Genomic DNA, 144,179 nt, shown 5'->3' on the forward strand with positions numbered 1-144,179 from the left:
TAGCTAAAAAATGTAACAAAATTAGGAAAACCTAATCGATGTTAATAAAAATTTTCAAATTAGACTATATTATTGACTTACAACTGAATTATTAAACAAGATTTGAAGAACCGTTTAATTTCGATTTGACTTGAAACATTTTAATGGTAATAGCTAATGGGTATATTGACCATACGGTTATCTATTTGTGCTATTTTCTTATAACAGTGATATCCAAAATGTTTTTTCGGCATATTAGTAAAATATGTTGCCTCTGTGCTGAGTGTGCTGGCCACCAATAATATAAATTTAATGTTTTATTACTACGGTAGTCACCGCTTATAATTGGACTCACTTTGGGCACAGAGCGTGCAGGACACGGGTTGAGCATCGCCTTAGAACTATACTCTGAACAATTTAAGTATATTTTTCACACAATAAATGTGTAAGTATAACAGCGGAATAATGTTTGTGTACTTGGTTACATTATTTTGTATCAACGATACTATGATAATTCAAAAATGTTATAAAATTGTATTTAAATGTTATATCGTCCATCACCGGGAATCTGATCTATCGAGAAAATTAAAATACAATTGACATAAATAATACCAAGGTTCTAAAACCATCAAACATAAATGCTTAATCTACAAATGTGGTAGTGAGTTGAATAATTGATTATTTGCTTTAGATTCGAAATTTTTCAAAGTTATTTTATGCTTCTTTAGTAAACACAAATGGACGTTATAAAATGTTTTACTTATGATGATAACCAGTATAGGTAATCTAGAATTTATTTTTATCAACATTTAAATTAATTAACTCTTTTATTCCAACTTGATTTGATTAGGCCAGAAATGGCCAATGTTTGAATTTTTTTTTTATATACAATTTTATAAATAATTAAACCCTTAAAGCATAAAAAAATAGTTTTTATCTTGTTTTTTTTAATAAAAATTTTCTAAGAAAAGCATTATTTATCTGGGAAAAATAACTACACATATTCGTAGTTTTTACAAACAGTTTTAACAGTTTTTTACATAATATTTTAAATGACCATATAAAGTGAAAAAAAAAACACTAAAATGTAGACACACGTTTTTTGAAGTTATCGATGGGTTTAAACGGCAGTTTAACAGAGTATATTATAAAAATTAATATCTGTATTAAGATAATCCTTATAAATTATAATAGTGTCAATCTGACAATATCTTTGTCGCATAAATTATTATTACTGTACATGAAAACGAATTTAAGTGACATGTAAGTTATAACGTGTTTTTTTTATCTTTACAGATGTCTGTTGGAAACGGAGGGGGTATTATTATTACAAACTAGAAATGATTGCTGGTACAAGAATTATGTATATTTACTATTATTTTAAATTAAAACAATTTAATATTAAGTTCAAGACTTAGCGAGTAAAAATAATAAATATTAATTTTTTTATGAAAATCCATCTCCCTCCCACGTCTTTAACAACCATCGGTCCCGTTACTGATTATAAATATACATTTAATATTCCATTTTTCAAGACCCCAGAATGTTGAGTACAATATAGAAATCAGAGTTAATTGTTTTTTTTTCCTTATTCCTCAACCTTACATAAAAATTATCATACACAAACAATATACGTCTTGTAAATAATGAACATTGCGTTTCATTTTAGATTCTGAGCGGAGCGAGCCAATGAGGGATCTAGTGGTTTTACAACGGTGTTTGTTTTTTATTTATTTTTTTATCCTCTATAAAAAATTTCTATCAGAAGGAGCGCTTCGATTTCAACATATAGTATCTTATATTTTATTAAATTGGATCAAAATGTTACTTTAAAGAGGTCATTTTTCGATTTTATCAATAGTTATTTAATGTCACGGGAAAAACCACAGACAAATAAATTACAAAAAACCGCTAAAAATGTGATTTTAATTTATAACGCTTTTTTAAACACCATAAAAAAAATAAAAATAAAAATAATGATTTTAGATTTTAATTCATAATTTTAATTCAATTTACAGGCTATAATAAAATATTATAACAATATAAAATATCCAGACTGAAAAACCGTCTCCGCTTAGAATCGTTTTTCGTATACAATGATATGATATCATTGAATTCAAATTTAATACAATCCATTATGCAGTGACCCACTTGTAACCTACTGTACAGCAGAGCGACATCTACTTACCCGCTTTAATAAAAATATATATGCGATAGGCGGTAGTTATACATTATTTACATAGTGAGTTTTGTGAAGTAAAAAATACGATTATACGAGTGAATGAAAAGTTAAAACAATATTAATGTAACAAATACGGTAAGAACTTCAGAAAATTAAAATTATTAATATATTGTAACTACGGTAGAAAGCCTGCGGAAGATAAACGTTGGTAAACGAGCACGTGTATAATAGGTACCGACTTAGACACAAAGAAAATATTAATATTAATTTATTAAGTGGTGTGATTGTGTATATTGGATTTAATTTTCACGGAACACAGATGTACCTAAGCCAATAAATTTGCACACAAATATAAGAGATAAAAATATGTAACATGTAGGTGTATACTTGTGTCAAAAAAATAAATCGTTGTCGTATTTACGCTTCTCTATTCAAATTCAAATGACTCGTTTTTCTTTTAGAAAACCTCAAATCAAATTTCATGGAAATACATTATTTTTTTCGCTCAAATATTTAATATTAAAAATGCTTTTGCCTCGGATTTGATAAAAAATTCAATTATTTCAATATTACTATATTATTAAAAAATTGTTTTCAGTTATTCGTTATATATCATTGTGGTATCCGTGCTGTTCCCTTTAATACAAAATATAATTCATGGAATTTTTTTTGCATATTTGTCCTTAACAACAATAAAATATTATATCGCGCTTGACATCGATTAGATCAAATTTAAAAAAAAAAAAAAAAAACTGAACATTAATAATCAAATAACACCTATCATAATAATATTAATATATTTATTTTAATATTATCCATAGAAATGCCGTTCTGTGGACTGACAGAATTTTTTGATTGACTATATAATGGAATTTTAATAGCTAGAACAATAATTTGTGATTTGTGGAATTAGATTACTAATGCATTATATAGGTAACTAATAAAATCTAAATTTTTTTTTATTTAGGATCTTGTTTAATGTTTATTCAATTTAGGTAAGTTTTGACCAATTGAAAATATATAAAAATATCATTGTTCCAATATTCTAATATTATTTGAGAACTTAGAAGAATAATTAATAAATATACATACAGATCTACAATATAATAGTATTTGAAAAAAGACTCTGTTCAATATTCTGCGATTTTAAATTTGGTTATCACGTTCAAACAATAATTATCGGTTTGTCAATGACATATATTATTACTCATTTTTATATTGACGCCCAATGAATGAATACAAAATAATATATGTTAAAATTATATAAACACAAACATTGATGTAAGTGTCATCTTTACATCTTATAGAAAAATCTGCTTTTTTTCAATTCAACACCTGTAATACCTTCAAATTAATTATACTGTGAACTGTTGTACCTACGCCCTACAAAATAAATAAAGTAATATCGATTGGATTGAACTATAAAATGCGAACTCGGTAGAGCTAGAAAACCCACCCAAATTATTGATTCGACAATTAAAAAAAATAAAAATTGACTGGTAAAAAAAGTATTTGATTTGAAAAAATTTAGTAATATAACAATACGTTGAAACATTTTACATATTATGTATAATATCTATTCGCAACATGATCCCATTTATCATGACAATATTGTCGGAATTCCATATTTCCATCCCACTTATTAACAAACTAAAAACTATTAAGGATTCAGTCAAACAATGGCATGCGCTACCAACGCACAGAGTTCAGTTGACACGTCAAAACATAGTCATCATTAGTACAAGAACTGAATATACTCTCCTAGCTCTCTCATTTCTTATCAGTAAATAATAAATATCCTTCCAAATCTGCATACCTGTCGAACCTATCTCAACATAAGACGTCATATTTCCGAGTAATGTTCCAAGATAAGAACACTCAACTATCATCCTTGAAATATTGCCCTCGGGGAAGGCTAAGATGTTAAAACGATTGACTTTAATACTGTTTAAAGTAGTCGCATAAACTGTAAGTATACCATTTAATTTCATTGTGTATCCTATTGTGAGCTAATAACCCAAACTTGTCGAAGACATTACATTTATACATAATGATGATAGTAAAAAAAAATAATACTTAGAAGTTTGAATAATATTTAGTCTTTATAAAGTAAAAAACTGACTGAAAAAGTTTTTATTGCTTTAAATAAGTTATTATATTATAGGTAACGCATACAGGTATAAAGTATAGGTACAACAAAAATAAATGATATTGATAATACTATTTTTAATTTTAATTTTTAAAAAGGTACTCTTGGAGTAAAATTTAAAAAAATACTTTATAAATCATAATGGACAGTATTACGCTCACAATGTTAAACAATTCTCAGCACTTAAAATAATGTTTTAATGCCTTTTTTATAGCGTTTCATTGCTTATAATATATACTTATACATAATCATAAATATATATTTTTCTTTAACAGGCAATTCTGCTTCCCTGTACTTTTTTCTTTTTTATTTACCATTTTATTTATTGGAACTTTTGTTCCACATAAGGTAAATTCTGAATCACGTACAACAGATAGCTGGTATTCTGGAAACACACAATCACCGACAGATCTATAAATATAATTTCCAGTTAAAGTATTACCGTCTATATATCACTTTTCTTTATTTTTTAGGGTCTTTATATTGCTTATTTACGTGATTAAGTGTATGAATGCCGAAGGCTGTTTTGAATTTATTGAAAAACAACTTTATTCATATTTGAAATAAAAATAAATTGTATTATTTAAAATATTGTTCATACTTCTTAGTTCTTACTACTTTTGATTTTAATACCAACACCTGAGTATTGCAATATTTATATTGCCGATTTAGATCAAAAAAATTAACTACCTATACAGTTAAAAGTCAAGTGCATAAATTCACTTAAATTTGTACTACTGAGGCGTAGATTTGTATACCATTTTTATTTATTCGTTGAATTGTTACTCATAAAATATAATTAATAATATATAGGTATTTACATTTAAATTTAATTGATAATATTACATACGCCACTGGTTTCATAACCATAATGTGTTTTATTTTGCTGAATTTATTCAAACGATATTTGTCTCATTATAATGATACAGGTTTTTTTAATTTAAACTTATCAATGTCCGTGCTTATTAATTGTATCATTTAAATTTATCATCTTGATATCAAAGTATCAAACCATTATCGAAATGTATTCCCAGTGAGAATTCTTTAATAAACACAATAATAAATTTAAAAATTCCTTTTTTCAAAAATATCATTAAACAGAGTATTATTTTTAATTTTTATATAGCAATATAATGTATTATAATATATAATTAGTGCACTTAATTAAAATCGGAACGATCCTTAACATAAGAGAGATAATCCTTGAGAGCTTATTTATTTAGCTACGCAAATGATTTGTCAAGTATCTAAAGTATAAATCTGAGAATGTTTCAAAAATTAACAATCGTTAATGATAAATGTTATTTAAAAAAAAATATTAATAACTATATCAAATATTGTTTGTGTATTAGTTTAATTCCCCTTACTGCGTTTTCTATGAAAATAAAATACAAGTAAAAGGGTTTTTGATAAAGTGTAATATTATTGTAATGAACGATATCATATTACTTGTATGACCAACATAATAGATACCACCTGTATGTGTTATAGACTTATAGTACGCATAACGTTTGATCCGCATACCTATGTATAACAATTATTTATGTAAGTACTTGTAGGCCGAAATGCCTAATACCTAATACTATGTAATGTAATAATGTTATGACGTTATACGATATGCATTACTTATAAATTATAATACATTTAGTACGGTGTTTAAAAATATTTTATTGTTTTTTTAATACATTTTTATAAACATTTATTATGCTAAAGTAGCATCTCCAAGTACAAACTCGCCCAATAGGAATTATTTCTCTTGACTTTACTCCCCCATTAAATATATTTTTTTCCAAACGGATTTCTACAATAAATTAGTGTAATGTGATACTCCGACATCTTAAATGTGAAAAAAACAGATTATTTCTAATTTAATTTCTTACCAAAGAACATAATATTGTTATTCTATTATTTCGTGCTTCTGTCTCACGGTACTTAACATTTAGTGTTACATTTAATGAGCTACAATTATATATATATATATGTGTGTGTTTTGACTAGGTATTCGTGAACGTCACTATAGTATCAACATTATATAATGTATAATAAAATCAATTTATGAGATGACTGATTAAAATTTCATAATTTCATAATTTGGAAATTGTTGGTCTTAGCATACACTATGGACTGTGACATTGTGCACAATCATTTTTGTCATAATCTATCCTGGGAAAATGATAAATACACCAACCAGCTCTTTGATACCAGCAACGTTCTGTTAATTAATTTATAATACCGTGGAAACGCTGTACAATATATTATATAATGTACGTTTTGTGAATGGATAATATTATAAAACATCTTAAGACATCACAGAATGATAACGGAACATCGTTATTACAAGAGTTTTCTCAAGCATTTTTAAGCTTTCAAAAATATTTATGTTTACATTTGAATACGTTGTCCAAAATATTTGAATTAAATAAAATTAATCAATAAAATGAGATTTTGTTGATATAGTAACGATGAGTGCTATAAGTTCACGTACACGTAAAAACATTTTATTATTAAAATTACTAATTTTGTATATACTATGGGTACTAAGTATTCTGTTTTTTTTCCTTAACTAGATTAATTATTAAACACAGTTGTTAAGTTAAGTTAAACAGTCAAAATAAAATAAATATTAAGTATATTATTTATTTAATATCCAAGTCGACTATAAAAGGTTCAAGTGCAGGGAACCTAATAATTATAATTATTATAATTTATTATTATTAATACATGTAGTATTTAATGCATGATTTTGTTTTCTATGCTATAAATATTCTAATGACTGTAGGTAATAAACATGATTTAGTTTAGCTTAAAAAAACACACAAAAATATTCGTGCATGAAGATTATTAACACCAAAAACTAACAAATTTGTAAGCGTGTGATAAGCTATTATATATTATTGTGTGCAGTAAATAATGTTTCCGAGTAATATATTATTTTTCATATATTTTTTAATACAACGGATGAGCCAAACAACTCAGCTATTATTTCTCGGAGCTCGAGCTGTCACTTGGGCGTAGGAAAAAGAAATCTAGTAAGTTACTCTCGAGCATGACTATCAGACCTCGTAAATGGACAAAAATACTCAATCGCATACCTAGGTGAAATAATTCTATACTTGGACGTCATAATATCTTAATCGTAATACTTAACACTTTCAAACACAACTCTATGAATTCGGGAAAATCATCTTAATCCGTCGGTATACACAAGGAGTGGCCAGCGGTGGGTGAGTCGCGACCAGCAAATTGTAATGAAAAGTAATTTGAAGAACTAGAAAAGGAATAATATTATCTATTATAATTTTATTATATAATTAATGTTGAGAAGCTACGAAATCACATCGACAACAATGTACATACTAAGAATTTCGATTTGCTATCAAGTTAACATTGATAGGTAAATTTAAAAAGAAATGCCATACAAAGTTCGAAGACGGTACCGGAGAAATTTTCACCGAAGATATAATATTAACGGACGGTACATTATACTCGTAATATATAATATATAATATCATGTATCTTCTGTGGAGATCATATCGGTGCAGCTTATTATCTTGGCGATTGCATGTCTTACGTGAATAATATGGTTAAACAATTTTTCTAGCTAGTACAGCGTAGTATCTAATAGTGAATACTAATCTATAGATCAAAAAGCACAAACAAAATGTTTGGAACACTCTTCTGCTATTATCCATCTTAGAACTTATATAACTCGTTGACAGTAAAAACTAAAAACATACAGGTGCGTTGACTACGTTTCGTGCTCAAAATGTGTGTAGACATCAATGTAAGATGTGTCTTGGAGCTATTCAAAGAGCTCCGGAGAATTGTACATCCATCATCATCTCACTTCAATCATCCTTTAAAATTGTAATATAAGACCTATTTAAATTGTACAGTGGTTATTTGGCGCGAGAAAATAATGCCTACCTATAGCTGGTAATCAGTATAATAATATGCTTTCAAGCAAATCTAAAAACAAAAAAGAAAGACAACCATATATTCACATTCTCTGATATAAATTATAGATTTATCAGTTTTGAACGGAGTCTTACCTTTTTAACCTGACTATTATATTATAATAATAATAATATTTTTATGGTCGATACGCATATAATAATATCACATATATTCTTTTAATATACAACCGTTAGGTTGGTCGTTGGTTTGACAACGGTCTAATCGCTTAAACAGTTTCGACTATCTAACCGGCTAACTTATAGGAAAATTATACTGCGCATCGGTTTCCCGGCGCCTTAGGAAAAGGATTTTCACGTATTAAATAATAATAATATAAAAATATACAATTTATTTATTTTTGTTATATGTTTTTATGCAAGTAAATAGTATATTGCATTCAAATTTCAAATGATAAATGAATAAAACGAATTTAATTAAAATAAAAACCACGACCCGCAGATTTCATTTGGGTAACACAACGCAGAGGTCGAAACTGAAGTCAGAAATCTTACAAGATTAATTGATGTTATAATTTAACTCGCATCCAAATGAGAATAAAACACTGCAGCCTTGCATACAGAGAAGGCGCACGTGCAAAGTTTTTGGAACAGAAGTTTTGGAGAAACACATTGTTGCAAACAAATACGGGGTTTTTATTAAATTGTACAAACTTACAAACGTATGTTTATGAACAATAAAGTGTTTAAAACATTTACCTACATCCGACCACACACAAACAATGAACATTTTAATGCCAGTGTGTAATTTTGCTAATAAATCCCGATTGTTTTAACTCGGGGATCCGTGTTTTAGACTTAGAGTTTAAAAATAACAAGACAAATGCAATATTATTTCAGCATAAGTACCTACCTTTATAGGTGGTGACGCGATTCCGATGGATAACGAATTTGTGTACAATATCAGAGCAATTTTCTGTCTCAATGTATTTTGTAACCAACCGCATTTTAGATACCAACTATACCGTAAAATGTTATGTTGTAAATATTTTTGCAATGGCAAAAAAATTGTTTCATTACCCACACGTAAGAGCGTGCGTGGCTGAAGCACGTCTGCGTATTCGGTTGTTTTAAAAATTATGTACACTCAAAATGTCAATTTTTTGTTTCTACAATTCCATACTATGTTGAAACAAAAACTCAGCGTCGAAATTTTGATTTTTTTTTTTTATAGCACCATCTATTGTATAAATTTGAGCTCAATAATTAGTGTATAGGCATTAAACATAAAATCTTGATAAAAGCATGTTTTTATTTATATTTTTTAATATTCACTATTAATTATGATATTGTTCTAGAATAAGAATTCGTCAAACCCTTATTTAGCCCGTATTATTTGTGTATTAAATGTGAAATGTCAATATTAATTTTAGCTGCGGGGACACGGGAAAAAAATCATTACAAGCGCCGGGTAAAACAACATAAGAATTAAGGAAAAACAGGATTTTTTTTAAATCTAAGATTTGAAAATGTAATACAAGATTATTCCTAAGTTTATCTATCTTTATCAAAAAAAAAATGTCTTCAAGCAAATCAAATAAATTTTTTATGAGCGTTTGAAGTTCATATTTTTATAATATTGGATATTCACTCGATTTCTCATGTAGTGATTTGTTATTTTGTTGTAATTTAAAAAAATAACTGCAGATACATGAACATTTTACTGAATGTTTATATTTTCATTTTCTACATACCATACAATTTTTAAAATATTTTGACTCTTTTTGAGCTCTTTACGGATATTGTCAGTTTTCAATTTTTTTAGTTTTTTTTTCCATAAATATCAATAAAATTGTATTTGTTGGTTAAAAAAACCGTGAAAGTTCAATGCAAAGTTCTAGTATATATTGTTACAATAGAAGTTGAAAAATATTAAAAATATAGTCACAATTTTTTTTTTTATAAGCATTTAAAGTTCAAATTCTGACAAAATTTATCACATTTAAAATTTAATAATTATTTTGAAGTTAAAAATTTATAAAATGTTCAACTTTTATAGGTAAGAACACCATTCATTATAGTGACCCACTTGTAACCTACTGTACAGGAAAGCGACATCCACTTAGCCACTTTTTTTTTTGTATTTTTATATTTTATACATATTTTGTTTTGTATTTGACAATGTGAATGTGCCGACTGAAATATTAGGTTAAATGAGTGAGGGGTCGTGACGACCACTTAATACCCCCCTCCCTCCAGCCCTGTATAGGTGGCCGTTAATCAGAGTTCGACCGATTTTAATGGTATAAAATATTATCTATAAACGGTGTTTTGCCATCTGCACTAAAATTTAAGTCTACTATAGAGAAGACTACATCGAAGATAAAATATACGTTTAGTGATCGGACTTTTTTTTAATTGTTCTTTTATAACTTTGCCTATAAATAATATTAGGTAGTCGTTTTGAATATTTTTTTTTATAAATCTAGAATATAGTTTTGCTAATTTTGGTTAGGTAATCACATATTATGTTGTTTTTATTAATCTATGCGGCGTTACACTGTAACTTGGTTAGACTTCATGAAAGTATCAAAATTCAAAATTGTATTATTTTTTAGTCGTTGACAAAGTAAAATTTTGAACTATTGTAGATTTTTAGCCACATTGAATTTAAGTGTACGATCAACTATCATTGATTGATATGATACAACCAGCGTTGTGTACTTGTGTTTGTGTATGTGAACAGAATATGTTTAATGTTTATGTATTACCTTAAATCGTTTATAGAAGCATCGATAAATTGATATTTTTTTATCTATATATAATATATCTGATAATCCTTTAAAATTTAAATATCATCACAAAAATGAATGATTATAGTTGACCTTCCAGTTGTGAGATTCATAATTGTATAATATTATAATCTATCAAATCATCTGACTAATCATCGGTAACAACCTCGTCTGACCGAAACATAAATCGAACTTGACTGTTCTAAGTTCACCGACAGTTATTACCTATTATTTTTCACTAACAGAATTTCAACCGATTGACGGCAATCATTGAAAATGTATCAATCGAAGTAAAATAGCATTGCACTACTGGGCACGGAGATATAATAATGTAAAGGCGGTTATTAATACCTGCAGCAGCAGATAGTATATTATATTGGCATACCATAGGCGTGCACAGACGTATATGTAGCAGATGTGGCAACTATTTTTTTTTAACTACTCACCCCTTCAGGCTGCCAATCGCGCCCACCCCTTTAAAAAAGCAAAAATAAAACGTGCTCAAATATAAAATTTAAATCAATTATAATATGTGATGACACTGCCATGTTTTAGTTTAGAAGCCGTTTTCTGAAAATACTATAATAGGGATAGACTTTTTTGGCAGATTTTTTGGTGCCTGATAAAAAAAATCGTCTTCAGATGTGGCCCTATAAGCCATCCGTGCGCACTCCTATATTAGTTATATCTGTACCGTATATTATAATTTATCTCTCTATTTCTGGGGCAATCCGTCATTAACATTACTGTTATTATTTATTTATTTTAATCGGGACTAAAGGCGGTAAAATGTTCTTACCGGCGTTTCTGGATAACATAATGACTCGGTGACCCGCTTCACCGTAAAAAAAAAAAAAAATTAAAAATAATGAACTTTCCGATCGGGTGCGGTTCTCAGTTGCGTGTTTGCTTTTGCGTTTTTTCCTCTAGTATTTGTTTTGCTGTGCCGAAACCCGTACAATTAACCTGTCGTACCGAAAAACTGAATAAGTCATTATACATAAGAGTCCCTTGGCATTTTGAGTAATGCATATTAAAAAAAACTGAAAAAAAAAAACAAAGAACGAAAAGTATACATTTCGGCGGGTTTTACGTCGTTCGCCACGTACCTACATACATATACATGTACAATAATATTATGTAATAAGGGCGACAACGACCACCTCGCTCGGTGTGCGCATGCAATGTCCCCCGCTGTTTCTCCTCCGACTTCCGGATTTCAAAGATATCGCCGTACACAGTTAATTATGTCACGGATGTTAATCTTTTACTTTAATTTTTTTTTTTTCTTCATTCCGTTTCATTTTATTCTACTTTGGCGACGAAACTTTTACCAAGTCCCGTTATTCATATAACCATTATAATATATATATATATATATATATATTGTATGTCTGTACGGTACATATTATATATATATATTTTTTGACGATATACATAGCGCGCTGTCGTCCGTACGCAAAAGTTTACCTCCAAATGCGGGTGCGGCGGCTTTATCATGGTGGTGCCCCTCGCTCGATCCCGGCGAAGATATTGTATGCAATAATAAATTGCAATATTTCAGTCGCTGTATTGATTGGCTCGGGGGACGCGTGGGTTATACGCGACGGAGGGAAAGAATAACTATATAACTCGGGACTAGTATAACTACGTTTTTGCCCTCGTAAACGTGGCATGATAAACACACCATGAACAAGCGATTGCCAACTTTTATTTATTAACGTGCAGCGAGGGGGCGCGGGGTCGTCTTACATCGGGGGAACTTGGAAAATTAGCCCTCCTGCGCCGAGGTGGAACGAATTATAATATATAAATAATATTGTGATAAACTGCCAGATATAGTAGGTAGGTACCATGTATAGGTAGGTACGCGATTTGTACAGTAAAATAAAATTATAGGAAAACCAAATGTTATTGCGAGGCTGATTATAATAATAATATAGTTAGGTATTGTATAATATATAATAATTGAGCAGATATTCAAAGTAGATAACAACCACGGCGAGCGCCAGTGATGTGATTAACCATTGTTGTTCTCGTTCACTATCTTTATTGTGTAATATAGTATATTTTATAACGTTTATGTTTTTAGTTTTGTACGCTTTGATAATATTCCGCAATGCAAAACAAATACAATAATTTATGGTCAAAAAAAAAAAAAAAAACAAAAGCCATTTATTTTTATAACACGTTCGGGAGTTTTATAAGTACAGTCACGTGAATATTCTTAACCAACGAATGTGTTATTTACTGTTCATAATATATAAATACACACAATTAGTATAATTATAATAATAATAACAATATAGGGTAGGTACATACGTTTTCGGTACACGATATGTTAATCAGTATGTACAATAATCTACTGGTATAATACCGGTACACACACACTGATTTACCACATTTACTGTAAAATATCATAAACGGGACATATTGAACATAATATTTTATATTATAAAATGCGTAGTTATATTGCAGCTATATAATATTATACATTATATTAGAACTATACATATTTTTTCAGTCGAAATAACAGCGTAATCCTCAATGTCGTTTATATATGGTAAGGTGCGTCTAGTTTTTTCGTCTAGCCCCCCTCCCCCCTTCTTTTTGCATTTCTAGATCCTCACCTGTATGTAGGTAATAAACTTATGTCACGTAAACTGACTTTCTGTTTTAAATCGTTGTCGGAATGTTTGCTCTTCAACTGTGATGTTATAATGTTGTAAGACGAAACATCGCCGTACTGGATTCCTAAATAATACATAATAATATCGGAAACGGTGTATTTTTTATGGTGTGTTCGGTATTATGTCTGCAAGCTTACGTTATTCCGAACGAACTAATAACGGTTTATGAATCAAAAGTGCGAAAGATATGCGCGAAATTCGGGGAAATTTGAATCGAAAAATATAATAATATATTATTATACATTTTTTTTCACCACAAACTCGTATTACCTATAGCTGGACGGATTCGTCTTATGTAGGTTCTGACGGATGACGGTGACGGCGGTGGTTGCTGTGCAGATGATGGTGTATAATAACGTAGGTATATGGGATATGTATCGTATTTTTCTTGTTTGCAAATTATCTTTGAATAACGTAACGACGATGAACACAATTTATCCATTTGCCGCAAATATCTCCCATATCCTTGTGCTATGTAAACTATACGCATCATATTTACATTTAAATATTAGGCGTAATATGCTTTGCCAGACGTAAAACAACAGCAGTAATACGCATCGCATACATTAATAATGTCATATACCCGTGTGTGTGTGTGTGGTTTGCCAGAGCATACTTTATTATTTTTTGTGGCAAGTTTCGGGGTGAAAATAATTCAGGAATCCACATTTATGGTTCATTAGTTATTCAAAACTGCGCACGCGCAAATATTTGTTTTTGTGCAGCAGCGAAACATTATATAGGTACACGGTTTTGATACAATCCGTAGCAAAATAGGTAATATTGTAAAGTACCTACGTAATATAATTCACGCTTGCATCACATAGGTAACTATATTATCAATGTGCAAACGCGAACTTAATATCCAATAATACATGGAAGTATTCGTATAATCTTAGAGCTCTGCAGTGGCAGTCAAATTAATTTGACACGGAAGAGATAAGGCTGATTTTCTAACACGCACATTGATCATTAAAAACATCAATTAAAAGGAATATAGACGACCGATTCAATAATTAAAAAGTTAATTGATAGATAACGGTCCTAATTAGTAAATCATTATTTTTTTTTGTTTTTGTCAGTTCATCCATAATACTTTGCTTTGAGTTATATGTACAACCTCAAGATGAATAGTCAATATTATAGCCAAGCCATTAAGATGAATCATATAATAACATAATGACCACACAATTTATAAGCATTAACATTTTAAACATTTTTTTAATTTAACTATGAAATAAATGAGACAATAATATCTAAAAAGTTATACTTTAAACTTTATGATATAAATGTTTTATATATTTTGAACTGTTAATTTAATAATTATTTTATTCATACAAATAATATTTCATTCCGGCCTAAAGCAAATTGTATAAATAAAATATTTTCCACTATTGTTTTAAAAATCGGAAATTATATTCATATTTTAATTTTATCAGGTTATGTATATTAAAATTATTATCATTCGCATTATTTTCTTTGTAAAGTACCAACAACATGTATCAGTATAAGTTTAGAAAAAACCGAAAAGGTTACGGGATGATATATCCCCCCCTCACCCCCCCTACGTTTTCCACCCAACCGGGTATTATAAAACTGTGGTTTAATATATGTATAGTATTAATTTTGTTTTATCAATCGGATTAATCGGGTCGAACCAACGCGATGTAATAAATTATTAGCGTATTAAATAATTATTGAACCTATATATTATATACACAATAATATTTTGTTATACCTACATTTTTTTTTTCCCTAAACGAAAATTTAAAACATAATAGTAGTATACTCATAATATCATGCACATATTGTTATAATGTTCTGTATATACATACATATATAGTGTATATATTTAATGGGATACCTACGTGAAACAGGATACCATAAATCGCATGTAACGACATTGAATAATGAGCCAGTAAACGGTAGTCGTTATAACCGATACCTAATATAATATGTTGCAACAACATAATATAAAATAACACCTAATGTTATGTTGTTTTGTACCGCGACGTAATCATGGTTTATACCGCAGATTTCAGTCGGATCCACTACACCTCGCGGCCGTGCAAACTGTAAACTTGTGGTGTCAAACATATTATTCAAATGTCTACTGCAGCAGTAGTGCTGCACTGACTCGTTGAAGATGATAATTAATATATGGTTGACAATAATAAACCATTTCATTTTTTTCGTTTTTCGCGTAGGTATAGGTATTAGGTTTGTTGTTGCTAACACTGGAATGAGGAAAAAAATCGAAATAATATTATTATAGTGATTGGGTTCTTGCTATAGTATTATATTAATATGTTTTATTCGTGGTTGTAATATTATATGCGTGCGTATAATGCGTAAATAACACGGTGTTTTTATTTTTGATTTATGACAGCAATAAATTAGGAATATTAACCGTCTTTGTCAGACTAATATTGAACTTCGATAAAATAAAATACGAAATAAAGTATACATGATATTATAAATATATTTATACAATAAGTCTTATTTAAGCTTTTCCGATGTGTATACCTATATATTTTTGTTTGAATCGGTAAGCATATTAACCGTCATAATATGAATGTAAACTTTTTCCATAAGCTTATTTTTTTTTTACCCTCTCAACAATACGAGAATGCACGCTCGATAAATACGTTTTGATATAGGTGCTGTTATTTATTCGTTTGTCAAAACTTTAAAGTTTTCCATTTTTTTTCTTCTATGACAACAAGCTCACAAGTTGAATCATTAAGCACTTTAGAAAACCTGAAAACATAATCTATATAACAGTAGAAGTTGATGTGAATTTTTCAGGTTAAATAGAAAAATAAAATACATACAATTGTGAGTAGGAACATTCATTTAAAAAAAAGGTGGGCAAGTGGCTGTCACTCTGCTGTTCAGTAGGTTAAAAGTGGGTCACTGTAATGGATGGTGTTAAATTTGAATTCGATGATTTAATATCTTTGTATAATAAAAACGATTCTGAGCGAAAACGGTCGGTCAGCCTATGATATTACTAAGTATATTTTATGATATTATTGTGAATAAAGTAATTCAACCTATTTACGTGGAACCTAGTTTTAAATTTTCAATCCTTATTGAACATTTTATACATTTTTAACTACAAAATAATTATTAAATTTTAAATTTGATAAATTTTGTCAAAATTCGAACTTTCAGTGCATATAAAAAAAATTGTGCCTATGTATTTTTAATGTTTTTCAACTGCTATTGTAATAATAACATTTTTTACTCAACAAATAAAATTATATTGATATTTATAGAAAAAAATTGAAAACTGCCAATGTCCGTAAACATAAGGAGTCAAAATATTTTTTAAATGTTATGATGTATGGAAAATGAAAATATAAACATTCAGTAAAATGTTCATGTATCTTCATTTTTGAATAACAAATACCCCAACCTTATGTCCTTGGACAGAATAATAGGGAGACGATCATCATAATTATGATTTATAACCATTCATGCAATTATTGAATGCCCTATCTAATGAATCTCCGCAGTTACCTGCACGTTTCTCTGGTTACAAATAAAATTAATAAAATACATTCAGACACGGTTGATTGTGGTCTTTCAATTATTTATTTATTTATTTTGAAACTAACGTATTCCTCTATTATACTTGTTGTATAACCATACTTCTCCCGTTAAAAAATGAACAAATTATAAATATCTTGGTAATAATCAGTGTATTTATTTCAGTTGGTCAGTTCACGGGCAAATCAGTGTCGGCATACCTAGCTTTGTGAACTAATTTGATTTAGATGGACAATTCGCCTGTCGCAGATTCGATAATATAATAGCGCTTGGTATATTTACGAACGTGGTTCAAACCACTCTCTAATCTTTCCCGATACATACCTCTGCGAAAACAAATTTAAATTTTCTTCAAAATCGGTTATAAAATATAAAATCTAAAGTGTCAGTTCATTTTTTATGTTTTCGTCACTTTTATAGCACAATAGATATTGATGTTATCTTGGAAACTATAATCGGTAATGATTGAAACTAAAGAAACTGGACGAGTGTCATGAGGTTGACCAAGTTTTGGTTTTTAATTGTAACTGATATTTTTAATACACAATATATACAATGATTATTTAAAATAAGACGTGCTCTGCTGTACGATGGGTGTTGAGTTAAGTATCGATTGGTTGGCCTCGTACATTCCATTGAAGACACTTTTGAGTTTTGACTTCAAAATATATGAAATATTATTGGGTATATATTATTATGAGTGCGGAAACGCTTTCTCGATAAACATAATAATGAATAAAAATTAGTTACTGTTTCACGCAGTCGCAATATTTTTTCCCGGTAAAGTGCTCGGCGAAAACAAAGCACACACAAATACAACCATATTTCTCAGAACTGTTATCGAAAATAATAAACGTATTGTGCATGATTTAAATAATTCGTAAAATCAAAATATATTATTTATACGATTTTTTGGAAAATAAAAACTGTTCATAAATTACGTTTGACAGTTATTTCACATTCATTTTCAAGCTGAAACAAGCTGTTGGAAATTATTACGTTTACTATCGAAAAAAGCTGTTTCGTCATTTTGTAGTTGTTTAAAAAATATATAAATTCAAAATGAAATAACATCCAAAACATAGAAATGGACATACGTCCTGTTCCACCGTCTATCGTCGAAACGACCCACTACCGACTAGTATAATAATTGTTACAGTGTTATAAGGTTCACAAAATTATTATATATATATATATATAAAAAAAAAAGTTTTTCAAAAAGAAATAATCATTTTAATATACATAATTACCATAATATACCTAACAAGACATGATTTCGTTTAATAATAAAGTGAATTAAAAACTAGGGAAACTCGTTGTATACAACTGAGAGTTTAGTCAAACAAGGTTTTATAAAAAAAAAAAGGTTATCTTTTCTGAAAATTCACCAATAAATAGGATTGCTCGACGCACAACGTGCCGAATTTAATAGAAGTTCACTTTTATTAGTTGTCCATTTTCTTGGTGACTCAAAAAGTAGGTATTATTTCTTTTAAACACGTCACTTTCAGTAGAAAAATAATAATATTTCGTTAAACTCCAATCTATATAGGCTATGAACAGTAAGACCTGATAGATCAAAATAGATGTTGTTCTAATCAATATTTTTTATTATTTTTTTATTTATATTTATCTTTAGTCACTATTGCGCTACACGTATAATATATAAAAATATTTTTTTATTTTTTTGTACAGCAAATAAAAATTTTAAAATTTGATTTAAAAATTCAAAATAGCCAATTTGTAAAACTAATTATAAGAACAATAATTTTGATAGTAAAACTATCTAACATTATCTAAGTCAAGAAATAATTTTTGAACTTTTTTTTAAAATATCAACATTGTTTTGTGTAAATACTAATTTAGAACGTAAAAACTTTTTTCAAAATATTATTTTTGGGAATTTCGTCAACAAAATCACGATAATTTTTTTTCAGGTCTTCCTGTCACACCCTATAATGAACCGTTATTAAATGTCAAAAGAACCAACTTCTTTACAATTATTAATAAAAGTTTTAATGTATAATTTTAACAATCAAAAACCCTAATGTTAGTAAAGTTAGCCTATCTATAGCCTTGTAATCGATACGTCTTGGTATTACGATGCTTAAATTAAACGATGAGAAAAAAATGTATAAATAAAATTGTACGACACTATAGTCTACAGGTATAAAACTATATAATAATACATCCCTCCGACTTTTTCTCAGCGAAGAGAACACTGAAGCAATTTACACATTTTTCCATTTCATACATATAAATCACAAATTGTAAATACATATCTGTAAATACTTTACGTATATTCACATTTGTTACAATTGGAGGCTAATAACCTTAAGATGTTGAAGCCTTTATCTTTAATTAAAAAAAAAAAAATACATAACCGGTGTAGCCGTTGTGTCAATATAAATTGGATTGAAGACGGTCGTGTTATTATTATTACACAATTTTTTAATCTGCGTATTACTTGTCAATAATTTAAAAAAATAATATTATTATTATACATAGATTTTTAATTCGACGAATGGTTTCGAGCCGATGTATGCTATAGTCAGCTCATTCCGTTTGGGCTAGGAATTTAATATACAAACGTTAATAATATATTATACCAGGCAACCCCGTGTCAGTGAAAACAGCTTAGTGACTAGACAGAATGACGACAGACTGGGCTTATTTTTTTTTTCTTTGAAAACGTCCACTTTCCGCCAATGTAATACCGTACCTATATTATATAATTTATATAAATGGAAGCCGTCGAGTTGTCTCGACCACGATCCTTGTCTCGTAGATTTTGAATTTGTAATCCGTGAAAAAAACTCAGTGACTTGTGACAGCAATGTCGGTAGCAATGGAATTCGGTATGTGGGGGTATCTTTCGGGTACACTTGACTGGTATAATACTTACATACTAATTACCTATTTTGGACTTTTTTTCAACCCACACCTATAACACCCGCCGCCTACAACTATACCCAATACGCCAATCTTATAATCATATCGTTTCGACGTGCGTAATCGCGAATCTTAGTAGCGTTTTGCAAATTATTCACGTCCGTTGAGATTGTGTTACCTATGAACTGTTATTATAATATCGTGTAATATATTCCGGACTCGCCATGGCGTCACATTTTTCACGAAAGTGCCGCATTTGCTCCCCCCCCCCTCCCTCGTCATTAGCGGGCCGAGTATGGGCTAGTTTTAGGCCTTCACATTATGGTAGCTATTAGGTAACATAATTAGGTATTCCTCTGCATATTATGTATTAATTATTTAGTCATTGTTATCTCTAAAATTGTATGCCTATGATAGTAACCAGTCACCACTAGCCACGGTTATCTCAGATAACCGTGATAGTAACTAGTAAGTATAAAATTATGTAAGAAGGCTATATTGTATCGAGATAAAAATGAAATTGTAATGTAATGTAAATGTTAGCGAGCGGTATTTCTTTCAGTTTTATTATGGGCCAGTCAAAAATGTTGCCCCCCCCCCCTCCCCCGCCTTTGAGGATAACGATATGTCAGCTAGGGAAACAGTCGACTATGAGTGATAAAACAAAAATCGTACGTATGAAAATATACTATTTTGTATATTATCAAAAAAAGTGTTTGCTAACACTCTAGTCCACCACAAGCTCAGGCTTAGAGGAGTTGATATATTCTTTATACATTGTATATTTGCACTTGGAGGAGAATTTTTTATGATCGATACATCGCGAGTTACGTGAATTGTAGGCTAATACAATGTATTACACTATTTCCTATATTATAAAAGGTAACCAATAACACTATGACAACGTGACGGGGATACGGATGACTATAATGTTATTATTATTGTAGATACCTATTAGGTTACATTTATACAGTAAGTATACTACGTGTTAAACTTGTTAAAGGCACTCTCGTCAAAATATAATATAACAATAATACCTCATCCTCAACGTGTCTGCAGGTTTTACTTGGATTCTCCGAATCCGTTGATACGGTCTGTCAGTCAAACCGAAACTGTTTGCACTTTGCGGCGGACACGCGGGGAAGTTCGATTGCGTATATATTATATTATAATACTATAATACGCACGGGGCGGGGGGATGGTGGGGTGCGTGACTTATGGCGAGTTTTCCGAAATAGCTCGGCTGCAGCGCTAAACGCATTATATTATATTATATTATTATTATACGGAACCCGCGTACATGCGCGCGGCGACGACTAATGGGTTTCGTGTGTTCCAAAAGTGTGTACAACATCCGGTGTAATTTAATCAACCGAACCGGTGTGTATCACATCCCATTAATTCAGCCGAAGTCCGTGGGGTGGCGACTCGAAACCGCCGTGCCCTGGGGTGGCGGCGGTGGGGCGTGGGGGTGAGAGCGCGTGCGACGCGTAGAGACTTTAATAATTTCTTGGCGTGCGGGTATTGTACTATATGGGACGTCTGTAACATAATACAACAACTGCGTCCGTGGGCCGGTTTTGAGAAAGGGTCGCGTACTTGGATTGTATTATATTATAATATTATATAACTGCAGACGCGATCGAGTTAAAAACATTTTTTTTTTTTGCCGGGGTGGGCGGGGGTGGTAGTGTGGTGGTAGTTAGTCGGCGGCGGGGCTCGCAAAATAATTGCGAAAACAAATTTATTCCAAAGCTGCAGGCTGCATTTACGGTTATCGCGCGTGACTCGCAGTGACCGCGAATCGATTGCGTTCCATACGATAAAAATAATATACAAAACAATATAATATTGATATCAACTGCGCGGCGGACGTGCAGTGATTTTATTTACTAAATAACATAAAAAAAACACACACACTTTTAAATTTAATTTTGATTTTTAACAACGAATGTCGTGATTTTATAAATATGCAGATTATATGACGTTAGCGCTTGTGATTGTTTTAACCTGCGGATTGACGCGAAAACCCGAGTGTTTGCATGCCGATGTCAATAAAGAGGTGTGGTAGTAGTGTGTAACGTCTGTATATATATATTATTATATTATATAGATTCATCACTATATGGTGCTAATATTATATTATTTAGTTTGTGGAAGGTTATAAAAGTTGGCGTCACCATTGATTATTTACCAGTGTATTTACGCGTACACACGATTTTATATTACGGTTATGATAATTATTAATTACCATTCACCCGACGACGGTACGCGTGTCGGTAAAAAAGGAATATTGCATAGTCATCAAACGTTCCATAGTCCTACATAGATTCCTTGTAATATTCAAATTTTGAATTAAGTCAGATTCATTAAAAAAAAAAAGGACGTCATAGCTCAGGTCATATAATTAATTGTGCGTCACAGTTCATCATATTATAATAAATTGTTTGTCTAAATCAACATTTTAACGAATATAGTTTCTGAATTATTATTATCTTTACGTACTATATAAGTATAACGATCCTTATAATAATAGTTTACATCAAATATAAAATATCTGTGACTTACTATGGTCGGACAATATACATTTTAGTGATTTACATTAGTTTAAGTAAAATCCAAGCATAGGTACAACTTGCTTAAAAATATGGACCTCGAGTTTACTTACAAAATACAAAAGATCAGAATTTGGAGACACGTTGATATTATCAAACGAAAATTTGGGTATGAGAATGCTCTGTGGATCTATACAGTATATATGAACACTGTCTGTATCTATAGTAATGTGTATAATACTATGTGCAATGATAACACAACGACGGTTAAGGCACTGCTGTTTTGCTCGTCAACACCTCGTTGTCTGCAAATATTGACGGTTGATATATGTATATATACGACTTGTTTTAGTGTTTATCGTCTCGCCATACGACGCAGGGTACTACAATATTTACGAGGATCGCGATGGTTATTACGACGGCGGGCGACGAAAAGCGTTTCGCGGAAATTTCATCGTCTGATAGGTACCTACAACTATATATGTACCATGTCGTCTGAGTTTAAGAGTCCTTATAATAATATATAAATAAATTATAATATGGTTTATATCGTTTCGTAGCGAACGATATTTTATCGACTTGTCGCTGGTTCCACACTGTTATAATAATAATATTACGCTATCGTTCCGATTGAATAGCAATATTATTTACTCATCGTCTGCAGCAATGTTTGCGGACAATCTCGTAGTACCTATGTGATATGATAATATAATAATAATTATGTTTTTAGTTCGAATTATATTCACATATATTATATAGAAGTAAATTATTATTAATTAGTATTTTGATTATATTTTTTTGAATGTAAATATTGTTGAAATCGTTTCGCCAGGACCCTGAACGGCCTGAATAAATCATATGAGCTTTTTATACTGCAGCATACACAATTATATTAAAACGTGAAGATTTTGCGCACAAATCGTGATTATCTGCAGTGTGAAGTATTTCAATTATTACTGTTAAAGCGTTGGCGAAAATCCATTTCCCGACACGCATTCATTATAATATTATTATAATTCGCACTAAAGGTTGTTTAGTCGAGAAAATATAGATGTAAGCTTGTTTAAACAGATAGAGACGTCCGCGCCAGCTAAAAGCAGAGAAAAGAATGTCTGCTACGCACACGGACAACGAAAACCGATGACGCTCTGCAACTCGTTGAAATTTGCATTGTGGAAGAATCGCCTGTAACATTAAAGTTATTTATGTACATGCGTGTTATATTCACTTATATACGTACTTTATACCTATAATATTATACTAGTCTAGTACACCACTTTATCCCTTACGACGTATATTTATAAGACCTGTGCGCGCCTGTGTATATCTTCTAATTAAATAGTGTCGATACAGAGAAATACCTATAAGTTTATAAGAAAATAAAAATATGCATATCACATATTTTATCCATATTGAATATATTATTATAATATATAAATGGTCTACTCTTCTACTTGAAAATCTATTATGTCATAGAGTCGTACCAAATTCGGGGCGCCGGCCAGATTGGTGTGTATACGATGACCAATTTAGAGAGAATAATATATTTTAATAGGTATACTTATCAAATTACGTCTTAATCGTTTCAGTTATATGGTTAAAATGTGCTTCTTCCAATGATAATGATAATGACATTTCGTACACGATATATGCCATATGCGTCTTGTGAACTATACTATCGTGGATTGTTGGATGTATAATGTTAAAATAGTTTATTCTTTATAAACTCGAGAAATTAAGTAATTGGCAATAGTTGTTGTTTTCTATGGCAAAGTTGTAATTTAATTTAAAATTACATTGAAATGTTTCGTAAAATCGTGTTTATAATATCTATTAGCTATATACTAGTCATATTATACTAACTATCCTAACTTAAAACATTTTTTTCACCATTCCGCATGGTTGCACCCTCTTACCATAATATGTTTACCTTATATTACTATTGATAATTTATTATAATGGGCTGTACATGATAATATTTACGTCTGTTAAATTAATAAGACATCTAAAGGTTAATGGACCTCAACATGTAGGTATAACAAAATATTATAAAATTCGGATAATGGAAAATATAATAGGACTTTTATAAAATACAATACTTTTGGATAAACTTGGTTTTTATTGTTGATTTTAGTCAATTTCCAAAAGTTGTTGGTTCATACATACAAATAATGTAATCGTTTATGAAAATAATTTTATTTTTATGTTAATTTGACTCGAAACAATAGTTAAATATTAATAAAAAATTTTAGATATTACGAAAAAAAATTTACGAAGATGAGAAGGTGAATTGAAGTTAATGCATTATACATTCTCGCAACATCAAAACAAAAACGTCAATCGAATATACAGGGAGTAACAGAAAGAACTGACCAAAAAAAAAAAAATTATGCTACTTAAACGTATAACAAAAATTTATAAAATTGTATGATTAGTAAATAGTTCAAGAAATATAATATTATCCATGTTACCAAATTTCCAATAATAGTATTTTTAAAAAAGTTATTGCGTTCCAAATTAATTTAATTAAAAAAATATTGATATTTTAAAAAATTCTAAAAAATAAACTACTTGACTTAGATAAATGTTTTTACCATCCAAATCGTTCTTATTGTCAGATTCACAAATTGGCTATTTTGAATGTATTCAAAAAAAATTCAAATCACATTTTTAGTATTAAAAAATAAAAATAATTTTCATTTTATTACACGTGTAGCGCAAGTGGCTATAAATTATATATACACAGAAAAATGTAAAAATATTGATTAGAAAAAAAGTTATTCAAAAATCAGTTTATTCTGTTACATCCTGTATAGTTAGGTTAGGTCCTAAATGATTTCCAGTTCTCAATTACCGAATTTCCAAAACAAATATATTATAATTAAAAACAGCCTCAAGGAATCATAATCTTAACCCGGTCAGCTATACCAGCCTATATCTTCGTTTGATTTCGGACCTGCACAAAAATGAGTAACACCGGATGAACGGAAATTTTTGTTACGCCTTATGTGCAATTGTAGCTTTGTAGAGAATATTTTCAGAAAGAAACTATGGGGACAATATTATTGTCGATTTTAAAATTTTAAATACGTTCTATGACAATATCGTACAATATATTATACGATAATAAAGCACAATAGAGTTAAATAATAAATTGCGTAATAGCTGCAGTTGGTGTATGTACGCATTTATTATTCGGATGGCCGAATGAAACCTCATATTAAATTATATTATATTTCAACCGATATTTGCGGTTCAAAATAATTATCATTAAATAAATTATATACCAAGAACACTATTCATCTATACTGTTCACTGTTTACACTCTTACACACAATATATATATTTATTATTCATCCACGGATGTGTATTACTACTATATTATAACATTATGACGTCACGGTGGTACTCTTCAATTTTAATTCACTACGATTATACGTTTTAAACCATACAGGATGCTGATTTACCAAGCATGCGTTAATTCCTATTTATTAATCCAATACCACAGTTTTTCAAATTTGATGGTATGTACTATTAAGGAATTAACGCCATATATGTAGAACGTAAATTCTGCATATTCGAAGGTTAAGCGTATACCTATTAATAATATTTGTCATCGACATTTCCACAACTGCTGATTTATTTAAACGGTGGTTCAGCTTTTGACAATCAACGCAGTGCTTGTTTCACACGTCGTGGAATAATATTACTATTATCGTATATTATTATCATAACACGAATGTGTGCGGATTAAATTATTACAGTTATAGGTACCTAACAAATATTTTAATGACGACGAACATTTTCAGTTTCGTCTGAAAGTTCTTTGTTGGAGTTTATTGCCCATGTGCAGATCGATTACAAATCACTCTACGTGGAATGTTCGAAACGTTTCGAATTTTTATACGAAAAAAAACTAGGTACCTAGTAAAAAAACGTTTGTCGAATTTTCATCGTGGATTAAAGAAACATATTAATTTTGTTGTTTGTGCAATGTTATTATTATAATAATATATTGTGTACTCTGTGAACTGAAGTTAAATTTCATTAAGATTTCGTGATTAATTTGAAACGTGACGGCTTAAACTTGGATGAAAACTAGCGTCGAATTAATATTAACTTTTGAGACAATCATTTTATCGACAATGATAATTTAGATTACCTATTATACTCATATTATCATACGAAAACTCGTGGTGTTAAATAAATCGTCTGTACGTATCAAAAATAATAAATTTAAATTTCCGGCCGTGCCTATAGATATAGAGATTGGATTCATCTGTGACTATTAATCATATTATGTGACTCGTATAATCTCAGGATGTAGGTTACCGCGTGTGTGGTTATTATTTAATATTTGAGTGTACGCACCTACCGCAACGTATACATTAAGTTTGAAAAACTTTCTTGAAAACATTTTCACAACAATATTTTAAATTATAATCGTCGTTTAAAATAATTACTTTATTTTTTTCACTTATAATGAACAACTTTATGGTTCATATAGCAACATTAATGCGTAAAAACACAAATAAAGGTTATAATATAATCACTATAATATCAATTATTATACACAGTAATTGTCTCAAAATAATAATACACCTATTGAATATATTATTATTATTCAACATTCGCATATTATTAAAGAAAATAATTATTCATCGCTCGAGATAAAAGCGCTTAAAATTAAATCAAAACGTACGACAATCCCGGCGTGATACTAATGTTATGATAAAAATTGCTCGAGTATTATAAGGTTCACTCACACACTGCTGCGGTACATGGTACACGCGTGGTGCATGGTACACGGTCACGGTGATGGTAGCTCATGGATACGTATGAGGTAAGTCATGGTGGTACGATATTACCGGTGTGATACTTACCTTACGTTATAACTTATAATACAGTAAATTAAACCTTTTAAAAACGGAGTAGTTCAGTAACAATTACTTAGTTTTTCTGTTATAAAAGAGTTTTCTTTATGAGGAGACTTAAATATACGGGATATAGGTTATATTATATATCTATAGCAGATTTCAATCTTATGGAGGGGCCGTTATGAGGAGGTTTTACTGTGTATAAAGCCGCGAGCTATAATATTCGTATCGTTACCGTGGTAGCCATACCGGTATGCCGTGTACCACGCAGTGGTGTGCGAGGACGAGTGTATTACGAATAATATTATGATCATTAATGTCGGGAAATCACTTCAGATAATTGTGAATACCGCCTAGCTAAGAAAAAAAATGCAGTAATTGCAGCATAAATGATAATAATATGCTAAAAAAAATAAATATATATAGTTTACGTCGACCACGCGCTGATAACATCGTGAGTGATTATCGCGGTTCTTTATAATTATATTATACTATACATACATATACTATAATATGAGTGTAGTATATCATATAGATATATTATAGTTCTATATTTTGATAAGATTGGTGTATGCAAATATTAAAAACACGTAAATGCATTACGACGAATGATAAAAGAGCATGGCGACGATTAATATTTTATCCGTGTGCAAAACCCATTTTAATTTTTTTTTTTTTTTTAATTGCAGTACCCCGTTAATAGCGGGCAATTTAAAATGTCCTTTGCCCGCTTTTGAAATCAAATTTAATGCGACGCACACACATTCCCAGACTGTATAAGCAAAATAAAATATACGATAATCCACAGCTTTACGCACGCGTACAAAACTATATTATGATATTCCGCGAGCGATATGATAATGTGGGTTTACAAAAATGGAAACGTCCGAAAAAGTCTTCCGCCCAGTTTATTGAGCCGGTGAAGTTGCTATAAAAATATATTATTATATGAATGTACATAAAAACGGAGATATTAACTCAAAACGTAAGCCTTCTTATGATTTAAATCATTACGAAAATGTATCAAATTGAAAACGTCATCATTTCATAATATTTTGCGTACCATAATCAAAGCTGTTCCCTGATCCCCAAACTATAATATAGGAAAAATTACTGTAGAATTTTTATAAGTTATAAGTCATAATCTTTTTTTCATTAAATAGGTACATAACTCGAAAAGATAAAAAAATATTATTATTTTTTGATTAAAACTTAATTAGCAGAAAGAAATTAAGTAAATAATAATTACGAGGAAAAATGAAATTTAAAGTATCGTCGAAAATGGTATCGCGACCTCATATTTGAATAAATACTGAACCGGCATGCCATGAAGTCACATCATCGATGGATTCAATTCAAACTTAAAACTTCTAGCCCCTTACTATCTAATATCAAAATCAATCTTTGACGTCCGTTTCTTTGATGAATTCGTCACAACCGCCAACACTGAAAACATTTTCCTATTTATAGTAGTGTCTCTCAAGGCCACTAGCTGCCATTACACGCCCCATTATATGCTTCGAACCTGCCCACATCAGAAAATACAACCCCCGGAACTTACGCTTCTGTAGATATTTACTACACTTTATCAACATTTGCAGATAATATCACCTCGAGCTTCCTACAAAAACCTACCTGGAAGCTATTTCTAAGATTTCTAAATAGTTCACTGACTGGAAAATACTTATTGACGAATCAAAGTTTTCCTTTGTCACATCCTCGCGCAGATGTCACAATATTATTGTACACCAGTAACAATGAAAAACACCATACACACTCAGTTCTCACTCGTCTGAGTCTAAATATACGCCTAATTATTATGGGACGGGCGCTTGACTTGGTCCTTTCATCCCTACAATACACATGGTGTTTTTACTGGTATGAGTGTATGACTAATATTATGTTATTGATTTACACTCGAATATCTTTATAAAGTAGTATATTATATTATCAGGTACCTCCTACTATCAAAATAAAGTATAAATTAATAAATTACAAAAAAATTAAATATGTGTGTATGTAAGTATATTATATGTTTTATTTTAATGCGTACGTTATTGTGCAACATGGATTTTTCTATCACAATTTTGTTGAAAATATACTTCACTTTCAACAATAAAATTGCAATTAGGGTTGCCCACCGTCCAGGCTTCAACTGGACGGTTCAGATTTTCTGGTACCTTTCCATTGTACAGTTATACCTTTCAACTGGACGCCAAATGTCCAGATTTTTCCTAAGTCCCTCGATGTATTTATGCGATAGCGACAAGTTGGTATCAACTATTTAGATAATAGGTATAGGCGTACAACAAATAACAATATTCTTTATCTGAGTAACTTTCTAAACAAGTATAAACCTACTAATTACTATACATAAATCAATAAATAATCGTAGTAATAAATTATAAAAGATCATATATATTTCTTAACGCCCATTACGAGTGCAACGACGACCAATTTCAAAAAGACAGTCGTCACTCGTCAGTTCATAGGTATTTGTCATTTGACGTAAATTTGTATGTAGTGTTTTATTTAAAATGTCGAGTAGTGAAAATTATTGTGAACCGAAACCGTTGAAAAATAAATTTAGACGAATGTGTGTATTTTTAGATGAATGGCGTAGTACACGGGCCTACTCCGGGAAAAAAACGCCATACGAAAAAAAAAAAATTGAGTTTATATTTTTTTATGTTGGCTACAACATGAAGTTTTTATGTGATGTGCGATCGTAAATAAATTACTTATTAAAGTAGTAAAATATATTACCTTTATAGATTGAAATTTTTCAAAAATAAAGATATTTAAATATATTATTTTAAACAAAAGAAAACAATCGTTCTGTTTGATAATTAGATCCACTCAAACATTAAACCCAACAATACAAGATTATTTCTGCAGAAATCAAATTTAATATTTTTCACGTCCGTTAGAGTAATAAAACAAATAATTCGTTGATATTTTCGTAATAATAATATGAGATTTTCTATTTGTTCCCCGCATAGCTGTAACTATAATAATAGGTAGGTTACCGGTACCTTGTACTAGGTAAAAGGTACATATAAAATGTAATTAGCTCACCAACATGAAATATATAAACAGGGAAAAAGCACACGTTAAATTATAAAAAATATTTATTTTAATATTTTTTTTTAGAGATCTATAATTGATATCCACAATAAATAATAATAGTCGGTACGTATGAGAAAATCAAAAAATGTGGAGAATACGATTTCTCTCGGTTTCGATAGTGTACCTCGCTGTTGATTAAGTATGACACTGCATTGGATGTGTTAAATTTTTAACTAAATTGTAAATCAATATTTATAAGATAATAAACGATTCTGAGTGCAAGCGTCTGGTGGATATAATCTTTCATTTCTAATTGAACAATGTTTTTCTTTATCCAAAACAACATTTTGAAAGAATTTTATTTATAAATATCTGTATTTCCGGCGTGACTCGAGAAAGATCGATCCATTTAAAATATTTTTTTTTAATCTGTATAACTTTTTTATAAACGGAATTGCTGTAATATTGTGTACATTGGCGATGAGTGTCGTTTGATCTGCCGGTGAACCATACCGTGAAAGTCTTACATACAATTGATTACAAGAGAAAACTTCACTTTGGATATCTACGTTACTTACTTTTTTTTGTTTTTACTTTTCAGTCCCTTGCCGTTACAAACCCACTTTTGAATATTGCAAAGTAGCATGGGATGTCAATTTTTAATGTTAGTTCATCTGGAGGCAGTCCTGAAGGGTTGAGTGAGTTCTGAAACTCAATCGGATGAAGTCTTCCACTGATATTATCTATATTTACTACTGTATCTGTGGATTGGTACGTTTTATATTCAATGGCAATTTTTTTATGAAATTGCTTTGTATAATATACATAAATATATAATTATATGTATATACTAGATCAGATATAGATTGAAAACTCGCGTTTTATTTTGAAATCGGTCCCGAACACAATTTTCCCGCAACAGTTTTCCAATCATTTAAGACATTTTTGATATTTGTTTAATATAATGTATCAAACAATGTTCGGCATGCAATTTGTTTGCATGGAAATGGGCCTCAGGGTATTTTATATTATAATATTATATTTATACTAGAATGAGGCTCTGTCCTTTGGTGCTTCGTTCACCAACGCTCTGGGTGTTAAGGACTCCCTCCCCTCACTATAGGCACACGATGACACCCTTGTGGGCTTCGCTCTTGTGACCCAATGGTTGCTTCTCTCAGCATGTTGAGATCTAATGTTACTAAAAATACTTAAGAATAAAATATGCACATAATAAATAAAAGAGATTGTTAAATATTTAATTAATCTAAATTATTACTTATTTATCTTTTGGTTGTCATGGTAATTATGTAATTATTTTTGACATAAAAACGCACGAAAAATTTAGTTGAATTTAGCAAAGTATCATAACATAGTATGCTTATAATATAATACTAAAATAGTATGGTAAACAATTAATTTATTAATTGCAAAAATATATTCAATGCAAATTGGGTTCATTTTTTTGCAAAAACTGTGCTAGTTACGGTTTATCTTAATTGGATTATTGCGTGCGAGTTCAAAAACGATTTCCATTATACCATTATGTTAAACAAAATTTCCGGTGAACCTAAATAGTCTAGTATAATTATTTCCGTTCATAATTTTTGAATTAAAATATTTAAAAAATGTGACTTTATTATAATACCCATTTAGTAGCAGGATAACAATATACCTATTTAGCTTGAAAGCCTAATAGTAAATATATTATAGTTAATTTAGCTTATTAGTTGTATAACTATACGTAGAATTGTATAAAATGGAAAAAAATATAGGTACATTTTGTTTTTTTAAATCGAGTTTTTATTTGAACGTATCAAATTCCGCGAACCGATCATATCATATTATGATTTCTGTTCCGCTTAAAACACTCATCAACTGTGCATGATATTTATTATTTTATAATTGAATTGAAAAAATAGTCATGATTGATATGAAAGGTATTCAATTTCACATTCCGTTAAACAACTATAGTAATATTCCTGTATCAAAATATATTATATGGCATTTTATAAGCATAAATATTAAATACACTTGCACAACGTCATTTTGTTCTCCGTTTTAATTTTTACTTAAACATTATTCTGGATTCCTAGTAGAGTAGTCCGATTTACGTATTTGCAGTTCTACGATGATTTTTTGTTTGGGGGTTTTTATTTTAAGCTATTCTTACATTTTTCTGCGAACGCGCTTTATTGGCAAAAAAAAACCCTCTCTCGAGAGCTCTTCGTGTGATGTCTATATCGATCGGAAATCGAATTTGGACCGCGGTACGAAAATAATGTTATTTTCTTGGTATACAATATAGTTTACCAGAGTGTCTGACAATTGTTGAAGGAATGTCGGCTAGTGCGGTGTCCTCGAAGAAACGCTTTTTTTTTTCATGCGACCATTTGTCGACGATCGTTTCAAAATTCAATATTACGACGTACCACTATAATACAAGTCACTATACGCTGCCCGTGGTGAGCAGAACGGGAAGAGTGGTTTAAAGCCCAGCCACGGATCCCGTTTGACTCTTTTTAAAATGTATATATGTATTTCGCTGTAATAAGCTGTCAAACGAAATATATTTATGCAAATGAAATGTTAGTGAAATATTTTGTCACAAGCATAACATAAATATAAAGTACACAAAATGTTTTTGAGGGATTAATTAATAATTATTGTACATTTCACCTTATTATTATAAATATTATACGATAATGTATTATATTATAACTTCAAAATGAAAGAGAAATATTTTCCCACATTATAATAGAATTATATTAAAAATTACTTTTTCATAATTTTCACACTTATAGTTAATTTAGTATATAACTACGCATTACGATTATTACCAGATACTATATATTATAGTATAATATACCTTTATATAATATATACCTTTAATTATTTATTTAATCTCATTTTACACTCACACATACTACGAAAGATTTTTGCCGATTTTTAAAGAATTGTAAAATTATAGTAATGTACGCAGTTAGAACATTATGTCGATATTCATAACAAGATACATTTTCCATAATTTTAATTATTCAAATAATAATCAGAATAACGCTTATAATAATAATTTGGCGTAGTAGGTAAGTATGTCTGTATATAGCATTGCTACGCAGTATAATAATATTATTATCTATATTATATGCAATTGGTAATGACAAAATCAACAATTTTCGCGGAAAGTATCGATGGCTGATTTGGCAATTATTATCATTAAATGAACACGAGAGCATAATATATTATATTATTCTATAACTGATGTTGTACGTTTCGTTTTAATCGTCGACAGATTTTTACTTTATTATAACATTATTACACCGATCGATACCCCATTTAAAATTTCAACATAATATTAATATATTATTATCACGAAAACGGAATCAGCTGTAATAATGCTGTAGGCCTAGAGCGTATAATAATAATAATATATTATAATGTATTATCAGGTACACACGTGCCTATATAATGCGCTTGTATGATTAAAACGTATCTACACGCGATTTGTTTTTGTTTTATTCGACGATAACGATTTTCAATAATAATAATAATAATCGTCGTATTGTTTATCCGCACACGGATTCCATTGCTGACGCAACCAACCGCCGACGCGATGTGTAGGTACATTTTTTTTTGTTTATCTCAATCCAGCAAATCGCAACGAACCGTTCGTATTTTTTTCCGTTTTTTTGCCGATCCTACATAATATTATTATCGTTCCGTACCGGAATATTATGCCCGAGCACCCCTCTGACAATTTAAAAAATTTAAAAAAAAACCCAAGGCAGGTACATGCGCGCCGACACAGACATGTTTTTAAATTAACCGACGGCGGCGTGGGGTATAAGCTCCTCGGATAATGTAATAATATAACGTCGTCTCGACGTATTTGTACGCAAATATACGCATATTATAAACCCCACAGCGGATAATGGCTCGATTAATTGTTTCGAGTATATTATTTAATTTTTTTTTTTATTATAATAGTAATAATATATTAATACACGGTATACAAACACCGCGGTTATATCATTGTTATTGTTGTTGTACACTGTTGTCGTGTACTTACTTATAATAAGAGGGGTGGCGTTTTAAATACATTTCTGTCTATAACAATATTTTATTTCATACGCTCTGTGCGGGGGAGAATGATGTATTGCATTAACGAATTCTCTTGTGCGTCGTAAGTATATTGGGTGGTTCGCACGAAATTGGGGTGCTTGCCGACTTGGTGCGGGGAAAAAAATATATATACGTGTTTACCCTCGATGCCAATTGTTTTGAAGTAACATTTATCTCGACTATACCCCTCGCAAAGTAACGTTTCTCCCGCGGGACTCGATAATTTCCTTACTCCATTATTCTAAATGTAAAAATTATATTAAACGCGCAGCTCGACGGTAATATCGTTAAATTAATAAAAATAAAAAATAAATAAACCATATTGCTCAGCAGAGGGTAACTCGGCCGTGATCGTATATTATTAACACGATTCTAAAACTATCGCTTATCTGATTATATTTTTTCGGGATTCGTTTCACGCGATACCTGCAGGATTCGTATAAGTTTTCAATAATTCATATCGACTGAATTGATTTGATAAAGAAAAGTACCCAAGTCCTAAACTGTCCCACAGACCATATCTATTATTGACCACCCATCGAACGCGGATAGGTCACACGCTAGCAGATAATATTACTTGAACAGAAGTCTTGTCCAAATACATATTTCCATAGGAATTTCATTGTTAACCCTACAATGCTCGATATTTTTTGATCTCTGTGCACTATACTATTCGTCATACTACTCATACTTATTATGTTATATCCATCCAATCTGTAAATATAATAATATTAATAACTAGTGTAGGTATGCACGATAATTATTTAGGTGGCCTAGTGTGGCGTGGTGGTAGACCTCGGTCACTACCGTGTTCTGAGGTCAAGCATCAGCCGGTGTCACTGGTTCCCGGACGGATGACCCACGCGGGTTTTCAGTGACAAATCCTTGCCACATATTATACACGTTTTCCAATCTTTACCCTCCCCACAGTGAAAAACTGACTAAAAATAACCTTTGGACTAATGACCTCAGATGTTGAAATATTAACTCAATAAATAAAAAAAAAATAAATATTTTGGTGATAATATGACGGGATATGACTTGAGGTATATTATAAGAAGCGGTCATCCAATAGTAACACTACTGATAATTTGATTAGTCAAGATTATATTTTTTCCCAATGACAACACAGTTAGTGAAGATTTTAATCACTCCATCACTATAATTCTCATAAGTCTTTCTTGGAGGATTTTATAAGCTTTTTTTTTATGTTTAAGTGAATTATTTAACACAAATATGAAATATGGTCCCTAAAAAAGTAGTGAAAACCCTAACAATTTCATGTTTGGGTCAATAAGTCTGCCGTTTGAAAAAAATCGATTTTTTTTTAATGTCTCTATTATTATATTATTTTGTATAGATACATCATCGTTCTTGTCAACATCGAGTTACGAATGATTCTTTTCTTATGATATTATTACTTATTAGTATTATAACTTATAAGTCATATTATTATATAATACTTACTGTCTTACTATACGCCCATAACGAAATATGCATACACGAAGTAATCTGTAAATATTATATTTCAATGTTTATTTTAATATTTTATACCTTAAAATAATATCGCAAAGGAATTGACATTGTTTCTTTATGTTTGGCTTTCTCGTTGAATAATTTCTCTTTGTGACTTTGCACCAGCCACCAGTTCGAATACAACTTTCTAATCAGCTTATGAAAACATAATTTTCAAAATTAAATTTAATCCTAAGTGATTTTTAAAATAATACATACTGTAGACGAAATAAGGCATGGCATAAAACAGTACCTGCCTATTGTCACGTCGCGAGTCGTCTATATAGATTTTGTTTTAATATTTCGTAAATACCTACTTAAACTTGTATTTCTTTAGGTTATGTCAACTAGAAGAAATAATAAAGTATTTAATACTTATTAATTTCCAACTGTATACAATAAGTATAAGATAAATCATTACACATCATTTTCTTTAGCATTTTGTTAAGTACATTTTGCAAATATTTGTTATTTGTATTAATTTATTATGATTCGTATAAACGGATATTTTTTTTTTAGATTTAATAGGTATGATAATATAATACCCGAATTAAATGAAAAATTGCTCAATCGAAAAATGAAAACCAAAATACGAATAACCATTTAATATAATATAATGTAAAGCACAAATAAATTTAGTAACTGCAAGTCTAAATAGTATCGTAAATAATTTAATTTCTGGATGACTGGATTTCATATAATATATTATACGTACAATATAATATTATTCTTATTATATCGAGTATAGACGCTCGCGACCTTATAAACATTTAACGAGCTTTTTCGTTCGGATTCTCATTATGCAAAGGACTTTGCGTTTACTTTGTAAATACACAATATGTATGCGGGTATAGATCCGCAAGAAAATCAAATCAAATATAAAATAAAACGTTTACCCTAAAAAAGGATATCTGGACAACACCGCGATGAGTATATACTATGTATATATATACCGTATAGGTACGCGATCTCTTTTTACTAAATTTCCATAAAGGTTACGATGCAAAAAACACGTGTTCTCACTGTTGTACATACACACGTTCGTATACGAGACTTACGTTGCGTACACGTTGGTCTTAGAGTCAATATATAATATTATGTAGGTACGTAAAATACTTAGGTTATTATTATTATTATTATTATTCTGTTTACCCTCGTATCCTATATGTATATGTGCATAGTACCATACTCACGCTATCGTAAATAATAACATTGTTATTATCGTTTGAATGAAAACCGAGTAACTTGAGGACAAATAACGCATTAATGGTTGTGTTCCTAACACGTAATGATTGGGTTGTGCGCTAATTATATTTCATAAAATGCAGCAATGGGTACGGTGTAGATCCAGACGAATATAAAATAAAATACAATCGTGTTGATAATTTTAAACGATAAGCTGCACTGCAGTGCGTTTCGATAATATATATAATATTATATCGTCGTAGTATTGCTTGGATGATATTATTATTTTAAATTTCATGGTTACGTTTTTGAATAAGTAATTCGCATAATTATAATGTATGCATAATAATTGAAGGGTTGAACTGAAGAACTAATTAAAACCGGGATAGCGTGTTCGGCTCATTTATAATAAAGTACGCTGTACGGGTCCCTCTTAAAAACGTTAAAATACATTTAACTAGATGTCTCCGGAAAATAATAAAAATAAAATAAAGTTACCATAATGGTAAAAAAAAAAAAACAAAAAAAAAACTAGATTTAAGATAGTATTTATTTACATTAAACATTAAAACTTGTCATCATAAATTTGCACGGTTAAACAATAGCGTGGACAGACATTTAAAATTACGTGCTCGAGAAATAAAGTAATTAAAAAAATTACTCCTGTAGCAGAACTATACCGTTTTTTAAAACTTTTTACCATATTATTATAAAAATAATATCGATGTTATCGCGTTGGATAAACATTTTACAAACTTTACTATTGAAAGTATATTTTTATTTAATGAATAATATACCTAAATGTATGATTTACCTAATAATATTATTTATCAATATTGGTATGATAAGAAATTCTTGAGCCGGTATATTTCCAAATTGCAAGACAGTATTGATGTCATTCAATGTTCATTTTTCCTTTAAATTAAATTATTAATATTTTAGATTTCAAGTAGAGCTATGCATGTATTGATTTCACATTGATAATTGTTTTTATGTGTATATAATATGTGTAACTATTTGTAGTAGAAAAATTGATTTGTTATTCAACTTTGAGGATTGTTTCTGGTCAAAAATTGAATCTAGTTGGTACGTTTGAGAGGTCAACATTTAAAATTCTCAATACTTAAGAAAAGTTGGGCAGTTGCAGGTAACCACTCCGCTGGCCAGTATATATCGAGTGTGCCTCGTCATTGTATTGAATGTGTTGAATTCAATGATAAATCATATTACATAGGTAAATTATTATTATTTTTATTATTAGTTGAACCGTTGGTTGAATTAATTTCTGCCGAAAACATTACATTCATTATTTAGTCTATTATTATAATATAATATTATATTTATGATTTTATATTATTATTTTTATTACATTTTAGCAATATAAATGCATAATAAATTTAACTTGGAGTAATGTAGGCTGACAGAAAAAGTTAGACTAAAAGTTCTCTGCTATTTTCGTATCCATCGATTTTTTATTGTATTCAAATTTAACACATCCATTTCAGTGACTTACTAAATAACGAGGTACACTAGACACCTATGGACAGGCAGTACAGTAAAGTGATTACCTACTTTTTTAAATTTAAATTAATATAAAGAAAATTAGTAAATACGAAGTCATATATAATATATAATCTATTCTTTATACTGTTTTATTGTTTTTATTAATTTGTAGAAAAACATATGAATATACTTCGATTGTGCTTCAATTATTAACAATGATCAGATCTAATTACGAAGATTCAAGACTTGAACTAATACATTTTTAAATCAAATAATATAATCCAACATAAAACCAAGTACCAATATGTTAATTATTTTGTATTTCATATTTTCACGAGTAGATTCTGAGTGGATTTTTTAAAATTTAAATAAGTTATCTATCAAAATGCATTTTGACGAAAAATATATTTTTACTATAATCTATGTATTATATTTTATAACTTAAAAGTTGTGTGCAATTTTTTTATACGATTACAATATATTATAAAAGTTTACTGTGGGGAAAAAAATATGAATAAAATAATTGGCGGGGAATTCTGTATTCCCTCCCCCCCCACCATATACCACATTATAATATTATATAGAACATGGCGTGATAAAATAGAATAATAATAATAATGGAAAAAAATTAATAGAAATACTACGTGACAAATGCAAACGAACGCACCCCGAGTATAAAATATATTATCGCGGTAATGATGGTGTAGGAAACCAAAAGTTATAACCACTAATGACCGAAACGAATATACCTACGCGTATGTATATTATATGAATGTTATCGCAATCGGAGTCGCCGTGACGGTATAATAATAATATTGCCCATACTATCGTTCGATATGTTTACGTGTTTAGTAAAGAACACTGAATGGTATAAAACACGGCACACAGACCACGGTTCAAACCTGGGTTGGTTCGCATTTCGATCGTGGTGGGTCTGAGGTTAAAATGTGTGTAAAATCGCTCCTACCGTCGAACCGAAAGATGTCGTCGACTCTGCAAATCAGTGTGTCGGCCGTTCTTAAAAAATCATGCAGACGTGTCGAGGTCATTTCTGTAGACCTACGACCAACCTACGACAACTACTGAGGCTGCATTTAAATGAAATATAAAATAACTCAATCACCGCCATTTCAATATTATATTATCCACTATAGCTGGTACCACCGAAAACATCAACACGCAAAAACAATATTCAATCGGGGGATCGTCACATATTATTATTATTATTACTATATTTGTAGAAGCGGTAAACATAATTTTATCATCAACTCCGAGGGTGGTTTCTGGTAGAAAATTGGATCTACTTTGTTGCGTAGAAAGTAAAGCAAGCACTTACAAGTACCTACTATTCAAAATAATCAAGGAAAGAAAAATAAGAAATGTATGATAATTAAATATCAATTTTTTTGTTGGTTTTTTAAAAACTAATAACTTACTGGAAAGAGTTGAGTTGAGTTGAGGAATTGTTCACAAAAAGTGTATGGCATTTTCTAGACATTTTATGAAATGTTTTAAAAATATTTTGGTCCTTTTTTTACTATTCAAAGGCATTTGGAATTGTCGACTTTTTTTCTTTTCATGTATGATAACTATTTTATATACGAGTAAAGACGCGTGAAAATGTGACACAAGATTCTCAAAAATGTATCATATTATAGCAATAAAAAAATATTAAACACATAATCAAAAATCACAATAATTTCAAACGCCAAAAAATTTTGTAGGTAAAAATTAAAATAATCTGTCTGGTAGGCAACGACGTGAGGTAATCACTCAGTTGTCAAGTGTTCCTCATCATTGAGTATAGGTCACTGCAATGGATGCGTTAAATTTGAATTCAATGATAAATCATTGTATACGATGAAAAACGATTCTGAGTGAAGACAATCCAACTTTCTGGTAACAAAGGTTACCATACAGTTATTTTTATAATAATATTACATTTTTATCTAATGTCGTAGTTTTTTTTTGTAATTCCCGATTGTTTTAAAAACTAATGAGAATTTCCTCTCCCAAAAGTAACAGCTAGATCCAATTCGTTTCCCCGAAACCTCCCTCGAAGGTTATGACCGGAGCATTTTACAAGAAAAAGTTTCTTCAGACACAAAAAAAATAAAAAAAAAATACACATCATTGTAAAATCAATACATTCTTCGCTGCTTCACTCAGAATAATCTAATATTCATACAATTTAATACAAAGTTTTTCTTCCAAAATTTAAAGAGAAATTTAAGCATAAAGTGCCATAAACCCACATAACATTAGTTTATGACTGTTTTAAAATCAAATTTTGTAGTATTAAGATTTAAGATACTTATAAAATAATAACTATTTTAGATATTTTGTTACAGTTCAAAAAATATTAATTCTGGGACTTTAAGCATTCCATCATTACTTAAATTAGAATTTTCCATACTCAATACAATAGTTTTAAAAATATTAATTATTACCCATCGGTTTTTAATAATTCATTAGGTAAGACTTACCCGGTAAGTACTTTTTCTGAGCTAATTTGTATTGTGCGATGAATAGACAATATATCCATGTAATTAATTTATTATATAATTTTAGAATTCATCAATATTTGCTTGTAAAATACCGAGCTACAGCATAGTCAGTTCTTGAGAAATCTATAATCAAAATAATAGTCAAACCTAGGTTCTATATAGATATTCGTAGAGTTAAGAAATTAATTATTCGTGAATTTTTGAAAATTTCTCTTCAACACTAATACGTAATATATTAACAAATTATAATATTTTTCACCTTTTTTTTTGATCCGTGTGGAGGAGGGTAACCCCCCACCTTCTGAATCCTCAACACTGCATAAAATCCACTGCGATGGGCTACGATGGTATTGCGGCGCGAGGTTCCTTTTCTTTGTCGCCAGTCGGAGGAGACACAAAATGCCGGTTCTGGAGCAGCGTAATCTCAAGCTTTATGCTTTCGGATGTATCATAATAATATACTCTCATGAAATATTATAATAATATTATGGCGTACAAATTTTTTTTTTGTTACATACGAAATCATTTTGGTATTTGCTACTGTCTAAAAAAATATATATATCATTTATATTTTGAATTTATCATTGTATTTTCTTACAATACCAGATATACTTGTGAATTATTTGTTTTATTATCATACATACTATTTTATATGTTTTTACACGTGTTCTACAGTGTACACACACACACTTATATACATTCATACCTTCATACACAATTGTAAGTGCGGCCTTAATGTAAAGTTCAAAAATCTAAGCATCATTTAAAAATATATTGCATGTATAGGTTTTTCATTCGATATATTATTATATAATAATTTATAATTACAGTATGTGTGCCATTTGATTCGAAATAGCTAACGTTTAAAATATTCATACTTTCGGTTGATTTTAATCAACTATAATAATACTATTAGGTACTGAAAATATTCGAACGAAATTTATCCAACTTTCACATTAAGTCAATTATTTTCAATTAAACACGTAACTTATCAGAAACCATGGTTTTAAATAAATTATTCCTTAATGGTGGTGAACAATAATACCTCATCACATATTATTATTATATAAAATGGTTCGACTATTATAGCAGTGTACCTTATGCTCACAGTATATTATTATTTACTGTTTACACACGTGCACCCATTATTATTATTATTATCATCATGCTTGTCGTTTTATTTGGGTGACTTTACGCAACGTATTTATTTTATTACCGATACGCTTTTTTTTGTGCGCCTTTGACAAAGTGTTGGGGGGCGAATAAGTAAAAAATGCACATCCTTCTAGCCCCCCGAGAACTTTGCAATCAACACATTGTACTATTATTATGCGTACAATAATATCTAATATTATGATAACTTTGTGATTACATTATAATATACAATTATTGCGTCCTTTGGCCGCAACATACGCAACGTTAATGTGATACACGTGGACAAACTATAATAATAATATATTAGTAATAATAATAATAATAATAATAATATGCACCGTATCGTCGTGAAAACCGATTTGACACGAAACACAGTCGCACGTGCGCCCCCGCCCTCTTGTGATTTACGAGTCCGTCGACGCGCGACCACCCTATAATAATATTGTACATATTATATTTATATAAATATTGTACAGGGTGATATTATTGTTTATTGTTTTTTCACATGCTACTATTTTAAGTCGACATTTTGCGCGTGGGACCAGATATTCTACGTACTTATACTGGCTAAATAAAACAAGGTTTCCGGACGTATATAATTAACTTGAATTTTTGATATTATTTTCCAAGAAGTAATCTGTATTTTTAGTTTCGAAAACAAAATATTTCTACGAAAGTGTCATGTATCAAAAAATGAATTCCTGCAAAATTATATAAGCATTTTAGTTTAGTTAAAAACGGTGAAATGCAGCGAGGAATGTTCTCATATTTGTGTGTGTATTCCCGTTTCTCTAAACTATTAAAATGCGTTCAAACAAGCAATCAACTATTTTGCTTAAAGACTTTATATTATACTGTGTTTATGTATATGAAATTTTAAGAAAAAAGGTATGTTCAAAAATAATACGAAACAAAAATGCAAGTATTATACCGTTCACAAAACGGAATATTATTCTAAAAAGTACGATAAATAATATTACGAACACGATGTTTTAAAAACAACATTAAAAATGCACACATAATTACGTCATACTTTAAAAAAAAGTCACCCTGTATATGAGCATCGTGGCCTCTGAGTCTCGACACTACCCTCTAATTACGCGTGAGTAAAATGCGAGCGTGTGGTTTGCGTGGAACCTTACCTGTTTTCCATATTTCGTATGATAACGCCGCAAAAGGGAGCCAATAATTTTAGGGACGACGTGGGTGGATGCCCCCGCACTCTATTTTCCTGACCGCATATATATATATATATATATATATATTTATTATTTATATTGGTTGACCCAAAAAGTGTAATTTTCTTGGTGGGTTAATTTTTTTTCGTTAGATTCTAATCGATGGGGTGTGATGCGATTGTTTTGTATAATAGTATTATTATTATTACGGAAAGTCTACAAAAACCGTCTTGTACACGGAACAAATAAATAATATGTATTATATTATTATTATTATACTCAGTGAGTATAGGTTTCTTTAATTATATTCGAGAGAAGGGCTCACACACCATATTCATTTTGAAATCCTATGTAGTCCACGTGTTGTAGTTTTCGTAGTCGGTAGTATATTAATATTATAGACGTATAGTTATATAAAACGTAAGTGAATAATAACAGACCAACATTCTACAATTTGTTTGATAATTATCACTGTATATCATACAATCGTACACAAAGTATCAGCATTTTATATAATCACTAGATAAATACAATTATTCATTCAATTGCTTTTTAATGGTTACATTAAAAATCACTATTTTTTTCCATTGTGTTAACAACTATATGGATTTTATATTATCTAAAGAAAGAGATTTCAATTTTTTAATTACATTTTTGTACCAAATATTTCAAAATATGTATTACAATAAAATATTTATTTCCAGCAGTACACAATAACCATCGTATCATTGTTAATTTTACCAAACACATTTGGATTCTGAGCATTACGATGAACGATTTTGGTTTTCTTAAAATGTATTTTATCTGTCGATATTTGCTCAATGGTCTCTGTAAACGTAAGGAATAACAGCTATAATATTATACAGACTGACAACCATCCAGAATTGGGTTGAATGAATAATGACAGAACATGAACCGATATCTACTCAGAATTGTTATGCGGTTGTAATAATGTTGACAAATAAAATTATTGAATTTAATGATTATACTGCAATAGTGTGCAATACACCTATATAGTTGAATTGCTTTTAGATGAATAACACCAGATTTTTCAAATATTTTATATATTGGACCAGGTTAGGGTCGTCAGTAAAAAACGATTGGGATCGAGATAATAAGTATGATATTTTACAGTTGTTTTTGAAAAATAAATGTTTGTCTCGGGGATACGATCGACCGCGCGCGTTGTGTTTGAAATGATAATAATAATCGGAAAAAAACCCGTTGGAATAAAATCGGGACATGTCCGGGCCGTAAAAATAATTCGGAACGGTTTAATTGTACGCGACAATAATGATATTATGTACATCAGGACGCCGCCGCGGGGTTGTAACCACGTAAATCCACCGCCGCCGCCGCCGCCGTAATTGTCGGTGTCTGTGCAACGCGCATGTATAGCGTACACACCACACAACAATCATGACAATAAAAGTTTAGCGGTCGGAAATTGTCGACTCGAGATTTCCGCCGTTTTAATAACAAACGTGTGTACGACGACGACGACTCGAACTTAATTAACAAAAACCGCCATCAGAGCCCGCGCCGAGCGACGTGGCGTTTTGGCGACGCGAATACCAATGAGCCGATCGAGCACCGCCACCTCCATACCATACACGTTGGAGACTGCCATCGCATAATGTACGCAGACCTGCGAATATAACACCGATAGTACCATATTAACCGTACCGGCATTACCCGGTATACGGTACGTCACGGTCGTGGTTATCATAACCACATTATGCACGCAGTGTGCGCGCCGACGTCGTATGAATATATCGTTCGCGTCGATATACGCGCGACGTGTCGTTTGTGCAGAAGACGCACGGCCGCAGTCTTCGCGTATCACGTCAAGGTCGAATAAAATGTAAAACTAGGTCGAATATCAACCACGTGTCATCGGCTCATCGCCGGAAACCGCTTCGCCCTTGTTTCCTTTTTGCGTCGTACCTATATTATATTATAATGTCGTAATAATAATAATATTTTGTGTGCCCTCGTAATTGAAATCGTTTCCACAATAATTTCTTCCCTCTGCAGTGACAACTTATTATTATTACTATCATTTTTTCAAATATATGTTATAATATAATTTCCTTCGAAGACGTCTCACCGTGCACTTATTGAATAATATATTATGATAGACGCCGACGAGACGAGTTTTCGTTCGTTTCATGTTTTTATCATTTGGCGGCCGACTGCAGCTGTATAACAAATTATTCATACAACACAATCGTTCGCCACTCCAACGTTCCCTGAATATGCACACAATAACATATTAATTGTATGCAATTCAACGAATCAACCAGGGAACCACCTTTACAAGAAGTACCTCACGGCGCACGTGCATTTGCAAATTGCAGTAGACGTTGTATTCGTAGGTACCTACGTTTATTACAATATTATAACGTTGTGTATTATCCTTTATTATTATTTTATTTTTCTTTAATAATCGTTGCTCTCCCAAAATATATATTTTATAATATACAAAAGTATATTTTTTTTCATTCAAGTCCTTAGGTTTTTCTTTTCAAAAAAGTTTCATTCCATTTGCTGGATTTCGGAGAAAAAGTTATATCTGAATGAGAATTATAAACGTTTTCGAACTGTATACATATTACAAATATATTTTTATTTATTTTTTTTTATACTATTAGATTTAACGTCACGTGATACGTTCTACATTCTTCCCCGTGCTTGTACTATGGTCTATGATATGATATTAATAATATAATATGTATTGTGTTCATGCGTGGTGTATATCACATCGATTCGGTTTAAAAATAAAATGCACAATGACTAATTTTTAAAAAACCAAATAGCGATTTAAAATATATTTATACACAGCAGAAGTTTCATTCAATTCCGAATGATTGTATAGAACATTTATTGTATTTCCAGATATTTGGTTCAAAGTATTATTTTCTTGTTATGTGCCGCGTACAATACCGGATATTTTTCCAAACACACTTTATTGCGGTAGCGTAGGATTTTGTTAAGAAAGATGTTTTTATGTAAAGAAAAAAACAAAATTCATACAGATAAAATTTATTGAAAATAAACTCACTATACGATAAAAAAAAAAGTGACGCAGGATTTCAAATCCCCTCTGGGTACTACTTTATTGTTAAGCTCCATTGTGTAAAATTTAATTTAAAAACAAAATAACAATCTCCAATCCTTAATTTGCAATACACAGCGTATACCATATTATACTAATGCATTAATACATTGTGCATGATTAAATATGATGAAATAGTAAATACTAATAATATAATATATATTATGATGTATAAATCAAAAAAGTTATAATAAAATGTCTTTGAAAATGTAAAAATGAAAAACAATGGAATAAACTGAATAAATAATTATAGTCCAAAGTAGAACATTATTAGTAGAGTTTGTAAAATATTAAAATATTGAATTAATAAATTATTATTAAAGTATGAATTCGATCATATTTATAAGACGGCGCGTTGTATATGCAATTTTAATACAGAGTTTATTTAAAGTTTAAACTGAAGGCATTCCTTCCAATGTTTACTCAAAAATAACATAATAATATTATCGTGTTTTTGATCACAATCACAAACAATAATTGTATGAAATTCAATAACATGCATGTGTAAGCTACCCCCTCCACAGTCATATAAAAAATAATATTTTTACAAGCTTTTATTACGAATCATGAACAACTTGAATTATTTATTGGAAATCAAAACATGCAGTGTCTACACCCCTTGAAAAAATATTGCAGTTGCTACTGGAAAAACATTACTTAAGTATGTGTTTAAAACATGTTTTATATAATATTTATAATCAAATAGAACAAAATAAATTAAAACGACATGTTTAGTGAAGATGCAATAATCTAAAATGATTGGGTGTAAGCCAAAATATTCTTGGAGTGTAAACCAGTAGTACACCTCCTGATAGTGCACCGATTGTAACTCTAAATAAACTATAGAACGCATTCGGGCGTAAAAAAAACAATCTTTTTTTTTCTTTGGACTCATTCGGTTGATACCTTACTCTGGACGAACTTGGGACATTAAATAAGAGTAATTTCAAGATGCACTAGGGATATTTATATATACACTACGTATTGAGACGATGAAAAATGTGAAACTTTTTTTGTTTTTTCAACACAAATATTGATACTAAATTAACAAATTACAAAATTAATACGCGTCTTATTTACATTTATTTTGTGGATTTTTAAAAATAGTTTGGATTCTTTTTTAGTTTTTTTGGGACTTTTTTCCAGACTTTTAGTGCTTTTTTGCTTCATTTTAAGTGCTTTATTTCATTGTTTTATAGAACTAAAAAATCTAAACTCTATAATAATAACATATTAAATGCGGTGGTAATGTATCTGGTTCTTGTTTTCAACTATTTATAGTAAAACCATCTAAAAACCTGAAATATTTTTTGTCGAAGAAAATACTTACTGTCGAAGATGTTGCAGTGATAATAAGCAATATTAATTATTATAAATTCTAGAACTATTATTGTGGCTATATATAATGTTTTTACTGATGGTTCAGAATTGTCAAACATATATTTGATTTTCGTAATTTTGATATTATAACAAAAAAATTATACACGTTTTATTTCAAATAAAATTCAATTAAATTATATTGAGTGAAAAAATTTTATTTAGTTATGTCCCACACTAAAAACACTGCACAAAATACGTATATATATAAGTAACACCAAGTATAAAAATATTTGCTTTTAAATCTTTATACTTGCATTAGTGGTGTGCTTTTGTTGAACATTTTAAATATCACTAATTTATTTATCATTTGTTAATTATTTTTTTTTCACATGAATTATAACACAGAATTTGCATTAAAAATCACAATTAATATTAAGGTTAACACTGTCCACAACTACACAATAAATCATATTAAAATGTTAAAATATTACACACAATTTTATATTTTATAAAATTTTCAAACACTACTAATTGCATATAATTGTTGGTCGATAACCTACGGTCGAACTAAAACGATTTTCAGATTTTACAAATATGTTTTCGAGTGGTCTCAGCATTATTTGTTTTTATTATTTTTATTTACACCCTATCGACAACATCATTATTTAATAAAAACTGTAAAATAAATACAAATTAATTTGGTGCTCACGTGTCTCGTAATATAATGTATTACCAAACACTATGCCTCTAAATAATGAGCATGGTATCACTAAACCCAATTTTATATAAATGATTTTTTTAATGGTCTTTCGAGGTATACTGTCGATCAAATGTTTTTGCTTTCATAGCCTCTAATCCTTGTTCGATAAAAATACCTATTATTTAATTTGAAACAAAACTATCAACGCATTCAGGCATTAATTTTTTCTCAATATATCGATAAGTTGTATGTACAACTTAAGACGTATATTCTCATATTACATGTTTGGAATGCAATCGCTACTAATTACGTTTCGGCCTTTCGTTTTATAACGCTCTCGATTTGAACATTAATTGTATCTCAGAGTTGGACAAATTAAACTATATATGACCTACAGGCCAAAACAACCGGCTACCATTTTACTTATTGAGCAAACAAACAAAATCACCGATACATCAAGTTAATTTCTTTTGAAGTGAATCTAAAACCAATTTATTACCAATATTAGTAATAACAATATGTCCAATTGACAAGATATTTTACACCAGAAAAACCCACAATGGTGACTGTGACTAGATTTATTAAAATATTATAATCACGACGTGTTTGTGGTTTTGTGCATGTCCGTTCCCATAATTTCATTCATCCAATTTAATCGGTTGCTCATATAGTTATACTATGTGTTTAGATTTATTTTCCGTTTATTTTATGATATTATTGACGATACGAATAAATAACTTATCATTTTTAGTAGAAACTATTTATTAAAGTAAATAAAATACAGAGTAGTGAATTTTGACCAAAAATTATGAAATGACATAAAATTGATACTTTCAAATAAAAATATATGAAATTTCTTTTCGTAATATTATGATGCAGAAAAGTATAAACGAATATGGAAAGTCGGACGATTTGTCGCTGGCTCATTTCAACTATATTATATTGACTGACCAAATAGTTAAACGCGAATATACGCTAACGTATCAGACAAAAGTACTTGTTTACATTCCGAATATCACGATATAATATAATATATTTATTGCCAAGTTAAATAAAATCACAAATGAAAATCGTAAAAATCATTTTTTTCTTTTAACCCCATATAATACAACAAGAGTATAAAACGCTTACTGCGTTCGTTCGTTTTATTCCGTTCGCCATTGTGTTTTATTTAACATATTTTTTATTGTTGTCCGAAATAACATAATAAGAATAATAAAAAAAGAACTCTCTAGATATATAATACGATGTTCGATCGACTCGACAATACCCAAAGTGCCCTATAGGCGGCACCGTTTATTAAAAATGAATTTTCATTTTTTTTTCTCTTAGCAGTAGTTTCCTTACATAATATTATAATATATATTTATTATTCGTGTACGGAAAAAATGCTCACTTATAGTTCCAGCTCAACGTTAAATTTTATTTTGCTTTATAGATTTTTTTTTCTTTTACCCGCCGTCCGCAGAAACTACATTTATGCACACACACCCACACATACATACACACACTCGAAATTCTCTCTCTCTCCCAAACACACACGCACGCACACACCACCATCGAACCGAGTGTAAAGTCTTAACGGTCGGGGACTTTTACGGTCCGGTCGTTTTTTTCGCCTTTCAAATATATATAATATGTGCGTGTGTGTGCCCAGAGTGACCGAGAGAGAAGTAGGGAGGAAGAGACGTATTAAAGTCGTTAAGAAGGGTGCGAAAACCGTATCGGATTTATCACACGGCCGAGACGCGTCACGAACAGATGACTGGACCGGAGACTGCATAAAAGCGATTTACAATATTATGCGCGACGCGGCGCCACCACCACCACCCACGCACCATTATTGTGTAGGTATACAAAAGACCATACTTCATATAATAATAATATTTTGCCGCCCATCAACCCCTACTTTCACGAACAACCACCGAACGTTGTGCGCATTCGTCGGTGACCATTGTCGTCCATCGCGCGTGAATACGAATATTATTGTCCGTGTTCAAACGCGATGAACATAATCTATTATTATTTTATTAATTTGTTATAATGGTATATATCGTTGTGTTAGGCCGTTGAATTATTTGCAACGTTCTAGAGCTGGAAAACGAATATTATTGTTTTTTTCTTCGGGTCTATTACCTATATAGATGATAATAATATTAAAAGTTGACAAGTCGAAGTTATTCGAGAACATATTATCATTTGCATCATCCGTACGAGTCGTGACTTACGGGTTTTGAATAAATGAATTAATGTTTATCTTATGCACGACGACAGTTTAAATGTTTTTGTACCTATGAGAGTTAATATAAAAAGCCTGAAATATCAAAAACTCAAATATTTTAAGTATTTACCTACAGCTAGATAGTAACATTCATTATAATCTATTATGCAGTATGGATAGTATATGTATGATCAATGGTAGTATTAGTTAGTTACACTTGTTATAGACTACGCAGTATTTTTGGGTTATCTTGACAAGTTGTTGTACGAAATTGTTTTTATAATTTCAAATGTGTTTAGACTGACGTATAAAATATAATTTATTATACTCTAATAAATTTGATTTATTTTTTAATACTCAGGATAACTATGTTGCATACTTTGTCGTATAGCAGTGACGCTAAGTATGTGGTTAGAGTATGATATGGACTATGTAGTATTGCATACATAGCCACTGAACCGCAGCTAGTTGTGTCGAACCGGACCGTCGTCGGACACCACAATATACCGAATTTTAACTTATTTTCTTTCTTTTCATTATACCAGCTGTAGTTGTTGGGTACAACAATAACCACAACAACAATAATAATAATAATAATAAAAATAATCACCGACGTCGGGAAATCAAAAACCTGTCGTATAATATTATAACGATGAATATTCTATGTAAAAACGAAATGGAACGAGAACACGTTTCAGGAAATTGAAATCCACCCCTATAGTGGGCGACGACAACACGCGATTCCGGGTCCAAAAAATAATCCATCAATTAGGTAATTCAGAGTGGAACGTCGCGTCGACGACAGATCCGGTGCCCGTCGGCGGACCGGAGGATGGACGTGACCGCGGCAATAAATAAACGGAAACCGGAAACGCAAAACTGTTTTTCAGGTTTTATAATACAATACCTGTGAGACGCTATTATAATGTAATGTTGCACAAGGGATTTAGGTACGTGCAGTGTGTTTATAATGTATACATTATGAATAATAGGTGAATCGTGTGTGTGAGACCTCCACGCGGTACATTTGGCCGGCGCCGTAGGACAGACGCTCGCGCGACTGCACCGCATGGTGTAAAGGGTGCCGGTTTATTCATCGTGTGGACTAGAGGTCATGTCTTGTTCTTCAGCTAGTATACGGTTAAGCTTTCATCTTTCATTTAAATTTAAGGACTTCTTACCATGATTCCGTATTAATTTCCTTCATAAAATATATTGTTGAATAATTATTATACACTTAAAAGCTATAAGTTTAAAATAAAAAACAAAATTATACTGTCTCGCATAACGCCCAGGCGATTTTGCTTGCCCGCTGGTTCACGACCACGAATCTGTCTACTACAAATTATCGTCATTATAATAATATTATGATTGTTTTGTAGGTATACGGATCGTATTATAATGTGTTTAATAGGTACAAGTGTAATGTAAATTGTACACTTTATGCGCCATACCACCGAACTGATCGGTACAAATTATTATATTTAATTGTGGTCCGACACGTGATCATCCGGATCGACGACCTCTGAGGTTTGGTTAGATTTTCCTCAAAGTGTACATATTATTTTACACATTCTACGCAACACCGTGATTTACACAGATGTGTTTTAAATTTCATGTTACCCATAGGAAGGGGAAGTGATGAGCTTAAATAGTACTTCGATTAAATGATAACGGCGTAAATAGTTTGCACGGCGTAACCATCAGATTAACATCGAAACTCATCGTTTGTTATAGACCAACTATATGAAACCAAAAAAAGGTATAGGTAACTACAATAAATGAAAAAAATTAATATCCACTGTGACCGCAAATTAAACTTAAAGGTGATGTATTTTCGTAATATTATTATTGTTCAGCAAAAATAAAAAATAAGTACGCAATTCATGTAACAAAATGGCCTATTGAAACCACGGTGTTAATTTCCTATTATTTCATTTTATTTTATAATAAATAACAATAAACGGGTTTCAAACCTATTTGAACATTTTTAAAAATAACATAATTAATAAATACAATAACACTCATAATAGACAATTAAATGAAATTTTAATTACAATACATAATATCGTAAATTTAAAGATCAATAGATGGATCCTCATTGGCCATTAAAATTAAACGCCTAATAGGCTTATGTTTCATATAACTGCTTGAACATAAAGGTATACATAAAGAGGAGCACTAGAATGATTTTGACGAAGAGGTACCTACCTTGAAGTTGAGTCATAATAATAAATCAGACGAATCAACTTTTATAATTATGTTATTGAAATGCAAAGGATCAAAACATGATCAAATATGAGATACTGAACAAAAACGGTTTCACAGTGGTACAGACGTCCGTTAAGAAAAAAACAGAGAAATTTGTCTCCAAGATTAAACTGAGCAGTGGCGTTTACAAAATATTCACTATACATCTAAAAAATGTCAATTTAAAATATGGCAATAATAATAAATCGTACACATGATGTTGTATACATAAACATGAAAAAAAACAGATTCAAACAAGACAAATAAGCATATTTTACTATAAAGAAACATGATCACAGTTTTAAAACACTGAGCTTTTCAGTTTGTTCTACATTTGAATAATAATACAAGACTAATAAAAAAAAAAGTTATCCAGTAAGATTTCAACATTTACCTATTACAAAACATTCTAAACGCAAATAGTGAATTAATAAATGAATAAATAAGTAATGCATAATTAGTTATTTTGGAATACATGTGTGTATATTATAGAGATTTCGATTTAAAACATGTTTTTATAATTAAATGTATTCAAATTTATTATGGTACTTGAATTTTGAATAGTATTATTTTTAGTCTAGAGACCATACTTGTTTCAACTAGTTTAGGACTTGGCGATCTCCCAATTGTTTAATCGAGGTGTTAATTGATTTTACAAATGTCTGTACACGTGCTACATAATGTGCAACTTGAAAAATTCCAAAAAAACGGTGGTAGAGGTTTCTGAGTTCTATAGGAACCTGTGAATAATACCAAAAAGGCGATTGATCAGCACCTTACCTTGACTCGTCGCACTGCTCAAGCTTAACACTTAACGCAATTTTGAACGGTGATGCAAAAATAGTTTTATCGAGAATCGTTGAGAACGGTCCGTCGCCACATTATTTCATCAATACTGATATCGATGTCAATATCATGGTTACCCGCTCGCAAGTGTAAGGTAAACCATATGGTAAGTGGTCACGGTAAACAATCTGTCACTTCGGCCACAGTTAAAGTAGTTAGTAAAAAGACAATTCGTGTTGTGTGGAGCTCAATTTTTTTTAGAAAAATGCTAAAAAAAACCTGGACACCATTTTGGAAAGATTTATTATCGCAGTACTTTATGTCAGTATATTATGCAGCCATATCGTCGCAGGTGTTCGTCGTGCAAAAGTAGGGCGATTTGTGTTATGTGGGCGCAATAGTGTTACAAGTACGACATGGCCAAACCTGTGACTTCACTGAAGTTTTCACCACAGAAAAAGAATATCGCATGGATAACATTTTAGTCCACTTCCGTCGCCGTCACGACGTGGTTATGCCTAAATAAATTGATAATAAATGTTTACGTGTGATATGCGTGCATACCTTAGTTGAGGTGATCGTGTACAGTGAAATTATGTGCAATAAATCGCTGTCATCCCTACAAGAACGTACATATATCGTGTTGTTTTTAGACGACTTTTGGTCCAAACCAGATTTATAATGCGTTCAACAGTTCGCCGAAGGAAAAAAACCTGAACAAAACAAAATAGCGAACAATAGTTATGCCGCTAAGGTATAATATGTACCACGAAAACTGCCGCAGACGTGTATCGGTAAGTGAACTTAATAGTTCGGCACAAAACCTCCAATAATATTACATTACAAATATTGCGTCCTAATACATTTTTGTATGTCAAACGACTGACATGCCTACTACTGTTACTTTTATAGTTATATATTTGTGTTTCTCAACTTTTTTTTTTACAATGACACTCTATAATAATTTAGATCCATAAAAATGAAGACACTTACAACAATTATGGATTTTTGAAAAAGTACCTTATATTATGCAAATTAAGAATAAGGCTATCTTCACGATTGTTTTACTTATTTGTGGTTTTTACTATCACGCCATAAGCCAATAACGGCGTTTATATATGTCATGATTTATACTTTGAATACGTTTAATATAAATAATTTTTTTTTTTTGATCGAACACACTTCACGGTAATACGTGATACATCAGTCGAGGACCACTGGCTATATTATATCATTCGAAAAATGATTCCCTGCAAATATACGTTCAGTGTATTAGTTGTATCTTCATATTTTGAGAATTAACAAACAAAAAAAGGCTTGATTTCTGAAACTATTGAATAATATACTCTTACAGTACCTACATAATATTATAGGTATATATATGACTTGATAATATTAAACCTACTATAATATTTTTTTTTTTTTTTTTTTTTTTTTTTTTTTTTATTGGGTAACCCGCGGCAACATAGGCCATTGGGTGTGGGGAGGGCACTGTAGGTTTTATATTGGGTAGGTTGATACACGTGTGTTGTGTTTGGCAGAATTTCTAATGGGGCACCCGTAGGTTTCTGCCGTGCCCCGGGGTGGGGGGATGGCGGCACTTGTTCTCCGGACACCGTGACTTGCACGGAGAAAAATGCCGCCCAGTGGTCGAGGATCGAACTCGGACCGGCTGTGCCGAATCCGTCGCGTTGACCGCTCGGCCACCTTGTCCCCCCCTACTATAATATTATTATATCATATATTCGATGCATAGTATTATTGACTATTGTGTTCTATTGTTATTTCAAAGTCTGTTACGAAACGATGGTTTTTTTTATTCTTTATCTAAATATTAATACGGTTCCATGATCCCGGAAACGTATCCGACAAAAAAAAAAAAAAAAAAAAAAAAAAAGTCCAGACACAAAATACGATGATAAAATAAATAACTAAACCTTCTCATACGTTATTGTACAACCAATGATATAACTATTGTTTGCTCAGCCTTTAACCTAAAAATATTGTAACTCCTCTTCGAAATGATATAAAGTATACATTGTATATACACTATACATATTATATATAGTAACTTAAAAATAAATCAATCGTCAGTGATCCAACATTGCTGTTACTTTTAAACAAACTTATTATTTTTTTCGACAGATTGTCAAATAATGTACTACTATTGATAACAGTTTCATCTCTGTACTAATAGTAGTATTGTTAGTCATTTTAACTGTTTTAAATCCAATTAATAATAATATTAAATAAAATACATGATATGATATTATAATCATTCAATCAATTAATTTTCTTTTTATTTATGGACACAGTCGAGTCTTGATAACTTGTATTTAGGATTTGGAAATTATTTCATTTTACAGATTATTACTTTTTAAATTTAAAGCTTTTGCATAAAAACAATAACATTTTTTACGATTAAAAGTTTATTAAACAACAGCTTTCATATTGAACTTTATGAGTCTTCATTTGAAATAGTCGCACCTATTTAAATATTAATAATAATAAAAATATTTATAGAAATAATCTGCTGCTGTTTAAAAACGCAAAAATACGTTTTTAATTTAAAAATGTATAGAAATAAATTCACTTTTATAGCTTGACCATGATTTCATATTATAATCAACTGCTATCATATTATATATAATATCTTATAATCTTATACACATAAATTAATACAGCAATACCTTTCTGTGCAAACTCCCTGTTTCACTTACTAAGTAAAATAATTATATGATTAAAAAAAATATTGGTTAAGGCAAAATATGGTGTTTTTCTTCGTATTATTGAGTATTTGGTTAAACGAGTTGAATCGTTAAAACAATATCCATACTAAAAGTTAAATATCATAAAAATATTAAAAATAAAAACAAAATGAAACCTTTTGGTAATATTATAATAGAATAGCAACCGTAATTTTCTACTGCTGGCCAGCTGTTACACCAGTTTATGGAGCCGTTCTATTATAAACGATAAATTGACTAAGACTTTAAATAAATCAAGTGTTATAAATCGTAAATTAATTTTATTATAACAACGTTCATCATCGCACGGGGTGGATCGAGATTTAAACGATGCGCGTATATAAAATACTCATAATAATTTATTAAAATTTATATCCTTGGAATATATTTTCAAACATGTCCGACACTTGTCTGACTATAATAATATTATACAAACTATACCAATAATTACGAGATAATATTAAATATTGATAACATAATTCACATATACTGATATACACTAAATCATAACAATACGATCTTAATAATTATCATATTACGTATTAAGACACGACCCCGTTTTGCCGGTTTGGGCCCTCTGTCCACTCTAAAGCCCCTCCCCGAGTTTACGACTACCAACATATACATAATAATAATAATAATAATAATATAACACTGTGCATACAACCTATTTGGTCATCGTCCTCCACGAATTTATCGTCAACGTTATCAGGTACTATTAATATTATTATTATTATTATTACCTGATGACGTGCCTACCTACATTAAAACTGTACGCACTTACACTGCACAAACCGTTAAGCCTGCAGAGTGTCCCACGTGGCTTTCAGACTTTTATTTGACGACGGTGCGCGTAATGGACTTTGAAACCGTTCTGACACCGCCGCGGGACGCTTGCAACACATGGGTATATTATGTATTTAGTATTTACAGAATAAAATATCCGAGCAAAGTGGAGGTGGTGGGTTGGGTGGGGGGATTAGGCGCAGACCCGACCGTTGAACGTATATAAATGAATATATTATTATATCGTATATCGTTATGTAATTAAGGATTTCCCAAAGGTGGGCTAAAGTTGAAAAAAAGTTACGTATTTGGATAAAACTTTTCGACTCGATTATTTTTAACAATCAAGTTGACGAATTCTGCAGTGTTAAATATAATTTTTACCAGTCGATTTTGAAAACAGTCATTCGATTATATATTTTATAATCGATTTTTTTTGTGAATTAGTATTGAGTTAAAAATGGTTTAACTATTATATCTTGAAACGTTAATTTTTAAACTCATGTCTCAAAAAACTAAATAAATAAACCGTCTTACTACAAAGTTTATATAAATATACACACTATCGCTTAACTTTTTAATTTACTGAATATTAAAAAATAATGTAGCTTACCACGGATTTCGTTTTAAGTTACACAACTTAAAGATAAACATTTACAAAAATTAATTAATTTTTATTAAAAAAAATAACGGGAATTTGCACTTGCAAAAATACTTTTTGTTTAATATATTTTTTAAATTTAATCAATTTTATACATTTTTCTTCATAAAAAAAATTAGTTGCTTACATTACATGACGATAATCACTGAAAATTGTATGTAACATTACATCTGTCAGAGCCTTTTTATTTTCAATTGTACTATCTAAATTTATGCTGACTTTCCTTATACGACCCTACCTAACTATTTTCATAAAAAACAAAATTCTTAGTTTCAGAGTGGAAGGAAATCGTTAATGTGGCACCGCGAGCTTTTATCGAATTAATGATGGTGTGTTGTGACAGTGATATAAAATTTAAATTTTGAAAGTAATAGGGTAGGTATGACACATTAATATACCAGCTACTATTTATAGTATAACATATTATTAATAATTGATAATGTTGCAACAAACGCAATGCAATTTCGCAGTATACCTGTAATACATTCCTTCCTTCGCTTTGAACCCAAAAATGTTATCTCCGCCGTCAAGTGTCCACGCCAAATAGGTGAAGGACATCAAAACCACCCAAGCTACCTAATAAATGCATTATAATACACTATATTATACGTATTATATATATTACTACACATCGATCAATGTATTGCCTTCAATTCAACACATGTATATAGTATTATTATACAACTCGATCGGGTAGATGTTATTTGGACTCTGCGCGCCGATGCAGCGCACAATATAAATAACGGTTGAGTGGAGGAGAAGGGCGGCTGCTAAGTGGACGGTTCTCGACTAATTATCGTATTACGATTATATCGTACTATACTCTGTGTTTGTGTGTGTGTGTGTAGCCGGCACGGGAGACGGGTGAGAGGGAACTACAACAACATTGCGCATTCGATAAGCCGTCTCACAATTATTATTATTATTATTATTATATCGAGCACGGGCCCGGAGCTGCAGCAAAAACAAAAACATCGCGTCGTCGGGGGGTAATAAATCCAATATAAACGTCGCACGAGATATTCCCTCCGGGGCGAACATCGCGCGGAGCGTCGGTTAGGGGTCGTTCTTTTCAACCCCCACTTCCGCGCCTCCGTCGGTCCTGGGTCCGCCGAGGGTCGGCCGTCGCGTGCTCCCCGCAATATCCGAAGATTGTATCGTGCTGACGCGCGTCGTCTGGGCGAAACGCCGACGGGAAAAATATGCGTTTAGCGCGCTCAGTAAAATATAAATATAATAATATATACAATAACGTGTGTGTGCGCGCATGCGTAAATGTGTGTATGCATGTGCAGACCTGTTCGGGATTTACCCCCCCCCCCCCCCTCCGCCCGTCAAAGCGTATGGGAGCAGAATAATATTTAAAAAAAAAAAATGATACAGTTGGCTGCTCCTCGGGGTCGCACTCGAAATAATAATCGCGCGGAGCGAGGAAGAAGAGAAACTATGACGTTATGATTTATGCATTTTTCAGTAGAGCATTTTTCAAGTTTTCCGTATTTTTTTTTTAAATTCCATGTGAAAATTGAGCAATGTATTATATTGGTTTTGCAACGATAGTTTGGTTTTTATTACTGTATCATTTTATTTTCTGTAATTTCATATTCTGGTAAAAATCGGTTGAAATGGTGCTCGAAAAGTTGCTACTTTGAAAATCAAATAAAATTTGTTGTATGTATCATGACTCATGAGCACCTCTCAATACAACCATGATTGTGAAATGTTACATGTATAAAAATGTACATGGAAACAAATAATATTACATAATATTTAATTATTCACATACAATAATATAGTTATGCATTATAATATGACCACAGAATAAATTCTGTGATATGACATCGATGAAGTGTGTCGTCGCTCGGCGATAAATTAATATTCGATCACCCAACTGCTTACTTTTGTACCTCGATACAATATAATAAGTATGATATATTTGTGCAATAATTGTGTTTATTACGACGTTATAATATTATCAAAGTTATGTAGTACAGGTATACCTTGTGCTATAATAGTCGATTTGGTTTTTTTTAATTATTTCTTTCAAATATTATACTTTGGTATAGTGTTAAATGAGTACATATTATACAATTTGTTGGTGTGCCAAAGTTAAAAAATATAGTCACGGGGGAGATACGACACGAAAATCCCCACCACCGGTAATTACACCATTGGTATATAACAATATTATGGTTTTTTTAATGCATCTGCCACAGTAGCTGTGCAGTACCCGTGTAGTATTGTATAGTTGGAGAAAAACGGGTAATTCGTGACTAAAGCGTTAAATCGCGGCGCACGGATCGCAAAAAATAAATTCGTATTTAGGAATCGTACTTAGGTATTTACAAGGGTTTTTTTTTTAATCGTTATTGCAAACTGTAATCATCATTATATTATTGTAATTATATTATTATTATTATTATTACTGTCGTATTGTTGCGGTTCGGTCCACACCGCCTCGGTCGCGGTCGGACCGCCGATACGGATAAGTAAATAATAATAACATAGTGGTCGCACGTAGGTACAAAAACACAACGGTAAGCGGTCTGAAATATTCGAATCGAATTATTAACCGGTAACGGTACGCGGCGGTAGGTAGCTGGTATACCGCAGTAGGTACTTATTGTGTGACTTACTATTGGGATCGAATAAGTTAATGAATTGCATCCGCGGAGAATACACCTGGGAATCGCATCGGACCATATTATTATAATAACAGCATTTGTAGGTACGACGCAAATTCAGAGGACCCGACCGTCTTTTTTTTTTCACGTACAAGTGCGTGTGCTCGTAAAAGAGCGACGTTTTAATTTAAACTTAATCGCGCGTTAAAAATAATTGCAGTTAAAACACAAAGTATATCACTGCTGCTGCAGTGTGCTCGGCCAGTATTGTAGCGCAGTATTAGTGTTATTGTTGTCGTTATTGTTATTAAGTCGAAACTATAATAGTTGTAATGCCATTGAGCATTATTCCGATATCGCGTCCATTCCCGATTAACAGCAGGAATTGAACGTTTAGGAAAATAAAAAGAGGAGCGACCGACGAAATGTTATTCACCTTCGTACTCAAGAGTTGGTCATTTACACGCTGTGCACAGTAAACATAATTTTACACGATATTATAATATAATAATTATAGGTAGGCGTATACAGGGTGTAATAGATATAGAACTTACTTTTGAAATAACTTTTATTCTAATCGATATTAAAATTTTTTTTTTATATATTATAATTTATAGTCACTTGCGCTACACATATATTATACAAAATATTATTTTTATTTTTAACACTAAAAATAAAAAATTAAAATTTGGTTTAAATTTTTTTGGATATATTCAAAATAGCCAATTTGTGAATCTGATTACAAGAAAAGTAAAAACATTTATCCAAGTCAAGTAGTTTGTTTTTTAGAATTGTTTACATAATCAATATTTTTTTGACTAAATAAATTTGAAACATAATAACTTTTTTCGAAATATTTTTTTTGGGAATTTGCTAACATTTGCTTAAATTATTTACTAATCATATAATTCTAACAATTTTTGTAATACGTTTAACTAACATCATTTTTTTTTCGTCAAATCTTTCTGTAACACATTGTATAGTATTTTATTATGTATCTGAGCAACTTTTTGAATGTTGTTTTTCTTTGGCCGTTTTCCAAAAACTCGATGACACGTACCTATGTAACTAGACGGTAATGGCCGATTATATTATAATAATGGTAATAATAATAATAATAATATTATAATATGACGTATATATTAGTGAATTGCGCAAACGAAAAGAATAGCAGACATAATACGCTCGTAATTAAGTGCAAAGCATTCGTATATTTATATGAATTGGAGCAAATTGACTAAAAAAGTTTACAATGTAATTTGCGAACTACATTGCTATATACAGTGGCGATGAAAATATTATGATAAACCGTTTTCATGTCTCTACAGCGTTAATGTGGAATTTTATTTTGAATTTATTAAACTTTATGAAAGTTCCGTTAAAGTTGATGTCTCTATCAGTATTTATATATTATTGTACAATACTCATAATCTTCTTATTTTAATTCTATTTACTATGCTGTATACGTTTATTTTATTGGCCTTACCGTGCGGTATCGAAAACTCGTTTCATAAGATATTACAAATTCGTACATGCCAATAACCGAATATTCGAATTTTTGGCACTTAAAGAAAGAAGTCCTGGGTTCTGCGTTTCCCTAATCGTTGTACAATAATCATAGAAAATTCAAAATATATTGTATTGCTATGCTGATCAAATTATATTTTAAAACAAAAAAATATATTAATAAATTCGGGTAATTGGGGGAGGGGGGGTCACTTTGCTGTACAATAAGTTACAAGTGAACTGTAAAGGATGGTGTTAAATTCGAATTCAATGATATACTATCATGTTATATACTATTCTGAGTGGAGACGGTTTGTCAGTCAAGGATATTTTATATTATATTTATATTATTAGTAGTTGAACTCGTGCACTTCGTTGCCGTAAAAAATTGCTTCTCTTAAAAAAATGATGATTATTCAACTCCTTTTGGGTGTAACTTGATGCAGTAAGTGCAACCCAGCTACCCTGATAGGCAATCCGTAATAATATACTTTAGTTGACTAAAAGTTTTGAGCACCCACGAGTAATATTTTTAAATTATAATAATATTTTATTTTTTGATAATGGTAGACAAACTTATGAAGAACCTTGTATTACATTAATTTTTTTTATCAACATTAATTTTGAAAAAATCTAATAATATTCGAAAATATGTCTTTATATGTCTTTAAATAGCTCAACATTAACTACTGGAAATTTTAAATTTCTTCCTCACCAATACACCAACTAGATTCATTATCCCACGGGAAAAGATACTGAAGTTGAAAATCGAAGCATTGTTTCGACTACTCGTCGTGTACACAGACACAATAAATATAAAAAAAAACAATTAAATAAATAAAAACACACGTCAGAATTGTAAAATCAGTACTTTCATCGCTCCGCTCAGAATCTAAAACGTGGAATTTAAGTTCATAATTTGTAATATGTTGGCTCAAAAGTAGTTTTACATAGAGAGTTCCCATTTTTAAATGTTGTTATTGCGTAATACATATTTTGATAAATCGATAGTTTATTAAATATAAATAATACAGGTGTAACGTCTTCTTTCCCGCACGGTGCTTATGGTATTTCTCATAATTTACATATACATTACGCTGTTTCCCGGACATTTCATATAATTTCTAATTCGTTTTTCCTTCTATACTCCTACTTATAATATTATATCTAAAAATACATTTTATCTATAACACAGAGGTAACAGTTCATTAGAAATATTTTTAAATGTTAAAATAATACTATAATTTTACTTAAAAGTTAAAAGGTAGTTTTTTGTAGATATTTAATATAAAAAAAAAACAAAAGCATGCTCGATATTGAGATATAATGATCATGGATCTCTCATAGTTTATTTCGACAAGTTTCATCATGATAGTATTTTTAGAAATTCGAGTCTTTAAAAGATATCTGATTTTAAATCTATATAAATCTAGTAATTGTTTGATACTTTTGTACTTATATTTTATACCCTTCTAATATAATATATTATACATCATATTAATGAAATGTAGATACGCATTAACCCCCCAAAAAGCCTAATCTAACCCTACATGTTGCCAAAACTTAACCCTATTTGCATATAGCTTTTATAAATAATTAGTGAGAGTTTCAATGACTACAGATAAAAAAAAAAATTATAAAACACATCATTATTAGGCTAATATAATATAACTCATTTCCCTTAAAATTTAAATAATTAAACAATAATCATAGATATATGAGTTGAAATTAAAATTAATTATATAATATTATATTTTTCCATTTTTAAACTCGTTTAATAATTTTAAAAATATAAGTTGTCAGATATTTATTAGAAGGTGGGCGTCGCTCATAAACCGCACAAATGACCCCGAAAAACGCACGGGACAATACCGCACACAGATTTTGATATTACCACACGGTACAAATCACGGACGTATATATTTAACTTATACCATGGTCCAACACAACGTTTAATGAATTATTGTCAATTAGAGATAATCAGTCCAGGTATCACTTTATCGGGCATTTACACAACCTTGATCGACTTATGAACAATAACCACAGTATAAATATAATAATATAAAACTTTAAATCGTCTATGTAAAACTACGTCATGCCGTTTATTTCATGAAGGTAAAATTGCATCACTATTTATTTTATTAAGAATTTTTTTTCTTTTATTTGACAAATTAGTGCCATTTTTGTGCGCATTATTTGGCTATGCATCTTGTGCGGTATTGGGTCGTGTCTGTGCAGTTTTAGAACGCACCACATCAGGTAATACATTCACTGAATCTTCATTACTGTTATAGGTGTGGAATATCAACAATTAGATGCGTGGTATCATTAATATCGATGAATTGCAACATTTTCATAAACGTTTTTAAAAAAAGCAAATTTTTTGAAATTTTTGATCATAAGATACGCCTTTGGATGAAGCTCTATCGAGGTTATATGACAGTGAGTGGAAAGATATAAAGGAAATCGTTTAAATACAATATTTTTAGGATGCTTTTGGTATTTCTTAAAAAAATTCAAGAACGTATGATTGAAGTATACTTTAAATTACATAATACATATTTTATGAGCGTTCGAAGTTCAAATATTGATGAAATTAGAATATACTCACGATACAACTATTTCTAGTCCGATTATTTTTGTTATTATGTTGTAATTCAAAAAATATCATTCATAGAAACTAACTTCAAACATTTCACTATTACTAAAATCATAATACACAATGAAAATGAATTTATATTTAAAGTAATTTTAAGGTATTTATAAGCATTTTATGATTTCCAAATTGTTTTTCAACAATCCTTGAAAAAATGTTTGTGCTCGGTTAAAATGCATGAAAACTTAGTACAAGGTTCCTCGAAAGTTGCATATTGTAGCTATTTAATAATATCAAGAATACATAATATGCTCGATTTTTTTTCAAAACTTACGAAATCAATACGTAAAAAAGTTCACTCTAAGAAACTTTAGACGTATTGCTGCAGCACGATTAGTATATATTATATGTTATAATTTTCTATACACTCGGACAACACATCGTTATGACATTATATAGATTTATATGGTTTTCACAGTTCACCAATATATACGTATTATTATTACATACCATATATACCGTATAGTAGTTTATTCTTGGTGCGTCAGTCTCATATAGCACACCGTGCCATAATAATTATGCAAACGAAATATTTATTATGTCGAGTATAAACACACACGCATACGATATATTTAATAATATAGATGTGTCTACTGTCTATTATATATAACTATGCGATATATATATATGTATACGCTATACTATACCGCTGCGTTATATAATAAAACAACACACTGAACAAAGTTTGTAAAAACACATTGCAAAGTGTAACTATACTACATTATAAATTTATAATACGTGTGTATGTATGCGTTTATGTATAATATAATATTATTATATATCCTGCTACTGCAGACCGAGATTCGGAGTCGTACGTGGTACATATGGTTATTCCGTATATGGTTTTAATTCATGAAATTGTTTGGAACTCTATTTGGCTCACCATCGCCACTTTGTTATGAAAATCACAATGGCGCGCGCCCAACTTTGTATAGTACGTTATTATCCTAACATTAATAATAATATCCAAAACTGTAAAAACGTGAAAAATAAATTATTCGCTTATATATTCGTACCGTACGGCGCGGCGCGAGGCACAACAACGGATATACTTGATATGAAGTTTTCGTATTTTAATTGTGAACAATGATGATAAAAAAAAAAATTAAAAATGGATAATAATATTATACTATAATCCGTGTTTTGTCCACTTGGAAAACGGTCACGTGTATGTTGATCCCTGAGGGTTTTATTCTTTATAATATTGTAGACGCGAATTATATTTATGCGAATAATCCAGCAGAAAATAACGATATTTAGTAGTATTCAGCACTGTACCTATCCGTATGTTTTGGATTCTCTAGAGTTTAGAGTTTTATATGTGTGTGTGTGTGTAATGCAAATAAATAAATTAAATGAGCTTAATATTTTAAGTAAAAACTTAATGTACAGGTATAATCATACGATTTTCCACGGCATTAAAATGGATATATTTACGTTATTGTTTCGTTATTAACAAATTCCAAATTAACTTATTATGTCCTTAAAAATATTTGAAACCGATCCTAATATATGTACAGAAAACAAATTAAAAACATTCTCATCAAAATTGGAAAAATGTGAAAGTAACAACTAAATGGAATGATTTTTAAACAAAAATATTCACTATAATATAATATAGTCTATAAAAATCAAAGATTTTTTGTTAAATTTACATGCAGTATATAATATTACAACTTTTCTCCAACATGTATGGATACTGTACATCTTACAAATTGTTTGCTCTTTACTGTCGTCAGGGTCAAAAGATTTTATAAAAATATTAAGACCAGTAAATATAAATTATGAATAAAACCATGAACATTTTGACCTTTATTGCCTTAATGTCTATTACAACATCCAAAATGATATTTATGTGTCAATGTGTCATAGATATGTGTGACTTATTTAGTACTATTAGACTATCACAGTATCACGAAATGTATTAACGTACTTGGGTGTATAATAGGTGCATAAGGAACAAGAAATTGTAAATTATTTTGTTAAACGTTACTCACGAGTATACAAATCGTATAATACATTAATACTAGGTACCTATTACACTATGGACCAACGTAAATAGAGGAAAGTGCATTTCTCGATGCACTTTATCTAATGTAAATTCTAATGTATGTATAAATATAATAATATGTTCTACTTTCAATAGTAAATAACGTATCTTGTAATCCCATTTAAACATTCAAACTGGAGTTAATATCGATAGTAAATCTTTAAAATATAGTTTTTAACATAATAGTAATTTGTACATGACGGGACAAATTTGTCTATATAGAAGCATTGTAAATATCTAACGATCGCTTAAAATAAATATATAATAATATCGAACTCTACATTATATCTATATCATCATCGTTGCTTATAGTTTATGCTACAATATTGGTATCTCTTTGTACACTTCAGTTTATCAATATATTAATAACAATATCAATAATTATTAATTGCAGCATGGTAATTTAAATAAGTAATATGTTTTTCAATTATTTTTAATATTGTACAATTATGGTAAGTATTTTAAAACATTTTTATTATAGTTGTCATGTTTCATTGAACAAACCAAAAACAACAACATACAAATATTAAAAATAGGTCATTACGCATAATTTAGTATTGAAATGTAATAACTCATAAATAATAAAAAAAAAATACTTAATCATTTACGTTAAGTAGATTTTTTTTCTACATTGTGTATCTACATAATAATAAATAAATAATATTTCAAGTGAATTTATATACAAATGTATAATAATTTTTAAACATTATTTATAGTTTGTGAATCTAATTGCGCTTATTAATTATTATTGTTATTAATATTTGTAAAACTTAGTATAACAAATTGAATATAATTACAATTTTCAGTCCACTGCAGTCTACTGCGGGGCTATCATTATCCAGCATTCAAAAAATAAATAAACTACTTGTGTTTACCAATAGACACTTGAAAAAATAAACAAAATTGTGTTATTTCAAAATAAGTCAATCGATAAATTATTTGCTCAGGTTTTGAGTGGTTTCAACGAAATTGTCCATTAAAAAATTCGAAAAATCTCAGTGCGCCTTCGCTTTCTATACGGCGCTAAACTTTTATATTATAATAGACACATTATGTGTTATAAATGTTTAAATACAATTTAATAAACCTGTATACAAAATGAAAAGGTAGTTTATGTTTAAAAATAAAAATAAAAAATAAAAAAAAAAATTTTAAAAACACACTTTTCCATAAAAACATTTAAAAAAAAATTTTAAAATTGCACTAAAAAGACAAAAATAATTCTCTGTACTTAAAAATAATGAAAAATTTATTGATGAAAAATTTAAAAGTGTGTGGTGCATCATACAAAACATTAAAAGCCGAGCTAAGTCTCACATACACTTCTTTGTTCAATCCTGTTTATAAGATAGTGACTGGCAGTATATGTCAAGTATAAGAGCAAAATAATGAAAAATTTACTGATGAAAAATTTAAAAGCCAAGGAAAGTCTCACATACACTTCTTTGTTCAATCATGTTTATAAGATAGTGACTGGGAATATATGTCAAGTGCAGTATGAGCACCACACACTTTTAAATTTTTCATCAATAAATTTTTCATTATTTTTAAGTACAGAGAATTATTTTTGTCTTTTTAGTGCAATTTTTAAAATTTTTTTTTAAATGTTTTTATGGAAAAGTGTGTTTTTAAAATTTTTTTTTTATTTTTTATTTTCTACTTTTTAGTTGAAAGTAAATATTTTTATTAAACGTTTAAGAAATATGTTTTCGGTACCTATATCAGAATACCGGTATAAAGTTATTTGGTAATAATTACCGTTGTTACCATAGATATTATAATAATGGATAGGACACGCCTATACTTGCTTCGTAAGAGGTTGCGGTTTTTTTTGGGGAAGAGAGAAAGTTCAATATCTGCGAGAGATATTACGGCGACGTCGTGGGGACAATCCTTTTTTTTTTTTTTGGTCCATGTCCCAAAATGACAACGGATTATTGTATTGTCATCCAAGACCAAGGTCTATACCAATTTTCAGAATTTTTCATCTTCAAAAAGTGCCTCAAATCGAGCGCGCAAGATTTGATCACAGACAGACGTGAAACCAAACTTAAGAAAAGTGTTAATAATATATTTTACCAAGGTGTATCTTTATTTGAATTTTTTTTCATTACGACAATATATAGGTACCTACACATACGACTAATAAATAAATATTCAATTTTTAACTCCATAATTTTGTGTTCGTGTATATTGGGATTGGTCGTTATTATTGCCGGTGAACTTTATATACGGAAATCGGTCTAGAATCAAAAAGTTTTCAGAAATGTTATTAAAAGGCATCGGGAACATTTCTTTTTATATAAGTATATAAAACTTTCCTTAACCGATTGACTAATTTCACTATACTCTGTCAACAACACTACCATCTCGATTTTCGATGTAACATATTTCAATATTTTTATGATGCCTGTCACTTATATCGTTGTTCGACAATGTTTGAAGCCCATTGTTCCGTTTAATGATTTGTTTACAACTCATATTACTCATACACTATGTTTGAACTAAATGCGATATAAAATTGATTTATTAGAATTTTCCTGTTTAAAATATGTATCGATATATTTTTTTAATTTTTGTGAGTTCCTATTGTTATAAATTGTTCGAGATTGAAAGTTGAATAAAATATAAAAACCATTAATGCCGAACGTTTCTTTCAAAAGCAAACTTTATACATCATTGATATTTCAACTCCAGTATATTTTTTTGAGACAGCCCTCGGTGTACTCTAGCAGTCCGTCTGATATTTATAATACCGCGGGTCCTTACAAAATAATTATTGGCTATTTTCTTGTAAAATTCCGAGCACGTATAATATATCGTCCTGACCAAGATGATTAAACAATAAGAAATATTCACCGAGTACGTCTTATTCTTAATATTATATTACATCGAAAAAAACACAAAAATAAATTATTTATGCAATTTTATAATGAAATCGTTTGAATACAGGTAATCTAGTTTTATATTATTATTATTATTTTGCTAGAAAATAATATTATATTATGACTCCATATTATAATATAACGACTTTGCGGTTGCATTGCCATCATACCGTATAAGTAATGAAAGTAAACGTACGGTTGCTGTGGTTATCTTATCTCGTGGATTAAAGGAAAAAAAAGTATATTTGATCTCTACTGCGAGTGAAAATAAATGACTGTTTAGTGACTGCGATAGGTACTGTGATAAGTGTATACGGAAACGGGAGCAACGTGAATTCCCTTTTAGCTAAATAGACAGACCGAGTATCAACTACTGTGTAACCGGCAGCATTTTCCACCAGTCCAGCAACTCCGGACTTCGGTATTTATTTAATTAAAAATAATAATACATTTTAACCGTAGAGCACTGAACCACCATCATCATCGTGGATATACATTCTACTACAGTCATACATATATAATGTATATATAAAGCGACGGCAACGAGTGCTCGAGAATTCACTAAGAGTTTCTTAATGTATCGCCGCCGACTTTGTCGAACCGTCGGGAATTTAAACTTTATCAAATGTTTTACAAACAATTATGTTATTGTCGTTTTGAAGCGGTCTCTGGCGCGCGATGAGACTTACGCGAGCCTATATAATATATATATGTATATACTTACGAGGAACCGACTATAAGCGGAAACAAAAACAAAAAAAATAGGACAACGCATTTCAACAGTTGGCCAGTGTAGGTTTTGTGCGATGGCGTTCAGAAATACATCGGAACATATTATTATTATTATTATTATTAATAACATACACAACACTATTTTCAATTAGCTTATTGCTTCGATTGTCCGACACGCGAAATCACATATTGCGTATAATAGTCGTCAAAACGCGACACTAATAATATAATAGTTCTCGTTAGATTAATTAAACCAGACACGCGTGTACGGATAGATATAATCACGCCGGATTGTTTTAAGTTCACAAACAAATACATAATAATACCTATAAATGTGCACTCGTATTTATTATCACACTAGATTATTTTACAGCGTATGGTTATATTGCGGTATCGTTATCGCGGTTATTCGCACGTTTCATTATAGGCATACGGGTTATAGGTACATTATAATAATTATAGGCTTAGGGGGTTTGTTTATTATTATTACTATTATTAAAGCTCTAAAAAACACACACATATAAATATATGCATCGTCGACTAATTACCAAATATCTACTAAACAAAAATACCAAGTATGTCCGCGCATTATAACAAGCCAGTGTCAACTGAATTATTGATATCGCTATTTTAGATTTATTTTTCTCTGTTTCTCTTTTTGTATATTTATTATAATTTGGTTTCCATATCAATGACATTCGATCATTTAATGAAAACAAAATCTGAAGAAGTCAATATAATATGTTATACATTGTCATTTATGGTGCGAGAAGCGTTTCCAAGGCGAGCACACGATATTTACACAATGTTAGTAAAATAAAGTAAAATAGAGGAATTTTAATTTTTATGATTTTTTTTTTCTTTTGCAAAATAGTTAAAGGAAGTGGAAATGAAAAGCACTAATTATAAATTAGATAATTCGTAAATATAGGCTGTAATAAGCCAAATCTTAAAATATACAAAATACAATTTTTGGATTAATTAATTATTTTATTAACTCTTATTCCATACGTCATATAGAATTTTTATTTTGCCATGCTAATATATTAAACTATTCGAGAAAAAAAACACGCAAATGTTATACAAGTCCCTATATGTCTATATCTACAAATATATAATATACCTATGTTTTATATATGAGTATGATGTCTTATCAATATCAGAATATAAAATATATAGGTAATATTATGATAGTATATTATTATAGTTTGCGTGGTACTTATCACGGGTAATGAACTTATATTATACAACAGCTGTTCTCAACCTTTTTATATACGCGTACCACCTACACAGTTTTCATACCACTTGACCAAATAACGTTTTTTATTTGCATATCAAAAATGAATACGTTATTTTACATGTATGGACATTTTTTTATTAGGAACTACAAAATTGTCATAATATAAGCATTTATGCATACAAAGAAAATGAAATAAGTACAATATTGTTATTTGTATTATTATTAATATCAAATAAACCAAATAATATTTATTGTGATATTGATCCATTCCATTTTTTTTTTTATAAAGGTTCATTTTCTTGGCGTACCACTTACGAGCTTTCCGCGTACCACAGGTTGAGAAACGATGTTGTACAAGGTTGCAACATTTAACCTGATATACCATACTACTGCATATTTTCTCATTCAATGTATTTATAACGTATTATCGTGATTTTAAAATTTCATTAATCTCAACTACGATAATTGATTAAAAGAATATATAAAGCAACCGACCAATCGAAATCCGATATTTCAATATACCTAATATTCAGTTCAAATCGATACTGAAACCTACTTTGTATATTGTTAAATGTTATCACATAATTATAAACGTCGTGAAATTATAAGTAAAAATATTAATAATTCTGATATCGTGTAGGACCAAAGCATTTAGCTGCATATGAATGGCATAGGTACATTTTACACAATATAATACATACGATTTGTGTAGAAAACTTGAATTTTTAAAGTACCAATTTTTTATTTTTATTATTGTTGCCTTGGCTTTTTCCAAACCAACCCCTCCAACTTACTGCACTTACAATTTCACACCCGTTCCCGGAATGAATTATGGTGACTATGATAGTATATACTATATCATATAATAAACAAAGTTATGCGATATTTATACAGGGTAATGCATTTATATATTTTTATAAGAAATAAACAACCGGCTTCAGTACGTCAGTGCAATGATTTTTAAAAATTATGTTTTTATACCAATATTATGTAGGTGTTGATGTAAAATACTATCCATATTAATCATAGCATTACTTTTTTGTAAGATTTCTAAGTCTTTATCACGTTTTTTACATATATTTTTTAATTTTTAAATAAAACACATTTTACTCATAATATAATGTGTACAATTATCAAATACTGAACGAACGTATTTTTTTATTCATAATAATTACTCATCGCCACAATAAGCATATTTTAGCACACTATTGTAATCGGTGAGCAGGCTATAGACAGTACAATGTAATATTATTATAGTGTGCAACTACAATTAATTGTCGAGGCGTATTATTCCAACAGTTACTTCTGCAATCGCAGCCATAAGACCCACTAGCGTAAACTCAACAACTCGAAATGCACATCACAAAATATAACAAACGATCGTGTACGATTAAGTCGCCTCGACGGTGGAGAAAAACGAACCAGGACGTGTCTGCTCGGCCGCGGTGTCATATCCGATTTAGAACGCGACGTTGAAAAACATCACCCTGTATCGCATGATAATAATGTGACAGTGTAAGCTTTAAGACATAATAGTGATATTATATCATATATTGTATGAAATCACGAACGGCTGAACGGGAAATATTTTCGCGCTCACACACACACACACACGTCCGATTAATAGCGAACGCCGTACAACATCCGGTCTGTGCCCCGGGTGGGTGAAGAGAGTTGACTGGCTGGAGTCGAGGGAGTGAGAAGGGGTGAACGTGTGCCGCGCCTATTATATTACGACGTTACTGTAATACTGTATATACAAAGAAGACGTTGATATTGCTGTACGCGTGTATATACGTATAATATATATATATAATATTTATTACGTTTCGAGTGCGCACGAGTCGCACCGGAAGACTTACGAGATTGTAATGCGTGCTTCGATGTATATATGTATTTCCGCCAATGGGATATATTTTCTTATAGTTCGTATCGTATATGTATATTAGGCGTGTGTGTGTGCGTGTACATTTATTATTTCGTTACTTTTTGAGGAGTGATTTCATTATTTGTTTATCGTTTAACGTATGATATACCGGGTTTTTGTTCATTATTAATTTTGTTTTTTTGTTGTCTTTACTAATATTGTAACGGTAGCTGAAGAGTTTGTAATGTTTGCACTCGCGTATCTCGGAAACTACTTGGCCGATTTCAATAAAATTACTTCAATATATTCCTTGGATGATATTCTTAGCTTCTACCTCAACCCCTATATTATTTTGATATAACGTGGCTCACGCGTGAATTTCGTTTTGCCTCACGAAAACCGAATATTTTTTTTTGTTAATTATACGTAAGATTGCCCCATTTGTCACAGAAAAATAATGTGAAAAAAAATATTGTCTAAACGGTTGAACACCGCGCGTTTCTTTAGGATTTTTTTTAAATAAAAGAAACAATATTTTATTTGTGGTTAGTTGTTCAAATGTACAACAAAAGCCAAAGTCCTTATGGTTGTAGTTTTCTGAAGTGATTGTTTGAAATATATTTGAATTTTCAGTTACACCCACAACATTATTCCATCGACAGGTCATACTCTACTGTGCTTTTAGTTTTTACACCTACATATAATATGTCCTGTCAACAGTTTCATCGTATTATGTTATTCGTTGTCACTTTTGAGTTCTGATATTCCAACGATAATAATTAGTAAGACTTACGATTTTAAAGCCGGTCGGTTGATACAATTTTGTATAAAAATAATATTATTTAATAAAGCGAATAAATAATATACTACGTAATTTAAAAATAATTTAAGTATATAAAAACTTTTTTTTTTAAACATTTATTTAAATTTCTATTAGATTTTCTACTCGCAAAAATTATTACAGAATTTTCCTACAAATAAATTGCCCATTATTTTTGTTGAAACCCTAAAGTATATAAACAACCTAGATTTGTTGGACAGAAAGCTTTCAAGATTTATTAAAGGATTTAGACGTTTTTTTATTTTTTTAAGTTGCAATGGTGGTTTAAGTCCAAATATCTCGGGATTGTTTTAGTTTAAATTTCTACGTAGAGAAACTATTTAGTTCTAGACTGATTGACGCGGCTGTAATTATCTATTTTCTATAAACCATTTTAAAACATTATGACACCCTTCTACCTTGCCTTAATAGTATATTCATGAATCGTAAACATATAATATTTAACAATAGTATACTTATAGCTTATACACATTGACATATGACGAGGGCTTCGATCCCTTGGGTTTGTATATGGAAATAACTCCTCAAAACACTGTTTTCCAAAATCGGCTGATCAATTATTTAACACCAGTCAATTTATTAACTAATGAAAAACAAATGCTAAAATGAGATATCCAATTATCTCCACAAAACATTTTTATCAATGGCCATGATTTATTTAATAATTATTTCTGCATCACACTTTTGAGTATTTATCCATTTCATAAAATAAACATCTATATTAGGTGTGTCGTATTAAAATGCTACATTTGAATTAGTAAAATTAAATGTGCGTACATATTTATGAAAAAATAAAAATCATAAACACTAAGTATTAACAAACATCAATAATAGCTTAAATACTGCATTCATTTTTTTAAGATTAGTTACTATCATAATAATAATTATTAATTTAACATAAATATTTATAAAAATAACTAAAACAATGTATATTTTAAAAATTATAATAACAGTTAAGTATAATGCTCAATTTAATTATCATAGTGCTGTGTATAGATCGCTGCCAGACGCCAGTATTATTAAGTGAACGAACAAAATTTCTTAGTTTAAGACTAAATGAAAATTTTCAAGATTGGAATAATGAATTTGACACGAAAATCCCTTTAGATTTACTGCAGGATTTAGTCAGTTGTTATTTGTTTTTTTACATCGCAGTAGCAGTTAAAATCTAACTGTTCCATGAACGTTTATAGTTTAAGTGATTGAGACACTTAACATTTTACAAGAATGATCACTGTCACTACAATAATTATTTAATGTAATTAAAAATAAAATTATCATTTCTACTACATAAACATTAATTGAATGTTAACGCCATCTAAACAAACTTTACTGATTAAGTACTTTTTAACATTTGTATTAGTTTACAAGAAAGTATTTCAGAAACCGTCTACCACTGCACGAAAGACCATCCAAAAATGATTGCCTTCCTACACTCTGACTTGGGACAAATTTATACAGTCCTAGTTTTATACATTTATCCAATGAACAATTTGATTTTCATCTTAATAATTATTTGGCATGAATATACAATGATGATGTTCTTTTTAAATTACTAAATAGCAATTTTGTGGAGTGCTATACTTACAGTCAAATTGGAAAGAGATAATTTTTTTAATCAGCCGCAAGGAAAAATATGCGTTTTTGAAAATTTAATGATTCAACAACGTTTAAGTTTTATTTTTATTTATTTTATTTTATTTTTATTTTAAGTTTTGAAAAACTAGCGACACAGTTAGGAGCACAGTGTTTTGAACGGATTGGAAGCAGTTGTCCGAAAAATTATAAGTCTATAACCAGTATATAGTATAGAGAGCATAGACCTATAAACTAATGAACAGGACAGCTCTTAGAAAGAGAAGTAGGGTAAGGGAAAGTAGAGAAGGGGTACGATATAGAGTGAGGCTCGTATTGCCAGGTAGTACTCCGCGAGTCCATTCTTGATACCAGGGGTGGATAGGTACTATTTATGTTACAGGGAAATATTTAAAAGGGCCCCTCAACTGAAAAAAAGGTTGGTCGCTTCGCTCACATTAGATAATCAATCTATAATTTAGTGGGGGGCTGGGGAAATGGCATATCTATAAGTAAAATGCTTTTTTCGGTTGTAAGGGATTTTTGAAAAATTTCGCGTAAGGTCGTACAAATTCCGTACTAAATATCTGCACAGGGAATAACATACGAAGATATTTCGGTCTTCGATTAACGATAAAAATTTTAAATATTATGTTAAAGATCCGTAAGTAAATTCTTGACTTGTCGTGGTATTATTATATTGTTAAAAATAACAGAAAGTAATAATAATTTATATAAAAAATGAATAGTATTAAATTTAAACTATTCCTACTTGGTGAATATTTTATTCTGCAAAAAAACAATGTGTAGACTCGAGTGGGCCCCCCGACATAAACATAGACGGGGGGCCCATAGGGAAAATATATTTTTCCCTATGGGCCTATCTACCCCTGCTTGACACCCACTGTCACACAACTTCCCGGGTAAGTACTGTCAGTCACAAGACGTCATCACGGGCTACACACTAATGTTTTTGTTACAAGGCTGTGTTTTTACATTTTGGTACCTATACAATTTTCCAACCAAAACTAAACGAATTTCTAGAATCAACTATATAAGTAGGTTATTAAGTCTGACCAAACTTTGACAATAGTTAGGTACTCCAACTGTCTATCCACTTACCTATCAACAAATTCGTTAGATAATCTCAACTGTTGACGTCTATGGTAGGTATTTTATAATTGAGTATAGATCACTCCAGTACCTCTCAAGTATACTCAATAGTGTTATATAAGCCCAGATGAATACGTATTAATTTTCGTTTATCGTGAGCAACGAAATTTTATGGGTACCCAACTATATAATATTATCACTTGTTATGTACCTACAAGAAAAAAATTGTTTTTAAATATTTTGACTAAATTATTATTTTATGAAATAGAATAAGAAGGCATAGGAGGCACCTACCAATATATTCACTTAGTTCAAAATTCAACAGAAATTATAATAAATTATATTATGATAATTGTATAATAGCGGTTATCTATATCAGTGGAAATATTTAATTTTTAGTTTTTTTGTAATTCATAATAGTATAATAAGTAATATAGTTTGAAGTTAAAACACAGTAATTGTATTTGAATCAATTTTTGAAATCAAACGTAATTTTGTTATTTAATTTGTGTTCTGTTATAAATGCTTTTATAACAATTAACAATATTGTTGAAATTGATGTTTTAATAAATAATTAACTTATAAAGTAGTATATTCATTTGAACCACACGTGCTAGAAATCCAACTATATTTTAAACGACTACCCAGTTAAATCTTCAGGTACCGACATTTATATGGATATTGGATACGATTTTTAATATTAAAAATACATTGCTCCCAAGTAAAATATATATTTAGTTTATAAACTATTAATCAAACGAAAACATTGTACGTAGTTGCTATTCCACAGTTTTGTTTGCTTAAAAATATTAACGGTAGAATGTTTAATCTCAAAGATTTTCAATTAACTAAAAGTCAAAATATTAAATATATGATCAAAAATTATTAATTAAATTATACACATGCATTATAAGAATGGCCAATAGGTACATGTTTAAAATATTAATCAAAGTTTACTGACATAGTGTAACTTCATCAACTTCATCGACTTACAAAACTCTATTATATTATAAAAAAATAAATAAATATACCTTTACGTTCTCTACAAAATGTTTAAATGAAATGCGTAAAAATTTGATGACTACAAATTTTGCGTTTGAAATAAGTATTGTGTTAAAACAAAAAAAAATAAATAAAAAACGAAAAATGCAATCAGCAACGCACGGATGGTGAAAAATGTACAAAACATTCCGCATAAACCGTATATGAGCTTAAAAGTTTGAACACGAAATTATGTTTCAACGTGGACTGTCTACTAAGTACTAATCGCTATACGTATTTACTAAAATCGTTAGTTAAAAAAAAAAAAAAATAATAATAATAATAATAATAAAAACTAATGAATGCGGTATCTAATTGGAATGAAAACGTGCGTCTCATATACATGTAATATAGTTGTCGCAATTGCTATAAATACGCATAATTTTTACATTGCGTCAGGGACAATTTAAGTTTGTAATTTAATGAGCAAAATATGCGTGTGCCCGTAAACCGCCTTATGACGGTTGAGTAAAAATATGTCATTTACTTCTAACGAAAAAAAAAAAAAACTTCAAAAACCGACTTAATACGAGCTCACGACTATAGGTGAATAATTTATTGTCTTTTGTAGATTCGGGGCAAAGCGAGGAATGTATTGATTTTACAATAATTATGGGAGTTTTTATTTTTTTCATATTCCTTTATATTTTTTATTGTATAATAGGTATGTGACCATCGGGTTATACAAAGAGAGATACAATACTTTAACGCACGAATAAAGCCTTATCTGTCTGAGTATATGGATTGAAAATACCTAATAGTACCACCTACCAATACGTACAATAGAGAGAACGATTCACATTTTTTTTTCGAAATTTCCCATTAGTACTTTTAACAGAAATTTGAAACGAAAATAAAAAAAACCTTGCAAAATTTACTGCACGCCAGTTTTTAACGAAATCCGCAAACGTTTTGTTACTTTAAGCGCGTCATTTGGATTAGAACGTACATGATATTGGACTGCTGTTAAGAAGGATGCGTATAAGTAGGTATTGGACGCCTTCAAATATAAATCCGATTTTTACGCGTTGCAGTTTGGTGGTTTTCAAATCGTCGAAGCTGATCATGTCTGCGTATATCCTATAATATTTGGTTATTATTAGACCAAAATCGTGTGAAGTGTCATATTATTATTTTAACGTTGGTCGCACAATGAAAAAATAATCACTTTTAGAACAAGACTGCCACAACTCAAAATGTATATTTTTGATAAAAAAAAAAGGTATTTGGAGTTTGAATCTTAGATATTTTAAAGAGTCCTTTACCTATGCGTTCGAAACTAAAATCTTAAATACTTGCAACACATACGTCTTTACTCTTTACAATATGACTTTTTCAAATATTATAAAATACTCTATTAAACCTGAAAAGTTAGACTTGTGGCCTTTTACAATTTTTTAAGTAAATGCAGGACTGCCATATTTTGAGATGTGGCTGTATTGCATACAGAAATTAATATTAAGACAGCTGTTTAGTAAAATATGACAGTATTGAATTTTATATTGTGGCTCAATATCAAAAATTATAAAATTCAAAACCGCCACAACTCTAAATATTGCTGGTTAGCACTCAACATATCACACGATAGTTAATTTTTATTTAGTACAAGAACACCACAAATCGAAATGAGGCAGTCTTGAATTTGGACTACAGTGATTAATTGGATATATTAAAAGAAGTATACTGCCATGAAGTGACTATTATAATGGATCTTTTGCTTTGAAAATTAGCTAAAAATTAAATAATTCAATACTGAATATTTAGCATATACATGTTTAGCAATCATCATGATTTTTTATTGGCTTGATAAAACATTTTATAGAGCATTTGTTTACTATTCAAAAGCAGTCATAACTCAAAGTCGATGAATTTTGTGTCAGCCTTGTTCTATAGACATGTGAACGATACGATGACCAGAGCAGCAAAAAATATCCACTCAGAAATGGAAATAAAAATAAAAAGTATCAAAGTGTAAGTCATTACTGCTGACGTACACGGTGCACGGTGTTGCAGGTATCATACTAAATTGTATAGATCGAGCTGAGTCGTGATAGGGACTGAGCTGCCATCTGTCTGGTTCACCGCGGCCGTGGCGACAACTGGCAAGCCATTAAAGTCGTCGTCATTGTCGTAGAACGTCACGTGTTTGCGTGACAATAGAACACGACGAATTTACCATGGCCCTATTATTAAATTCCATTTACATTCGATGTATTATTTATTCACGCGAGGTAACTCGTTTTTAAAGTGGTGGTTTTTATTTTCGGGAGCTTATTCCTATATTATCTGCCACATTCTCATATTATTGTAGAAGAAGCGCATTCATGTGACACACACACGAGTATTATTTAAATTTGCCCGAGATGATTTTTGTACAGACTGCTATTATAATATGTAATTACATATTATTTTATTATATTTTTTTTTTTTGATAAAAGAATCGTGTTTTATCTATTAATGATATAATACAATATAACAATAATTAAATAATTTGATGATGATGATGGCTTATTGTTATTAAATGCATGGGTACCTAGTCTCAAGTCGGTTTAAAACAATGTTTGCATACATAATTAATAATAATGTAGGTACCTACTAATATTTTAATGTAAATCTAATACATTTTGGTTATGTCTATATAACTATATAATTATGATAGGTATGCGTATCCACGACAATAGCCTCACATTTCCCACTCCCGGTATATTATACTTGTAAACAATTTAAATTACAATAGCGAACACTTGAAAATATATTCTCCACTAATGAGTATAATAACGTTTGGTATATTATTATAATCATAGTATTATATTTGTAGTGTACGATGGTAAGTTTTCGCCATTATAATAACGGTGTCTGTGACCGAAGCTCTTGACCGACGTCGTGACGACTGCGAGCACTTTACGTGCTTTATTATAACCTATAAACACAATGCTTACCCACCCCATACGTTTACCCCATAGCGATTGTAGATAATTTTATACATCTTCTGTACACACCTTATACCACAGGATGGTGAATTCCGGGAGCAAATTGGATCTAGTTGGCACTTTGGGCGGTCAAAAGTAATAAATTCCCAGTGGGCACTTTTCACGATAATCTGAAAAAAAGTGTAAGTCCCTGTTATGTATGTGTTAGCTTCAAACTCAATGGTAAATCAGTGCAAACGAAAAACGATTTTGAGCGAACATGATCCGTCAGCCTATATTACTAGGTAAATATAATATTATACTGCTATACTTATAAAAGGAATTATTTTTAATATTAATGTAGACAAATATAACTGCCAAAAACATTAAATTTGAAAATATCTTTGTGTGTATAAAATAATATAATAATATACATACAAAGTTTCAAATCTTCACGAAAAATATTTTTGATTTACAACACTGAAAATTGTTATTCAACACATAAATATTTAAATCTTAGCATTTTTAAAATGTTTTGAAAGGTTCAACATAAAAATTAAAAATTCTATCACAAACACACATCATAGTAAAATCAATACATACTTCGCGCTGCTTAAAATTTTAAATTAATAAAAAGGTGGGTAAGTGGCTACCACTCTGCTGCACATTAGGTGTCGTGTGGGTCACTGTGCGTTATAATGAAAATGATTCTCCACGAAGATAAGCCTTTAAAGTTCAATTTTTATAACTGAGGTAAATACTAAATACCTACCTATACCAACTAATCGATAGGTAACTACTTAGTAAATTATATAATTTGGTAAAAAGATATTAGTACATTACTATAAATGATGACAAATAATATTAGTATTATTACTATTATTAAAAAATAAAACACACGTTATTCCAACGCGCTTCTTAATAGATATAATATAATATACTATAAAGTGTGTGTGTGTATATATATATGCAATATATGTATTCCATGTATATATAGGTTCATTGTACATACAACACATGTTTTCCATGAGACGATTTGTTGTAAATAAAACGTAGACCGATTATTGTGTTGTGTGTATAGTTATATATTATTATAACGAATATGATTTATTATAATGATATATACGTAAACAATTAAACACTTAAACTAATATTTATTTATTTCGTAAATAAAATAAAGAGACTGTTAAAAAGTTGAATAAGCATTATTAAAGCGAACGGGGCTTACCTAATGGTTTTTAAAAATGTTTTCGGTTCTTGGTTTAAAACAATAAAACCATTATTAATATTACGAATGACCCTATATACATAATTATTTTTCATATCTATTAATATGCTATACAATAATTCTATCGGTGACCTACTTTTTTTTTATTCACAAACAACCGAGGAATTTTTTTGTTCAACGTTTACACGGAGAAATAAAAGTCGAGATTTTATAATATTGATAAATTACAGACGGGACAGGTGTTTATTTTCACATGTTTATTGCGAGTTCAAAAGCATAATAAAGCGCTTTACATTATTCAAATGTTTCGAATTAAATATGAAAATTTGATATCGTGTATAACGAGAAACGTTTTAGGCTGGCCTGTGTGCGCTGTGCATTTATATAGCATAAACATTCAGCCGTAGACGGTCATTTACTGGGATTGGTGCTGGTTTGAAAATATTATTATTATATATGAATGCAAAAAAAAAATGTGTATACACTGGATACTTCAAATCACAAGACCATACAAAAAAAAATATTGTTTATGTTGAAGAGGTATTAGTCGGAATGTTAATCTGTAAGGAAAACGTTGTAATGTTAATCGAGCTCTTTCATTTGCATTCAGCTACCGCCAGAACACAATATTTTATTTTATTTTTATTCTTTGCGTAGAGCGCCAAGTAAAATCCCGTTAAAAGAATGCGTTAATAATAATATTATTCGGTTTTTTTTTTATTATTATTCTTTTCGATCTAGTCGAAAGAAAATTAATCCCTTACATAAAATAAAAATAAAAAAAGTCGAAAATAAGAATTAACAATTTAAATTTGTTCTTTTGTTCTTATTTGAGGATGGGGGAGCGCAAATCTTTATTTCTCGGAAGCTATTAATTAAACGATAGTAGGATAACAAACTGCGCACTGTCTTCTTACGACAAAGACGGAGTATGAATAAAAAAATATATGCATATTTTTTTTTTTAAATAAAAGCAAATTAAACAAAATAATATTAATAATTTGAATATTAATAATCATAACACTAATGTTTTGTGTACGTGAACAGAGTCTGGAGCTGTCTGAATATTTCCTTCCGCTGGTACAGGACTTCATTCATACAGAACCTGGTCAACATCCACGGACATTCGTATTTGATTTTCTCCACGATTCTGGTGCCGTTCGACAGGTCCACGAATATCATTTCCGATTTGGTGTTCACTGCAACACGATGTTTGAAAGTTAAACAACGCCTCGACAAACGGTGTAATAATATTATTAAAGTTCAACTTGGTCTAAATATAAGATGTACATTGATGGGCGGAAAAAATCTAGCATGCAAAATGAATTAATAATAAGGTCGTGTCAGAATTGGAGTAATGGGCCTACGAGGGTGGCGACATGTTTTCTATTGAATATTAACGTGCTATTAAACGTATACAATATTAGACTAAACAAAGTAAATAAGTCTGAGGACGTTTTGTTTTATAACTTCATAAGATCGACAACGACGGTGGTTGATTTTCAAAAAATCACAAAGGCATAAATAAACAGTATTTTATTAAGTCCATTTTACCTAATATGTAATGTATTAATATTTGTTCGGTGCGAAATGTTATGCTTTCACTAGACTTACTTAATTATAGAGTGAATATTTTATGGTGTAGTAAAAAGAGTTATTTTTTATTCTCTTTTTAAATATGTCTAACAGCTATCAGGAATATTTCAGATGTATACATTTAAGGTTGTTTTTTTTATATATACTGTATAGGTAAATAAAAAAACTCTAAACGAATATCCAAAATCATATAATATAATAATCATTATAGTGTGTGTGCGTGCGTGTATCGTGTGTAGTATGCGTATTGCGTATACTCACAACAATAAATCTTGGCGAAACATGTCCGGTGAGTTGATTTGATTGCGCGTTGCGAATGCGATTTGTCTACAACGAAATCACCGATAATCTTGTTCATCACGAACGGAATCTGAGATAAGTGTTCTTCGTACTCGACCGTGTAGTTCCATTGTTTGCTGTCCGTCGATTCGTGCGTTATTATGAATTTCGTTCTATATAATGATAATAATATGATAAATGTGAAAAAAATAACATTTACTCGATTAAGGGTACACATAACAATATATTATTGTGGTAGTTATTATATATTTTCACTGTACCTCTGTAATATAGTGTATACAGCCCTAATATATTATTGTTATATTGTCAGTGAAACGTTAGAACGGTTTGTAATACACAGCCCTACAACCACTGCAGCGTAGTTTCAGCCGATGCATGTCTGATGGGTGTGCATTATCAATTATACATAATAGGGTAATTTAATATTACGTACGGACGAGGCGTTGGACATTATCAAACGCATTTTTAAATAAATCTTATACAAAATACATAAGAATAGTAAATTATGACGTTTTGGAAAATTGTGTATCTATGTTATAAAAAAACTCCAGTAACGTTGTTATATGATATTACGAGAATATGAATTTTCAATAGGTATAATAATAAATTATTATGTGAATTCAGAATTTATAACCTAAGAACGGGCGGGACACTTTTCGACCAGTGCATAGTGCACCAATTTAGAATACCCTTCAAGTTTTTTTTCTGTTGAACTACCAATTTATATAACATTTATGTAATATTATTAACTTACAATAAAATTAACAATTTATTTTAAAATCACATATTCAGCCAAGTAAAAAACATAAAAAATTTAAAGTTACATTATACTAACTATTTACACACAAAAAAAAAAAAATTATAGGAACATTGAAGAACCACCCTTATCTCACCCGATTTCACTTAGTGTTGGACGAAGTGAACTGTGATACTATTATGGACAAGACTAGTCCAAAAATAATATTATAAAATACGTACATTATAATATAATATTAAAATATATTTTCGTTCGTTCGTGATGCGGCCCTCGTCCACCTCAGTCTCGGAGGTCGTCGGCTCACGAAGTTCCTATAGATATTGAACATTTCAAACAATATTTCGCAAATTTTGGTGGCATACAGAACCTAATTCGGCGGTTCTGAACGTCGATTTCAAACGATGCCACTCCCTCTGCAAAAAGCGTATTTTGCATTTTTCTTATAGTTCAATATCATACAAAATGTACGACAGGCTTAACACTTTTATTCATTTTCTTCTTCTTCTTTATAATACTATTCACAACTGACTTAGCTATATACATACTCATCTATGGTACCTAAGCTATTTTCCCTAATAAAAAAAAACTGTAACACGGCGTTTTGAATAGGCAATTTGGTTGCAGTTTTTATATTTTACGTTATATAATAGGTAGGTGTTTTTTCAAAATATATACATAATTAGTACACCTTTTTATTTCAAATGTATGCAGAATACCTAACAGTTGGTACACCGCATTAAATAATCCAATTTAATTCTATTAATTCTAATAGCTAAATAGTACTACAAACTTAAGACCTTCATTTTTGGCCACGTTTCTTTTGGTACATTATTAATGAATTTATTTAAATTACATAACAATTTGTATTGATGCTTATTCAATTACATTTTTGTTGAATTATTAATTGTCACTTAATATTAGTATTAAATATTATTTACCAAAAATCCATATTAATTACATATTTCATTGACCTTAAAATTAATTTAGAGTTAATTTCAATAATTATATAAGCCAATTTATAATACTGTTTTTACGTTAAAATAAATACATTTACGTTTTTTTTCATTATTTTAAAATAAATAAAAGCTTTACTGTATTAAAATACAAAAAAAAAGTATCAAATGCAAATAAAATCATAAACTAATTTAATATTGTGTTAAGTTGTTCAATTATTATCTGTTTGTTTAAAAAGTAATTGAAATTGAAAAGAAATAATATCGAAAAATGAAAAATATAATTTGACCTATAATATGTCACTTAGGTATAAAATTAATTTTACAAAATAATATCAATAAAGTTTTCTTTCAAAAGCATCCAATTTTTTCTGTAAAACGTTTTATTGATTTATGTTTGGTATTAAAGGAAGTTTCAATTCTGTTGATCATGTCATCTTTAAATAAATAAAAACCAATATTGACTGAGAATAACCCTTACTTTACGAGAACACTATGTTTCTTAATAATAAGAGTCATCTCAATTTAATTTATATTATACATACCTATAATAGGTATTAGTATATTAAAATTACACAAAATATTCGTTTAAGAGTGTATTGTTATTATAGAACTATGCGATGCATTAAGTCGATACGTATAATCATAGCTTGTTTGTAATTTATTGAAAACGAAGAATTTAAATTCGACTACATTATAGGATACATCGCATAAGCCCGATCAAATTGGGTCAAATTCAAAATTAATAGGTCAACTACATCTGTCGTCGAGCTATCATGTTTTTTAGATTTTTGAATGTTTTTATGAAATCCTGTGAAAATAAATATATCCGTCGGAGATGAACGTAGATAAACTGACTCTGTTATTGAAAGCATTGAATCTAATATTAACCCGGTTGGATAGTAATATTATACTTACAAAGCATATAATAGTATAGTAATTATACAGTTGCTTGAATTAAAAGAAACAATAAAGCCCAACTGATTATATGAAATTAAATTATTGTACAATATAATAGAGCTTGACGTAATGATGTTTATATTGTTTATTCGTATCCTACAATGATGAACACATAGGTACCCTCTTATCCTTTATTAAATCATAGCTCAAACCCTGCAGATGAAATACTCTCTACTGCGATATAGCGGCAATAATAACACCGATCTACGCATTCCCAGCTGGGGCTGCGGTGGCTGCATCCAAATAAAAATTATAAACTTACAAACTCTACGAAATAAATTCTTGAAAATAGCACTAAAATCCTGGGTTCTTGCGAAACAGCTTCACAACGATACGGGATTAGCCTTTACCTATCAACATGGATAACAAATCAATTGAAAACTTCCATGGCAGTCTATAAATAATACCAAAGGAGCTCTTCACTTCAAAATCTTTGAAAAAACTTCCGTGCTTGCATCGATACATTGTAGAAGACCACGAAGACCAACTACACCCGCGACTTATAAACGAGGTTAAAGAAAATAATACTTTTAAGTCGTAACACTTTCAACAATGTTTCGTAGTCCTATTTTTTCTATCATATACAACACGCACTATAATATGCTAAATACAAACAAGGCAGAAAGTAGAGACCGCGGTGTGATTGACGTTTTATTTCGCAATGAATTATTATTATATTATCTACCTGGTTGAATGTTATATTCAGACGACATACTTACCACTGGAAAATAAGATGACCACCTGTGAAATAATTTACGAAACAACATTCGTCATACTTATTCTTTATTAAGCAAATCGTAATATTATCGGAACCGTTGATTTTATACAAAAATGTGTCATGACACTGCAGAATACATGTTGATAGCATTGTGTTGAAACACGGTTTTAATGGAGATGCTAATATTGTGCGGTATAATAGACGTACAAATATTGTGAAGCAGTGGCTAAAAGAAAAACTGTCCAATGAAATATTATGTCGAATCGACTAATAATATACGAAGTACGTAATATGATATGATCGTATTAAAATTGCATCGTACTTGTATTGTTTTGTACATACGAGACCATTGACCGTGTACACATAATAGCTCGTATACTATTATTTTAATTCTATTCCATCATAATCGAATCAACTACGAAATAGTTTGACCGTACGTTTATATGATAATATAATACAATTCTGAGCCGTATACGTATATTAATATGTAATAATAATAATAATAATAATAATAATATGTTATGGACAAATCCCAAAATCCAGGCGTGCACCGTGAAGTGCCCTTGATAATAATAATAATAATATTATTATGATCGAGTCGAGCAAATCCAGAAAGCTCGTCTGCTTTTATCAAAAATACAATAACGTGTAATCTACACGTGATACGCTTTAGTATTATATATTGTGAAAAAAAAAGACAGTGGATATTAAAATATTGGATATCGTCATTATTCTAAAAATATCACATAATAATAAATAAATGATAGTTTATAATATATAATATAAGGTATGTATAAATGTTGTATTATGCGTTTAATACAAGTATAAGTTAAAAGCTCCGGTGTATACCACAGTAATACGACAAAATTACACGTCTGTTTTCCAAAAACAAAAATTTTAGAAATATTCATATTCATATAAAAATATAAAGAAATATTCATATAATAAGAATAAGAACTATATGAATAAGAAATATTCATATAATCATATTTAAAACGGAGATATGAAGGTTTTATTTGCCTAGATACAGTAATGTTAAAATGCCAAAAATGTTCTCTATTATTACGATGTGGATTCGATGCTAAATCGTTTGCAAACAACCGTGTGACGCCATCTGGTTGAACGTTCGCAAAACATCGCAAATTGTCGTAGGACGGAACAATAGTTTCGTAAAAAAGTGCCTTCAATATATATCTGGTAACGTCCGTGCCTATATAACCCACAGATTTCTAAAGAATTTAAGAACTTATGGTTATAGATTTTCCGTTTTTTATAGTCAATAGATACTATATATAACATGATCTACTGACTGCTATATATTGTATTTTGTATTAGTGTGTATAACGAAATTATTATAATTTAACTATAATGACCCAATAACTTTTAAATCCGTTAAAGAACAAAACAAATGTATTATTAGATATATTTTTATCGAAGGTAAGCTTGACTTATATAAGTTAATTCGATCATTTTTGAAGAATTATTATGGTATTTAAAATATGCAACTGCAGTTGAATAGTTAAGAGTCAAGACGATTATACTTCCACAACTTAATCTTGATGTAAGTGGTTTAATTTAGATAATTAAAAAAAAACCCTCATAGTCATTTAATGATTAAAATAAATTAAAATACATTTTCAAACAACTTTATTAATTCAAGTACCCTAGGTATAGTTTCATTTGTCAGCATAAAATTAAACTGAATAATTGCTCATGGCGTAATAATTATAAAATTATATAGCAAAACTATTTCGTGTGATTTAGGTTTTTCCTGTAGGCTGGTACTACTATTCCATCTCTATAATAGATTTGCAGTGATGGCAAACCCAGATTGTGTATCATGCGGAAACCTTATGAATGATCATAGGTTCTTCGGATGGCGGGTAAATTACCCTGGGGGTCGATCTTACCAATAATGCTGAATAGCTGTGAGAAATGGAAAATTACATTTTACTAGAAGTTCGATATCACAAGGAAGAGGTCAAGTGGCAGGGCCAGAGGAATGATTATGGACGACCATAAAACGTGACGTCGACGGCGGTGGGGTAGCTAGCCACCTTAGAAATAAGGGCTCAGACGCACAAGGCTACCTCTAATACGTAAACTGTCGTAAACTAGTATTGGATACCTACATTTTAATTTGTGGAAAATTGTGAACTTTTGTTATTTATGTTAATAAACGTTGAAGTACCTCCGATGGGAACTGATTTGAATATCTTAAAAACTGGACGGGACTGACATTCTAAATTTAATTATTTATTGTCATTATTTCCCCCTCTTCCCTACAAAATTTGGTTTTAGCCACCAAACGTAAATAATTTTTAGAATATACGTTGTGTACCCAAAGCATTATAGACAATTATAGTCTCCCTTCCCTCCCAATATAGATTCATCAAGCCTATGGTCCGTTATACCTACGTGCTTTTCGACGTCAATATAAGTGAATAAGCGTATTATAGTACACGCAAGTACAAACTGCATTGCAGTTTTATTGTTTTTATCGACAGTATAATAATAATAATAGGTAATGGTAACAAGACGTATAAAGGGCAAATTGTGAATCGTTACATCACAGTGGCTGGGTACCTACCGTTTTTTTCTTTAAAACACATATCGCCGGGAAGGCTACGATATATATTATTATAATGTACCTATTTTCCCCGTACTTTTCCGATATCAATACGTTACGAATATAATATGTGTGTTTGTGTGTATGTGTGTGTGTGTAAATATATTGTACATGGGTATGAGGTAGGTGCTGCCCGCAGGCTACAGTGCTGTTCGAGGGCAAATCTCAATTTCGGTAATAGAATTTTTTTAAAAGTGACCGACGAGAATTACACCACGTTAGACCATATACAATATATTATATTGTTATCATTTTTAGTACCTATATGTATTTCGCGATGCGCCTCCGCGTGTTGGAAAATAAAATTCAATTACGTAATAGTAATATATACATATATATAAAAAAAAACATCCAACAGCGGCAATATTTTTATTTTGTATGTATGTATGTATGTATGTATGTATGTATGTATGTATGTATGTATGTATGTATGTATGTATGTATATATGTATATACTATATATATATATATATATATATAGGTACCTACCTACTATAACACAACGACGTACTGTATGCACCTATTATGGTACAGTTACCTACTATTATTGTGGCGTTATTAAAATAAATATTTAACATGTGATAAACTGTTTTACCAGAAGTGTTTGATCCCACGTATATATTGTATACAAAGTGCTTGTGACTGTTGAAACGCATAAAAAATTCACACTGTCCCACAAATAACACTCGACTAAAAATTGTCACAAATATGGGAAGAGGGGTGAAAGGAGAAAAATAAGCCATAAAATAATTTATATTATAACGGGCGGTGGCGTAGAATATTATTCTCCAAACGTTTTCAGTAATACGATTATGTAAGCAAATGATAAATGGCCTATTAAGGCGCCGTATCGAGTAAAAATTGTACTAAACTGCAATGGAGTTACGAAAAGTCTTTTAGCATAGTCAACCATTAATAATGAAAACATATTTAAGTAAATATTATTTTTATTTTTATTTTTTTACAAAAACGCATAGCGCACAATAATATAGGTGCAACGTAGAGTGTATGAAAAAAAAAGGTAGAACAGTAGAAAGTTTAATTTAAACTTTTATGACACACTCGAAGGGCCAATTTGAGTTGAAACCTATTTGGCTAAAATCGTAAACATAAAAGATACTTATCGTTCATTTGATGTGTATGTATTATAGACTTTAGGGAGAGAAAATAAATGGCCGATAATTTATAATTTTGAAAATAGGGGTTCATTAACGAAAAACAAAAAAATGGTTTTTATACTTCAAAATAACCCTAGTCAATTTGTTTATGCTTATAAAAATATACGCAACTATATATATATATTATATGTTTAGTAGGCATGCCAAAAATGTTGTACGCCGATTTTAATGTGTACTCATTTCTCAATAACCGTTTTAGACATTGAAATGCAACCATAATATTATACTTTAGGATTACCGTTGTTAATTTTTTTATGCTCTTATAATATTTAAAGTACTTCAATAATTTTAATGTCTATAAGACACGTTTCAAGGATTGAATATAGGAGTGTTGTTGGGAATTTTGGTCGATACGTATCCACAATTCGAGTGACAAGTTGCTGTATAATTAGTTGTTTCAGAAATGAAACCTTATATATTTCATTGATATTTCAATATACCACATATTGTTATATTTATTTGATCACCTTCTCCATACCATAGAACAAAAATGGGAGTTACCTATGCATGTTTAGCACTCGAGTTCATATAGGCGTGCGCACTACGTTACGCATACCATAGTGGTTGTGATAATACATGGAGAAGCTGGAAAGTGCAATTTTAAAAGACGATTGAAAATTTAAAGGCGGCCTACTACAATGTGATGATACGTCAAACTGTATCCCATTGTAATATTTTCTACCACCATATTATGTTATATAGGTAAACTTCCCCCTCCCACCATAAAGTGCAATATTAACTCAAGTTTAATATGAAGCGTTTCTCCGCGTGTTTTAAACCACCCCCCAAAGGTACTATTGAAAAATGCCATTGCATATTAATAAATAAGTAATAATATATAATGATATAACTACGTAGGGGTAATGACTTGAACGATAGATAAGATGACCCCCTGTATCGCATACACTATAATGTAATCAGCCAGTGGTGTAATTTGCTCATGTTTCTAGGGTGGATTATTGAAACATTTACCCCCCCCAACACGGCAACACTCACCAACAATTTGGTTTATGCCACAGAAACCTCTCAGTCCAACCATTGGGATCCGTAATCTGTATGATCTAATTAAATGCAATTATACATGAAAATAAATAATTACATACTATTTAATTAAGTTTTAAAATGCACTTTTTCGAGTATATTCGTGGAATAATCTTCGTAGACGTAGAATACTGAAAATTGCAAACTTCAAAACCTTATAACCTTGGAACTAAGTCTGACCAGCAATTTCTGATTGCACCATTGTGCGAAACTTGTTGAAATAATATACCCAAAGGTTTCCGAAAAAAAATCGCAAAAATCGAGCTAAACTTCATTATTTCAATATATTTGTGCTATTTTGCAATAGTGATTAGTGCTTATTACGAAGTAATATTATATTAGTTGCAGCTACCATAAGCGATTTTGGTTTTTATTTGTTATTTCTATAAAATATACTATACTAGTATACCAATAAATAATAAGCATATAAGATACACCAGTTTTAAAAAAAAAAATTGATGTGATACGACACCCAAATCCCCCCTCCTCCCCACGTAATTACACCACTATAATCAAACTATACAAATACTTTGATAATATTAAAAAATATATAATCTTTCTAATAAAGTTTATAGTCTTGAAATATAATTATCATTTCCATCGGTTTTGCGGTAGGACACCATCGCCGATAAAATATATGCACAATATAAATAATTATTGCGATATCATAGAACATTATGTATCATTGGAACAATAATATTGTTCACTTACATGGTCGGATTGAGCTTCATCACGTTGGAGAAGTCCGACATGTATTCCCAGACGACGCGTGGCTTGGCATTTTCCATGTCGCTGCTGATGAACCGAACGTTATTCTCGCGCTTGGCCGTTAGTATCAGCGCCAACACGACAGCTAAGCTTCCGAAAACAAGCATCCTCCGGTGTCGGTGGACGATCATCTGTGCACAGAAAACGGACGGTTATTAAAACAATAATATCATTACGACGATAGTCGTATGTTCTGTTCCGGTTACGTCGACGGCTGTTTTCGGTTGTAGACGGTTTTTTAAAAAATATTTTTAACAGACCGAAATAATAATATACACATATCTCGAGGGAGGAGAGGTCTGACGTACGGCGATAATATTATGATCAATAAAATAATAATAAAATAAAATAAGAATACTTTGGTGTAGCGTACGATTTTTGAAAACTTCATGATGGTTGCTCAAGAGTCGTTTTGACGTGGCCGGCGCTGTTGAAAACGAATACGACCGATTGTGGACGAGTGCGCGCGCACGTCCGAGTCATATTGTGTTCACACAAGATATCATAATAATAATAATAATAATAATAATAATAATAATAATAATAGTAATAATGTACACGCAATGTAGAAGGTTTTGAATAATTTTGTTTCAGATAATGTTATTCCGGTATGACACCGGACAGATGATAATAATATTATTATGTTCGTGAACCGACAGTACCCATACTCCGACAGCGTATTATTGTGTCACGTTTACGAATAAATAAATAGTATTTTATCGTTTACGTAACGAAAGTGGTAAAATGTTTTCGAATAAAATTCCATCGGCGTGGTAAAGAATTAATCCAATCTGTGGAAAATCATGATATTCGTGATTCATTTCCATTTCACAACTATACGTTTTAAAAATATTATGTCCTTATTCACAACCAAGAATCGCATAAAATAATAACCTAAAATGACTAAAATAATAAACGTTGATCTAAGCACGGGTGTTTCATCTCGATTAGTTTTTATCTGGTATTTAATCAACTTGTTGTTATTACTAAACAAACTAAAAGTTACTAAAATTCGATTTTTTAAAATATGGTTTATAAAGTCTATGGTGTTTTTAATTCAATTTTATTGCAAAATCTCAATCAAAACATAAATACCAATTAAAACAAACATACTATTATGTTGATATTGTATAATACATAAACATATTTTAAGTAACGTAATTCATAAGTGCCCACACTTAATATATAAATACTAATATTGTTTAGAGTTGTGATTTTAGTATTATAATGTATTAATGTATAATAAGTTATAAACTTATAAAGTATATAAACATATAATAATATCTGTATCAATATTTAACCTATTTTATCGTACAGTATGGTAATATTTTCTATAAATAATAATTTGTAGATCATTTATTAACTTGCTTTATGTAGAAACTTTCAGGACGAGACTCCTCTTAAATTATTAAAATATTGGTTCGCTCGTGGTTGGAATATGGATCTCTCATAGGGCACACAAAATCTACATATTTAATTACATATAATTACATACACTATATAAAATTCCAAATTATTTCCTTAGGCTTAACTCATTTTTTATCAATATCCATTATCATATTATGTAACATATACTATTATATTATATTATGTTATATTATTATAGGTACTGACATAATGTTTAAAGTGTATCAGAAGATCACCCTAAATTATATTAATCTATAGTAGGTACCAAATATAATAATGTTTATTGATATTTTAACAATAGTTAATTTACAACGACCAATTATAATATTAGCTAAGAATTCATTAAATTGATACTGAGCAGAGCAATGAATTTATTGATTATTGATTTTACAATGATATGTGTTGTGTTTTTTTTTTATCTAATTGCATCTAGTTGGTACTTTGGATACTATAAAGTACAAATTCCTAGTTTTTTCAAAATAATCAAGAAAAACAAAAAGTATATTAATGAAAAAGGAAATTTGTCAGTTTTGACCAAATCAATTTTGTTTTACTATTGTAACTCAAAAACGAATAACCATAATTATAAAGGTTTATATTAGGATTTTCTATACATGATATAATTTTAAAACACTTTTTGAGTTATATATAGGAAGACATTAATTGACGTTATTGATTTTTTGATTTATTTTTGCTCCTATAATGTCGATAAAAAAATGTCACCGGTTTAAAACCCATTTAATCCCAAAGTTTCTCATAAGTTGTTCATATATCTATCAAAAAAAAAACAAATGCATGGTCACAATGTTTTCTTATAAGTGTTTTAAGTTAGAATTTTGACGAAAAATATTGAAAATTATTTTGTATTTAAAAATGTATATATTTTTTTAATATTTGTACATAAGAATTTAAAATGTAATACAAACGTCTTTATATAAGTTGCTATTATTGGAATTTATAAAAAAAGTTGATTCTAAGAATTTGTTCAATCTACAAAATTACTGATGGAAAAATAATAAATACATTTTAAAATAAAAACATTAATTGTACACCTAACTACAACACGTGTCAGGTGTGAGCATTTTTTTAGAATTTTTCCAAAAATAATTTATTACAAATCAAAAATCATTGATCAACAAACCGTTTTCAATAGTCATTAGTCATTAGTTTAAAATAACCGTTTAGTTTTTTGTAATACCGATTCGTTCACATAATCATGTATAGGTAATACTATCCCATCGACTTATTTATATTGTACGTTTTCTATATACAATGAACTTGATTTCGCAACTATGTGAAGAAGTTACACAGCCATTCGCGTTGAATAATATTGAGCCGTTAACTACTATAAATAAGAGTACCTATTCAATTTTTGTGCACGTCAGTGTTAATATTATATCGTTGTATATTGTGCATTACCTTTGATTTTCTCAAAATGGAATTTTATAAATTACAATCAGGCGGTAGAATGCCGGCTGTAGGTTATGGAACATTTTTGGTAAGTCCTTTGAAATTAATATTAATCAAATAGGTAAATAATAATCTGTTAGCATAGAAGTATTAAATTACTCTCTCTTTTTCTTCGGTGATTATCATATCCTAGAATCGTGTCCGCTATATAATTATATCTTAGGTACTCAAAATGTTAGCGTTTCAACTTGTAATTTCTATGTTTCTGTAGTTTGATTTTTGTTTTAATGGCTATTGAAAACTACCATTTAATTTTAATCCTCCGATAGCCTAATATTATTAAGTAACCTACGCCATTCTACCAAAACAATCAAACAAGGAGATTAAGTTTAAATTGGCTCAGAAACTTTTTGAAATGTTTAAATAAAAAAACTGAGCAAAGTTTCATAACGTTACACGATGCCGTCCTTCTAAATTTATATCTATGGATGCAATATATTCTAATACATTTCATTATTAAACGTTACTATTATTACACAAATGAATGTTCACATTGTAATGTATAGGGCGCAATAATATTACCACATTACGATTTATAGATTTATTAATAACTACTAATTACTGCCACGGGCTGTACATTTTTATCACCACGCCAAACGGCAGCCATACGATTATAATATAACGTGATAAATAATTAAGTAATTTAATAGGTACTTATTATACGTTTTATTGAAATAAAAATAAAATATAATACAGGTAAATTAATACTATTATTAATGTTTCATTATAAAAATATAATAACTTTTTTGTAATCCTAAACACAGATATATCTAATAAAAATCATTATGTAATATCTATTGTTATAATAATTAAATATACATATATAATTAGTTTTAGTATTATTTGTTTGTGTTATTTATAAAAAAACATAGTGAGGTATATTACAGGTATATTTTATTTCAAATAGATATTATTTATTATATGTTATATTTTAACAGATTTACTTCTCATTTTAGGCCTCCAACAAAGTTATCATATATTGTATTTACTTAATAATTTGTTGATATTATGTATTATGTATTATATTTAATTTTTCGTTCAATACAAATTTTAATAACTACTAAATGATTGATTAATTTATTGATCACGTATCTTAATCGTACGTTATACACAATTTAGTATTTAATTCACTGAACGTGGAAGGTCGATAACAGCTATACCAGTATCGTAATATATAAATTATACAATATCCATAGAAACATAGACTTACAGACGTTCTCTGCTATACAGAATCGTTTACGTATGCAATAATTTATCATTGAATACAAAATGTAACACGCCCATTAAAGTGATGGTGATCAACATAATGCCAAGGTACACTCGAAATCTACTGTACGTCTGTACAGTAGAGCGACATCACCGGTTTTTTCGTAACATAATGAAATTGAAATCTTAGAATTTTTTCAAATTCTATTATAAATTTGAAAAACATATAAAAAATAATATAGAATAATCACTCGTTTTAACTGTATGTCGTTAAATTATTTTGATCTAGCTCATACTCGCGTGTATATATAATTTTATATTACATTAGCCTAATATCATTGAATTGTTTGAAAATCAGTCATGTGAACAATTTACAATTCATAATCATATCAAAACTTTTTATAAATAATTTATTCGCTTCATTAAATTATCATAATTTGTAATATTGTTGTAGGCTACAGGTATTGAATTAGAACAGTCTTTAAATATAGCACTAGAAACTGGCTATAGATTCTTCGACACGGCGATTGGTTACAACAATGAACCAGTAATCGGAAAGGTTCTGAATGAATGGATATCAGCTGGAAAAGTGACTAGAGAAGAATTATTCATCATAACTAAAGTATTTTCAAAATTATACTAAACACAAAGATTAAAAAAATTACAATGTAAGTGTGTTGTCACGCAGCTCCCATGCTTTGGAAATCGTCCTGAAGACGTAGATACATATATTAAACAATCACTAGAAAACTTACAGCTAGATTATATTGATATGTACCTGATACATCTTCCAGTTGGTCTATTTAAAAATGGCAAAACGTTGTACAGTGATATGGAATTAGATAAAAGTACGGATCACCTTAAAATTTGGAAGGTAGGTTTCTAAAACCTTTTTTATCAAAACCATGATGGATTTCGCAATCAATAACCATAACCATAACTCATAATTTTATCATACTTATTAATGTTTCTATAATACCAACAATAAAATATTAAAATAATGTGAACACTCACCGAACAATTATTTTCCCGAATTAGTAACACACATAAATTATTTTAGAAAATGGAGGACCAAGTGATCAATGGCCGAGCGAAATCAATCGGTTTGTCGAATTTCAACATCAAACAAACACAACGGATATTAGACAATTGCAAAATTAGACCCGAAGGTCTCCAGAACGAAAATCATTTGTACCTGCAATCTTCCGAAGTCGTGCAATTTTGCAAACTTAACGGTATCATCTTGATCGCGTACTCGACTCTGGGCATGAAATCATTCAGAGAATTAGCGGGATTATCTTGGAAGTAATGAGATAAACATGAACTTTGCTGTGTAAACCCTGACTTTGAATATAATAATATGTAACTAAACTATGTGTTTGTGTTATTAAACAGCAACAAACAGTTACCAGAAATGTTGGAGAATGATGTGTTGGTCAAGGTTGCAAAAAAACATGGTAAGACTCCAGCCCAAGCGTTGTTGAAGTTCCTCAATCAGAAGGAAATTTCCGTCATACCCAAAAGCGTGACCCCAGATCGAATAGTGGAAAACTTTCAAGTATTTATATTTTTGATTTCTATTGTCAGTATTCGTTATATTCGATGATATAATAATATGCTTCATCGGAATTATATGCTGTATCATAACATTAACGGTTTGTACGTTTTTCCCGAAAGATTTTCGATTTTAAATTGGACACGGAAGACATGAACGCTCTACGCAGTCTGGACAACGGAGAAGGAGGGCGTATCGTACAATTTACGATGATTAAAAAGTAAGTTCTTTTTTTGTTTTATTAATTTACTTTGCGCTTAAATGTAAGTAATATGAAGTCAGATCGATTTCAAATCAACAGAATACGCGTTTTATTAAATCAAATGAATATTTTTTTACTTTTTTAAAATATATCGTTACAATTTTATGCACGTAAAATCATATAATATATTAACCAGAGACTGGAACAATCCTGAACTGGTATTAGAATTATAACATGACCGAAACTCTACTCAAACCCACATTTAATTTTTCAATACAGAAATCAAAATATGAACCGATATTTTGAGATTAAAGTTTTTCAGTTCTTACTGGTCTCTGGTTTTAATATAACTACACATAATTATCAACTAATATAATATTGTCATTAATTTACAAATGAGTGACATTTACATTACTAAACAATCAAAATTATTTAATGTTTTTCTATATATATATATATTTTTTTTTCATAGCATCGCAGATCACCCAGAATATCCATTTTGATCCTGTAAAGATAATATTCTTAAAAACTACATGTTTATAAATTTATAATTTCTGAGTGATTCTAGCTCCAAAAATAATTGTTTTTTGAATGTGGTTATCCAATTTTAAAATATAATATAATATTAAATTTGCATGTATATTTACTTTTATGTATTGCCACTAATTATAGTGAAATCAATAAAATGTGGTATCGCTTATGTAGATATATTTCTTTATTAATTGTGCTGTGTAAAAAAAAAATGCCAATTTAATTTAAATTGTATTCATAATATGATGGAATACTAATAATATTGCGTTTGGATAAATAATTATTTATTAGTAATATTATAATCTTATATATTATAATATTATATATATATAATTATACTAATCAATAACCGTATTATTAATACATGGTTCAAGTTCGTTAGTTACGTATACAGACGTCTGATCCAAGTTGGTTTTTCTTTCGAAAGTTCCTGTCGAAGCATATTTAATGAACATTATACGTTTAAAACGTGAATACATACAACAACACAACAGCATAGTGTAAAGGATCCTCAGATGAGGGGAGGGAGAATTACACTCATAAAGTCAGTGCAATCTGTAATCCCACGTTGTGTGTGCCTACTGTACCTACCTACTCTATAGATCCACTTATGTACACAAAAATATTAATTACTTTTGAACAATACACCTATAAACATGCATTTACCTACACTATATATTATATACATTAAGTCCTATAGAATATAAATAAGAAATCGTTGTCGAATCCGAAAAGTTGACTTAAATTATTTATATATATATTATATAGGGGTACATAATATTATTATACAGGGTCTTAGCAAAGATTTACAGATATTTAAACTGGCAAATACCGGTATCCCGCCGACACTTTCAAACAATAAATCTCTGTACGGACAGTGGTATTGATGGAAATGGTTTTTTATACTATTTTTTTTTAATTTCGATAAGGTAGATAGCAGTAATAAAACGAATATTAATTGAAATCTCGCAACACCCGGCTAAATCCATTCGCGAAACGTTCTCAGTGACAAACAAACAAGCAAACAAACGGTACTATGTGTATTGTGTATTATATTATAATATAGACATCTGTGTTGTGTATACACCTGAATGCGACCGGCAGATTGTCTCAAAATATTCGGGACACTAATCACATAATATTATTATTTCCGACGGCGCCCAGAGTATGCAACCAGCTATTACAAACATAGTACGCGTAATAACTTGTAAATATTATGTAACACATTTGTATTACCATTTTATTTTATTTTTATTTTTTTAATGATAATATCAACAAAATGAATGTCTTCATAACATTATAATTCATTATATTATTTTAAATATTGGAGTGTCGATTGGGTACCGAAAGCAGACTATCCTACTACCGATGTCTGCCGAAACAGTAGATAAAAGTCAGGGGGCTCGAGTAATGAAAAACTTTTCACCACTGTTTCAAAACTAAATCCAGTTCTTGAAAATGATTCCTTGCTCAAAAGTTTTAAAATACTATAATGAAAACTTGATCTGCATCAATAAACTAGATTAAAACAAAAATTCCTGCCAAATTGATCGCAAAAGCAAAAAACTGGTAGCACCACATATTTGTTCATTTTATGTATATAACAGTAATAAATTAAAATTTTATATATATACACAAAATCCACTGGAAGATTAATTACTAAAAAAAAAATTACCAACGGGATATTTCAAGAGAGCTATAGTAAACAAAACAATTATTAGTAAACGTCATTCAAAAATCACTAAAAAATCTCCAGTGGAGATTATAAAACACAAACCTTTTGTTCCTGACGCTCTTCGATTGAAAAAAATCTGTTCATCAATTGAAAATATTGACAATAAAGATATTTTAAACATTCAGTACAAGGGAAAAAGACGTGTGAGCCGAGTGGATGACTATTGAGTAAAGTAACTACTTTTCTGACCATCATTTTAATTAGAACCAGTAAATACTTAGTATAACATAAAACTAAACTACTTTAGCACAAAACTAAAAATTTTAAATTAATTCGTTACAGTTTGAATTTGAAAGTTTGCAGTAAAAGCCATTGAACCAAAAATAATTTTTATTTTACAAATTTAAAATTGTAAATGATTTCAATTCATTGTTCTCTAATATTAAGTTTACATACTTTGTATTGATACAAGTTTTATATTTTTAATTCTAAATTGTATACAATCATATATGATATTTTTTCATCCAAATATGTGAAAGTGGAATTATAACTTTTGGCTATAGCTACTATATATATATATGTGTGGTGGAATATTCCTATAACTAAAAAGTAACTCCTAAACTTCATAATAGCATTTTTTATTTTAGATCATATAATACCTATTTTAATACATATGTTAATACATAATGTCATAGCATCAACATTATTTTAAGTATTCTTTTAAGATTCAACTAAGGTCTAAACAACTCGCAAAACCCTACTCGTGAAAGTGCACTACAATAAATGTACGATACACATAGGTAGTTTCAAACCGAAATTAAGACGACGGAAATATATAATAGTCGTGACTGCAGTAGAACGTAAATATTATGGCAGGGCATTGCCTTGTGCACGAATGCTTTTTTTGCTGAAACGTAGTATTATCTGGTTTGGCCAATGCACCGGTCAGTCGCTTTGCAGCTGCATGTTGCAAGAATTTGCACAATATTTTATTATGGTGGATGGGTGACGTACCTATACCCTATACCTGTATCCATGTTATAAGAGTGCAAAATACTGCGCATTATGTTATCAACACATTATTTTAAAACAGCGCATGGATATGGCGAGTCGACAAGTAAGTATAAGTCCGGTTTATTCGTTGAGAATATAGTAATAAACTGTAAGTAATTTCTTCCCACCAAAAAATAAAAAAAAAAATAGTAAGAGACTATAAATTACTCTCTAAAAACTTTCCTAATATCTCTTAAAACAATCTCTATAATGTTTGTCGAAATCGGTCAAGTTATTTTTGAGTCCATACTCTATAGGCAACAAACATAATGAATCATTTTATAAATAAACTCTCATATATTTTGTTTTAAGACATAATTTCATTATTCTAGGACATAAAACCGACGAGTTTATGTAGCTTTTGGTTTTTGCCTCATCTGCCGGAGTAACCAATGACAATCATGTATAGAATATACAAAAAATATTAATTTCCACTATAACTATTAAAATATATAACCAATGATAACCATATTTATAAAAAAAAATAATATATTATACTATTCGACCCATCACGGGGTTCGCCCGTGATTGGTTGTTTATTTTGCCTGCGGAAGATGAGATGTACAAATTTTTATTCAAATTTTATCATTTAATGTGATCGGCAAGTAAATATAGAAATGATTAATGAAAACGTATTTAAATGTTTCTAGCGCTATTAATAGTACACATATTTTTATTAAAAACTAGCTGATCCCGTGCACTTCGTTACCCGTTAAATGTACAAACTGTATATGACTCAAACTTTGTTCAATGCCTTATTTAATATTCGGTGTATGATGTTCTGGATTCATCTTAACTTTTCTGTTGCCCGGAATAAAAATTATTATTCCCAGCAGTATATTATCAGGTAGGTAGGCAATCTACCTGCGGCAGATCGCAGGTCCCGTGCTGTAAGTGTATGGTTTAACTTTAACATATCAAAGAAACTGAATTTACTTTTTACTTAATTCCACCTACGGTGGATTAATATAATCAGTTAATACAAAATCCTAACCTAACCGTACTAAAATCCGATGAATAAAAAAAACCAAATTTAACCCTTTTTAAATTAATCTATTTCTTCCCAGAGGTCTAATCCGTGACGTGTGTAAACTGCGACGCCGATGAGGAAACGCTCCAGAATACAGAACTTAGAATATCTTCTTTGCTTATTGAAATTTTAGAATTTTTAGTCGAATGTGTCTTCTGCAATGACTTTGAGATTTGCCATAGATAAATAAATAAATGATAGATATTATACTAGGTACATCGATATGATGAATCCACGGATATAATATAATGCAACTTTTTATATCAAAGAGTTCCGTGTTAAGGAACAATTTGTTCATTGAAATTTGATATGACAATAAACCAAAATAGTTTTTAATTTTGATTATAATAATATGATATGGGTATTATTTAAATTATTATTTTCGTTTATCAATTTAATTATTGATTAAGGTGGTGAATAGATATCAGAAGCACAAGAATATATTTAAGAGCATATTGTATTTTATGAATTATTAAATAAAAATGTGATTACTGGATTTTAGAGTTAACATGAAGCCATCAACGTATACAGTAAATTCATCAAATACTATAATACCAACTAGATTTCTAAAACTCCAAGTCTATAATTCTAGATTCTGAGCGGATCGATGACTGTATTAATTTTACAATGATGTGTTCTTTATTTTTTAATATTTTTAATTATTTTTTCTTGTGGTCTGTGTAAACGATAAGTATTCGTAATAATGATTCAATTTTCATATATAATATTATTTTAGTAGCACTCAGTATATGTAATCATATGTTTATTTTTAGTTTAGTTTAGTTGTAGGTATTTAGTAAATAATAATAGGTATACGAAATTGTTTTTTTCGAATAGCAATTTATTGTTTGTATTAGTACCTACACCATAATAGGGAACTAAAATTTTGTAAATGATGTACAAATGTATTTTAGGTGTTTTAAGGCTGCTGTAAGATCAATTTATGAGAATCCTTGCATTAAATTGTTAGGATTATTTGATATGAATAATATTTTATAGAAGGTACTTACATACATGTAAGTCGATCAGAAACAATATTTACACTGAATATTAATAGTACAAATCCATTAAAATATCTATTATTTGTATTTATTTGTTAATAATAATTAGGACTTAAATATTAGCAGTAATCTTGTTCCTTTTACAAAATGTTTTTTAATTATTTTTAATTTAATTTACATTTATACGTTTGGCATTTATCCCAAAGTGATCTCTGAATAATAATTCAATGATTCAATTTAATAGTTACATTATATGGATTATAAAAACTACAGTTTCCAGCTTCTACTACAACATTATTTTATGTTTTTAAATTTTTAAATTCAGTCTGCACCTTGTGTCGGTGATTTTACACGTAATATAATAAAATTGATACTAGTGATGAGTAGGTACCTGATTGTTTCATCAAATTATTTACACGATTTCAATAAAAATATCTATGAAAATTACTAAAAAAAAAATTGAAGGAGGGTGTTGGCGCCGGCAGGCAAAAGCATTTTAGAAAACCAAAAAAAATGTGGAAAAGATGTTACTGTAGGAAAACACATTAAAAAGTACCTACAAACTAAAATGCCCAGAATCTTAAAGAGAAAAAACTAATAGAAATATTTAGTTCAATCAAAAAGGTTTATTCATAGAGCACCAAGTTATCATTGTTCAAATCTATACAAAAAAATCAACTAGTCAGATAACTAAAAAAAAAAAATTGAAAGAGGGTGTTGGCGCCCGCAGGCAAATGCATTCTAGAAAACCAAAAAAAAAAAATGTGGAAAAATGTTACTGTAGGAATACACATTACAAAGTACAAACTAAAATGCTCAGAATCTTAAAAAGAAAAAAAAATTAGTTCATTAAACAAGGATTATTCAAGAGGTACTAGATTGTCAATGTTTAAAATATTTGGGTCGAGTTTAAATCCTAAAAAAAAAATTGAAGGAGGGTGTTGGCGCCCGCAGGCAAATGCATTTAAGGAAACCAAAAAAAAATTTTGAAAAAACTATTCAAAATATTTAGTTCATTAAACAATGATTATTCATGGGGCACCAAGTTATCAATTTACAAGTCAATACAAAATATTCAACTAGAGTTAAAAACATAAAAAAAAAAATTGAAGGGAGGTGTTGGCGCCCGCAGGCAAATAGATTTTATAAAACAAAAAAAAAATTTAGAAAAAACTATTCAAAATATTTAGTTCATTAAAGAATGATAATTCATGGGGCACCAAGTTATCAATTTACAAGTCAATACAAAATATTCAACTAGAGTTACAGTACTAAAAAAAAAAAATTGAAAGGAGGTGTTGGCGCCCGCAGGCAAATAGATTTTAGAAAACAAAAAAAAATTTGGAAAAAATTTGACTGTATGATTCACATTACAAAGTTCAAACTAAAACATCCCGAAACTTAAACAGAAAAAACTATTTAAAATATTTAGTTCATTAAAGAATGATTATTCATGGGGCACCAAATTGTCAATGTTTAATAAATTTGGCTAGAGTTAAAAACATAAAAAAAAAAAAATTGAAGGGAGGTGTTGGCGCCCGCAGGCAAATAGATTTTAAAAAACAAGAAAAAAATTTGGAAAAAAATTTAGAAAAAACTATTCAAAATATTTAGTTCATTAAAGAATGATTATTCATGGGGCACCAAGTTATCAATTTACAAGTCAATACAAAACATTCAACTGGAGTAACAGTACTTAAAAAAAAATTTGAAGGGAGGTGTTGGCGCCCGCAGGCAAATAGATTTTATAAAACAAAAAAAAAATTTAGAAAAAACTATTCAAAATATTTAGTTCATTAAACAATGATAATTCATGGGGCACCAAGTTATCAATTTACAAGTCAATACAAAATATTCAACTAGAGTTACAGTACTAAAAAAAAAAAATTGAAAGGAGGTGTTGGCGCCCGCAGGCAAATAGATTTTAGAAAACAAAAAAAAATTTGGAAAAAATTTGACTGTATGATACACATTACAAAGTTCAAACTAAAACATCCCGAAACTTAAACAGAAAAAACTATTTAAAATATTTAGTTCATTAAAGAATGATTATTCATGGGGCACCAAATTGTCAATGTTTAAAATATTTGGCTAGAGTTAATAACATAAAAAAAAAAAATTGAAGGGAGGTGTTGGCGCCCGCAGGCAAATAGATCTTAGAAAACAAAAAAAAAATTTGGAAAAAAATTTAGAAAAAACTATTCAAACTATTTAGTTCATTAAAGAATGATTATTCATGGGGCACCAAGTTATCAATTTACAAGTCAATACAAAATATTCAACTAGAGTTAAAAACATAAAAAAAAAAAAAATTGAAGGGAGGTGTTGGCGCCCGCAGGCAAATAGATTTTAGAAAACAAAAAAAAAATTTGGAAAAAATTTGACTGTATGATACACATTACAAAGTCCAAACTAAAACGTCCCGAAACTTAAACAGAAAAAACTATTTAAAATATTTAGTTCATTAAAGAATGATTATTCATGGGGCACCAAATTGTCAATGTTTAATAAATTTGGCTAGAGTTAAAAACATAAAAAAAAAAAAATTGAAGGGAGGTGTTGGCACCCGCAGGCAAATAGATTTTAGAAAACAAAAAAAAAATTTGGAAAAAATTTGACTGTATGATACACATTACAAAGTCCAAACTAAAACGTCCCGAAACTTAAACAGAAAAAACTATTTAAAATATTTAGTTCATTAAAGAATGATTATTCATGGGGCACCAAATTGTCAATGTTTAATAAATTTGGCTAGAGTTAAAAACATAAAAAAAAAAAAAATGAAGGGAGGTGTTGGCACCCGCAGGCAAATAGATTTTAAAAAACAAGAAAAAAATTTGGAAAAAAATTTAGAAAAAACTATTCAAAATATTTAGTTCATTAAAGAATGATTATTCATGGGGCACCAAGTTATCAATTTACAAGTCAATACAAAACATTCAACTGGAGTAACAGTACTTAAAAAAAAATTTGAAGGGAGGTGTTGGCGCCCGCAGGCAAATAGATTTTATAAAACAAAAAAAAAATTTAGAAAAAACTATTCAAAATATTTAGTTCATTAAAGAATGATTATTCATGGGGCACCAAGTTATCAATTTACAAGTCAATACAAAATATTCAACTAGAGTTAAAAACATAAAAAAAAAAAAAATTGAAGGGAGGTGTTGGCGCCCGCAGGCAAATAGATTTTAGAAAACAAAAAAAAAATTTGGAAAAAATTTGACTGTATGATACACATTACAAAGTCCAAACTAAAACGTCCCGAAACTTAAACAGAAAAAACTATTTAAAATATTTAGTTCATTAAAGAATGATTATTCATGGGGCACCAAATTGTCAATGTTTAATAAATTTGGCTAGAGTTAAAAACATAAAAAAAAAAAAATTGAAGGGAGGTGTTGGCACCCGCAGGCAAATAGATTTTAAAAAACAAGAAAAAAATTTGGAAAAAAATTTAGAAAAAACTATTCAAAATATTTAGTTCATTAAAGAATGATTATTCATGGGGCACCAAGTTATCAATTTACAAGTCAATACAAAACATTCAACTGGAGTAACAGTACTTAAAAAAAAATTTGAAGGGAGGTGTTGGCGCCCGCAGGCAAATAGATTTTATAAAACAAAAAAAAAATTTAGAAAAAACTATTCAAAATATTTAGTTCATTAAACAATGATTATTCATGGGGCACCAAGTTATCAATTTACAAGTCAATACAAAATATTCAACTAGAGTTACAGTACTAAAAAAAAAAAATTGAAAGGAGGTGTTGGCGCTCGCAGGCAAATAGATTTTAGAAACCAAAAAAAAAAATTGGAAAAAATTTTTGGATACAAAAAAAAAATTTATATAAATTATATTGTGGGAATACACATTACAAACATAAAACTAAAATCTCCAAAATCTTAAACAGAAAAAATTATTCAAAATATTTAGTTCATTAAAGAATGATTATTCATGGGGCACCAAATTGTCAATGTTTAAAATATTTGGCTAGAGTTAAAAACATAAAAAAAAAAATTGAAGGGAGGTGTTGGCGCCCGCAGGCAAATAGATTTTATAAAACAAAAAAAAAATTTAGAAAAAACTATTCAAAATATTTAGTTCATTAAACAATGATTATTCATGGGGCACCAAATTGTCAATGTTTAAAATATTTGGCTAGAGTTAAAAACATAAAAAAAAAAATTGAAGGGAGGTGTTGGCGCCCGCAGGCAAATAGATTTTAGAAAACAAAAAAAAATTTGGAAAAAATTTGACTGTATGATATACATTACAAAGTTCAAACTAAAACATCCCGAAACTTAAACAGAAAAAACTATTTAAAATATTTAGTTCATTAAAGAATGATTATTCATGGGGCACCAAATTGTCAATGTTTAAAATATTTGGCTAGAGTTAATAACATAAAAAAAAAAAATTGAAGGGAGGTGTTGGCGCCCGCAGGCAAATAGATCTTAGAAAACAAAAAAAAAATTTAGAAAAAACTATTCAAAATATTTAGTTCATTAAACAATGATAATTCATGGGGCACCAAGTTATCAATTTACAAGTCAATACAAAATATTCAACTAGAGTTACAGTACTAAAAAAAAAAAATTGAAAGGAGGTGTTGGCGCCCGCAGGCAAATAGATTTTAGAAAACAAAAAAAAATTTGGAAAAAATTTGACTGTATGATACACATTACAAAGTTCAAACTAAAACATCCCGAAACTTAAACAGAAAAAACTATTTAAAATATTTAGTTCATTAAAGAATGAATATTCATGGGGCACCAAATTGTCAATGTTTAAAATATTTGGCTAGAGTTAATAACATAAAAAAAAAAAATTGAAGGGAGGTGTTGGCGCCCGCAGGCAAATAGATCTTAGAAAACAAAAAAAAAATTTGGAAAAAAATTTAGAAAAAACTATTCAAACTATTTAGTTCATTAAAGAATGATTATTCATGGGGCACCAAGTTATCAATTTACAAGTCAATACAAAATATTCAACTAGAGTTAAAAACATAAAAAAAAAAAATTGAAGGGAGGTGTTGGCGCCCGCAGGCAAATAGATTTTATAAAACAAAAAAAAAATTTAGAAAAAACTATTCAAAATATTTAGATCATTAAAGAATGATTATTCATGGGGCACCAATAGTTATCAATTTTCAAGTCAATACAAAATATTCAACTAGAGTTACAGTACTAAAAAAAAAAATTGAAGGGAGGTGTTGGCACCCGCAGGCAAATAGATTTTAGAAAACAAAAAAAAAATTTGGAAAAAATTTGACTGTATGATACACATTACAAAGTCCAAACTAAAACATCCCGAAACTTAAACAGAAAAAACTATTTAAAATATTTAGTTCATTAAAGAATGATTATTCATGGGGCACCAAATTGTCAATGTTTAATAAATTTGGCTAGAGTTAAAAACATAAAAAAAAAAAATTGAAGGGAGGTGTGGGCGCCCGCAGGCAAATAGATTTTAAAAAACAAGAAAAAAATTTGGAAAAATATTTAGAAAAAACTATTCAAAATATTTAGTTCATTAAAGAATGATTATTCATGGGGCACCAATAGTTATCAATTTTCAAGTCAATACAAAATATTCAACTAGAGTTACAGTACTAAAAAAAAAAATTGAAGGGTGGTGTTGGCGCCCGCAGGCAAATAGATTTTAGAAAACAAAAAAAAAAATTGGAAAAAATTTTTGGATACAAAAAAAAAATTTATATAAATTATATTGTGGGAACACGCTTTAGGAGTACACGGTTACTCAACGTACTCCCAGGTTTAGCCGGTTAATCTTGAAAAATATTTATACAAAAAAATCTACGTGTGAAATAACACTAAACAAAAGAATACGCTGGAAGCTAAATACTGCAATACATAATATGAACTACAATCCAAAAACTAGGTATTGTTTACATTATAATAATACGAACAGTTATTATGATCAGAGGTGTATCACCGTAATATATGTATTAGAAAATGTATAAAAACGAATGTAATTTATTTATAAAGGATGCAAAAAAATTAAATCAGAAAAAGGTCCTGCACGGACTCTATTATGTGATTGTAATTTATGAAGGACATAAAATAATGTTTAATTTAAAATAATATTGTATTTGGCTAGGTCTACAGTCAATATTAAATAACAAACTATAAAGTCTAAATGCAAATAAAAACATAGTCAGATATCTGTTTTAGTCTTTGTAAATATGTGCGGAAAAAAATTAGATTTAGTACAATGTAAAAAAATGTGGAAAGAAAACCCTGAGAATTCTTTGACAGTAGGATAATAAAACACAATACTATATATTAAATTAAAACTATTGATTTTATACATTTTCTATTTACAAAAGCTCATAAGTATTGAAAACCTTATAAAATCCTAAAAAAATTATATTTTGTTATATTTTAAAATACATTTTATAATTTGTTGTGTTAAAAAAATCATTATTTAATGTTAACTGTATTTAAGTTTTTAATAACTATACTGGTACAACTCTAGCTGACAGTCTTTAAGACCGTGTTAAAAACTATAATAATTAGTTAACGTCTAATTTACTGTCCTATCCTAACCTAACCTAACATAACCAAATTAATCATATTTAAATATTTTCTTTCATTGTTATGTTTACAATATCGAATACCTTTATAGTTAGTAGGAAAAGATTATCGCAAAGCTCACGACCAGTGATTGTAGTCGTCTATCATTACCATAGCTTCAACTAACCTTAGGTTTACCAAACTAGCCTTCTAATGACTAATTACATTAGGACACTTTGAATAAAAAGTTCCTGAGTTGCAGGTTGCCGAACTTATAAGTGATTGATTATCAAGTTGATCCTTAGATTGTTGACACCTTAGTTCCCCTCGAAGACCGCTGGTAAGACTATTACCATATACTATTATGTCCTATCCATTATGTTATATCTATATTATCTATGATGGAGCCATACCCAGCTCACTCGTGTAAACAATTTGAAGCACATAAAAGCGATTAACGCAGTGATTATTTCAGGGGGGTGACCGGGGGGGTAATACCCCCCCCGGAGAAAAATGTTTACCCCCCCGAAAAAAAGTATGACATTATTACGTAAATAGTATATTATGGTGCGATTATATATAAAACGAGTTATCGATGAATTGTCAGTTATTTCGTGCGAAGATGATATAATAAATAAATATTTAATATAATAATATCATGGGTATTACTTTTTCGTACATCAATATAGTCAATTAATGTGTACCGATAATAATCGTAATCTATATATTATTAAATTGTTCGTCAATATAATCGATTTTAGATAAGTACCTATCGCATGTGGGTAATTTTTAAAGCGTGCTGATGTCTGTCGACTGTCAGTGTAGTGGATTACGCATTTAAGACTACGTCAAACTGCATTTAGTTGATTTATATTGTTTTTGGTTATTTTTCAACGCATTTTGGTTGGTAATTAAACTTTTAACCAACAGTTAACTTCCACTATGACAAAACGAAAAAATAATCCTATATTAGATATGTATCGGAAAAAACCTAACCTTCACCGGCTTCACCCACTGAAATAATTGAAGATCAAGAAGATCAAAGTATTCGTAAAGTATTAAAAAATTATTCTTATCAAAAAAATTGGGAAAAATCGTTTAACTGGCTATATTATAATATTAAAAAGGGTGGGGCTTTTTGTAAGGTATGTGAAAAATTTCTTAGTAGTAATCATAGTGCTTTACAAAAATCAAAAGGTATTTTTATATGTACTCCATTTATAAATTATCGAAAAGCTACTGGTAAAACTGGTAAACTCTTAAAACACGCTAATTCAGAAAATCATGCTAAAGCTTTAGCTTTGAATGAATTATTTTTACATGGAAAAAATGAACCTATACATACACAAATGATCCAACAAAGTAATTCAGAAAAAAAATCTGATACCAATAAATTGAGCTTAAAATAATATTTTTACTTCTCTTAATTATTTACTTCTAAGGCATACCCCCTTGAAAATTTAGGATACCCCCCCGGGATAGAAGGTCTGAAATAAACACTGGATTAACGAGTCTCTATTAATGATAATATGAAATCCCAGACCTGTCCCCCATACTCTGATATTAAGAGCCCAGCCCACCTTCATATTCTCTATGCAAAAAGTAAATTTAAGACAAATTTGTAAATCAATGCACAGTCTCTCTATTGTACTAATATTTGTGATTTCATTAATTTTCAGTATTTTGTATAATTAGTAATAATTAGTAAACCTAACCTACTGAGGCGACCTTGAGGCATTTCCTTTTAGGAAATTAATTAAATCCTCAAACATCTTAATTCAAGAGTTTGTAACTAATACAATCATAATATAATATGAGTTTAGTACATTACGTAATATGTTTTTATAATATTTACTGTTAGTGAAATATTAAGTTTGTATTTCTAATATAATATATGTTATGATATTTATGGACGACACTTGCACCATGGTCCCTCGATATAGTAATGTGGCGACCCGGCACATCTCTTTTAGATAAATGATTAAATACTTAATCAAGTCTTCCAATTTACTAAACATTTATGTTTTGTAGATAATTTGAAGAAAAATTTAAAATTGAAGAAAGACTGTGTGAATTAACAAAATTTGTGGTATGAAATGTTTATTTGAACACCTGTTATAATGTATTATATTGAACTTAAGTTAATTTTTTATAATGTACTATAGTAAACATTTGAACGTTTATTACAATATACGTATATTATACATAGATTTCAAGTATGATTTTTTTTAGTTTTTTTTTTTGAAAGTTACCTACCTACTACCATACAAGACACTTTATTTTTATATTTTGAAGCAATATTATATGTTTTGGATTATTTAGATCTATATAAACTAAATTTCAGACCCATAGTTTAGTATTTAATGTTTGTATGATCAAAGTCGTGGAAAAAAATTTTATCAGACTCTACTAGAATGTTGTAGTTAAATTAAACTATAATATAGGTATGTGGAATAACAGTACCTAACCTTCTATTATAATTTGTTATGAATATAATATTTTAAGTAATAACTCAAATTTAGCACTTTTACAGTACTTAATACATTTTTCTAATATTTTAACAGAAATTATGGAGCTAAAAATATAGAAATACCTATATTATGTCACGGTCCATAGTTGATAGTTTTGTTTCATTTATAATAATAATGCTTTTTAATATACTTTTTCATAAATTAATATTTATTACAGTTGGCTTTTATGATTTGTTTGAACTATTAGTACGTATTTTTTTGGGGAGATCCCTATTATTACAACACCGTTACCAATATGCGTTTTTTTCTGGTTAGTTAATATAATTGCATGTTTTCATGATTTCTTCGTATTTATGCTTATTTTCTTAAAATGTTTTTATATTTTCGGTTCATACGTTACCTACCTACCAAGTGTGTAAATAAAGAATTTTTTTTGTAAACCAATTTGAATTATTATTTATTAATTTAAAAAAATTTTAATAAAAACGTTTTCATTCAGTATTTTTTTGAATATTTTATTATTTTTAATATTTTTGAATATTTCAGTGCATATATTTGCCTGTTTTTAGTGCATACATGCAGGCAAATATTTAACACTTAAGAGGATGTCAGATTTTTAGCGCACCATTTATTTCTCTCTCCGACCCACGCACAATCATTTTAGTGTTTTCTTAATCGTACATTTGGTATGCTATGCGTGGGTCAAAGATGGAAAACAAATAGTGCGCTGACATCCCAACCAGCAACAAGTTTACACGAGTGAGCTGGGTATGGCTCCATCATAGATAATAAAGATATGGATAGGACATAATGGTCTTATCAGCAGTCTTCGTCCTTCGAGGGGAACAATTGAGGCCAAATAAAGTATACTCATATCGAGTATCGACTATCAATATAAAGGAGCCTCAATTGCCTTCCACTCCGGGAACGCGGCCTCAAATGTATTTAACATAGGCGTGGACTATCCATGGTGTCAACAATCAGAGGATCAACTTGATAATCAAACACTTAAGTTCGGCAAACTGCAGCAACTCAGGATCTTTTTATTCTGCAAAGTGTCCTAATGAGTCATAAGAAGGTTAGTTAGGTAAACCTATGGTTAGTTGAAGCTAGTGGCCTTTGCAATTCAAGATCTTATCCTACGTATTCGGCATTGTTAACATAACTATTCTACCTTTACACTTTTTCTTCCCCCGTCTCTCACAGCTATATACAGGTTCAGCCACTCTCATTCCACACCTCCATATGATCGGTATTCTGTCTATCCATCTCTTCTTCAGTCTTCTCGCCCCTCATTTCCCATCTAAATTAACTAACTTCTATAGCCACTCTCACTATCTCTTATCATACAGTGGCCGAACCACCTAAACCTATTCTCTCTTGTTTTCACTACAATATGTACACTACCCTTAATTAATTAATTTCTTAGTCTATCCTCTTTTGTACCTTAACACCTTACTTATTATTCTCATATCTGCTACTCTCACTCCACTTACCTACCCTAACCTTACATTTCTTTTTCATCTTTCCCTTTCATACACCAAACATTCTGAAATCCTGTTGACCCATTTCCTTATCTTCGCCATATCACACACTTCCTAATTCCTATTCACTCAGTCTCTAGTTACCTACAAGTCATCGTACTTGATTATCGGTGAAAATATTTAAATATCATTGAGCGAATTCCCTACTCGAAAGAATTACTTAAAAAAATATCATACCTCACCAATTTTCTAATTTTGAACACGACTTTATTGATAGCCCGAATAGTTATATACCAGTATAGTTACAATACAAATATTGAACATTTTCGGGCAATACATCCCCTGATCAATTAACTATAATAAAAAAGTTCATTAACGATAAGGATTATTCAAGGGTATCCGATAATCAATGTTTAAAAAGTTTGGCTAGAGGTTAAATCATAAAAAAAAAATTGAAGAGGGTGTTGGCGCCCACAGGCAAATGCATTTTAGGAAACCAAAAAAAAATTTTGAATAAATTTAACTGTAGGAATACACATTACAAAGTACAAACTAAAATGCCCAGAATCTTAAACAGAAAAACTATTCAAAATATTTAGTTCATTAAAGAATGATCATTCATAGGGCACCAAGTTATCAATTTTCAAGTCAATACAAAATATTCAACAAGAGTTACATTAGTAAAAAAAAAATTGAAGGAGGGTGTTGGCGCCCGCAGGCAAATGCATTTTAGGAAACCAAAAAAAAAATTTGGATAAATTTAACTGTAGGAATACACATTACAAAGTACAAACTAAAATGCCCAGAATCTTAAACAGAAAAACTATTCAAAATATTTAGTTCATTAAAGAATGATCATTCATAGGGCACCAAGTTATCAATTTTCAAGTCAATACAAAATATTCAACTAGAGTTACAATACTAAAAAAAAAAAATTATATATACAAAAAAAACCTACTGAGAAATAAGAAAATACATACCCCGTGACGGAATCAAAATCTGCTACGAAACTTAGTCTTCGAAACACTGAAACGTTCACACATTTCAATCTGCTTATGATATATTATTCCCAGTTTGAAAATGTTCACTGACGAATACCATTTCTGAAATAACACGCATCTTATGCAGTAAAATGTTCTACAATATTCTAATGACCTAGTTACAGTCTACAGATATTATATAAACCTACCAATAAATACCTAATATTAATTTTTATTACACAGAGTTTGTATTTTTAAATGTTGTATTCAAGGATTTATTAGTTTTATTTTTATACCTAACAAAAATTACATTTATTCACAAGTCAGTTATCAACTAGAACTCGACTACGACTAAGACAGCGTTTGGATTGTTTGGACTGGCGTATAATTTATTATTATTATACATTGCGCCTTTGGTAGGCAGTAGTAAACGTATTTGCTTCTACCTTACTTAGTTAACAGATTTTCCACGACAATAAATATTTAATTCAAGTCTAAAAAGTAAATGTAAGACCAAAATAATATAAAAACAAATTTACGCATAAACATCGACTCTTCCAGTGAAACCTAGCTGTACCTAGTTGTAGGCAAAGTATTATAGTTTCAGGTATTTTTCATAATTTTTGCACACCTATAAAAACTGGATTTTAAAAATTACTCTACGTCTAGCGGTTATATAAGTTTGTCTGACAATAAATATTTACATTAGGTCTACCGCCTCAACAGAATAGAAGGACAAGACTTACGTAATTATTTATTCTTCCGGCGAAACGCGTTCCCTTCGAGTGTATAATATTGTCTAGTGTCAGAGCTGTGCATCTCCGCCAAGGAAAATGCAGCGCGCGTCTTCATATCTCTGATCCAAAAGTTCAGTCTGGAAGTATTGAGATTAATGACATTTATAAAAATAGGCACCTAGTTTAATAACCAGAATGGAACGAAATATGTGAGTACGTATTGGAATCGCTGTTCGTCTCAGACGATTGTCATTTGCCATAGATTATTTATAATTATAACCTCACCGTCCTAATCATAGAAAATAGGTATATATATGGTCCTAACCGATGGATGATGGATATTTTTACATTATCTTCAAAAAAACATTTATTAGTTTCTATGCGGTAAATTGAATTCAAATTTACAATATAGATAACGGTTTTTTTACTTGGTAACCATTTATTTATTACTTGGTTTATTAACAAATTCTAATTGATTTAAAATAGTAATTAAATAAAAATAGTTTTATTGATCCCAATACTTAAAAATAATGTTTCAAATAAAATAATAAAAAGAATTTAAGAAATACCTATTAATTAATATGTATTACCTAAATAACAAAATAACTAAATAAATTCGTGTTTTTTTTTAAACATTTTCACGCCTCCTCTCTTACGAAATTGTGTCACTTCTCCTTAGAGTAGCATAGGAGGTTATGAACACTTGAAATTGTGCATGTTAAAAAATCAGCCATATCCTCCTCCCCTCCCCCCCCCCCTTGACAAAATCATTTGACTCATTTAGCTACTTTTTGAATTAAGAACGTTACATTGAACATACAAAACGGTACCTACCTACATAATAGTTATCAACCTAAAACGTTAAGTTATAAATAGGACGTAGATTTAAATGCATTAAAAACAAGAAAAATGCCTTAAAATATTTGACTTCAACCCATATAAATGTTCTAATTTCATTTTTCAATTCGTTGATAATATATGAAACGAATTCTTTGCTTGGAAAGCAATGTCATAGAAAATTCAGAAAATGCAGTTTATATTTAAATCCGTGGCCTAATTATAAATAATAATTTCTGATGCATTGATGCTGAAGAGTGAGGGCGGTGGACAATCAGCCGTACCGAAATCTAACATCTCAAACACTTAATATAAACAATTTTTCACACACGCGTCATGGTATGAAAATAAAAAATATTTATAATTCATATTTATACCGATTTATGCCGATCTTCTATATTAATAATAATTATAAATATATAGCAATAACAAATCATTTTTGAATAGCGGCCCACCGGGAAAGTTCCAAGTATCCCGCCGGCTCAGTCCGCCCCTGGTTCATATTGTAACCAAAAAATCTATTATAAACACAGTTACTTTTTACAGATATTATAAGTTAAAATTTGGACGAAATTACATATTAAAACCAAGAATAACGATTTTAGTTATTTTGTTGTAATTTAAAAATAGTAGGTATTCGCGGATTTATGAAACTTTTAGAGTATATTATTATAATTTATATACACGATGACACTTTCAAATGTAATTTTTTGGGCAAAAATGACTTTAACCTACTATATTGTAGGTATTAATGCCTAATAGTAAAAGAAATTACTTTAATCTCAGTATAATTTATTAGTTAACGATGTCTTTGCTCAGAATCGTTTTTCGTTTGTTCGTTTTGTATTTTAATAATTAATAACATATATATATTAAGTACCTTATATAGGTAAGCTCCTATTAATTATAATTATTCTACGAACAGGGACTGGAAAAACGACGACGACGTTTATATCTCGCGTATTTTATACATTTCTGGTTCGGAACTAAAATATGCGCATACAACACTTGGATAGCACATTTTTCGTGACATTAAATATTTATTTTAAGTCTTAAACGTAAATTTAAGCCCCAAAATAATATAAAAACAAACTTACTTTAATTATCGACTCTTTCGGCGGAATCCGTGACGTGTGTGAACTGCGACGCCCATGAGGAAACGCTCCAGATTACAGAACTTAGAATATTGTAATTTATGAAAAATAAAATTGCACGAAACGCAGTAAGTTTTTTGCTCATGTTTTCTTTGCTTATTGAAATTTTAGAATTTTTAATCGACTGTGTCTCCTGCAACGATTTTGAGATTTGCCATAGATAAATAAATAAAATGATATCGATATTATACTAGGTACGTCAATATGATGAATCCACGGATATTATATAATGCGACTTTTTATATCAAAGAGTTCCGTGTTAAGGACCAATTTGTTTATTGAAATTTGATATGACAATAAAACCAAAATAGTTTATAATTTTGAATTTGAATTATAATAATATGATATAGGTATTATTTAAATTATTATTTTAGTTTATTTATTTTAATCACCTGATTAAGGTGGTGAATAGATATCAGAAGCACAAGAATTTTTTTATAAGAGTATATTGTATTTTATGAATTATTAAATAAAAATGTGATGACTGGATTTTAGAGTTAACATAAAGCCATAAACGTATACTGTAAATTCATCAAATACCATAATACCAACTAGATTTCTAAAACTCTAAGTATATAATTTTAGATTCTGAGCGGATCGATGACTGTATTAATTTTATAATGATGTGTTCTTTATTTTTTTAATATTTTCAATTATTTTTTCTTGTGGTCTGTGTAAATATATTTTTGGTGTTTTAAGGCTGCTGTAAGATCAATTTATGAGAATCCTTGCATTTAATTGTTAGGATTATTTGATATGAATAATTATTTTATAGAAGGTACTTATTTATAGGTAAGTCGATCAGAAACTATATTTACACTGAATAATGTTAATAGTAAAAAGCTATTAAAATAACTATTATTTGTATTTATTTGTTAATAATAATTAAAACTTAAATATTAGCAGTAATCTTGTTCCTTTCACAAAATGTTTTTTAATTATTTTTACGAAGACGGCCTCGCGTATTTTATACATTGCGCTTTTGGGATTAAACTTATATATGCTTCTACGTAACCCAGTTAACAGATTGTCCGTGGCAATAAATATTTAATTTAAGCCTAAAAAGTAAATGTAAAATAGTAATAATATGAAAACAAACTTACGCGTAAGCATCGACTCTTCCGGTGAAACCTAGCTAGAGTGCCGCCGCCGCCGAAGAAACTATCTTTATCCATCTTCATCTCGCTCTGAACTGAAACTTGAAAGTATCAAAATATATTATGAAAATAACCTGAATACCTGATCATAACGAAATGTGTGAGTTTGTGTTAGAACTTACAATATAATGTATACGGCTCATAACTGTCGGTCTATATCGATGGCTTATTACTTATTTGTTCACTGAAATTATTAAAATTGTTTATCGTCGCCGACGAATGTCGACAATTGACGATTGCCATAGATATTATAAAATATATTATTTACTATGATAAATCCATAGAACTTTATATTATACTAAGTATCTATACAGTCTATTGATAAATATTAAATCGTATGTACTTTTACAGAAAGTACTTTGTGATCAGCAATGTACCTATTCTGGTTATCTATTTCAGTTATAGTTCGCATGCCAAATTTAACTGTGCGAAACTGGTCCGCAAGTTTAGTCCGACATTTTATTATTCGAATGCATTATCCCACCAGTTCCTCTAGACACAGTGTTTGAGAAGTTATATTTTTTTGGTACCTAATTAAATTACAATATGAATTATTATAAGTTACCTATGTAGGTACTTGTCCAAAACTCGACTACCGGGATTTAAATAAAAAAATGTGATTTATAGGTAATCTATTGGCTATTGATCTATTATAAAATAGAAATTTAACCTACCAATAATATCCAATTATCAAAATCCATTTTAGTTTTTGGTGTAACTTTAAGTCGAATTATCGTAGATAGCTCCCACATAGCATGCAAATGTTAAATAAACATAAAATCAAAGTAGGCAAGTCAATGTTTAACCCTGAATAAGTATTGCCAACCAATTGGATATCAACTAAATTAATGTTAATTTAACACACTATAAATATGAAATGACATGGAACTCAATATGAAATAAGTATATATACTTAAAGGTTTAAAAAACCTTTAATCGCCAAGGTTCGTTAAGTACTCTTTAAACATTCCTTTATATTGTATAATATTGAATAGATATTCTTTTAACACCAATCAACCGTTCATATAACTTTTTTCACCTCCAATAAATGTTTGTTGAATATTGAGCAGATCGTCGGTTTTTAACTAAAATATTCTAAAAAATAATTATATAGGTATATTTACAGCAATTTTTATACAATTAATTAATAGAATATTTACAGCAATTTTTATACAATTAATTAATAGAATATTTTATAATTAAAATGTAAACTTAATAATTGCATAAAATTTATCTTTATTATTTCAAAAATATTCAAAATATTTAATGTATTACATATTCAACATATATTGTTAGGCCCTATAACAATATAATAATAGTAAAACATAATGTACCTATACATTTATTTAGAATATAATATAATAGTATATATATAGTTGAATATGATATAACTAAAAGGCAAACCTAGCCTAGCTATATTATATTGTACATAATAATTACAAAATTAAATGATATTCATATTCAATGAAACATTTCTTTTTTCTTTTTTATGTTGAATGGTGCTTGAATGAGATAATACTTAATGTATTTTTCAATTTCATCGGTCGATGATTCATTATTCAATCGTTTAATTGATTTAACAGCATCTGAACAATAAAACAAATAACAATAATAATTATAAAAACAAAAATTAATAATTGCATTTTAATGGTAGAAGGCATATTATTATAATATATTAAACACATATTCATATTCCATCCATTAAACTCATATAGACCGGCATATATGGACGGAGTTCATGTAAAGGGGGACAAGTCAAAAACAGCTACTTTTCAGGAGATAAAAAAAACACCATAAAATGTTATTAAATGCTTTAAATTGGAATCGGTTTTAATATATATATTTATTAAAATATTATACATTTTTTAAAATTATTTACAGGAACTCAAATAGTTTTTATCAATATTTTTAATGACTTATACCGTTTAGCATTTAAAATTAATAATAAAACGACTTATCTCCTTTCTCATATGTGACTTGTCACCATTGTCATCAATACAATTTTAATTTTATGACTTGTTACTATTATCATCTTTAATATTTTAATAGAATGACTTATAATATTGTAGGTACCTACTATTTGTATTAATAACTTTCATCTCTATCAAGTTTAGGTTTTTAAAATATATTATAACAATAATTTGTATGTTATTTTCTTATAGGTAATGAATAAAAACAGTTTATCGAGAACAATTAATACGTAATAATATATATGATATATTTTGTTTATTCATATTATAAACAATTTAAACAACAAAAACAAATGTTAACTAAATTATAATAAAAAGTAAGGAAATAAAAAAAACAAAAACAAACTTTAACTAAATTGTAATAAAAAGTATAAGGATAATATACTAAATAGTAAATACTTATTAACTACCAACTTTTCTTTATAGATAGTAATAATATTATCTCCAACCTTTGAGAATATTATAATAACTATAATATACATTTTAAAATCAAATAACATTAAAATATTACCTATATATGTATAAATAATAGGATCGCTTGATTGCACAACATTTACTTTGGTACCTACATAAATATTAATTATTTAAAAATATTATAAAATATAATATCTAATGCTAAATTTAAATGTCTTCTTCGTCAGAAATAATAGGATCAGTAATTGCTTTGGTTTTTAAATTAATATAAAACTGATGGAACACTTCAGGTATTAGTGGTAATAGAGATATGAGATCTTTTTTTTTTTCGTTAGTAATTGGTAACTCTTCATTGCAGGCCATAAGTAGATCATTATGTATTACTTTTTTACGAGACAGGTCGAGTTTTAAAAACTCGCTATCTTCTTTTAGTGTTGTTTTGTAAGAAACAATATTTTTTTCTTGTTTCACATATCTAAGCCATTTTACCTCTCTAAACACAAATTTTTCTCCGATCGTATTGTTTTTTGCCATCTTATATTTTGTTTTAAGTAAATTGTTGAAGTTATAAAAATCATTTTGATTCATGTCTTTTACATTAAATTTATTTTTTCCTGCCCAACGAATCATTTCTGTCCAGTTATTAGGATGATTTATAGGAGCTGAGTACCTTTTACGTGCTTTTTCTATCTTTGCATGGTCTGAATCACATTCCATGCGTGTATGACCAGGAACCAAAAATTTATGGTCAATCACATCGATTGACTCCTGGTTTTCTAAAAACCAAAGACACATGGCTATTAAGATACTATTTTTATTTTGGCCAGAACAGCAATCGCTATACATAATCACATGGTTAATTTCTGGCGAGAGTTCTTTTAAAAAATCAAAAACACATGATCCTATATCGTTTGCACCCCTTTTGGCAATTGGTTCACTCCAAATGTAGCAGGATAAAGTAGAAGTTTTCATATTGTGAACTGTGAGATTATAAGTCCACAATTGGCGCTTATAAAATACTACTGAAGATTCTAAACATGGTGTAGGTAGACATTGTTGGAGATCGAATGCCAAAACGCAGGTTTTTTCTGTTGGTATAGACGAATCTTTTCTTTTTACACAATATGCTTCTTCCGCTTCTTCTTGGTGTTTTTTTTGTTCAGCGATGAGCTCATTTTTCTTATTAAATGTACAGGAACTGTCTGAAATTTGCATATGTAGTCTGTCACATTGTGCGCATGTGTCTTTTTTTGGACTTTTTACCTTTAATCCAGATGTTCTAAAATATTTTTCGTAAATCGTTCTACTGACTGGAGTTTCAACGGTTTTTATATATTCGTTATAAGCAGCACGTAGAGTGAAGTATGGTGGTAAGTATTTTTTTCTTGTCTCTTTTCAGCAGTAGTGGCTTTCGTACGTTGGAAGGCTATTTAAATGTTGTTTTACCAATGTTATATCACCAGGTGTTATTTTATTGGGTGGACTGGCTTTACCCCTTTTATCTGGTGAAGTTTTACTAATGGGAGAATTTAATTTTTGTGTACACACATTGCTAACAAATTTTTTGGTTTCTCCAAAAATTTTTAAAAAACAACTTTTACAAACAGATATTGAGTTCCCATCTTTTGGAACAACATAATGAAATGTTTTATTTCTGTTTTTTTGTTTCTCTGGTGTATTCCTGCGCTTTCTTGTAGTTTTTGTATCAGTAAAATGTATACAACTAGAAATATATGCAGCTCTTCTGTTAAAATTGTTTATTGACCAATAAGAAGCAAATAACTTTTCACGTAAATCATCATCTATTTTAGTGTTGCATTTGGCTCGACAGTTTGGTATTGGCTCAGAAGATCGACTTTTAACTTTTTTACCTTTATTAGTGGTATATTCTTGACCAGAATTTCTTTTAAACTGTCTATATTTTCGGTAATCGACTGTGTCACCTTTAACACTAATTCTAATTTTTCTTGCATTGAAATTATTATCAATCTCCTCATCGTTGATCAAACCTTCCTCATGCCCAACTATAATATTATGATCTGGAGTCCCGGGAATCACACTTATTGTATCTGATTTATTGGGACTTTTCTGGCTTTCATCGGGTATTAATAGTGGATTTTTTAACTCATATTCATTCTCATTGCAGTTACATTTGTTGATGTCATCAATCTAATAGATAAATTAAGAAAAAAAAAAATAATATTATTATTCTGTACATATAGGTACAGTAGGGTCAATATTAATGAGTTTATAAACAATATAAGATTAATTATTATTATACAGTTTAAAATGTGCCTTTCTTTTAAGTTCTATAAACCCAAACTGAATGAAACACCTATGCTTAAATAATTTTAAAATATAAGCTCAATGCAAAAAATATAATCAATACAAAATAAATACAATAAATGCATTATTTTAATATATTAAATCTAAAAAAAATTATTAATTAAACTGTATAAAATAGATAACACTTATAATACAATTTATTTGTTAAATTTACATGTGTGTCTTATTGAAAAATTCCCAAAATAAAATTTAATCTGTTCATGAATATTAAATTTTAATTAATAAATTATAACTTAATAGGTACCCGTACCTATATTTTTTTCAATAAACATAACCAATTTTTATCAACCTGAAATTGAACAAAATATTTGTTGTCATTGTATTAGTATATTAGAATTAAAATAATGATTATATTGCTAGTTTTTTATCTTTTGTGTGACTAAATAACTCACCAATAGTTTATAGTTACCTACGAGCATTGATTATAGAATAAACTAAAAAAAATATTAATATTAATATTCTAAAATCAATAATACGAGGTTACCTAATAGTTTATACTTTTTAATAAAGAGTTCTTAATTTATTATTATTTAAAAATATAAAATTTATAGATCAAAAACTATTAATATACTCCTGAAAAGTTTATATTGTAATATAAAATAGGTAGATGTACTATTGCTCACATTAAAGACATTCAAACAAAGAAAAAAAAAAAGAAATGTTATTATAAAATTAAAAAAATACCTACACAATATTATTATACCTACAAATTATCTATAATATACATTAAACATTGATTTTTCAATTAATTAGTTTTTTTAACTAAGGCTATAAAATATAATATTGTAGTTTTTACCTCATGTAGAACGTCTGTGGATTGATTTCCAAATACTATAGTATAATCTTCACCATTGATGTTCACTACACTATTATCTATACACTCGTCTATACCCTAAATAGCAAAATTAAAACAATATATTTTATTATTTAATCTAAAATAATGAAAGTACCTATTTAATTATTTTATCAATTGATAATATAACATACTAAATACATTATTATAACATGGATCAACTTCATGATTATTTTCATTTAAAATATAGGATGGATCACTATTATTCACCCATTCCTTTAGAAACATAAATACAAAACATATAAATATTTTTATATAATAAATCATTGGTAAATTTAATGGGTATTGATAGGTATAATATTATGAATAATAAAAATAATTCATAAAACTTCATACATTTTTAGGAGTTTTAAATACACTACTTAATACAATATAATAATTATAAAAAACTATTTATTACCTGTACATGTTTTTTTGTAGGATTTACATTTTTTGTAAACAGCAGTTTCCTCTTAACTGGTTGAAATCTATTTATATCTAAAGTCAAATGAAAGTGAAAATGAATTATAATTGTTTAGTATAATTTATTTACCTACTTCATATTGTTTCATTTTTTATGTCAATATATTAATATGAGTAATAAGTAATAAAATAGCACTTACCACTGGCCAGATTCATCATTCGTTGAATTCTTTTTGACATAGTATGAATATTGTGTATAATCAACGTAAATAAAAGCTTTTTTTAAAATAATAATACTTTTTACTTCACAAATTATTAATCATGTCAAGTCGTTTAGTCGTATGCTTTTGGAACAATGATAGTTGAATATAATAATTATTATTAATAACAATGTTAACAAACGCTATTTTTGGAAAATAATAATTTATAATATGACTTGTCCCCTTCCGCATAACGATGTTTTGACTTGTCCTCTAACGCATTTGGAAATAATTTGATAACAAATGGTCACATTCAAACGACAGTGTGACCATCAGATCCGGCGTGAAATTTCTTATAATTTTAACATATAAACCGAAAATGTCAAAAATTGACTTGTCCCCCTTTACATGAACTCCGTCCATATTACATTTATATGTATAATTATTATTTTAAATAATATAATATATCAAATATATAGGATTAAATTGCTTGAATCAAAGAAAAAGTATTAAATCATAGTTATAGCATTATTAAAATAGTTGTTTTGGAATTAAACATTTTGTATGTGAATATTAGTAATTATTAACTTCCATAAATAACTTATTGACTAAAATATATAATGAAAGTTATTAATTTAAAAAGGTAGCTGTTATATAACACTTTAAGAGTATAACAAATTCTTAGTTATATTATATACTACCAGTTATTCATGATATTATAATATAATAGATAAAGAGAAGTAATAGAAGAATTTATGAGTGCATATTACGTAAAAATAAATAATATATTTACAACATATATAACTTACTAAATATAACTTTTGAAATTGATAGATTTGCAAAACATTTTTTTTTATTTGCTCTGCCATTAAAAGAATATAAGGCTAAGATGTTGTCAGTGAACAAATATCCCATGGTTCTTTTGACCATGACTTTGATACTTTTTCGGCCAAGTCCAGCTAACTGTTTAGTCTAAAATGTAATAAAAAAAAAAATAAAGTTTAATGTCATAAAATATTAAACCTTCCATATAGTACTATAAGTATGTGTATTATTATAATATAGTGATTATATCTATAGTAAAAATATATTTACATGTTACCTAAGTTAAGGACCTACTAAAATAATGTAGAATAGGAATAATAAGATATTAATAACCATTTAATAATTTGAATTTGATAAAAAATATATAGATTTAATGTAATATGTATTTAATGTTACTAAGTCAAATCATTTTATTCTTTAGTAAAAACTTTTAATTTTAACCTTTAAAATCATTCAATAAATAAAAGCTATACATATTTCTGTAACACAGAAGTCAACTAACACAAGTCCATTTTTTCAAATATTGAGTCAGTTCTATTGTTGGAATATTCTTTCTGTGATCTGTGTAATTGTATTTTAACGCAAGTCCAATTAACAATAAATTGATAGATAGTAAGAAGTATACTAACTTAAGTCCTAAACTATGATAGAAGTATAGAAACGTATGTCTAGAGTGATACATAAGAAAAGTAAAGCGAAATAATATTTTTGAAATATACAATTGTAAGTGCATTGCAATACAAACATTTTTGTATTGTCTCTCCAGTAAAAATGTCATTTTTGTGACTTGCGTTACATGACTTCTGTGGTACAGATTTATTTAACGAGTATTTAATTACATAAAAATGATTTATCATAATTAAAACTAGGCATGAATGCATAATGAAAATATGTTTCACAATAGGTATATAGTTGTTATACGTTTTGTAAACAATAAAAAATACATTTGTAATCGATTTAGTCTAAATAATTGAACTTGAAACATTGTTTCAAAAACCATTAATTTAAGAAAAAAATTGTCTATATTTTATGAAGTCTAATTATAAATGAAATTACTTACCAATGATGCATGGTATTTCTTATCTGTTCTTCTATATTGTCTAATGTATCTTCTTCATCAATTGGTAATAAGCAGTCCAAATTAGAATATTCTAATGTAAGATCATTAGATGCTGTGTTTCAATACTAAAAGATTGTATAAAATGAGTTCCTTAAATTGATCTTCTGAAATTATATATTATACATCATAATTAAAACATTTAAAAATAAAACATTAGAAGGTTACTATTTTTACATACCTGAAGAATTTTTAAATTTATTTGGTTTTGGAGGCGTTTTTTGTTTATTTTCTAATACTGCAACATAATATAAGAAAATACAATAAGTAAGTAACATAATCCTAGTAAATTGTAATCATTGAACAGTTATAATTATATTATATTTTTAAACTAACAAGTATTCAACGGTTGGCTTAAGTTATCTGGTCTAAATAATTGCTTGGATACCGCAGATCTCGCCGCAGATGCTTGTGCTATATTAGAAATACAAATTAATATGTAATGCTTTTCTTGTTATATAGGTATAGTACAATTTTGAAAAACACTATTAATAATTTTACCATATGTTTCTAATGGTGAATACTTCTGAACAGTAGTAGGAGATATTTCTTGTGAAAGAGCTATAAAAACAAAAATTAGTGTAAAACGTTTGTAAGACTATATATCAGCGTATTATATACTATACTCCGCGCCACGAGAGAAGGAACCCGTTTCGCGCATGCAGACTAACGGCAGCTAGCGTTACTAGGCTCCGTTTCCCCCACTTTGTCCTCTACAATTCGCGCTGTGGCGTGCATACAGCGTGAAATATGCGATATACAGAGTGGTTATATTACATTATAATTTGTAATATCGTATGTCACGTGCAGAACAAATCATTTATTTCCTATCACATATTTATCAATTTCGTTTGACTTACAATTTTTTTTACTCATATATTTGGTGCATATACACCAACAACTTAATTTTAATCGATTTTTTTTAAGTATTTTGATCTATAAAAAACAATTGTTGAATTAAAATTTTTTTTTAATTGTACGTAATTATATTGTAGGTGTCTAACAAAAAAAACAAGTAAACAAATAATACGAAACAAAATAAAATTATAATAATATCGTCCTTCGAAATATTCAAAACTACTTTAAGTATATTATACAACTCTGAACTAGGTAATAAAATATTCTACAGTTACATACAAAACCAAAAATGTACATATATACACAATATATTCTACAGTTATATACAAAACCAAATATGTACATATATACACAATATATTTTACAATTATATACAAAACTAAAAATATACATATTACATACACAATATGTTTTACAATTATATACAAAACTAAAAATATACATATTACATACACGATACACAATATATTTTACAATTAAATACAAAAAATATTAGTCGTCAGAAAAATCAGACGAAGTGTCACCAGTGATTGTCATTATATGATCCTCATCATTCATCATTCTGTCAGAAATTATATTGATGTCATAAAATTTGTCCTCTTCGTAAATTTAAGCCCCAAAAGAATATAAAAACAAACTTACTTTAATTATCGACTCTTTCGGCGGAATCCGTGACGCGTGTGAACTGCGACGCCCATGAGGAAACGCTCCAGATTACAGAACTTAGAATATTGTAATTTATGAAAAATAAAATTGCACGAAACGCAGTAAGTTTTTTGCTCATGTTTTCTTTGCTTATTGAAGCACCTGCAGGCAAATATATTTTAAAAAACAAAAAAAAAAATTTGGAAAAAATTTTACGGAAGAAAAATACATTACAAAGTACAAATTAAAATGCCCAGATTCTTAAACAATAAAAACTATTTAAAATATTTAGTTTATTAAACAAGGATTATTCAAGAGGTACTAGATTGTCAATGTTTAAAATATTTGGCTCGAGTTTAAATCCTAAAAAAAAAATTGAAGGAGGGTGTTGGCGCCCACAGGCAAATGCATTTTAAGAAACCAAAAAAAAATTTTGAAAAAATTTAACTGTAGGAATCCACATTACAAAGTACAAACTAAAATGCCCAGATTCTTAAACAAAAAAAACTATTTAAAATATTTAGTTCATTAAACAAGGATTATTCAAGAGATACTAGATTGTCAATGTTTAAAATATTTGGCTCGAGTTTAAATCCTAAAAAAAAAATTGAAGGAGGGTGTTGGCGCCCGCAGGCAAATGCATTTTAGGAAACCAAAAAAAAAATTTGGTGTTACAGTACTAAAAAAAAAAAATTGAAGGGAGGTGTTGGCACCCGCAGGCAAATAGATTTTAGAAAACAAAAAAAAAATTTGGAAAAAAAATGACTATATGAATACATTTCAAACAGAAAAAATTATTCAAAATATTTAGTTCATAAAAGAAGGATAGTATGGTACCAGGTTATCTATGTTTAAAATATTCGGCTAAAGTTAAAGAAGGGAGGGGTTGGCGCCCACCAGCAAATGCATTTTAGAATACAAAAAAAAAATTTATATAAATTATATTGTGGGAATACACATTACAAACATAAAACTAAAATCTCCAAGGTTCATTAAAGAATGATTATTCATGGGGCACCAAGTTATCAATTTTCAAGTCAATACAAAATATTCAACTAGTTAAAAACATAAAAAAAAAAATTGAAGGGAGGTGTTGGCGCCCGCAGGCAAATAGATTTTAAAAAACAAGAAAAAAATTAGGAAAAAAATTTAGAAAAAACTATTCAAAATATTTAGTTCATAAAAAGAATGATGATTCATGGGGCACCAAATTGTCAATGTTTAAAATATTTGGCTAGAGTTAAAAACATAAAAAAAAAAATTGAAGGGAGGTGTTGGCGCCCGCGGGCAAATAGATCTTAGAAAACAAAAAAAAAATTTGGAAAAAAATTTAGAAAAAACTATTCAAAATATTTAGTTCATTAAAGAATGATTATTAATGGGGCACCAAGTTATCAATTTTCAAGTCAATACAAAATATTCAACTAGAGTTACAGTACTAAAAAAAAAAAATTGAAGGGAGGTGTTGGCGCCCGCAGGCAAATAGATTTTAGAAAACAAAAAAAAAATTTGGAAAAAATTTGACTGTATGATACACATTACAAAGTTCAAACTAAAACATCCCGAAACTTAAACAGAAAAAACTATTTAAAATATTTAGTTCATTAAAGAGTGATAATTCATGGGGCACCAAATTGTCAATGTTTAAAATATTTGGCTAGAGTTAAAAACATAAAAAAAAAAATTGAAGGGAGGTGTTGGCGCCCGCAGGAAAATAGATTTTATAAAACAAAAAAAAAAAATTAGAAAAAACTATTCAAAATATTTAGTTCATTAAAGAATGATTATTCATGGGGCACCATGTTATCAATTTTCAAATCAATACAAAATATTCAACTAGAGTTACAGTACTAAAAAAAAAAATTGAAGGGAGGTGTTGGCGCCCGCAGGCAAATAGATTTTATAAAACAAAAAAAAAATTTAGAAAAAACTATTCAAAATATTTAGTTCATTAAAGAATGATTATTCATGGGGCACCATGTTATCAATTTTCAAGTCAATACAAAATATTCAACTAGAGTTAAAAACATAAAAAAAAAAAATTGAAGGGAGGTGTTGGCGCCCGCAGGCAAAAAGATTTTATAAAACAAAAAAAAAATTTAGAAAAAACTATTGAAAATATTTAGTTCATTAAACAAGGATTATTCAAGAGGTACTAGATTGTCAATGTTTAAAATATTTGGCTCGAGTTTAAATCCTAAAAAAAAAATTGAAGGAGGGTGTTGGCGCCCACAGGCAAATGCATTTTAGGAAACCAAAAAAAAATTTTGAAAAAATTTAACTGTAGGAATCCACATTACAAAGTACAAACTAAAATGCCCAGATTCTTAAACAAAAAAAAACTATTTAAAATATTTAGTTCATTAAACAAGGATTATTCAAGAGATACTAGATTGTCAATGTTTAAAATATTTGGCTCGAGTTTAAATCCTAAAAAAAAAATTGAAGGAGGGTGTTGGCGCCCGCAGGCAAATGCATTTTAGGAAACCAAAAAAAAAATTTGGTGTTACAGTACTAAAAAAAAAAAATTGAAGGGAGGTGTTGGCGCCCGCAGGCAAATAGATTTTAGAAAACAAAAAAAAAATTTGGAAAAAATTTGACTGTATGATACACATTACAAAGTTCAAACTAAAACATCCCGAAACTTAAACAGAAAAAACTATTTAAAATATTTAGTTCATTAAAGAATGATTATTCATGGGGCACCAAATTGTCAATGTTTAAAATATTTGGCTAGAGTTAAAAACATAAAAAAAAAAAATTGAAGGGAGGTGTTGGCGCCCGCAGGAAAATAGATTTTATAAAACAAAAAAAAAAATTAGAAAAAACTATTCAAAGTATTTAGTTCATTAAAGAATGATTATTCACGGGGCACCATGTTATCAATTTTCAAGTCAATACAAAATATTCAACTAGAGTTACAGTACTAAAAAAAAAAATTGAAGGGAGGTGTTGGCGCCCGCAGGCAAATAGATTTTAGAAAACAAAAAAAAAATTTGGAAAAAATTTGACTGTATGATACACATTACAAAGTTCAAACTAAAACGTCCCAAAACTTAAACAGAAAAAACTATTTAAAATATTAAGTTCATTAAAGAATGATTATTCATGAGGCACCATGTTATCAATTTTCAAGTCAATACAAAATATTCAACTAGAGTTAAAAACATAAAAAAAAAAAAATTGAAGGGAGGTGTTGGCGCCCGCAGGCAAATAGATTTTAAAAAACAAAAAAAAAATTTGGAAAAAAATTTAGAAAAAACTATTCAAAATATTTAGTTCATTAAAGAATGATTATTCATGGGGCACCAAATTGTCAATGTTTAAAATATTTGGCTAGAGTTAAAAACATAAAAAAAAAAATTGAATGGAGGTGTTGGCGCCCGCGGGCAAATAGATCTTAGAAAACAAAAAAAAAATTTGGAAAAAAATTTAGAAAAAACTATTCAAAATATTTAGTTCATTAAAGAATGATTATTAATGGGGCACCAAGTTATCAATTTTCAAGTCAATACAAAATATTCAACTAGAGTTACAGTACTAAAAAAAAAAAATTGAAGGGAGGTGTTGGCGCCCACAGGCAAATAGATTTTAGAAAACAAAAAAAAAATTTGGAAAAAATTTGACTGTATGATACACATTACAAAGTTCAAACTAAAACATCCCGAAACTTAAACAGAAAAAACTATTTAAAATATTTAGTTCATTAAAGAATGATTATTCATGGGGCACCAAATTGTCAATGTTTAAAATATTTGGCTAGAGTTAAAAACATAAAAAAAAAAAAATTGAAGGGAGGTGTTGGCGCCCGCAGGCAAAAAGATTTTATAAAACAATAAAAAAATTTAGAAAAAACTATTGAAAATATTTAGTTCATTAAACAAGGATTATTCAATAGGTACTAGATTGTCAATGTTTAAAATATTTGGCTCGAGTTTAAATCCTAAAAAAAAAATTGAAGGAGGGTGTTGGCGCCCGCAGGCAAATGCATTTTAAGAAACCAAAAAAAAATTTTGAAAAAATTTAACTGTAGGAATCCACATTACAAAGTACAAACTAAAATGCCCAGATTCTTAAACAAAAAAAACTATTTAAAATATTTAGTTCATTAAACAAGGATTATTCAAGAGGTACTAGATTGTCAATGTTTAAAAAATTTGGCTAGAGGTTAAATCATAAAAAAAAAAATTGATGGAGGGTGTTGGTGCCCCTGCGGGCAAATGCATTTTAGGAAACCAAAAAAAAAATTTGGAAAAAATTTGACTATATGAATACATTTCAAACAGAAAAAATTATTCAAAATATTTAGTTCATAAAAGAAGGATAGTATGGTACCAAGTTATCTATGTTTAAAATATTCGGCTAAAGTTAAAGAAGGGAGGGGTTGGCGCCCACCAGCAAATGCATTTTAGAATACAAAAAAAAAATTTATATAAATTATATTGTGGGAATACACATTACAAACATAAAACTAAAATCTCCAAGGTTCATTAAAGAATGATTATTCATGGGGCACCATGTTATCAATTTTCAAGTCAATACAAAATATTCAACTAGAGGTAAAAACATTAAAAAAAAAAATTGAAGGGAGGTGTTGGCGCCCGCAGGCAAACAGATTTTAAAAAACAAAAAAAAAATTTGGAAAAAAATTTAGAAAAAACTATTCAAAATATTTAGTTCATTAAAAAATGATTATTCATGGGGCACCAAGTTATCAATTTACAAGTCAATACAAATTATTCAACTATAGTTACATAACTAAAAAAAAAAATTGAAGGAGGGAGCCTGCAGGCAAATTAATTTTAGAAAACAAAAAAAAATGTGGAATAAATTTTACTTTAGGAACACGCTTTAGTTGTACACGGTTACTCAACGTACTCCCAGGTTTAGCCGGTTAATCTTGAAAAATATTTATACAAAAAAATCTACGTGTGAAATAACACTAAACAAAAGAATACGCTGGAAGCTAAATACTGCAATACATAATATGAACTACAATCCAAAAACTAGGTATTGTTTACATTATAATAATATGAACAGTTATTATGATCAGAGGTGTATCACCGTAATATATGTATTAGAAAATGTATAAAAACGAATGTAATTTATTTATAAAGGATGCAAAAAAATTAAATCAGAAAAAGGTCCTGCACGGACTCTATTATGTGATTGTAATTTATGAAGGACATAAAATAATGTTTAATTTAAAATAATATTGTATTTGGCTAGGTCTACAGTCAATATTAAATGGATTAAACTAAAACGTCCCGAAACTTAAACAGAAAAAACTATTTAAAATATTTAGTTCATTAAAGAATGATTATTCATGGGGCACCAAATTGTCAATGTTTAAAATATTTGGCTAGAGTTAAAAACATAAAAAAAAAAAATTGAAGGGAGGTGTTGGCACCCGCAGGAAAATAGATCTTAGAAAACAAAAAAAAAATTTAGAAAAAACTATATAAAATATTTAGTTCATTAAAGAATGTTTATTAATGGGGCACCAAGTTATCAATTTTCAAGTCAATACAAAATATTCAACTAGAGTTACAGTACTAAAAAAAAAAAAATTGAAGGGAGGTGTTGGCGCCCGAGGGCAAATAGATTTTAGAAAACAAAAAAAAAATTTGGAAAAAATTTGACTGTATGATACACATTACAAAGTTCAAACTAAAACATCCCGAAACTTAAACAGAAAAAACTATTTAAAATATTTAGTTCATTAAAGAATGATTATTCGTGGGGCACCAAATTGTCAATGTTTAAAATATTTGGCTAGAGTTAAAAACATAAAAAAAAAAAATTGAAGGGAGGTGTTGGCGCCCGCAGGAAAATAGATTTTATAAAACAAAAAAAAAAATTAGAAAAAACTATTCAAAGTATTTAGTTCATTAAAGAATGATTATTCACGGGGCACCATGTTATCAATTTTCAAATCAATACAAAATATTCAACTAGAGTTAAAAACATAAAAAAAAAAAAATTGAAGGGAGGTGTTGGCGCCCGCAGGCAAAAAGATTTTATAAAACAAAAAAAAAATTTAGAAAAAACTATTGAAAATATTTAGTTCATTAAACAAGGATTATTCAAGAGGTACTAGATTGTCAATGTTTAAAATATTTGGCTCGAGTTTAAATCCTAAAAAAAAATTGAAGGAGGGTGTTGGTGCCTGCAGGCAAATACATTTTAAGAAACCAAAAAAAAAATTTCAATAAATATATCTGTATGTTTACACATTACAAAGTACAAACTAAAATGCCCAGATTCTTAAACAAAAAAAACTATTTAAAATATTTAGTTCATTAAACAAGGATTATTCAATAGGTACTAGATTGTCAATGTTTAAAATATTTGGCTCGAGTTTAAATCCTAAAAAAAAAATTGAAGGAGGGTGTTGGCGCCCGCAGGCAAATGCATTTTAAGAAACCAAAAAAAAATTTTCAATAAGTATATCTGTATGTTTACACATTACAAAGTTCAAACTAAAATGCCCATATTCTTAAACAAAAAAAACCATTTAAAATATTTAGTTCATTAAAGATAAGGATTATTCAAGGGTACCCGATTGTCAATGTTTAAAAAATTTGGCTAGAGGTTAAATCACAAAAAAAAAATTGAAGGAGGGTGTTGGCGCCCGCAGGCAAATGCATTTTAGGAAACCAAAAAAAAAATTTTGAAAAAATTTAACTGTAGGATTACACATTACAAAATACAAACTAAATTGCCCAGATTCTTAAACAAAAAAAACTATTTAAAATATTTAGTTCATTAAACAAGGATTATTCAAGAGGTACTAGATTGTCAATGTTTAAAATATTTGGCTCGAGTTTAAATCCTAAAAAAAAAATTGAAGGAGGGTGTTGGTGCCTGCAGGCAAATACATTTTAAGAAACCAAAAAAAAAATTTCAATAAATATATCTGTATGTTTACACATTACAAAGTACAAACTAAAATGCCCAGATTCTTAAACAAAAAAAACTATTTAAAATATTTAGTTCATTAAACAAGGATTATTCAAGAGGTACTAGATTGTCAATGTTTAAAATATTTGGCTCGAGTTTAAATCCAAAAAAAAAAATTGAAGGAGGGTGTTGGCGCCCGCAGGCAAATGCATTTAAAGAAACCAAAAAAAAATTTTCAATAAATATATCTGTATGTTTACACATTACAAAGTTCAAACTAAAATGCCCATATTCTTAAACAAAAAAAACCATTTAAAATATTTAGTTCATTAAAGATAAGGATTATTCAAGGGTACCCGATTGTCAATGTTTAAAAAATTTAGCTAGAGGTTAAATCACAAAAAAAAAATTGAAGGAGGGTGTTGGCGCCCGCAGGCCAATGCATTTTAGGAAACCAAAAAAAAAATTTTGAAAAAATTTAACTGTAGGATTACACATTACAGAATACAAACTAAATTGCCCAGATTCTTAAACAAAAAAAAATATTTAAAATATTTAGTTCATTAAACAAGGATTATTCAAGAGGTACTAGATTGTCAATGTTTAAAATATTTGGCTCGAGTTTAAATCCTAAAAAAAAATTGAAGGAGGGTGTTGGTGCCTGCAGGCAAATACATTTTAAGAAACCAAAAAAAAAATTTCAATAAATATATCTGTATGTTTACACATTACAAAGTACAAACTAAAATGCCCAGATTCTTAAACAAAAAAAACTATTTAAAATATTTAGTTCATTAAACAAGGATTATTCAAGAGGTACTAGATTGTCAATGTTTAAAATATTTGGCTCGAGTTTAAATCCTAAAAAAAAAATTGAAGGAGGGTGTTGGCGCCCGCAGGCAAATGCATTTTAAGAAACCAAAAAAAAATTTTCAATAAGTATATCTGTATGTTTACACATTACAAAGTTCAAACTAAAATGCCCATATTCTTAAACAAAAAAAACCATTTAAAATATTTAGTTCATTAAAGATAAGGATTATTCAAGGGTACCCGATTGTCAATGTTTAAAAAATTTGGCTAGAGGTTAAATCACAAAAAAAAAAATTGAAGGAGGGTGTTGGCGCCCGCAGGCAAATGCATTTTAGGAAACCAAAAAAAAAATTTTGAAAAAATTTAACTGTAGGATTACACATTACAAAATACAAACTAAATTGCCCAGATTCTTAAACAAAAAAAACTATTTAAAATATTTAGTTCATTAAACAAGGATTATTCAAGAGGTACTAGATTGTCAATGTTTAAAATATTTGGCTCGAGTTTAAATCCTAAAAAAAAAATTGAAGGAGGGTGTTGGTGCCTGCAGGCAAATACATTTTAAGAAACCAAAAAAAAAATTTCAATAAATATATCTGTATGTTTACACATTACAAAGTACAAACTAAAATGCCCAGATTCTTAAACAAAAAAAACTATTTAAAATATTTAGTTCATTAAACAAGGATTATTCAAGAGGTACTAGATTGTCAATGTTTAAAATATTTGGCTCGAGTTTAAATCCTAAAAAAAAAATTGAAGGAGGGTGTTGGCGCCCGCAGGCAAATGCATTTAAAGAAACCAAAAAAAAATTTTCAATAAATATATCTGTATGTTTACACATTACAAAGTTCAAACTAAAATGCCCATATTCTTAAACAAAAAAAACCATTTAAAATATTTAGTTCATTAAAGATAAGGATTATTCAAGGGTACCCGATTGTCAATGTTTAAAAAATTTGGCTAGAGGTTAAATCACAAAAAAAAAAAATTGAAGGAGGGTGTTGGTGCCTGCAGGCAAATACATTTTAAGAAACCAAAAAAAAAATTTCAATAAATATATCTGTATGTTTACACATTACAAAGTACAAACTAAAATGCCCAGATTTTTAAGCAAAAAAAACTATTTAAAATATTTAGTTCATTAAACAAGGATTATTCAAGAGGTACTAGATTGTCAATGTTTAAAATATTTGGCTAGAGGTTAAATCACAAAAAAAAAATTGAAGGAGGGTGTTGGCGCCCGCAGGCAAATGCATTTTAGGAAACCAAAAAAAAAATTTTGAAAAAATTTAACTGTAGGATAACACATTACAAAATACAAACTAAATTGCCCAGATTCTTAAAAAAAAAAACTATTTAAAATATTTAGTTTATTAAACAAGTATTATTCAAGAGGTACTAGATTGTCAATGTTTAAAAAATTTGGCTAAAGGTTAAATCATAAAAAAAAAATTGAAGGAGGGTGTTGGCGCCCGCAGGCAAATGCATTTTAGGAAACCAAAAAAAAATTTTGAAAAATTTAACCGTAGGAATCCACATTACAAAGTACAAACTAAAATGCCCAGATTTTTAAACAAAAAAAACTATTTAAAATATTTAGTTCATTAAGCAAGGATTATTCAAGAGGTACTAGATTGTCAATGTTTAAAATATTTGGCTCGAGTTTAAATCCTAAAAAAAAAATTGAAGGAGGGTGTTGGTGCCTGCAGGCAAATACATTTTAAGAAACCAAAAAAAAAATTTTGAAAAAATTTAACTGTAGGATTACACATTACAAAGTACAACTAAAATGCCTAGAACCATAAACAGAAAAATTTATTCAAAATATTTAGTTCATTAAAGAAGGATTATTCATAGGGCACCAAGTTATCAATTTTCAAGTCAATACAAAATATTCAACTAGAGTTGCATTACTAAAACAAAAAATTGAAGGAGGGTGTTGGCGCCCGCAGGCAAATGCATTTTAAGAAACCAAAAAAAAATTTCAATAAATATATCTGTATGCTTACACATTACAAAGTTCAAACTAAAATGCCCATATTCTTAAACAAAAAAAACCATTTAAAATATTTAGTTCATTAAAGATAAGAATTATTCAAGGGTACCCGATTGTCAATGTTTAAAAAATTTGGCTAGAGGTTAAATCACAAAAAAAAAATTGAAGGAGGATGTTGGCGCCTGCAGGCAAATGCATTTTAAGAAACCAAAAAAAAATTTCAATAAATATATCTGTATGCTTACACATTACAAAGTTCAAACTAAAATGCCCATATTCTTAAACAAAAAATATTATTTAAAATATTTAGTTCATTAAAGATAAGGATTATTCAACGGTACCCGATTGTCAATGTTTAAAAAATTTGGCTCGAGGTAAAATCATAAAAAAAAAATTGAAGGAGGGTGTTGGCGCCCGCAGGCAAATGCATATTAAGAAACCAAAAAAAAATTTTGAAAAATTTAACAGTAGGAATACACATTACAAAGTACAACTAAAATGCCTAGAATCATAAACAGAAAAATTTATTCAAAATATTTAGTTCATTAAAGAAGGATTATTCATAGGGCACCAAGTTATCAATTTTCAAGTCAATACAAAATATTCAACTAGAGTTGCATTACTAAAAAAAAAAATTGAAGGTGGGTGTTGGCGCCTGCAGGCAAATACATTTTAGAAAACAAAAAAAAAAATTTAGAAAAAATTTTACGGAAGAAAAATACATTACAAAGTACAAACTAAAATGCCCAGATTCTTAAACAAAAAAAACTTGAGAAATCTGGGTGATATAACACTAAACAAAAGAATACGCCGGAAGCTAAATACTGCGATACATATTAACTACAATCCAAAAACTAGGTGTTGTTTACATAATAATAATGCGAACAGTTATTATGATCAGAGGTGTATCATGGCAATATATGTATTAGAAAATGTATAAAAATGAATGTAAATTATAAAGGACGCAAAGAAATTAAATGATAAAAGGACCTGCACGGACTCTACTATGTAATTGTAATTTATAAAGGACATAAAATGTTTAATTTAAAATAATATTGTGTTTGGTGGGTCTACAGTCAATATTAAATTACAAACTATAAAGTCTAAAAGCAAATAAAAACATAGTCAGATATCTGTTTTAGTCTTTGTAAATATGTGCGGAAAAAAGTTAGATTTAATACAATGTAAAAAAGAAACCCTGAGAATTCTTTGACAATAGGGTATTAAAACACAAAACCATATATTAAATTAAAACTATTGATTTTATACATTTTCTATTTACAAAAACTCATAAGTATTGAAAACCTTATAAAACCCTAATAAAATAATATTTTGTTATATTTTAAAATACATTTTATAATTTGTTGTGTTAAAAAAATCATTATTTAATGTTAGCTGTATTTAAGTTTTTAATAACTATACTGGTACAACTCTAGCTGACAGTCTTTAAGACCGTGTTAAAAACTATGATAGTTAGTAAACATCTAATTTCCTGCCCTATCCTAACCTAACCTAACCTAACCAAATTAATAATATTTAAATATTTTCTTTCATTGTTATGTTTCCAATATCGAATACCTTGATAGTTAGTAGGAAAGATCATCGCAAAGCTCACGACCGGTGATGGTAGTCGTCTATCATTACCATAGCTTCAACTAACCATAGGTTTACCTAACTAACCTTCTTATGACTTATTAGGACACTTTGAATAAAAAGATCCTGATTTACAGGTTGCTGAACTTAAGTCTTTTATTATCAAGTTGATCCTAATATTGTTGACAACCTTAATCCATGCTATGGATGAAGCCCATAGATAATAAAGATATGGATAGTCCACGCCTATTTTAAATACATTTCAGGCCGTGTTCCCGGATGGGAAGGAAATTGAGGCTCCTTTATATTGATAGTCGATACTCGAGTTGGCCTCAATTGTTCCCCCCGAAGATCAGACCGCTGAAAAGACTATTATGTCCTATCCATTATGTTATATCTTAATTATCTATGATGGAGCCATACCCAGCTCACCAGCTCACTCGTGTAAACAATTTGAAGCACATTGAAGCGATCAACGAGTCCCTATCTACTTTATTGGTGGACGACACTTAAACTACAGTCCCTCAACTCACTTAGGCAACCTTGAGGCATTTCCTTTTAGGAAATTAATTAAATCCTCAAACATAACTCTTAATTCAAGAGTTTGTAACTAATACAATCATAACATAATATGAGTATAGTACATTTAATAATATTTTTTTTATAATATTTACTGTTAGTGAAATATTAAGTTTGTATTTCTAATATAATATATCGCTTCTCCGGTGGAACAACGTCATAAGTGCAAATTTTTGACTTTTTGACATAATATGTACGACAACAGTACAATAACATTTCATAACCTAACCTTCCGTGGGCAAGCTAGAGCGTGCCGATCCATCGCCGCTGCGTACACTATCGTAATACGGGTCAGAGCGAGCAGAGCACCTGCCGCCGCCGTCGACACTCATTTTTCTCACCTCACCGCGCACCACTGGCGACCATAAGAAATATCGTTAATTCAACACGCACGGTCGGCTGTCTAAGTACATATAAGAGAGCCCGGCCAACACAGAAAGGGGCTATCGTTAGCTCCAGTAGCCACTGGTTAATGCTAAAGCGGTTCTCGGCCATCCTTGGGAAGGCTAGAACAACTGATGTGTTCGGCCTAGACTACTCAGAGCTAACCTTCACACAGTGACACCGCCGAGTAATACGGGTCAGAGGGAGCAGAGCACCTGCCGCCGCCGTCGATACTCGTTTTCTCGCATCGCCGCGCACCATGTTCTCGGCTACCTTCCGTGGGCAAGCTAGAGCGTGCCGATCCATCGCCGCTACGTACATTATAATAATACCGGTCGAGCACGTCTTTTATTCACGGCCGCCGTATTAACTTGCGATCGTTCCGAACCGTATTCACCGTTATCGCGTGTTCCGCCGCCGTGATTGTGGGCCGTGTAGTCCAAACGTATAATCTTATCGACTTTAATCGCTTTCAATACCACCGCCGTCGAACGAATTAATATCATCATCATTTATTACGACATAGAGTGCGACGCCGGACAATCATATTGCAACCGTCGTCCTCATCACCATCGGCGTAACTAGGGGGGGGGGGCTTAGCCCCTCCGTACTTCTATTTAGCCCCTCATTAGGCTTATAGTTAAAACACAAATCGTTACGAAAAAAAAATAATGTGTAAAATAATAAATTATTATATTATAAAATATGATTTAATATAATTGAAATTGTGTACAGTGTAGGAATTTATCGTAACTGGTCATAGTTTTCGCGGAAGAAATGTGTTTATGTGTTTAAGGTAATATAGTAATAGCTTATCTGCTTATTGCATATTAGCTTCAAGCTTACCTATACAACGCCCCTATTATATATAATATTAATATATTATTTTATTACTTTTAAATAGCTGGTGCCCGTGTCATGTATTCGTATTACCTATACCTATTAGTTGTATCACCCTTTCGTACACTGGTTGGATACTATTATATAATCATTTTATTTTCCAGTCATCAGTTCTCAATTTACTCTGCGTCTGTGACACTCTCTGTGCAGATTGCAAAGTAGGTATGTACTATTACAGACTGTCACAGCCGTTATTTTTATTTTTGAGTACGTATACGGTATACGTAAATACGTTAGATTTTATTGTATACAATTATCAAAATGTTCAGTATATTCAAATTAAAAAAAAGGTGGATAAGTGGATGTCGCTCTGCTGTACAGTAGGTTACAAGTGGGTCACTGTAATAGATGGTGTTAAATTTTAATTCATTGATCTAATATCATTGTACAAGAAAAACGATTCTGAGCGAAAACGATCAGTCAGCTTATGGTATTACTAATATATTTGATGATATTATTGTGAATAAAGTAATTTATATATAACCTATTTACGCGGAACCTTGTTTTAAATTTTCAATCCTTAGCTATAAAATTTGAAAATTTTATAAATTTTTAACTACAAAATAATTATTAAATTTAAATTTGATACATTATGTCAAAATTCGAACTTTTAATCCTTATAAAAAAAATTGTGCCTATATATTTTTAATATTTTCCAACTGCTTTTTTAAAAATATATCAGGAGCCTGGCATTAAATTTTCACGCTTTTTTACCCAACAAATAATTGATTTAACAAATAATTTAACATTCAACAAATTATTGATATTTATATGAAAAAAAACAAAAAAATTGAAAACTGACTATGTCCATAAGCAGCTCAAAAAAAGTCAAATATTTTTAAAATTTTATGGTGTATATCAAATGAAAATATAAAAATTCAGTAAAATTTTCATGTATCTACAGTTATTTGTTTTTGAATAACAATAAAATAACAAAACCACTACATGATAAATCGAGTGAATATCCAATATTGTGAAAATATGAATTTCAAACGCTCGTAAAAATTTAATTTGACTTTCTTATGGATATTTTTTTTTTTGATAAAGGTAGATAATCTTATAAAGAATATTATATAAGGATATTATTATAAAAAAACTGTGACTAAGGATTTTTAATATTTTTCAAATGTTATTGTAACAATATAGTAGAAACTTTGTATTAAATTTTCAAACTTTTTTACCCAACAAATAAAGTTTTATTGACATCCTTAGTAAAAAAGACTAATAAAATTGGAAACTGAAAATGTTCCTAATTAAATCAAAATATTTTGAAAATTGTATCGTGTAGAGAAAATGCTAATATAAATGACCGG

The 144,179-nt window shown here is 29.4% G+C and overlaps 3 protein-coding genes across 7 annotated transcripts; 1 reads left to right on the top strand and 2 right to left on the bottom strand.

Annotated features, from left to right (window-relative positions):
- The first annotated feature begins 50,719 nt into the window (after positions 1-50,719).
- On the top strand, positions 50,720-100,042 carry LOC132944645 (1,5-anhydro-D-fructose reductase-like). Its single transcript, XM_061014101.1, has 7 exons — positions 50,720-50,804; positions 98,113-98,280; positions 98,347-98,532; positions 98,719-98,963; positions 99,054-99,216; positions 99,336-99,433; positions 99,888-100,042. Exons 1-7 carry the CDS (start codon positions 50,760-50,762, stop codon positions 99,916-99,918), a joined length of 936 nt encoding a protein of 311 aa, XP_060870084.1. The 5' UTR covers positions 50,720-50,759; the 3' UTR covers positions 99,919-100,042.
- On the bottom strand, positions 82,417-119,071 carry LOC132945539 (uncharacterized). 5 transcript variants are annotated; one of them, XM_061015314.1, is made up of 6 exons: positions 118,849-119,071; positions 116,924-117,051; positions 116,178-116,300; positions 93,519-93,706; positions 84,533-84,723; positions 82,417-83,874 (listed from the first exon to the last, which is right to left on the bottom strand). In XM_061015314.1, exons 4-6 carry the CDS (start codon positions 93,704-93,706, stop codon positions 83,699-83,701), a joined length of 555 nt encoding a protein of 184 aa, XP_060871297.1. In that variant the 5' UTR covers positions 116,178-116,300; positions 116,924-117,051; positions 118,849-119,071; the 3' UTR covers positions 82,417-83,698. The 5 variants fall into 5 exon arrangements, with proteins under 5 accessions (XP_060871297.1, XP_060871298.1, XP_060871296.1 ...); XM_061015315.1 differs by lacking the exon at positions 116,924-117,051; XM_061015313.1 differs by lacking the exons at positions 116,178-116,300; positions 116,924-117,051; positions 118,849-119,071 and adding an exon at positions 93,949-94,082.
- A 4,770-nt stretch (positions 119,072-123,841) lies between these two features.
- LOC132944843 (uncharacterized) lies at positions 123,842-126,629 on the bottom strand. Its single transcript, XM_061014364.1, has 4 exons — positions 126,248-126,629; positions 126,046-126,122; positions 125,589-125,684; positions 123,842-124,615 (listed from the first exon to the last, which is right to left on the bottom strand). Exons 1-4 carry the CDS (start codon positions 126,285-126,287, stop codon positions 123,842-123,844), a joined length of 987 nt encoding a protein of 328 aa, XP_060870347.1. The 5' UTR covers positions 126,288-126,629.
- Between the last annotated feature and the right edge of the window lie 17,550 nt (positions 126,630-144,179).

This window comes from Metopolophium dirhodum, chromosome 5 (genome assembly GCF_019925205.1).
Source record: "Metopolophium dirhodum isolate CAU chromosome 5, ASM1992520v1, whole genome shotgun sequence".
NCBI classification, from domain to species: domain Eukaryota; kingdom Metazoa; phylum Arthropoda; class Insecta; order Hemiptera; family Aphididae; genus Metopolophium; species Metopolophium dirhodum.

Excerpts from the sequence above, each read along its gene's own strand:
- LOC132944645 (XM_061014101.1), top strand. The coding sequence starts at position 50,760 with ATGCGCGACGCGGCGCCACCACCACCACCCACGCACCATTATTGT. Across the intron at positions 98,281-98,346 it reads AATTATTCATCATAACTAAA|CTCCCATGCTTTGGAAATCG; the intron begins GTATTTTCAAAA and ends GTTGTCACGCAG. Across the intron at positions 98,964-99,053 it reads TTAGCGGGATTATCTTGGAA|CAACAAACAGTTACCAGAAA; the intron begins GTAATGAGATAA and ends GTTATTAAACAG.
- LOC132945539 (XM_061015312.1), bottom strand. The coding sequence starts at position 93,966 with ATGAAGTTTTCAAAAATCGTACGCTACACCAAA. Across the intron at positions 93,707-93,933 it reads AAATCGTACGCTACACCAAA|ATGATCGTCCACCGACACCG; the intron begins GTATTCTTATTT and ends TTCTGTGCACAG. Across the intron at positions 83,875-84,532 it reads TTTCGCCAAGATTTATTGTT|TGAACACCAAATCGGAAATG; the intron begins GTGAGTATACGC and ends ATCGTGTTGCAG.
- LOC132944843 (XM_061014364.1), bottom strand. The coding sequence starts at position 126,287 with ATGTCAAAAAGAATTCAACGAATGATGAATCTGGCCAGTG. Across the intron at positions 126,123-126,247 it reads AATGATGAATCTGGCCAGTG|ATATAAATAGATTTCAACCA; the intron begins GTAAGTGCTATT and ends ATTTGACTTTAG. Across the intron at positions 124,616-125,588 it reads CCACAGACGTTCTACATGAG|ATTGATGACATCAACAAATG; the intron begins GTAAAAACTACA and ends TTTATCTATTAG.